Below are 144,179 nucleotides of genomic sequence, written 5' to 3' on the forward strand. Positions count from 1 at the left end.
ATCTCTGCCTTAAAAATATCCACTGACTTGGTCTCCACGGCCCTCTGTGGCAATGAGTTCCACACATTAACTACCCTCTGACTAAAGAAGTTCCTCCTCACCACCTTTCTAAAAAAGTGCCCTTTAATTCTGAGGCTATGGCCTCTGGTCCTAGACTCTCCCACCAGTGGAAACATCCTTACCACATCCACTATCTATGCCTTTCATTATTCTGGAATTTCTCAACAGAAATATTTTGTATTTGTCAACAGTACGTTGACAGGTTCAGAGAAATCTTCATATCAGGATCACATCAAAGCAGCGGTCAGATGAAGAATGTCTCCTCACCTTCCATTCCAACATCATGGCTTTATGTAAAATGTACAACGTCACGACAGTGAACAATGGATTTTTAGATATTCAGAGAATAAGGGGTGTGGGTGATGTAGGACAGTGAAACTGGAGTAAAAATCAACCCAAAATCTTATTAACTTAATAAAGCAGGAGCAAAAAGTTAGATGACCTATTCCGACGACTGTTACTTTTCTTCTATTGTTCTTATTTCTTGTGGTCTGATTTTACATGTGACAAGAATGGATAAAATTAGACAAATGTTCCAGAAATGTTGATATCAATCTTTGTTTATAAGCCTTTCTCTTTTCCCTGTTCATTGTTTTGACCCAGCTGTCTGGTATGAGTAGGCTTATCATGTCTCTTGCATTGCTTGCCTGGAAAAGTTCCTTAAGGATCAGTAAACCTGACATTCTGCCGTTTTGCCTTAGCGTCATGAAGTCTTTGGGGGAACATGCTTACATCAGTTAATGGTGAAATAATCTGACATTTTCAGTATAATTTAGCCTGCTGTATGTTTATAGTAATGTAGAGTGATAGGCGGGTTAGATCTCATTGAGTCAGCAAGCCAGGTGTATTGGATCAGATTCATCCCTGCTTGAAATGTTTTCTGAAGAATGTTTTCTGAAGAATTATAGCACGTATTTAAACGCTTGCCCGCAATAGACTTTAGAGAAACAACATGGCAACAGGTCCTTCGGCCCACTGAGTCTGCGCTGACCAGCGATCACCCCATACACTAACAGTATCCTACACACTAGGGAAAATTTGTAATTTCACTGAAGCCAATTAACCTACAAACCTGTACGTCTTTGTAGTGTGGGATGAAACCGGAACACGCGGAGAAAACCTACATGGGGAGAACGTACGAACTGCATACAGACAGCGTCCGTAGTCAGGTTCGAAACCGGGTTTGTGGTGCTGTAAGGCAGCAACTCGACTGCTGCAACACCGTGCTGCCCACAGCTCTTCCATCATCTCTCCCACTCACTTCTTTCAACCAGCCATTTTCCCTCTACTCCATGAGTCAGGAGGCGGGTCCAGACCTGAAACTTTGTCTGCACGCTTCACCTGCCTGATCTGCTGAGTTCTTCCAGCAGTTTTGTTTTTCATTTAAATGTTCTGATGAAAACGTGGCTTTGTGGAAGGAAGCAGAGGGTGATGGTGGAAGGTTGCTTCTCGTAATGGAGTGGTGTGCCTCAGGGTTCGGTGCTGGGATCATTACTCTTTGTCTTCTACATCAATGATTTGTATGAGGACATACATGGCAAGATTAGCAATTATGCAGATGATACCAAAGTGGATGGTTTTGCAGATAGTGAAGAAGGTTGTGAAAAATTGCAACAGGATCTGGGTCGATTGGCCAGGTGGGATGAGGAATGGTTGATGGAATTTAATACAGGCAAATGCGAGGTGTTGGATTTTGGGAAGTTTAACATGAGCAGGACCTACACAGTGAATGATAGGCCTTTGGAGAGTGTTGTAGAGCAGAGGATTCCTTGAAGTTGAAGCCGCAGGTATTTTGTATTTTGGCACATCTGTTGGGAGGTCATGTTACAGTTGTATTAGATGTTGTGAGGCCGTAGTTAGAGTATTGTGTTCAATTCTGGCCACCATATTATAGGAAAGATGTTATCAAGCTGAAAAGGGTACAGAGAAGATTTACGGGATGATCAGGACTAGAGGGTCTGGGCTATAGGGAGAGATTGAGTAGGCTGGGACTCTATTCCTTGGAGCACAGGAGGACGAGGGGTGATCTTCTAGAGATGTGTAAAATCATAAGAGGAATAGATTGGGAATAGAGGACCAGAGGACATAGGTTTATGGTAAAGGTGAAAAAATGTAATAGGAATCTGAGTGGTAACTTTTTCACACAAAAGGTGTATGGAACAAGCTACCATAAGAGATAGTTGAGGCAGGGACTATCCCAACATTTAAGAAACAGTTAGGCAGGTACATGGATAAGACAGGTTTGGAGGGATATGAGGCAAACGCGGGCAGGTGGGACTTGTGTAGCTGGGAAATGTTGTCCAGTTGGGTCAAAGGGCCTGTTTCCATGCTGTGTAAAGCGGCCTTTTCACGGGGCGACTTGACGCAAGAGTTAACCGGAGTTTAACATCGTGGGAACCTCGTGCGATAACAGTGCGGCATTCGTGGACCACCGTGGACCACCGTAGCGCTAACGGCAGGTCATCGTGTATCTTGGTCACTCGGGAGAAAATTCAAGAAAGTTTGAATTTCTCCAAGATTGACTTGTACACTTGTGGTTGAGTATTGCAACATTATATGAACGTAGTGGCCAGTGCGATATCCGTAATAACTCTTGCGGGTACCGTGGGAACTCCTGCGAACGGTGAACCCGGAAGCTGGACAGAGGGAACAGAAGGTGAGTAAAAATGATCTTATGTGGGATTGAATTTTAAAAATAAATAAAAATAAAGATTTACATCCGCATATGGACATCAACTTATTCATGAGTTATGTTAATGAGATTCAAGAAAATAACTATAATCTTTAAAAGGGACTTTAAAAGGGACTTTACTGAAAAGTTACGCATTTTTATGGTCCGTGAGAAATTTTTCACATGTACTTCTTTGAGAGATACAGGTCGGAGTCCTCGGGTCCAGGGGTCCGGAACGCTACCAATCAATGTTGTACAGAGACCCGTGTAAGGAGTGAACTGTACATGCTGGTTTAAACCGAAGGCAGACACAAAAAGCTGGAGTAACTCAGCGAGTCAAGCAGCATCTCTGGAGAAAAAAAGCTGATGTTTCGGGACGAGACACATCTTCAGACTCAATTCCGATTATGCTGTCTGAAGAAGGGTTCCGGTGTTGGGGGAGTCCAGAACCAGGGTCCCAGTTTTACAGTCTACCGTGGGAACTCTTTAACTCAGTAAAGTAAAGTAGCCTTTATTGTCATATCAGCGCACAGGCAGCAGTTGACTGTTGCTCTATTCAGTTTCCCAGGGGGTCGGGACGGGACTGGAGTTGGGAGAGAAAGGTGGGGGAGTCGAGGGAGAGGAGGGGGAGACAGATGGGGGTGTCTTCATTTACTGACGGCGGGTGTCTGTCACTGAAACAGGCAGGTGAGATTTCACATCCACCTTGTGTGTGCCTCTCTCTCTCTCTCCCTCCCTCTTACACAGGCTGAGAGACTCTGCCTCTGTGAGTGTACGTCTCTTTCTCCCCCTCTCCCACACACAGTAAGACCGAGGTACTGTGCTCAGTCCATCTGTGTCTCCCACATACACAGTAAAATATGTCTCCAAATGAGCCAATTCAACCAAGGGAGGATATATATAGTGTGTGAAAAAAAAAGTTACATCATTTGTGTCACGTGTAGTTCACGATGTTCATTCAAGATTTAACGGGAATGCTCGGGAAACGGACAAGTCACTCGCACAAATAGCAGAAATGCCGAGTACCGTGGGAACTCTTTATCTACTGCCGTTATATCGTGCGAGACTCGTGCTGGACCACGACCTCTTCACTCTGGTGACATCTTGCGTCAACTCGCCCCGTGAAAAGGCCGCTTCACTCTGTGACTCTATGATGCTCTCTATCTTTATATTTATAAAAGTCTTGTCTTGTTTCTGTGTGTGTGTGTGTGTGTGTGTGTGTGTGTGTGTGTGTGTGTGTGTGTGTGTGTGTGTGTGTGTGTGTGTGTGTGTGTGTGTGTGTGTGTGTGTGTGTGTGTGTGTGTGTGTGTGTGTGTGTGTGTGATGTGTGTTCGCCAAAACGGTACACAATAGTGTATCTTTGCAGAACCTTACTCTGCTTTTTCCCGTCGTCGATGTAATAAGCTTCCTTCAGATTTGATGTTATATTTCACAGGTCATTGATATTTAAAGTTTTTAAAAAGCCATCTTTGAGAATAATAACTGCCTTTGAGAGGGAGACTCGTCCAGCAGCTTCCAGTGATGATGTCACAATGGCATCTCACAGTTGTCCAATCACAATGGGATCTCATTTACACAAGCTGCCGTGAAGATTCCAAAACCGAAAATGACATCACAATGTGATCTCTGCTGCAAATACACAAGCTATGAGTGTGTTTTTGTACATTGTTGTAAGGAGAGGGACGTTGTGGGAGAGATTTAAAAGTTTAAAGTGACATTTAAAAGTTGGATTTCTTCAAATCTGCACTGGCAGTTAGGCAGTTATGATGTCATAATGCCCTACCGGCTACAATGTTTCTATCCCAGAACACTGAGTCCTTCACAGCAAATGTCCTTCAGGGAAAGAATCCGCCAGCCAAACCCAGCACAGCAAAGTTTAATGATTACATTTGGATAACAATGGGGAAAAAATCTGCCAGCCTCACCCAGCACAGCAAAGTTTAATGATTAGATTTGGATAACAAAAGATGGCTTTGTCAGTGGCACCACAGTTGAGGGCTATGGGTGAGTGGTGGAATATTGCATTGGGGGAACGGGTTGCATTGGGGGAACGGGTGAGTGGTGGAATCCTATGTCGGGGAATGGGTTGCATTGGGGACCATGCCTCCCGTGTGACAGGGACCAAACGGGTGAATGGTGGAATCTTACATTGGGGAATGGGTTGCGTTGGGGGACAAGGCCTCCCATGGGGGCTATGGGTGAGTGGTGGATTATTGCATTGGGATAACGGGTTACGTTGGTGGAACGGGTGAGTGGTGGAAAAGGATTGCATTGGGGGAATGAGTGAGTGGTGGATTACTACGTTGGGGACGTGGCCCAACGGGTCCCACTTGGTTTAGTTACTTAATAAAATTCAACTGGCAATTTAAGATGGATGGAATGTGTGGGCACAAGGAGGGCCTATATCAGTAGACAAAATATAATTTTGTCACATTCTGTCCATTCAGCGTATTGAGTTACTTCTCCATTCAATCATGTCTGATCTATCTTTCCCTCTCAACCCCATTCCCCTGCCTTCTCCCCATAACCCTTGACACCCGTACTAATCAAGAATCAAGAAAGTGTGGGAAAAAGGCCTTTTGGTCCACTACCACACCGACCATTGATTACCCATTAACAATAGTTCAATGTTATCCCACTTTCTCATCCATTCCTTGCAGGAGGATCAAATTACAGAGGCTACTTAACCCATAAACACGCACATCTTTGAGATGTGGCAGGAAACAAGAGAACCCGGATGAAACCCACGTGCAGGTATGTAGGTTCATTGGCTTCTGTAAATTGTCTCAAGTGTGTGGGATAGTGCTAGTATACGGTGTGATCGCTGGTCAACGCGGGCCGGGTGGGCAGAGGGCCTGTTTCCATGCTATATCTCCAAAGTCAAAAAGAGGGAGAATGTACAAACTCCAACCCTCTAAACGACAACGGGTTTCCCATTTAAATAAATGATGTTCCTTTTTACGTGGGACCATTGCCAACTTTGTTCTTCTTTTCTCTTTCCTCCCTTCCTCTTCCCCTCCTCCTGCAGCAGATGCCCCCCCCCCCCCCCCCCCCCCCCCCACCAGCAGTGACCATTGACCAGATCACACCCTGGTCAGAAGCCACCTGAGACAGCTTTGGGCAGCTGCAGTGATGTCACTGAGGACAATGTTTGTTGCTAGACCCAGGCTTGACTCACCAGACTGATTTACCCAGCTGTTGCAGGCACCCTCCCGGGAAAATCACTGCCAGCAAGATTTTAATGTATTTCGCAGTGAGCTGGAGGGCTTTGATGTCCTGTTAACTGCAAAATCTCGACTGTTGTTTCCTCCCTGGCTCAGGATCTGATTTTTGTAGGACAAATGATTATAGCTACTCATCAAATCAGGACATAATGACGACTAACTCCTGGGCTGAACAAATGTGAGGGGATTCAGCTGCTCACTTATAGAACTAACAAAACAACATCAAATATGTTCAATTTAAAGGGCAACTCTCTGGCTCAGTCCTCTGTCTTGTAAGGTATTTTTGTTCGCGACTAACTGGCAGGGCAATCATTTGCATGCGGAACAGATTCTGTGACAGTTCCAAGAGCTGGAACAACGTTTTTCATGGAACTGCAGATGCTGATATCTTGGGCAAAACACAATGTGCTGGAGTAACTCAGCTGGTCAGCAGCATCTGTGGAGGAATGGATAAGCGATGTATCAGATCAGTACTGAAGAATGTTCCCGAACTGAAACATTGCCTATCCTTTTTCTCCACAGATGTTGCCTAACCCGTTGAGTTATTCCAGCACTTGATGTTTTCCTCACAATGTTTCTACGTGTTTCTTGATGTGCAAGAGCATCTTCATGGTGGTCAGAGACTCATCGAGTCATACGGCATTGAAACAGGCCCTTCAGCCCACTTGTCCATGCTGACGAAGATGCCCCATCTAAGCTAGTTCCCTTTGCCTGCATTTGGCCAATATACCTCTACATTTTTCCTATCTATGTATCTGTCTAAGTGTTAGAATCAATGAAGGGAAGAGGGGACCCGCATGAATGTGAGTATATGTGTTGCTCAAAGATTCCTTACATCTGGCAACGTCTCCAGAAATCCACAGTGGCTTTGGATGTTCGATATCTGGTCTGACAAAACCTTCCCAGAATAACATAACTGGATAATCCTTGTCATCTCCCAATCAATAGTTGATGTTTGGAAATAGTGAATGACAAATCTGGATTAAACAAGGCCAGGCAAGTACGAGGTTGATGATCGCATTAAGTGTCCTTTGGGTTACCTTGTGAGGAGCAATAATGGAATTAAATTAAGAACAGCTATGGTGGCGCAGCGGTAGAGCTGCTGCCTTACAGCGCTTCCAGTGCTGCTGTCACAGGTTCAATCCTGACTATGGGTGCTGTCTGTACGGAGTTTGTACGTTCTCCCCGTGACTGTATGGGTTTTCTCCCAGATCTTCGGTTTCCTCCCATACTCCAAAGACATACAGGTATGTAGGTTAATTGACTTGGTGCATGTGTAAAAATGGTCTCACTCTCCTGCCATTCTCCCCATAACCTCTGACACCTGTGCTAATCAACCATCTATCTATCTCCGCCTACAGATTAGTTAGTTACTTGGCCTCTGTAAAGTAGCTCCAGCGGTAGAATCTGAGGATGGGTTCATTGGAATATGGAGAAATAAAATAGTGTTCATCTACATAGTTGCCTGATGGTCAATGTGAACTCGATGGGTTGGAGGGCTTACTTCCCAACTTTATGCCTCTAATGTTAATGAACTGAGAGCTGTTCATTAATGTTAATGGTTAATTATCAGAATAATGGGATTTAACTTGAAGATCAGATAACTTGAAGGGTCCTGAACCAAAATGTCATGCATCCTTTTTCTCCAGAGATGCTGCCTGACCTGCTGAGTTACTCCAGCACGTTGTGTCTCTGTTCAAGATAAACCAGCATCTGCACTTCCTTCCTACACATAACTGGATACAGGCTTGATGGATTCCCATGGGATGGAAAGACGGAGAAGCGAAAGCCAGTGCTCCTTAGATGAAGGAACAGGACAAAATAGAAAGAGTGTGATGAGTGCCAGGTGAATTCCTCAAGGCCAAGTATCATGTTGAAGGGAAGAGGCAAGGGGGAAATATGAGACAGGAGTAGCATTTAATGTAAAAGCAAACCTAAAAATCTTCCGCATGCATGTGAATAATAAGCAGGATAGAGGCCATGATACATGATGAGTAATTTATCAGTGTTTACTAAGAATAGCATGTGGACAGAATATGATCATCGAATGTATATCTAATTGGTAGAGTGAAGATCGATAGATAGGACATGCTAGAAATGATGGATATGCCTGGAAAGGCATATGCCTTGATGGATCTGGACACTTTGTAACTCAGATTTCTAAAGGATAATAGAAGTACCTACCATCATTTTCCATTGATCTGAGAGAGTTGCCAAAGGAATGGCAAGTGGCAAGAAATGGTGAAGAGCATTCTTAGTAACTTCAGGCTGATCAAGTTAATATTGGTGTGCATGATTCTTGAAACAATGTTTTGGGGGGGGGGGGGGAGGGAAAAAAATTCATAGGCACTTGGTGATGTTTGATTTAAGGAGACCCAGCAGGAGCAAATGAGGCAGATCATGTTCAACTCGCCAAAATGATCTTTCTGGTGGTGCGATACAAAATTAGGAAATGAATGTAATGGGTATTGTCGATAAGATTGCCACCTTTCTCACTCCCAAATAAGGGCCAAATGGTGGCGTGCTGCCGCGGTGTGGGTATTGTGCAGGCCTGGGATGAAGTGAACCATGTTAGCCTTTCCGTGGGAGGTAGCGACGAGGGAGAGACTTGTGAGGAATCTTGCAGGAGGCAAGATGAACATTGAACGGCAACAGATGAGTCGGTTGATAATATCTCAGAGCTGCCAACTGCTGTGATAATTCGCCATGTGTTCGCTCCTGCAGGGGGGCTGGCACTCGGAAGGTTTAAGGGGCATTGGTGTTCAGGGAATTGGTGAGCGCTCCGACCGAACAGGGGCGGTGGTGGGAGTGGAGGTGAGGTGGGCAGTTGAGAGACACCAAAGAGATTTCATAATTAAAATGTGGAAATTAGAAACACTCCCAGAGGCAGAGGACTGAAGAGGAGAGAGAGAGGGAGGGGTGAGTGGGGGGGGGGGGGGGAAACTAACCCAGGAGAATGAAAACCCTCATGCGCCTGGCCGTCCAACCATGAAGACTCTGGTGATGATAGGTTAGGTTTTCGATTTACGATATTTTCGATTTACGATGGGTTTATTGGAACGTAACGCCATCGTAAGTTGAGGAGCACGTGGTAGTAGCAGTCAAATACGGGACAAGGGCAGTCCCATAAGGGACAAACCAATTTAGCCCAATATACGGGATGTCCTGGCTAATACGGGATAGTTGGCAACCCTAATCGTTGATGTGGATTTCAAGAAAGTGTTTTGTAAAATCACAAAGGCTATTTGACAAAATGAAGACTTGTGGAACAGAAGGATCAATACCAGCTTAGATTTTTTTTTAAGGTGCAAGAACAAAGCAGCAAATTGTTATGAATAGAAGATGATGCAGTGTTGGGTCATCACAGGACTGCAATTTGTGTGAAAATGCAAAACATCAAGGGTGACATGGAGGCACAGTGGTAGAGTTGCTGCCTTCCAGTGCCAGAGACCCGGTTTGGATTCTGACTGCGGGTGCTGTCTGTATGAGGTTTGTACCTTCTCCCTGTCACCTCACTGGTTTTCCTTGGGTGCCCTGGTTTCCTCCCACACTCCAAAGACATACAGGTTTGTAGGTTAATTGGCTTTAGTAAAAATTGTAAATTGTCCCGAGTGTGTAGGATAGTGTTAGTGTTAGGGGATTTTACTTCGGAGTCACGTGAGTGACTACGTGAAGAACCCGCTTCCAACGCATGCGTGTCATATCGCTACACGCATTGCACGAGTCAACAGGAGGGGGGAGGACGTCCCCCAGTAACGGGAGAAGATAAAAGGACCAGCAAAAGGCAGGTAAGGACTCTGCATTTTTAGTTTACACAAATGGACAGAGTAAAAAGGAAGCGGTCTGCTAAAAAGCTGCCCGAGAACCGCGTTGTAAACGTGGATGAACGGCAGAGACAGCAGCCGTCGGCTCTAGAGGCTTCGGTAGAGGAATCAGCTGGGCCAGAAATCATTCTGGCACTGACGAAACTTACTTCCCGGCCGGGAGGCAAAGGTCAAACAAAAACGCACCATCTAGAAAAGCCCGACTTGGAGCAGCAGCGGGCGACCAGCCCGTATCAATTTCAGACCAGGGCTGATCGGGTGCGGGAGACGGAACAAACCCGCTATGAGTGGCTGCATACGGAGCAGCCAGGAGAAACAGCTGACCGGGATCAGACGTGGACCGACAGTCAGGACCGGTGTGGCCAGCGGCGGGACGAGGAAAGCCCGCAAACCAGCACCCGTGAGTACCGGGGACGGGAACAGCGGGGATACAGAGAAGAGCAGCACACTGCTGAAAGGCTGCAGGAATGGGATCAGCCAAAAATAGCAAGTGCAGCTCAACATAGAGACCGTCTAAAGGAGCTGCTGGGCCTTTTGTTTGGGCAAGACTTGTCCAAACAGGTCAAGAAACTGGACGAAGAAGCCAAGACACTGGGGCTCATCAAAGCCAGCATGAAGGCTTATTTTGGATCACGGTACCAGCCACATGTAAGAGCGATAAGTGTGGCTCATACCAGTGGCACTGCCAGAAACCAATACAACCCGCAGCAGCCCTTTTTAGGGTATGGCCAGGGACGGCCACCCTGGAAGATGCGGAAGCATCAACCTCCAGTACAACCTCGAACACAATCAATAAAAACAGAACCCCCCTTTTTCAAAAAACCAAGAAAATAATACAACCACCAGTAACCATGGAGGCAGGTGGGTGGGGTTCTTTTGAAAAATAAATAAATAAATAAATAAATAAAATAAAATAAAAGGGACCCACGACGGGGGGGGTGGGAGGTTGCAATACGACAGTTATGAATGGTGTAAAATCACTACAGACTCGTATATTCTAAGCAGTATTCAGGGTTATCTGATAGAATTTACTCATTCCAATAACCCCCCAGTAAAACATACACCAGAAAGGCATTTCGTCCTTACAAAAACCGAACAATCTAAAGCCCACATGGAGCTACAACGATTGTATACAAGAGGTGTGATTGAGCATACTACTCATGAACAATTAAAATTTGTATCAAACATATTTATTAAAAATAAAAAAGATGGGGGTTGCAGGATTATCATTGACCTTTCACCCCTAAACACATTCGTTCAATATGTTCATTTTAAGATGGATACCTTTATCACTGCTAAAGAATTAGTATCAGCTGGTTTCTATATGGCAAGCATTGACTTAAAAGATGCATACTATACAGTGCCCATCAGAGGGGAACACAGACGATAGTTAAGTGTAAATTGATACCAGAAACTAATATGGATTATCTAGGATTCACCATTAACACGGTCAGTATGATAGTAACTTTACCAATAGATAAAGCCGCAGCCCTACAGGAGGATTGCAGCGAGCTTCTTAACACCAACAGACCCTCCATTAGACGGGTAGGCCGGATAATTGGGAAGATTGTGGCTACATTCCCGGCCACACATTTTGGGCCATTACATTATCAAAATTTGTCAACACGGAAGCAGTACCTCGGACACATCAAGAAATGGGGCATATACTGCTTTGACAACAACCTCGACTAAAGGGCCAAGAACATTCCGGCCGTATTGGAATTCTTAACAAACCTCCATTATGATAAACGATTGGGCTACAGTGCCATCAATAGTGCCAGAAGTGCACTCTCCAATTACCTATCACAAGGAACGGAGAGGCACACGGTGGGAACGCATCCCCTGGTAACAAAACTTATGAGGGGCATATTCAATGCAAATCCCCCTAAAACCAGGTACTCCAAAATCTGGGATGTGGGTGTCGTTTTGAACATGCTGAGGAGCTGGTCGCCCATAACAGCATTATCACTGCAGAAACTGACCATGAAGATGGTTATGCTCATGGCGTTAGTTACTGCACAACGAGTCCAGTCATTAAGCAAACTGAGCCTGGACTCCTTGATCATCTCACCAGAGAAACTGGTGTTTGTCATACATGAGTTAATAAAACAAAACAGACCAGGTTCATCGGGTCAAGTGATTGAATTTATGGCATATCCAAATGACGAACGTCTGTGTATAGCAAGACATATCCAATTATACATGGAATATACTAAGAGCATTCGAGGTCAGGAAATGGCTTTGTTAATTTCTTACAAGAAACCGCACAAAAGGGTCACGACCCAAACTATCTCAAGGTGGCTCAAATGTGTCCTAAAGATGGCAGGAATAGACACTAATGTTTTTAAATCTCATTCCACCAGGGCTGCAGCAACATCCGCAGCAAAAATTCTGGAGGTACCCACGGACCAAATCCTCAGAATAGCAGGATGGTCATCCAAAAGGACTTTCCAAAGGTTTTATAATAAACCAGTTTTGGAGCCATCATCATTTTCGGAAAGCATTTTACATTCAATATTATAATTTGCCCGAAGGGTTACAGGGCTATGATTTCAATTAATAAATTTATTTTCTCGTTATATCACACAAGTCTTTGTATAAGTGTGTCTAAAATTGCTAATGATACTCTCTCCCGATACCCAAGGCAGTTGTGAAGCATGGACTCGTTCCACGGCATGAGGTCACAGAGCTTTGAAATCTTCACGTAGTCACTCACGTGACTCCGAAGTAAAATAGTAAGATTAAACGAGAACTTACCAGTTTGAAGTTTGATCTGTATTTTAGGAGGAGGAACGTTGAGGGAATATGTGCCCTCCGCTCCCACCCTCCTATGATCATATCAAAAACTGGTATCTCTTTGATAATCTTACTATGTTAGGTCATTATAGTTTCTGTGACCTCACACCGCTGCTTTGAAGAATGACACGCATGCGTTGGAAGCGGGTTCTTCACGTATTCCCTCAACGTTCCTCCTCATAAAATACAGATCAAACTTTAAACTGGTAAGTTCTCGTTTAATCTTACTATCATTGGTCGGCGCAGATTTGCTGGGCCTATTTCCGTGGCTGTACCTCAAACACAAACTAAACTAAACTATATGAGGTTGATGATGGATTGCAGAAAAATGTCAGCATCTGCTGTTTTCAAACTTGGGGGCATGACTGACATTGAGCATGGTACCAGTTGACAAAGGTGAGACATAAGAAGACTAACAAAAGGAGGTGGGGGAAATGGGAATGAATGATAGGTGGTATTTAAAACAAGAAATATGAATTGATGCATTTTGGCTGAAGGGTCGAGGGGAGATCATATAAAATGATGCAGTTTCTACTGTGTGCAGGAAAACAGGGTTTTATAAAATTGTGCATGAAAAGAAGATCATGCATATTAATGTATGTAGATCTTTGAATGTAGCAGGATATTATGAGAACTTAGTAACCATAAAGGAACTTGCTCTTCATAAATAAGAGTATTAAGCACAAAAATAGTCATATCCATAAGTTCTAGGTGCAGAATTAGGCCATTCAGCCCAATAGGTCTACTCGTTCAATCATGGTTGATCCACCTTTCCCTCTCAACCCCATTCTCCTGCCTTCACCACATAATCCCTGACACCAGCACTGATCAAGGATCTATCAATATCCGCCTCAAAATGATCCATTGACGGCCTCCACTACTATCTGTGGCAATTAATTCCACAAGTTGAACCTTAATAAAGCTCGGGTTAAGCCATGCTTGAATCTTGCATTCATTTCCAATCATGAAAATTTAAGAAGGGCACTGAGATCCTTGAGTGTGTGCAGAAGGAAACAAAAAGAATGGATATGGGGAGCGTAATATGGGATTGCGTTTGATGATGGGTGGAGTGGATGTGATGGAATGAAAATTTCCGTGCTCTAAATTAGCAGAGTAGATTCGGGGATGAGGAACTGTATTTTCCCATTTCCCTTCGTAACCTGAGATGCAAACTGCCCAGATCAATCAACCTATCCACTCTAAGCATATCCATCTTTTCTAGTATGTCCTACCTATTAATCTTCACTCCACAAATCATGTTTATCTTCACCTATCACTTTTCTGTCTGCATGCTTTTCCTAGTAAATACTGACAACCCAAAATTCCACCGACCCTGGTTGTGTGGCAATAAATTCTATCAATCAATTCTATCAATAAAGTAGTCATGCAGTTTCGAGGCACCTGTCCTGATTGTTTACTGGCAAGAAGAAGATTTTTGGGTTTGATTTTGCTTTGAATGCTGTTCTTGTCTGATATTTCCTGCTTGCCTCTTCCCCTTAACATACTTGACTTTGAAGAAGTCACCTGACATTCATCACACTCTTTCTAAGATTTCTAAACTTTGCTTAGAGACGGTGAGACAGTTCCCCATGAGAGATTGAGAGCGGCTTGGTAAAGCTATGCAACATTATGACTGATTTTAAATTTAGTTTATCTTCAGCCCACTGAGTCCACGCCGACCAGCAACCCCCACACACTAACACTATCCTACACACACTAGGGACAATTTACCAATTTCACCAATCCCAATGAGACTGTACGGCCTTGGAGTGTGGGAGGAAACCGGAGCTCCCGGTGAAATCTCACGCAGTTCACAGGGAAAACATACAAATTCTGCACTCGTAGTCTGGATTGAACAGGGTCTCTGGTGCTGTTGGCACTATTGCTGTGCCTCCGTGCTACCCCTGCCATATGCTAGTTAAAGAAGTAGTTCCCACTATTTGATGGTGCAGGACAAGTGGAGGCAGGTTTTGGCCAAGACGTACAAGTGGCTGTGGGGATAGAACATTTTTACCCAATGCGTGATGACGAGCTGGCTTCTGATGAGATTGGCAATAAACGACTCGGGTAGAAGTTTTGACAAGCACTTGAGAGAAGTATAGATGCAGTGGTCAGGGGATAAAGTGAAGAAATAGGATGGACCAGATTACTCCACAGAGCTGATATGACTCGGTGGGCTGAATGGTTTGCTTCTATGTTGCAATGAAGCAATGAATCTGTGAAGATAGGTTAAAAAAATGCTATAGTAACTCAGCGGGTCAGGCAGCAATTATGGAGAAAAAGAATAGGTGACATTTTGGGTTGAAAACCTTCTTCAGACCCTATTACCTATTGATTTTCTACTGAGATGCTGCCTGTCTCACTGAGTTACACCAGCTTTTTGTGTCTTTCTTCGTTATAAACCAGCATCTGCAGTTTCTTCCTACACACTATGAATCTGCAATATCTATGAGATTAGAGAGTAGAAAATAATTCTATTGCCTTTGGCATTTATTAAATTTTTTTAGTTGTTCTTTGTTAAGAAATGATACTTGACAAAACATGAATTGAAGCATTAGCAATGCCCATATTGTTTCTGGAAGATTCAGAAAGAACAGCGTGATTAATTGTTTATTGGTTAGAGATAAAACATTTGTTTCAGCGGAGCTGTGGAGAGTTATAACCCGTTTCTGATAGATTTGCTCGGCATTAATATTAAAGTTGGTTGAGAATTATCCCTGGGTACCTGTCAGGATTTGTTCTGTGCGATAACTACAAATCTCATGGCACCATGCTTCGAGGCTGGTTTACGGAACCAGAAGTTGTGCTGGTCATCTTGGGATTTGTCTGATCCATACGCTCACTTGACGACTCTTTCCATCGAGTTAGTGATACCGAAGAGTTGGCAACTAGATGCTCTGCTGCATCCCTCCTGTGCGAGCATATGTCCTTGTGTGCTTACCTGTCACTCAGTGAGGCAGTCACTAAAGCAGCTTTGCAGCCCGAAAGGAATAGTTGATATAAGAATGCGACATAAAACATCTGGGCGCACAGCCCGTACATGCGCCTCCAGAAGCTGCAGCATATTTGTAATTAATTCCAAGTTAGTTACAGAGAAAAGCATTAGGAACTTGGTGCATGACAGTAGCTGGTGACAGAGCAGGAGTAATGGTCGGGGTGAGGATGAGTGGAGGCACAAGCAACTGCAGATGCTGGAATATGTGAAGGAAAAGTATAGGTGACATTTTGGGTCACGACCATTCTTCAGCCTGAAGCAGGGTCCCGACCCGAAATGTTATCTATCCTTTTCCTCCAGAGATGCTGCCTGACCCGCTGAGTTACTCTGGCACTTTGTATCTATCTTCAGTGAGGAAACAGGCACTCTGGTTCATATGTTCCCTGTGGACCAAATCTTGCAAAACACAAAGCACTGGAGTTACACAGTAGGTCAGGCAGCATCTGTCGAGGGAATGTATAGGCAATGTTCTGCGTAGGAACCCTTCCTCAGACCCAGCAGATGCTGCCTGACCCTCTGAGTTACGCCTGCACCGTGTGTGTGCTTTGGTGATGATGAATTGATTTGTTGAAGATTTGAGGTTGGAGGCTGAGATCAAAACCAGGTAGGTTGGGAGAAAGAAAAGTTCTGCACAACCACAAAACAAAATCAAGTGGAACTGGCTTGAGTGTACATCTTGGTCGACATGGACAATTTGGGCTGATGGGCCTGTTTCCTTATTGAAGAGAGACAAAAAGTGTTGGAGTCCTAAGGAGGACACAAACAATCTCCCTGCTGTACTATTGGCCAGAGGATCTAGGGTGGTGGAGGAACTGATGGAGATTCACATTAGGCAGTAAATGGTGTTGAGTAGACTGATGGGACTGAAGGCTGATAAATCCCCAGGGCCTGATGGTCTGCATCCCACGGTACTTAAGGAAGTGGCCCAAGAAATCGTGGACGCATTGGTGATCTTTTTCCAATGTTCTGTAAATTCAGGATCGATTCCTGTGGATTGGAGGGTAGCTAATGTTATCCCACTCTTTCAGAAGGGCGGCAGAGAGAAAACAAGGAATTATAGACCAGTTAGCCTGACATCGATGGTGGGGAAGATGCTGGAATCAATAATGAAAGATGAAATAGCAGCACATTTGGATAGCAGTAGCAGGATCGATCCGAGTCAGCATGGATTTACAAAGGGGAAATCATGCTTGACTAATTTTCTTGAATTTTTTGAGAATGTTACCAGGATAATGGATGAAGGAGAGCCAGTGGATGTGGTGTATCTGGACTTTCAGAAAGTATTTGATAAGGTCCCACATAGGAGATTAGTAGGCAAAATTAGAGCACATGGTTTTGGGGGTAGGGTGCTGACATGGATAGAAAATTGGATGGCAGACAGGAAACAAAGGGTAGGAATAACCGGGTCCCTTTCAGAATGGCAGGCAGTGACTAGTGGTGTATCGCAAGGCTCGGTGCTGGGACCACAGCTATTTACAATATACATTGATGATTTAGATGAAGGGATTAAAAGAAACATTATCAAATTGCAGATGACACAAAGCTGGGTGGCAGTGTGAACTGTGAGGAGGATGCTATAAAGATGCAGGGTGACTTGGACAGATTGTGTGAGTGGGCAGATGCATGGCAGATGCAGTTTAATGTGGATAAATGTGAGGTTATCCACTTTGGTGGCAAAAACAGGAAGGCAGATTATTATCTAAATGGTGTCAAATTGGAAAAGGGGAAGTACAACAGGATCTAGGAGTCCTGGTTCATCAGTCACTGAAAGTAGGCTTGCTGGTGGCGAAGAAAGCGAATGGCATGTTGGCCTTCATAACACGAGGAGTTGAGTATAGGAGCAAAGTGGTCCTCCTGCAGTTGTACAGGGCTCTAGTGAGACTACACCCAGAGTATTGTGTGCAGTTTTGGTTCCAAACTTGAGGAAGGACATTCTTGCTATTGAGGGAGCGCAGCGTAGGTTCACGAGGTTAATTCCCGGGGATGGTGGGACTGTCATATGTTGATAGATTGGAGCGGCTGGGCTTGTATACTCTGGAATTTAGAAGGATGAGAGAGGATCTTATTGAAACATATAAGATTATTAAGGGTTTGGACACACTAGAGGCAGGAAAAACATTCCCAATGTTGGGGGAGTCCAGAACCAGGGGCCATAGTTTAAGAGTAAGTGGTAAGCCATTTAGAATGGAGATGAGGAAAAACCTTTTCACACAGAGAGTTGTGAGTGTGTGGAATTCTCTGCCTCAGAGGGCAGAGGAGGCTGGTTCTTTGAATGCTTTCAAGAGAGAGATAGATAGAGCTCTTAGGGATAGTGGAGTTAAGGGATATGGAGAGAAGGCAGGAACGGGGTACTGATTGTGGATGATCAGCCATGATCACATTCAATGGCGGTGCTGGCTCGAAGGGCCGAATGGCCTACTCCTGCACCTATTGTCTATTGTCGATTCTCACTCAGAGGGTCAGGCAGCATCTCTGGAGGAACAGGACAGGTGGTGTTTCAGGTCGGGGCCTTTCTATCCTTTTCCTCCATAGATGCTGCCTGACCCGTTGAATTACTCCAGCATTTTGTATCTATCTTTGGTATAAACTAGCATCTGCATTTCTTTGTATCTCCTGTTTCCTTACTGCGTGGCTCTATAAAAATGCTCAGAAATACTCAGTAGACTGGGCAACACGAGTGGAGAAACAGCAGTGACCTTCCTTCAACATTGCCTGATCTGCTGATTACTTCCAGGAACTTCTATTTCAAATTAGTCCAACCAGTAAATTGATCAATTAACAGAGTCACTGATCCAGTGTTGAAGTCTCCAATTGAATTTGAGGAATCCAAGCCTCTATTTCCCTGAGGAATGTTAATTACACAAGAGATGCTGAGAAGATGATGTTAATCTTTGCCAGGAGGTAACACGCCTGATGACCCAGAAGAAGTGCTGCAAAGGCACTTGCCTAAGTCATACAACTCTTCTTCTCTCCTGTCACTTGTCTAGTTTCCCGAGGAATGGAGAAAACACCCAATTTTGGCTAAAGTGGAACAAATATTCCATTGGACACAAATAGATTCCTTAAAGTTTTAATTTTGCTTGAAAGGGGATTAGTGGCCAGTCCAACAATTTAGTTTACGTTAGTTTGGAGATACAGCGCGGAAAGAGGCCCTTCGTGCTGAGTCCGCGCTGACCAGTGATCCCCCGCACATTAACGCTATCCTAAACTATAGACATTTTGTTAAAATGTATATCGAGCCAATTAATCTGCAAACATGTAGGCCTTTGGCGTGTGGGAGGAAATCAAAGTTCTCTGCGGAGGGAGGGGGAAACCTATACAGTCACGGGGAGAACGCACAGACAAGCACCCGTGGCCAGGGTTGAACCTGGGTCTCTAGAGCTGTAAGCACTGTAAGGCAGCAACTCTACAGCTGTGCCACCGTGTCGCCCTATTGTGAACTATTGTGAAGGCCAGTTTAAAAAAATGTCCTGTGATTATCTGCATCATTGGAGACCTTTGAACTATCATTATTCAGATTTTATCATACTTCAACATTATACCTTTGGCCTTAATGTTGTAATCTTTATCCTATAAAGGGCACGGCGTGGACTTTCCATCGTGGGGCGGGGCGATCCCTTGACGGGGATCGCCAGGAGAAGTGTTCTGACCGCCGGCCTGAAATCTATAACATCGTGAAGCCGCGGTCTCCGGTGAGAAAGTGGCCGATTCGGGAACTCCAAGCCGCGGAGTGTGTGTTCTGATCCGTCCCGACGTCGGAGTTTCGAGCATTCCGACGAGAGGGGCTATACATCGGGGCGTCTGTTGCGGCGACTAAGGAGGTTTCATGGCCCCGGCCACGAGTGAACAAAGGAGGAAGATGATTGAACGTTATTGCTTTCCATCACAGTGAAGAATGTTGATTCCACTGTGGTGGATGTTTATGTTAAATTCTATTGTGTATTGTGTTCCTTTTGATTGTATGGCTGCATGGCCACTCAACTTTCACTGTACCTTCATTGTTGCATGTGACAAATAAATGTCAACTTGAACTTGAACTTATCTGTGCATAGGAAACAGCTTGATTGTATTCATGAATCGTTGTTTCTTTAACTGGATAGCAGGCAAATGAGAGCCTTTCAAAGTAATTTGGTACATGTGATGATAACAAACAAAACTAAACAGTTGTAATAAACTTCAAATGCTACTTGAGTTATTTCAACTCAGAATTGTTCATGACCATGATAAACCATAGTATATGCAGAGCCTTTTTCCGGGAGCAGGTGGAATCAAGAGCGAGAGGACTTGTTTAAAATGAAAGGGTAAAGATTTAACAGTGAAAGGGTAAAATATTTTTCACACAGTGTGTGGTGGGTTTATAGAACAAGGGGAGAAAGGATGTAGTTGAGGCAGGTACAATAACAACAGTTAAAAGACATTTGTGCAGACACAACAGTACAAAAGTCGTATAACACATTCGTGAAGCTGCATTTGGGCTGTTGTGCACTGTTGGCTGTTCAATTTTGGTCATCTTGCTATAGGGGGGATATCATTAAACTGGAACGAGTGCAGAGAAGGTTTACAAGGATGTTGCCAGGAGGGCCTGCGCAATAGAGACAAATTGGGCATGTTAGGACCTTATTAATTGGAGTGCAGGAGACTGAGGGGCTTTCCAATAGAGGTGCATAAAAACATGAGGAGAATATATAGGGTGAATGCATGGTCATTTACCCAGCGTAGGGGAATTATGAACTAGAGAACATTGGCTTAAGGTGAAAGGGGAAATATTTAATTGGAAACTGAGGGACAACTTTTTCACAATGAGGGTGGTATGTATGCAGAACGAGCTGCCAGAGGAGGTAATTGAAACAGCACTATTGCAACGGTTAAAGGACACTTGGTCAGGTACATGGATAGGAAAGATTAGAGGAATATGGGCCAAATGGGCACGTGGGACTAGTGTAGATGGGGACCCACAGTCCCGTTTATATCAACGGGTCAATGGTTGAAAGGGTCAAGAGCTTCAAATTCCTGGGCGTGCACATCTCTGAATATCTTTCCTGGTCCGAGAACACTGATGCAATTATCAAGAAAGCACATCAGCGCCTCTACTTCCTGAGAAGATTACGGAGAGTCGGTTTGTCAAGGAGGACTCTCACTAACTTCTACAGGTGCACAGTAGAGAGCATGCTGACCGGTTGCATCGTGGCTTGGTTCGGCAACTTGAGCGCCCTGGAGAGGAAGAGACTACAAAAAGTAGTAAACACTGCCCAGTCCATCATCGGCTCTGACCTTCCTTCCATCGAGGGGGTTTATCGAAGTCGCTGCCTCAAAAAGGCTGGCAGTATCATCAAAGACCCACACCATCCTGGCCACACACTCATCTCCCTGCTACCTTCAGGTAGAAGGTACAGGAGCCTGAAGACTGCAACGACCAGGTTCAGCAATAGCTACTTCCCCACAGCCATCAGGCTATTAAACCTGGCTCGGACAAAACTCTGAACATTAATAACCCATTATCTGTCATTTTGCACTTTATCCGTTTATTTATTCATGTGTTTTGTAGTCAATGCCTATTATGTTCTGTGTGCTGAAGCAAAGCAAGAGTTTCATTGTCCTATACAGGGACACATGACAATAAACTTAAACTTGAACTTGAACTAGATAGAGAATCTTGGTTGGCATGGACAAGTAGGGTGGAAAGGCCTGTTTTGGTGCTCTCTGACTTGATAGGAAAGGTTTTGATGAATGTTGGCCAAAAGCAGGCTAATGCATTTGGCTTAGATGAGCATTTTGGTCGGCATGGACGAGTTGGGCTGAAGGGACCATTTCCATAGTAAATGATTGAGTATATTGGTAATGTGATTTGATCCTTTGGTGTGGAATTATTTAGCTTTGTTGTTGAGGTCCAGGGTAGTTGAGAGTAGACTCACCAGGAGATAAGGTCATTACACAGAACTGAATCGGTCCGGCTATGTTTGAACAGGACAAATGCTGGTACATTTTTAACATTATCAGTGGACTGTAATGTCAAACTATACTGGAACAAATTATGCGTGTCGTGCTGCTCTGCATTTCACAACTTTCACACTCTTTAATCTTGATTCCTTTGTTGATGTTCTCAACCTCTAACTATTCCCGTTGCTTCATCGACCACGTAACCTTATTTCCACCTTGGAGGTGTCGGCAGCTGCAGATGTTGGAAGCTGCAACATAATCCAAGCTGTTGGAGTAACTCAGCAAATCAAGCAGCATCTGTGGAGTCAAGGGTGTTCATAGGTTCTAGGAGCAGATTAGGCAATTCTCCCCATCAAGTCTGTTCTTCAAACTCATGAAGGGTCTCGACCCAAAATGTTATCTACTCCATTTCTCCATAGATGCTGCCTCACCCGCTTAGTTTCTCCAACATTTTTTGTCTAATTTCAGTGTAAGGAATGGTGAACCAGTTAAACTGGCATGAATGAAAATAGCCAAACTTGATAAACAAAGTCCTTTAAAAATAGCAAAAATAATTGCTGGGATCTAAAAGTGGCCTGATGCTGATCTCAAAGGAGAAATACTGCAGAGTGATTAAAGATTTTGTGGGGGTAAAGTGGCAGATGTGTGGAAATTTAAGGATTAGAATACCAATTTGCAGTGTAGTATACTTCACTTACAAACTTGGTCACGACTCAAAGCTTAGCAGAGAAGAAGGGAAGGAATTTGATTAATGATATCGTGACAGGAGTTAATACACCAGGAATGGCTTATAATAGAATAGATTTGGTAACAATGAATAGTAAATTAAAGAACTCAAAGGAGCAGATTCACCATATCTTGCACCTAAGCAATTGTTTAACATAGCATCAACTGTACAAAAATCTTGTAATGGCTCTCCATTTCACAAAGCTTATTAATCTCATTTTAGATGTGGCCAGAGAGATAGATCGCCTCAGAAGGAAGATCAAAATTGCTATACTTTAATGGTTGATAAAGCAAACACACTACAATTTACAATAAACAGGAAGAAGAAAATATGTTTGGTTGGATTATTCAGAACAAGCTGACACAATTGACAGATTATGAAATTTCGCCTAATGCAAGTTTGCGCAAATTTAAAAAAGTTTATTTAAATTCTTTAGGGTGTATAAATGTAATAATCCTTCCAACAATCCAATGTTTGGGATAGTACTGAGAATTCCTCTCGTCACTTTGCTTGGAACTATCTGGGATATCATTTTCATGGTGGAAATAGTTAAAGGGAAGCAAAGAGAATCAGAATATCAAATTACTGTGTGCAGTTTATATATTTGAACCTCTCTGCAAATGGAGCGAACAAGTAGCTCCTCACCAGACCCAGTCATCTATCTCTGCACACTTTATGAGCATGAAGGATCAAGATCTAGAATCTCTGTGAGCGGGTCTTTACCACACACTCCATCAGGCAGGTATGCAATCATTATTTTGCCTTATGGGATGAATGGAATCAATTGAGTAACCATAATTTTAGTTTTAAAAATACGACACAGAAGTAGGCCCTTCGGCCCGCCAAGTCTGTGTCGACCAGTGATTCCCATACACTAGAATTATCCAACACAATCGAGGGACAATTTACAATTTTTAACGAAGCCAATTAACCTACAAACCTATACACCTCTACAAATATTGGAGCGGCACGGTGTGATCGCGTGCGTTTTCTTTGTGTGCTCTGGTTCACCTCCCCCACATCCTGACAACAGGAATCTCAGGGCCTTGCAGAACCAGAGACGCAGGTTTGATCCTGACTACGGGTGCTGCCTGTATGCAGTTTGCATGCTCTCTCTGTGACCGCAAGGGTTTCCCCTGGGTGCTCCACTTTCCTCCCACATCCCAAAGACATGCAGGTTTGTAGGTTAATTGGCTTCTGTAAATTGGCCCTGGTGTGTAGGATAGAACTTGTGCAGAGGTGATCATTGGGCAATGTGGGCTCTGTGAGTCGAGGGGCTGTTTCTACACTGTATCTCTAAATTCTAAACTAAACTAAACTAAAGACATGTAAGTTTGTAGATTAATTGGCCCCTGTAAATTGCCCCATGTGTAGTGAATAGATGCAAATCTGGGATAACATAGAACCAGTGTGAACGGGTGGTCGATGGTCAGCATGGACTCAGGAGGCTGAAGAGCCTGTTTCCATGCAGTGTCCACCTATTTATCAATTCAATTCAATGTGTTCTCTGGCAGGGCATTGTCTTGACTAGAAAACTGGAATGAAACTTTCTGCTCATGTAAAGCTTTTTCTAATGGAAATTATTTGTACCGTTTATTCCTGCCACAGATGCTGCCTGATCTGTTGATTTCCTCTGGTGCTTTATTGTTTGCTCAATGAATGACAGGGCAAGTTCAAGGCTTGTATAACCAACTCCTGCTCCTGTTCACGTACTTGTGAAACCTTAACCCTCACATCATTGTTGGAAAGAAGGTCATTCACTGGCTTTTTTAAGCAATGACTCTGGCACTCCATCGCTGATGTAAGACTCATCAGCCTGCACAGGCTTATCCCCACTGCTTTTTTGAACATGGAGACAACCTGAGCTATCCTTCAATCTTCTACCTCACCCATTGCTAAAATAAATGTGCAAATATCTCTGTCGGAGCCTCCACAATTTCCTCCGATGCTTCCCCTAACATTCTTAGATAGATCCTGTCTGAACCTATGCACCAATATTTCTAATACTTCTTCCTCGTGATACAGGCATACTCTTAAATAACAAAAAACTCCTCCCTTAACTCTACACCCTCCACATCCTTCTCCCTGGTGAAAATCAATGGTGAATTAAGAATAAGGGATAGGCCATTTAGAACGGAGATGAAGAAAAGCTTTTTCACCCAGAGAGTTGTGAATCTGTGAAATGTTCTGCCTCAGAAGGCAGTGGATGCCAATTCTCCAGATGCTTTCCAGAGAGAGTTAGATAGAGCTCTTAAAGAGAGGGGAGGCAAGGGATATGGGGAGGGCAGGAACGGGGTACTGATTGTGGATGGTCAGCCATAATCACAGTGAATGGCGGTGCTGGCTCGAAGGGCCAAATGGCCTGCATCTATTGTCTATTGTCTATTGTCCATTGACTACTGTGATGGGAAATAACTCTGATTAGCACATTCAATGCATAGCTAAAGCACGTCTATCTGTAGAACTTTGAGAAATTTGATGAAAGGCTTTGGGAAGCACCAAGCGGGGATTGTCCCTACTCATGTTTATCGATTTACATTCAAAGTAAGTAAAAACGTAAAGATCCAGAAATATATTGGTTCAAAACGCCACTACGATCAATAGTGACACATGTGTATATTGCAAAAGTGAAATATCTCTAGATCTTCATTGCTTGTGTTATTCTAGTACAGAACTTCAATAGCATGTTTATAGAACACTAGAGCAGATGGATTAAATAGAAAAAAAAACTATAAACCCGAGGTGCAAAGTAATTTGTATTTTTTAGGTGCTCCACAAATTGCCTAAATATTAGAACTCAGCTAATATTGTTTTTATATTAAGTAGCCGGAAATGAAAATAATGAAGGAACTAATATTTTGGTGTAATGCTGGAGATCAACAAAATGCTTGAGAGTATTTCACACACAGTGTTGTCGATATATTTCATAGTGCTGAATTAGAAATCTACATTTTTATTGATTGAAAGATCAATTGAAACAGGTCCTTTAGCCCACCGAGGTCACGACGACCATCAATCACCCCCTACATGCCGTTAGTCCCCTTTAGCATCCATTCCCTACACAACAGGGCAACTTAGAGAGGCCAATGAATCTAAAAACCTGCACGTCATTGGCATGTGGGAGGAAATCGGAGCACCCGGAGGAAATCCATGTGGTCTCAAGGAAAATGTGGAAATTCCGCATAGACAGCGTCTAAGGTTAGGATTAAAGCTGGGTCTCTGGTGCCGTGAGGTTGCAGTTCTACCCGCTGTGCCATTGTGCCTTCTAGTGATTCATTTTCAGGATTTGACTTGGCAAGGCCTCTCCCTCGTGGCCTTTCCTAATGTATTTTGTTGATGGCAGCTACGATGGTCTGATGGAAGAGTGAATGCATGTTTAGAGAGGTGGATGGGGTAAAGATTGAGCAGCCTGCATTGTCTGAGCTGGTCTCAAACTTCTTGAGTGTTATTTGAGTCTGCTAGTGGAAATTGATATATCGTGTCTTTGGCCTATGTCTTTATATGGTCGAAGGGGTTTTCAATATCAGACGATGACTCATAGAGGCAATGAGTCCAATACCATTGGATGTAAGTGAAGATTATAACAAAATCTGTAGTTGCCAAAAATCTGAAATAGAACAACATAGAACATGGAAGAACGCTGCACAGGAACAGCCCTTTGACCCGGAATGTCTGTGTCCAACATGATGCTAATTTAAACTAACCAATGTTAGAGCAAAAGTGCTGGTAACACTGCCTTATAGCGGCAGATTCTAGGTAGCGTTTGGGTTTCATCCTAACTAGCTGTCTGTATGTACTTTGTATGTTCTCCCTGTGACCGCATGGGTTTTCCCCAGATGCTCCATTTATCTTCCGCATACATAAGGTTTGTAGGTTAATTGACTTCTGTAAATTATCCCTCGTTTGTAGGATAGAACTAGTGTACTGGTGATCATTGGTCGGCACAGACATGGTGGGCGGAAGGGCCTGTTTCCGTGCTGTATCTCTAAACATTGAACAGGTCAAGCTGCATCTGTGGAAGAAAAAGTGTTAAATGAGTTAAAAATAAAGGTAAAACATTTTACATTAGACCCTTGTGAGTAAACTAATAATGGGCCATCAACCTGAAACATAAATCTGTCCTTCCTTCAAAAAATGCTCAACTGACCTGAAGATTGCATCCAGCATTTCCCCCCTTTCTTTGGAGAATAACTGTTGCTTGATTGCACGTCTGATTGCTGATTGTTGAGAGTGGACTTGTAGGGAGATAATTAGCCCAGCTGAATTTGTTCCGCTCTGTGGGAAAAGGATATACCTGGGGATATGTGTTGGAAAGAATTGCAGAGGCTGGTTTAAATCGAAGATAGACACAAAATGCTCAGTAACTCAGCAGGACAGCAGCATCTGTGGAGAGAAGGAATGGTTGTGTCAGTCTGAAGGAAGGTCTCAACCCCACACATCACCCATTCCTTCTCTCCAGAGATGCTGCCTGTCCCGCCGAGTTATAACTGGGAGATGTTTAATATTATCTGCAGAGGCCGGTGTAAAGCTAGGCTGGAACAGGTTGGTTATGAACACAGCTAGATCAGTCTTCACCCTTTGAGCAATGATTATGAAAAAAACTGCTGGATTAACTCAATGAGCCTGGCAGCGTATGTGAAGGGAGATGGCCAGACGGCATTTTGTGTCGGGACACCTCCTTTAGATGTTCTGGATGTAGATGGGAAGTAGATGGAAGGCGACTGGATAATCTCACTCTCATTACAGCTAGGATCTTGTTTTGTCTCATAGCCTTTTTCGTATCTTATGTTCTCAACCCTGTTGACTTCACATGAAGTTTAGTTTAGTTTTGTGTCACGTGGTACTATCAAAAGCTTTTTGTTGCATACTAACCAGTCAGTGAAAGACTATACATGATTACAATTGTACAAATGTGCCATCCACAGTACACAGCTGTTGGAGTAGTGATTTGAAAGAGTGGAGCAATTGTAATGAGACATTTCAGCTCCACTTCTGGCACGCAGAAAGTCTGCAAAGAACTTCCGCAAGGCCGACTGGGACAAGTTCTAACAACTTACCAACGCAGCCGCCTCGGGCCTTCCTCCCCCAGACAGTACCAACCTGGACTCTTCCTACCAAGCCTACTGCAAAATGCTTATCAGTGCAGGCAAGAAAACCATCCCCCGTGGCTAACATAGGGATTACATTCCATGTTGGGATTGTAAATACGCTCTTCTAAGCTTACTCCCCCCCCAGTCTAGTTCGGTCAAAACTGAGTCAAGCACTGGAACAACTAAACTTTATTTTTTGATTGAACAGCAAATTCCCCTATACGATACCTAAACTCACCGCGGGTTCGATCCTTGTCTCTGCCTGGCCCATCCCTTCAGCCATGTGCAAGCAGAAACACTCCAAAAGGTCACGCAGTCCTAAGCGTTCATCCAGAAGATCGACTAAGGACCTCGTGGGGGCTGTCTTTTATAGGTCCACGAACCTTGAGGGGCCGAACTACATAGGGGTGGTCTCCCTACAATCCAATCAAACATATTAATTAAATCAATACATTAATGACAGTTCCCCAAACCAATAACAGAGTCTCCCATACATTTTTTCTAGGAGAAGCTTCTGGAAGGAAGCTAACTTAACTTAATAATGCAACATTTACCCTGGAATTCAAAACACCCCTGCCAGGGCTTAACATTTTGTCCAATCGACAAACAGCAGGGTAACTATCTTGCAACATTATTTACACTATTTACAATTCTGCTGCAGCGATCTAATCATATCAATGCATTTTACACTTCTTTGGAGGTCTTCTGCATAAATCTCATTCATATTGACAATTGAAGAGATACTCATACATTTCTTATCTGCAATACTGATATGGGCCCTAGACTTACTGGCACCATTCAGCAACTTGCCTGATATATGCAAAAACACAGACTTGACCAAAATGGCCCAGCAATGCATGAATCCTTTACTAAATTTTGGTTATATTCCTGCTCTGTTTTGGCTAGGATTTACAGGATGATGGGTGTCAACAGCAATACGAAGATCGTACTGTTGCTGGCACCAAAGAGGATTCTGAAACCACTGCCACTTAATTGCTCACACGCTTGGATGAGAAATGACAAGAACGCTGGATTGAGACGGTTGAATCAACCGACTTCCCCCACTCGAACCGTAAAGCATGGCACACAGTCAACCGCCTGACCGGCAGAGCTACATCCAAACCCGGCAAATGTCCAGTGACCGCCAATGCAATTACATCTCAACTAGTCAAGAATGGTCGATTCACAAACTCTGACCGTGATTTCTTGCGCGAAGTGAGCAAAGAGGTGGCCGAGTCATGCAAAACTGACAGAGTGGATATGGACCTAACAATAGCTTTCACCTCCGAGGAAATGGCCACAGCACTCAATATGTTGAAAGCAGGAAAGGCCCCCGGATCTGACAGCATACACCCGTAGTTTCTACTACATTCTGAAGGCGCTGCTACCAACTGGATACGACAGTACCTGTCGTCCTCCATGGAGAAGTGCAAAATACCAAAGATCTGGAGTCGTGCAATCAGTCATCACTCTCCCAAAGCCGAACAAGCCAAAGGATGATCCTAAAAGCTACCGGCCCATCTCGCTCCTTGAGAGGCTGATCCTCGGGCGTATCAACCCCATCATAGACCCTCAACTACCCCACGAGCAGGCTGTTTCTGCCAAGGTAGATCTACTGCGGACCAGGTAACCCTCTTCACCCAGGGTTACCTGCTTTGAGGCAAATGAGAAGGCAGGAGCTGTTCTTATAGATCTGACGGCTGCCTATGACACTGTGTGGAACCGGGGACTAACTGCAAAGCTACTTCGGGTGCTGCCAGACAGGCACATGGTGCGCTACATCATGGAGCTAATATCAAACCGCAGCTTTGTGCTTAAGGCCAGTAATGGACAGCAGAGTAGGCTACGTAGACTGAAGAATGGCATCCCACAGGGATCCGTCTTGGCTCTGCTGCTTTTCAACGAGTACATCCATGACCTCCCAGAGACCATCGCTGGAAAATATGGGTATGCTGACGATCTAGCCATCCTGATGAGACACAAAGAGTGGAAGACAATCAAAAGCTCCTTGTCAAGACATGGGATTTTTGGCAGTATACCTACAATAGTGGTGTCTAAAGCTGAGTGAAGGCAAAACAGTGTCAACAACATTACATCTAAACAACAAGGAAGCTAAGTGAGAGCTAGCTGTCTTCATTAACAACAGGCGCTTGGATTTCCAACAAATACCCACTTACCTCAGCGTAAAGCTGGACGGTTGCTTACATTTCATCATCACCTGGCTGGTCTACGCAACAACGTCATGGCACGTAGCGGCCTCATCCTACGCCTGGCAGGAACAAGTTGGGGAGCAAGTTCATCAACTCTTCGCACCTCTGCCTTAGCTCTTGTGTATGCCCCAGCTGAGTACTGTGCACCCATATGGAGTAGAAGTACACATACTAGCCTAGTAGACACAAGCCTGAACAGCACCTTGCGAACCATCACTGGGTGCCTTCAAACTACTCCAGTCAAGCAGCTCCCTACACTTGCAGGCATTCCACCTGCAGGGATCCGAAGGCAAGCAGCAACTCTGACTCTATCTCATCATGCCATGGACCCAGATTACCTCCTCCATCAGGCTTTCAGCAGAAAGCAGAAAGCAGAAGCCACCTGACTGATGTCTGCATCATTTCAAGCAGAGTGCAGGCCAGCAAATTCAATCTCACAGCATTTCAAGCAGAATGCAGGCCAGCAAATCCAATCTCACAGCATTTCAAGAAGAGTGCGGGCCAGCAAATCAAATCTCACAGCATTTCAAGCAGAGTGCAGGCCAGCAAATCCAATCTCACCGCATTTCAAGCAAAGTGTAGGCCAGCAAATCCAATTTCACAGCATTTTAAGCAGAGTGCAGGCCAACAAATTCAATTTCACAGCATTTCAAGCAGAGTGCAGGCCAGCAAATTCAATTTCACAGCATTTCAAGCAGAGTGCAGGCCAGCAAATACAATTTCATAGCATTTCAAGCAGAGTGCATGCCAGCAAATTCAATTTCACAGCATTTCAAGCAGAGTGCAGGCCAGCAAATTCAATTTTATACCAGTTCAAGCAGAGTGCACACACACACACATACATTCACACAGACGCACATACACACATACACAGACATACTCATACACACTCACACCCACACACTCACACACACACCCTTGACCTCACACATTCACACACACACACAGACTCACTTACACACAGACTCACACACACACACACAGACTCACACACACACTCACACAGACACACTCACACACACATACACTCACACACACACCCTCCAACTCACACACTCACACACAAGCACAGACTCACACACACACACACACTCACTCACACACACACACACTGGCACACACAGCATATATATGACAGTAAACTTTCTTGAATCTACTCACACGGCTGAGCACGGCCTCACCACTGTGGGGCTTCCGCAGTCAGCGGCTCTTCTGCAATCATTGTGACAGCTGCGCTTACCGGAAATGACGCAATCAGCATGACCTCTGCACTCACGGGAAATTATGCACTTAGCGCGACCTGTCCACAAAGCAGAAGTCACGGAATGAGCAGGACCTTTGTACTAAACACAGTCGGACCTAACAAAGCATTTATTCCTTCTAAACACAGTAAGACCTTATAAAGCATTTATTCCTTCCAAACACAGTCAGACCTAACAAAGCATTTATTCCTTCCAAACACAGTCTGACTTAATAAAGCATTTATTCCTTCTAAACACAGTCGGACCTAACAAAGCATTAATTCCTTCCAATCACAGTCGGACCTAACAAAGCATTTATTCCTTCCAAACACATTCAGACCTCATTGCATTGTCAATAAGGGCTAACAAATCATTTAATTATTGCAAGTACATTGCAGACTCACAGTTCGGTTGATTCACAGCTTAGAATGGCAGTTGTGGCCTCTCCCTCGCGATTCTTCAGAGTGACTAACTCATGTCCAGGCATCTGGGGTTTATAGTCCTGCCTCCATCCCCCCCCCCCCCCCCCCCCCCCCCCCCGTTACCTTCATCGTGGTGATTGACAGGCGAGAGGACCAATCAGCTAATCTCAAGATTTTTTAAACACTCATAACTTTTTTATTTTTAATCGATGGGAAAAATCCTCAGGGCTGCCTCAGCAGAGGAGGACTGTGAGTAAGATGGCCAAATATCATAGCGATATACGGTAGCATTGTTTCTAAAATCAATATAGAGCACAAACAGGAAGTGGTTAAGATGATACTTTTAGTTATATAGATATATATACATACACACATACATACAGACATATAATTCAACACCACAACACTAAAACCTCGAAATAACCTCTGAACTACATACTTGATTAATATATATATATATAAACACACATACTAAAGATACACAAAGAAAATAAACAAACAATAATATTGCAAAAGGACAAAAACAATGCCCTTAAGTCTATGTAGTTCAGTATATTTGGAGGTTGTAGTGTTTAATAGCCTGAGGCTCCATCACGCTCCCTGGCCACTTTTGAAACTGAACCACATTAGTGTGCAACCCAATATTGGTGCTCAGCAAGACTGAATTCTAAGCCCCTTACTATACTCCCTATACACTCAAAACTCTGTGGGATGGGGGGCTCGGGGTTCTCGTGGACATTTTTCAACATGTTGAAAAATCTTCACGAGCGTACCGCGTATCCCGAGTACTTGCCGTTACGAGCTGCTAAGAGATGATTGCATGATTTTTTTTTTAATCAATTGCATCAATTGCATGATTTTTTTTTAAACTCGGGAGAGCTCTTGGCTGAACTCGAACAGTGGGACAGGGCTATTAGTCATGCTGCATCGTCATAGAATGCTTTCTCTGAGGCATCTATGGAAATTGGTAAGAGTCATTGGAAACATGCCAAATTTCAATAGTCTTCAAATTGGGCTAAGAATACTTGAGTAAGACAAAAGAAGGATGATATGCTGACAGGAGGAAAGAATCTAGGAAGAATAAAAAGGACAGGAACCCAAAAGCCAAAGAAAAAAGTGGAAAAGTTAATGATTGGTTTGGTTCTTCCAGCCAGGTTCCAAATATGTTATCATGCGGTACTGTTTTTGTTAATCACAGTAAGTACTGACAGGTTTTCGGAAAAAGCAGAAGTCCTGAACATAATGGCTGAACTGTGCCAGTGATTCCCTGGCTGGATTCCATCATGGGCTCCCCATGGCGTCCGTCGATGGGACAAGAGCTTGCCAAGATTTCCCAGCAGTTCCCCGAGAACCTGTTCCCAGATTCTACACCAACGATCCACACACCCATTCATTTGAATGGGGATCAGAGAACTGCAGGTTTCGAAAAATACAGCAAATTACATATAATGATTATCAGTGTCTTGTTTAGTGATGCTAATTATGTAAATATGGCTTTAATGTTCTTTAGCTGCCTGCTTTAAATTATAAATGTTTTTTTTTAAGCTTTTAGCTATTTCTGATAGTCATCGACTCACACAGTGTGGAAAATGGCGGCGCACCTGAATGCAGCGGCTTTGCTCTCCCCCGTGTGGATGTTTTTGTTTTTGTCTGTCTTGTCCGTCTGTCTGTGGACCTGCGACTCAAAATATAACCGGCAGGACCTTCTGAGGATTGGGACGCTGTGTAGCGAACTAGAGTTCGCAAGGAGCTCCCACAACAACGATATACCGGCAGAAATCAGCCGCCCAGCGGAGTCCGAGTGGATCATCTTACCGAAAGGACGGTGCGGGAGGCGGCGCAGACGGAGGCGGCAGAAGCGCGGTTGTCGAGCCGGCATTCAAGCTAGGCTAAAGAAAGATCCCTACAGACCAGCGCTACCCAGCATCTTTCTGACGAACGCCAGATCGTTCAACAATAAGATGGACGAGCTGGAGCTGATCACTGAAGAAAACAAAACTTTACAAACCTGCTCTCTCATGGTGGTAACTGAGACCTGGCTTCACGCTGGGATCCCGGACGAGGCCATCAGTCTGGTAGGTCGCACAGCATACCGGGCCGACAGGAGCAGTGACTCTGGTAAGAGCAGAGGAGGGGGGCTATGTATTTACTCCTATGACAAGTGGTGTACGAATGTAAACGTTGTCGAGAGACATTGTTCACCAGACATGGAGTTTATTACATTGAAATGTCGACCCTTCTACCTGCCGCGGGAGTTCACAGCTGTCGTTATTCTGGCTGTTCACATTCCACCAAGTGCCAACATCAAGCTAGCACTGAACACCCTGCTAGCATTAATCAACAAATTACAGAATGCGCATCCTGATGGGATTTTCATCGTGGCTGGAGATTTTAATCAGGCTAATCTAAAAACTATCCTCCCTAAATTCCACCAGCATGTCACGTGTCCGATGAGAGGTCAAAATACACTGGATCACGTATACAGCAACATTAGGGATGGATACAAAGCCTCCTCTCTCCCTCATCTCGGCCAGTCTGACCATCTATCACTCTTTCTCACCCCGGCATACAGACCTCTCATTATGAGAACCAAGCCCAGTGTGAGAAGTATAAAGACTTGGCCCGAGGGCGCTGCCGCCCAACTTCAGGACTGTTTTGAGCGCACCGAGTGGGACTTGTTTGCAAACCAGGACATACATGAATATACATCCACAGTCGTGTTCTATATACAGAACTGTATTGACAACGTCACTGTCAACAGGGAGGTCAGGTGCTACCCAAACAATAAACCATGGATGACCAGGGATGTCAGGAACCTGCTGAGAGAACGGAACTCAGCCTTTAAATCTGGCAGTGATGAATTGTACAGCACTGCCAGATCTAAACTAAAGAGAGCCATTAAGGAGGCAAAGACAGCCTATGGAAGAAGGATAGAGGGGTATTTCAATGAGAGGGACCCTCGGCGTGTCTGGCAGGGCATTCAGCAACTCACGAACTATAAGGGCAAGGGGGGGCCGATCATCTGCAGCAGTAACAACTCGCTAGCTGAGGAGCTCAACCATTTTTTCGCCCGGTTTGAGCTGAATGAGGCAGAGCCTGCACCTGCAGCCGCACCCAGCACTGACAACCCGCCACTCGCTGTGAGTACGGAGGACGTCAGAAGAACACTCCGCAGGGTCAACCCCAGGAAGGCTGCTGGACCAGATGGCATCCCAGGGAGAGTATTGCGGGACTGTGCAGACCAGTTAGCGGAGGTTTTTAGCAAAATCTTTAACCTCTCTCTGTTAACGTGCACTGTCCCTAAATGTTTTAAGACTGCTACCATCGTGCCTGTACCCAAAACAACATTCATTAAGAGCTTGAATGACTATAGACCTGTTGCTCTCACTTCGACCGTGATGAAATGTTTTGAACGGCTGGTCCTGGCCCACATTAAGTCCTCACTCCCACCCACCCTGGATCAGCATCAATTTGCGTATAGAGCAAATAGGTCAACGGAAGATGCCATCAACACAGCTCTACATTCTGCACTGACACATCTGGAGCGTCCTGGCTCATATGTGAGGATGTTATTTGTAGATTTTAGTTCTGCATTTAATACAATCATCCCCAACAGAATGGTGGACAAACTGTCTGATCTGGGTGTTAATGCAATAACATGCGGATGGATTAAGGACTTTCTAACAGATCGCCCACAGACTGTCAGGATGGGGTCCAATTACTCCCCAGTCCTGACGCTCAGCACAGGAGCGCCACAAGGTACACAATATACACTTATGATTGTATACCAACACACAGTACAAATAGGATCATTAAGTTTGCGGACGACACGACTGTGGTGGGACTGATAAACAACAACGACGAGTCTGCCTACAGGGATGAAGTCCAAAAACTGACTGTCTGGTGTACCAAAAACAACCTGGTACTCAATCCATCGAAGACAAAAGAGCTGGTCGTTGACTTCAGGAGGAAGAGGAGAGAGGAACCTGCTCCTTTATACATCAAAGGAGACATGGTGGAGAGAGTCACTGGCTTTAAGTTCCTGGGAATAAACATCTCCCAGGACCTTAAATGGCAAATGAACACCGTCAGTCTCGTGAAGAAGTCACATCAGCGGCTGTATTTCCTGAGGTCTCTGCGGAGAGCAAACGTCTCGCAGCCGCTGCTGTTGTCCTACCGATGCGCCGTGGAGAGTATCCTCTCCTATGGAATCCTGGTGTGGTTTGCTAGCTGTACTGTGGCTGAGAGGAGGGCGTTGCAGGGAATTATAAAAACTGCGCAGAACATTACAAACGCCCAACTGCCCTCCTTGGATGACATATATAGGGCCCGATGCTTGCGCCGGGCCACAAATATCAAGCAGGACACATCCCACCCTGCCAACCACCTTTTTACTCTGCTACCCTCTGGGAGGCGATTCAGGACTCTGAAGGCTCGTACCGGTAGACTAAAGAATAGTTTCTACCCATGTGCGATAAAAGAGCTAAATTCCAACAGAGAATGCTGGGGAAGCAAAATGTAATTCTAAGAAATGCCGCCAAATTCTTTTAAATTCTTTTAAATTCTTTTAAAATACCTATTTATTTTTTACTAATAAGTGTACATATGTGTCAATGGTTGTCGTGTTTGTATTTTTTTTAACCGGAGGAGATGTAATGGAATTTCGTTGCACAGTATTGTGCAATGACAATAAACGTATTCATTCATTCATTTATTCATTCATTCATTCATTCATTCATTCATTCATTCATTCATTCATTCATTCATTCATTCATTCATTCAAACAGGCCCTTTGGCCCAACCTGCCCAACATGTCCGATCTACACTAGTCCTACTTGCCTGTGTTTGGCCCATATCCCTCTAAACCTGTCCCCTACCTGACCTCCCGGTGGCTCAGCACTTCAACTCCCCCTCCCATTCCCAATCCGACCTCTCTGTCCTGGGTCTCCTCCATTGCCAGAGTGAGCAACAGCGGAAATTGGAGGAACAGCACCTCATATTCCGTCTGGGGTCCTTGCGTCCCCTTGGCATCAACATTGAATTCTCCCAATTTGGCTAGCCCGTGCTGTCCCCTCCCCCCCTCCCCTTCCTTCACCCTCTAGCTGTCTCCTCCCATCCGCCCGCCCTCGGGCTCCTCCTCCTCCTCCCTTTGTCCTTCTTTCTTTCCCCACCCCCTATCAGTCTGAAGAAGGGTTTCGGCCCGAAACGTCGCCTATTTCCTTCGCTCCATAGATGCTGCTGCACCCGCTGAGTTCCTCCAGCAATTTTGTGTACCTTCGATATTCCAGCATCTGCAGTTCCCTTTTGAACACAACGATCCATATACCTGTCTAATTGTTTCTTGAGCATTGCAATAATCCCTGCCTCAACTACCTTCTCGGGCAGCATTCACCCACCACCCTTTGCATGAAAAAGTTACCCGTCAGATTCCAACAAAATCTTTCCCCCTTCACCTTGAACCAATGTTTCTGGTTCTCGATTCTCCCACTCTGGGCACGGGACTCTGTACATCCACCTGATCTATTCCTCTCATGAGTTTATACACCACTATAAGATCACCCCTCATCCTCTTCCGCTCCAGAGAATAGACTCCCAGCCTACTCAACTTCTCCCTATAGCTCAGACCTTTGAGACCTGGCAAAACAGATGGTATCATAGGCTGGGAAGATGGTTATCGAATTACAGCAGAATCAAATGGGTCATGAAATGACACATTAAATTGAATTCAGATGGGTGAGGTTGCAGTTTGGGAAGTCAATCTAGGATAGGACGTGAATGGTAGGACCCTGCGGAGTGTTGTGGAGGGACTATGGCGTATAACTACAGAGTTCTCTGAAAGTGGCATTACATGGAGACATGGTGGTGAAAAAGGGTTTTGGAATGCTGGCCTTCGTCAGTCAGAGAATTGAGTATCGAGATTGGGATGTTACGTTGCAGTTGTACAAGATGTAGGTGAGGCTGCACTTGGAGTATCGTGTTCATTTTTGGTCTCCCGACTATAGGAAAGATACTATTAAGCTGGAAAGAGTGGAGAAAAGATTTACAAGGATTTTGCCAGGAATTGAAGGACCAAATTATAGGGAGAGGTTTTGAAAGCTGATTCCATGGAGTCAAGGAGACTGAGAAATCATCTTAAAGAGGATTGTATAACCACGAGGGTGAATGTTTCCCATGGTTGAGAAGTCATCAAGAATTAAAGGGCAAGGTGAGAAGGAAAAGATTTAATAGCAACCAGAGGGCCAAGTTTTTATTTTCACAGAAGGTGTTTTGTATATAAAGAAGCTGCCAGAGGATGTGGTCGAGGCAGGTACAGTAACAGCACACAACAGACACTTAGATAGATAGAGGTAATGGACAGATTCATAGGGATTATGGGATCAAAGGGGGCTAATGGGACTGGCATCTTGGTCGGCATGGACGAGCTGGGCCGAAGGCTCAGTTTCCTTGTTGTATGACTCCCTGATGCCATTGACATCAGCCTTCCAGATCTAGAATAGGTCCAAAGGCTGAATGGCCTCCTGTTTGTAAGTTGAATTCTGTAATTAGTAATTTGTGCCGATGAGGAATGCTGGACCTCACTCAGGAAGTTCTGAGCCATTGGAACAATTGCATGAATAATATCCTTTCTCAAATGCAAGTCTTTGCTTGTTTAAAGCTAGCAGTCAAGCTTGTAGCTTAATACTAGAGCAGCTGAGGTGCAAGTATACTAGTTGAACACTAAATAGATCAATATAACACTTAAAGAACTGATCTCCCTGGGAATCCCTGGACTACTGGCTAACATATTCTGCCAACACATCTTTAAAGTGGTCACTATGCAATTGAAAATGGCTTAATAACATCAAGGATGCCCAATAGCAATGCCTTGTGGAATTGCATCGTATTTGCAAACAAGACTCTTGGAACAAGGAATGAGAAGCATTTAGTTTTACACTCAGGAGGGAAAGCTTTATCCTGTCGTAAAGTGCCAGCATTTGTCCATGTCAGGTGCAAACACCCAATGTATTCTGTGGCTGAAGAATGAAGAATGCAAGTTCAAAGTGACAAGATTTGATAAGAAGCCACATCACGTTGGTGAGAGAGCAGAGTTTGTGGTGGGAACCAAACAAATTATGTCACCCTTCCCAATATGTATACGCCAAAAAATTAATGTTTTCCAGTGCTGGATTGGAGGGCACATTGGCATTGCTATTGGAGCTGCTGCTTCACAACTCCAGTAATTGCATTAGTTACCATGCTGGTATGCAGAGGCCTGGAAAACTGATGGAAAGATATGATTTTAAATGGCAGCTGGGAATGATAAACTCAAGAAATTAAGTAACCCCATGATATAATCAAATGTTGAGAATGAAACCATTGGATTGTTGCAATGGCCCATATGGTTCACTAACGTTCTTCGGGCTGGGAATCCATCGCACTTATTCTCGCTGCCCCCCCCCCCCCCCCGACTCATCAGTCTGCTTGACGTTGAAATGCCTTCTAAAATGGCTCAGAAAACTATTCACTTCGGAGAGGATCCAGAGGAGAAAGATCCCAGGAATGAGTAAGTTAACCTATGATGAGCATTTGTCGGCACTGGGCCAGTGCTCACTGGAATTTAGAAGAATCAAGGGGAACCTTATTTAAAAATACAGAATAGTGAAAAGCCTGTATAGAGTGGATGTGGGGAGGATTTTTCCACTAGTGGGAGAGTCTACGACTAGAGGTCGCAGCCTCAGAATTAAAGGACGTTCTTTTAGAAAGGAGATGAGGAAAAATATATTCATACAGAGGGTGGTGAAACTGTGGAATTATTTACCACGGAAGGTTGTGGAGGCCAATGCAGTGGATCTATTTAAGGCAGAGATAGATAGATTAGTGATTTGTACGGGTGTCAGAGGTTATGGGGAGAAGGCAGGAGAATGGGGTTAGGAGGGAGAGATAGATCAGCCATGATTGAATGGCGGAGTAGACTTGATGGGCTGAATGGCCTAATTCTACTCCTATCACTTATAACAATGCTGAGAAACTATATTCTGCACTGCTGTTGTTCTCTGCACTCTATCTTTTGTATTTATGTTGGGCTTCATTGTATTCACATATAGTATTATCTAATTTGATTGGATAGCACACAGACAAAAACATATTTTTCACTATAAATTTTCAATATGTGACAATAGTAAGCCTAAATCTCAGTGTTATTCAGCGAAAGGTATGGGCTGGACAGATTTTGGGAGGAACATTGGTCAGATTTGAAGGTCTTGAACATCTCTGTGAATTGGCCTCAGTAAATTGCAAATTGTCCCTTGTGTTAGTGCTAGCATAGTGCTAGCATACAGGGTGATCACTGGTCGGCGTGGATTCAGTGGGCCAAAGTACCTGATCCTTGCCGTATGTCTAAAGTCTGAAGAATAAAGACTGGTTATGGCCAATGTGATCATCTTAGTTGAGTTTAGTTTTAGAGATACAGCGCAGAAACAGGCCCTTCGGCCCACCAAGCCCACACAGACCAGCGATCCTCACACATTAACACTATCCGACAAACACTAGGGACAATTTACACATACACCAAGCCAATTAGCCTACAAACCTGCACGTCTTTAGAGTGTGGGAGAAAACCGAAGATCTCGGAGAAAACCCACGCGATCACGGGAGAATGTACAAACTCCGTACAGACAGCACCCGTAGTCGGGATCGAACCCGGGTCTCCGGCACTGCAAGCGCTGTAAGGCAGCAACTCTACCTCTGCACCACTGTGGCTGCCCTATATCTATTGCACAAGTGACACACTAAAGGGCCTGTCCCACTTGGCGATTTTTTTCGGCAACTGCCGGCATCATTGACTGACGTATCAGGTCACTGAAAAATTTGCGGTGTGATGCGGCGTGATGACGTATGATGCGCGGTGTTTTTTGAAGTGTCGCAACATTTTTTTGTCGCCGCTGGATTTTGAAATGTTCAAAATCTTTTGGCTGGCACTGATATGATGCCGGCAGTTGTCGAAAAAAATCGCCAAGTTGGGCTCGCCCTTAAATCTCTTGATGATTGCAACCGTGGGAACTCCATTCATCACAGGGCAGAGAATAGCTTCCTGCTTCTGTTACTTTTGGTTACCTAATATTATAGCCATAGATTTATTGTATTATATACTATGATATATATTATTTGTGCAGCACAGTGGCACAACTGGTGTAATTTCCTCCTCGCAGCCCCAGATGCCTGGTTTGATCCTCACCCCGTGTGCTGTCTGAGTGTGGAGTTTGCACATTCTACCTGTGATTGCAAGGGTTTTCTAATTTCCTCCCACATCCCAATACATGCAGGGTTGTAGGTTAATTAGCCTCTGTAAATTGCCACTCATGTGTAGGGAGTAGAGGCAAATGTGGGATAACATAGGACTAATGTGTACGGAGTATTGAACGTTTGGCATGGACTCAGTGGGCTGAAGAGCCTGTTTCCACCCTGCATCTTTCAATCGATTCAATTCAATGTGCTCTCTGGCAGGGGGTACAGGCTTGACTAGAAAACAGTGATGAAAATGTCTGCCCCTGAAATCACATGAAGGATGAGAGGCCAATCTTTTAACCGTCATGTTGCCTGGTTTGGCGTCTGGTATTTTTCTGATCTTCTGTCAGACACCTGAGCACACTTCATCACATCAAAAGTTCTATCGATGCAAGTTGGTGTTATTGAAGTTTGAACAAATTACAAGGCTGCTTTCCGGCCCTTAGCTGGATTGCTGTGAGTGAAATTCACAGCTTGCTAATTCTACTGCTGATCTTACAGTAAGAAATATCTGCTCCTGTTTGCAAGAAGGATCCATCAGGCTTAAGGCAAGATTTTCTTGCTATCTGTTACTGAGCCAACGACAACAAGCTGAGTTTCTCTCGTTTGTTTCATTAATATGAGCTGACATTCTGCACCTTGAGATACAACTGTGCCCCTGTGCTTAGAAAGTTCATGAAAAGTGTCTCCGATTCCAATAACAACAAACTTAAAGGAACCAGGAAGATAACAGTGGGGATCAGTAGATCAATTTTCACTGAGTCTCAGATACATGTATCTGTTGTGAGAAAGCTGTTGTGAGAATTAGAATCTAACTGAAAACAGTGGGGTTTTTATGCATGCTCCGTTTTCCTTCCACACTCCACAGATATGCAGGTTTGCAAGATAATTGTATATTGTTAATTGTCCCTTAGGATAGTGGTAGTGTGCGAGGATCACTGGTTGGGGCAGACTCGGTGGGCCGAAGGGCCCGTTTCCATGCTGTATCTCTAAAGCCTAAAGTGTAAAGTATAAAAGTCTAAAGTTGAATACTGATGGTCATATTTTTGACGTGACAACTATAAACCTACTGCTTATGTTGAAAATGATAGTTTAGTAAACTTTAGTGTCAGCTTATGTTGAAAATGATAGTTTAGTGTCAGCTCTTTACCCCGCCCAAGGTTTCCGTGCGGTTCCCGGAGATTGCAGGTGGTTGCCGGAGGTTGCAGGTAGTGGAAGCAGGTAGGGAGACTGACAAAAACCTCCGGGTACCTCCGGGAACCGCACGGAAACCTTGGGTGGGGCACAAAGTCTCCAGAGGTTTCCGTTCAGGTTTCCTAAGTGGGACAGGGGCATTAATCAATGAAACTCCTGTTAGGCCTGGTCTGTGGTTCCCTGTCACCACATTAGCACAATCCACATCCCTATTTATTAATTATTAGCCCTCACTATTGTTTACCTTATAACAATAGCTGAAAACTTCAGTGAACGTTTCTTACAAACTTGTATTTCCCTGTAGTGTTGTGAAACGATGAACATTTCCACACAGTTACTGGGAGGAAGAATGCCACATAAACATGAGGCCAAATTGTGAAGGATACGATATGTGGAGCCTAGGAGTGAAGCGCAAGCACAGATTTGATCCTTTGCATCTGCACTTATGTTTTCAGATGGCATGATAGCACAGCTGGTAGAGCTGTCGCCTCCAGCTCCAGCAATTCCTGATTCAATCCTGACCTCCAGTCTTGTCTGCATGAAGTTTGTACTTTCACTCCGTGACTGCCTGGGCTTTCTCTGGTCATTCCAATTTCCGCCCACATCCGAAACAAAGGTGGAGGAAGGAACTGCAGATGCTGGTTAGCTGAGACATTTGCCAGGTAACCCTTACCCATGCTTCCGGACAAGTTAGGTAGTTGGCCGCTAACTGTCCTATAAAATGACCAAAAATAAACACAAAGTGCTGGAGTAACTCAGCGGTTCAGGCAGCATCTCTGGAGGAAAGGAATGTGACTTTTCGGGTTGAGACCCTTCTTCAGACAGTCAAGGGAGAAGGGAACTAGAACTATGAAAAGGAACAAATGAATGAAAGGTATGAAAAGGAACAAATGAATGAAAGGTATGAAAAGAACAAATCAAAGAAATGAAGTTGCAGGTAAGTGGTAGAATTTGGGGAGAATGGAATATGGGAAGAATAGGTAGCAGGGAAATGTTGTTGGGGAATAGGATTGGGGTGACACAGTGGCACTGCAGTAGAGCTGCTGCCTTACAGTGCCAGTGACCTGGGTTAAATCCTGACTAGGGTACTTTCTGTACCGAGTTTGTACGTTCTCCCTGTGTCCGCGTGGGTTTTTTCCGGGTGTTCCAGTTTCCTCACACACTCCAAAGACATGCAGGTTTGTAGGTTAATTTGCTTCCGTACATTGTGTACATGGTCTCTAGTGTGTAGGATTGCGCCTGTGTACGGGATGATCGCTGGCTGGCACAGTCCCGATGGGTCAAAGGACCTGTTTCCACACTGTGTGAGCTGGCAGAGGTAAAATGGGTCAAAGTAGTCCCCTACAATGTAATTTTGGGGAGTCAGTAACTTAATCTCAACATCTCCACACAGACAGTTCCACTTGGAACTACCTGCAAAGGTCAACAAGGTGCAACTCATTAGTAAATCATCCAATATTGTCAGCGTCATGTTTTGCCTCATTAACCGTTGCGCTGAAATATGTTTGTTTTGATTGTGTGCAAAAAGTTGCATTTAAATAAAATTTATTCCAGTAAATTGCACATGAAACATGGTGCTGAAATGTGCTTGGTGAAAAAAACAAATCACAAAAATATGCCGTAGAAATTTGAAGACACCAAGTGCTTGAACTGATGTAGTTAGAGTCCAGGATCAGAAGATCTGGAGCACAAAACATCTCAATCAACACCAAAATACGCATCTTAAAATCAAATGTGAAACAGGTGATACTGTATCTGATCAACAAAACACACTACAAACAGGCTGCAAACATTCATTAACACCTGCCTTAGGAGAATACGTAACATCTGGTGGAGAGACAAAGTAAGCAATGTGGACCTGTGGAAAAGAACAAGCCAGGAGCCTATTGATTTACAAATCCGAAGGAGAAAATGGAGTTGGATTGGACACACCCTCAGGAAGCCTGCTACAAACATCACCCGGCAGGCCCTGAAATGTAACCCACAAGGAAAAAGGATAACAGGTTGCCCCAGGAACAGCGGGAGAAGAGGTGTCCAGACAGAAGTGTCTGAGAGTGGGCTCAACTCGGGAGATCTCGAAAGAACCACCAACAACGAATGAGGTGGAGGACATTTGTAAATAGCCTATGCTCCCTAGAGGAGCAAAGGGCTTAAGAAGAAGAAGCGGAAGTGCTTGAGCTCGTGTTGGAGTAACCCAGTGGGTCAGGCAGCATATCTAAAGAAAAAGGAGGGGTGACATTTTGGTTTGGAACCCTTCTCCAGAGATTTTTTGAAGTACTCAGGTCTGATGAAAGGTCACTGACTTGAAATATGAACTGTATTCCTTGTCTGACCTGCTGAGTATCTGTTTTTTTTCAATTGCTTTGTAGTGGATTTGGTTGATTGTGCAATTTTCTGGTAATTTCTTTTCTATTGTGGTTAGAACAAAACCTATAGTTTCATTGCTGTAGGGAGGCTTTAGTATTTTGTAATTCATAGGATTACACAGGATATGTGCATGGAAACAGATGATTCAGCCTAGCAATCCCAGGCCATCATTTATACTCATACCCTCCCCTGAAACATATCGATACCACTTACCTCAAATACTTCACATTGTAATGGGTCTCACCACTCGACATGCAAAGAAGTTGCTTCTGAATTCACAATAGGATTTCAGTAAACAATTTTAACAGTGGCTGAATGCATTATGGCAAACTGTTAATCAATAGTTTTGTGACTAAGTGCAGAAGAGTGCCATTTTTCAAAAATATCAGATTTTGACAAATATTAACTCCCACAAGTAACTGCTTAAATTGTATCATATTGTGTTCAAACCCCTAGCCACAAAGAAACAAAATGCTTCAACAGGATCAATCGCAAAGCATTCAATTACAAAACAACCTTGAAATCATGCTCTCTGATAGTTTATCTTGCTTGTGTTATAATCAGTTGAAGATGTCTTTCTAATATTTCCTGTTATGGATATGGCCTACAAAATTTCATTTATTGCTTTAGAAACAGAAGCACAAGAGACAACTTTCTTTGGATTAAGCATCTGTAAGTTGACACTGGGCCATCGTTCGAACTGTTGCAGCTCCTTAAATGCAGGTATTTGCATTACGGTTTTTGTTCGGAGTTACAAAATGTTGATGTGCCCCAGCCCGATGCAGGCGAGAAACCCCTGAAAGAAGGAATAATGATCTATACAGGATCAATACAGGGTGTAGATCAAAGATGGCACCCAACCCAGGCGGCTCCTGGGCTTTGTTCTCACAGAGGTCCAGGAGCGGTTGGAGCGGCTGGTGCAGCGTTGCTCACTCTGCAGTTGATTGGGAGTAACCCCAGGTTTGTATTTCTGCTTTCTGTCCGTACATTTTAGTTAAGGGTTCAGTGAGTTAAGGGTACAGTGCTTTTTAGTAAAGGTACAGTTTAAAGGATTAAGATTTTTACAGTGAGAGTGAGTTGATTGAATTTGGGGTAAACCATGTCAGTTGAGATCGACCCCGTGGATTGCACATCCTGCAACCTGCATCCTGCTCATTGCTCATCCTGCATCATGTGGGAGATCAGGGATATTGTCGGTGTCCCCTGTGACTACGTGTGCAGGAAGTGTGTCCAGCTGCAGCTCCTGGCAGACCACATTGGATGGTTGGAGCTGCGGTTGGATACATACTGGAGCATCCACGATGCTGAGAAAGTCGTGAATAGCACCTACAGTGAGTTGGCCACACCGCAGGTAAAAGGTAAGCGGCCAGAAAGGAAATGGGTGGCCACTAGCCAGCGTAGCAGTAGGCAGGTAGTGCAGGAGTCCCCTGCGGTCATCTCCCTACTAAACAGATATAACATTTTGGATACTTTTGGGGGAGATGGCTCATCAGGGGAAGGCAGCAGCAGCCAAGTTCATGGCATCGTGGGTGGCTCTGCGGCACAGGAGGGGAAGAAAAAGAGTGGAAGGGCAATAGTAATAGGGGATTCAATTGTAAGGGGAATAAATAGGCGTTTCTGTGGCCGCAAACAAGCCTCCAGGATGTTGCCTCCCTGGTGCAAGGGTCAGGGACGTCTCTGAGCGGCTGAGGAACATTCTGGAGGGGGAGGGTGAACAGTCAGTTGCCGTGGTGCACATTGGCACCAACGATATAGGTAAAAAACGGGATCAGGTCCTACAAGGTGAATTTAGGGAGCTAGGAGATAAACTTAAAAGTAGGACCTCAAAGGTAATAATCTCTGGATTACTACCAGTGCCACGGGCTAGTCAGAGTAGAAATAGGAAGATATTTCAGAAGGTTACGTGGCTTAAAAAATGGTGCAAGGGGGAGGGATTCAAATTTCTAGGGCATTGGAACCAGTTCTGGAGGAGCTGGGGCCAGTACAAACAGGACAGTCTGCACCTGGGCTGGAATGGAACCAATGTCCTTGGGGGAGTGTTTGCTAGTGCTGTCGGGGAGGATTTAAACTAATGTGGCACGGGGATGGGAGCATGAGCAGAGAGACAGAGGGGTGTAAAATAAGGGTAGGAACAATAGGTAGCAAGGTGAAAAGTAAAAGTGGCAGGCAGACAAATCCATGGCAAAAATCAAAAAGGGCCACTTTTCAACATAATTGTATAAGGGGTAAGAGTGTTGTAAAAACAAGCCTGAAGGCTTTGTGTCTCAATTCAAGGAGCATTCGTAATAAGGTGGATGAGTTGAATGTGCAGATAGTTATTAATGAATTTGATATAGTTGGGATCACGGAGACATGGCTCCAGGGTGACCAAGGCTGGGAGCTGAACATCCAGGAATATTCAATATTCAGGATTGACAGAAAGAAAAAGGAGGCGGGGTAGCGTTGCTGGTTAGAGAGGAGATTAACGCAATAGAAAGGAAGGACATTAGCTTGGAGGATGTGGAATCGATATGGGTAGAGCTGCGAAACACTAAGGTGAAGAAAACGCTAGTGGGAGTTGTGTACAGGCCGCCTAACAGTAGTAGTAGAGTTGGGGATGGCATCAAACAGGAAATTAGAAATGCGTGCAACAAAGGTAAAACAGTTATAATGGGTGAATTCAATCTACATATAGATTGGGCGAATCAAATTGGCAGGAATGCTGAGGAAGAGGATTCCTTGGAATGTATGCGGGATAGTTTTCTAAACCAACATGTAGAGGAACCAACGAGAGAGCAGGCTATTCTAGACTGGGTATTGAGTAATGAGGAAGGGTTAGTTAGCAGTCTTGTTGTGCGTGGCCCCTTGGGCAAGAGTGACCATAATATGGTTGTTCTTCATTAGGATGGAGAGTGACATTGTTAATTCAGAAACAAGGGTCCTGAACTTAAAGAAAGGTAACTTTGAGGGTATGAGACATGAATTGCCCAAGATAAACTGGCAATTGATTCTTAAAGAGTGGATATGCAATGGAAAGCATTTAAAGAAAGCATGGATGAACTACAACAATTGTTCATCCCAGTTTGGCAAAATAATAAATCAGGGAAGGTAGTGCATCCGTGGATAACAAGGGAAATCAGGGATAGTATCAAAACAAAAGATGAAGCATACAAATTAGCCAGAATAAGCAACCTACCAGAGGACTGGGAGAAAATCCCAGAAGTCCAGCAGAGGAGGACAAAGGGCTTAATTAGGAAAGGGAAAATAGATTATGAAAGAAAATGGCAGGCAATATAAAAACTGACTGCAAAAGCTTTTATAGTTATGTGAAGAGAAAAAGATTAGTTAAAACAAATGTAGGTCCCTTGCAGTCAGAAACAGGTGAATTGATCATGGGGAACAAGGACATGGTAGACCAATTGAATAACTACTTTGGTTCTGTCTTCATTAAGGAAGACATAAATAATCTGCCGGAAATATCAGGGGACCGGGGGTCAAATGAGATGGAGGAATTGAGTGAAATCCAGGTTAGTCGGGAAGTGGTGTTAGGTAAATTGAATGGATTAAAGACTGATAAATCCCCAGGACCAGATAGGTTGCACCCAGAGTGCTTACGGAAGTAGCCCCAGAAATAGTGGATGCATTAGTGATAATTTTCCAAAACTCTGTAGTTTCTGGAGTAGTTCCTGAGGATTGGAGGGTAGCTAATGTAACCCCACTTTTTAAAATGGGAGGGAGAGAGAAAACGGGGAATTACAGACCAGTCAGTCTAACATCGGTAGTGGGGAAAATGCCAGTCAGTTATTAAAGATGGGATAGCAGCACATTTGGAAAGTGGTGAAATCATTGGACAAAGTCAGCATGGATTTATGAAAGGGAAATTATGTCTGATGAATCTTATAGAATTTTTCGAGGATGTAACTAGTAGAGTGGATAAGGGAGAACCAGTGGATGTGTTATATCTGGACTTTCAGAAGGCTTTCGACAAGGTCCCACATAAGAGATTCGTATGCAAACTTAAAGCACACAGTATTGGGGGTTCAGTATTGATGTGGGTAGAGAACTGGCTGGCAGACAGCAAGCAAAGAGTAGGAGTGAACGGGTCCTTTTCAGAATGGCAGGCAGTGAGTAGTGGGGTTCCGCAAGGCTCAGTGCTGGGACCCCAGCTATTTACAATATATATTAATAATTTGGATGAGGGAATTGAATGCAACATCTCCAGGTTTGCGGATGACACGAAGCTAAGGGGCAGTGTTAGCTGTGAGGAGGATGCTAGGAGGCTGCAAGGTGACTTGGATAGGTTGTGTGAGTGGGAAAATGCATGGCAGATGCAATATAATGTGGATAAATGTGATGTTATCCACTTTGGTGGCAAGAACAGGAAAGTAGGCTATTATCTGAATGGTAGCCGATTAGGAAAAGGGGAGATGCAACGAGACCTGGGTGTTATGGTACACCAGTTATTGAAAGTAGGTATGCAAGTGCAGCAGGCAGTGAAGGAAGCAAATGGATTTGAGTATAGGAGCAGGGATGTTCTACTGCAGTTGTACAGGACCTTGGTGAGACCACACCTGGAATATTGCTACAGTTTTGATCTCCTAATCTGAGGAAAGACATTCTTGCCATAGAGGGAGTACAGAGAAGGTTCACCAGACTGATTCCTGGGATGGCAGGACTTTCATATGAAGAAAGACTGGATAGACTCGGCTTGTACTCGCTAGAATTTAGAAGATTGAGGGGGGATCTTATAGAAACTTACAAAATTCTTAAGAGGTTGGACAGGCTAGATGCAGGAAGATTGTTCCCGATGTTGGGGAAGTCCAGAACAAGGGGTCAGAACTATAAAACCCCGGATGCCTGGACGTGAGTCAGTCACTCTGGAAAATTGTGAGGGAGAGTCCACAACTGCGATTCTAAGCTGTGAATCAACTGAACTGAGAGTATGCAATGTACTTGCAATAAATGATTTATTAGCCCTTAATGACAATGCAATGGGTTGTTTGACAATTTAGTGGCCTGCACTATGCTTCAAGTGCTGTGAAATTGAGTTTGATAGCCTGCACTATGCTTCAAATGCTGTGAAATTGGGTTTGGTTGCCTGCACTCTGCCTGAAATGCTGTGAAATGGGGTTTGGTGGCCTGCACTCTGCCTGAAATGCTGTGAAATTGAGTTTGCTCTCGTGCACTCTGCCTGAAATGTGACAAAATTGAGTTTGGTGGCCTGCACTGTGCCTGAAATGACACAAAATTGAGTTTGGTGGCCTGCGCTCTGCCTACAATGCGGTGAAATTTAGTTGGGTGGCCTGCCCACTGCCGGAAATGCAGTGAAATTGAGTTTGGTGGCCTGCGTTCTGCCTGAAATGCGGTGAAATTGAGTTTGGTGGCCTTCACTCTGCCTGAAATGCGGTGAAATTGATTTTGGTGGCCTGCGCTCTGCCTGAAATGCGACTAACTTTAGTTTGGTGGCCTGCACTCGGCCTGAAATGCGACAAAATTTAGTTTGGTGGTCTGCACTCAGCCTTAAATTCGAAGAAATTAAGTTTGGTGTCCTGATATCTGCCTGAAATGCCATGAAATTGAATTTGGTGGCCTGCACTCTGCTAGAAATGGAATTTCAAGGAATAGCCGTTAGTGAACTGCCAGCCCACCAGCCCTGAGTGACTGATTTGCCAGCCCACCAGCCCTGAGTGACTGAGCTGCCAGCCCACCAGCTCTGAGTTGCCAGCCCACCAGCTCTGAGTGACTGAGCTGCCAGCCTGATTGATTGAACTGCCAGCCCACCAGGCCCAAGTGACTGAGCTGCCAGCCCACCAGGCACGAGTGAGTGAGCTACCAGCCCACCAGGCCTGAGTGACTGAGCTGCCAGCCCAATAATCCATTCGGCCCACAATGTCCATACTAGCCCTCTGGAAACCAGTCCCTTTGGCCCACAACACCCATACTAAGGCTCCAGAAAGTCCCCACCGTCCTCCCCCCCCCCCCCCCCCCACTGGCCACCAATATTGGAATTTGCGGACTATTGTCTTGGGGGATCAACCCTCCCGTGTGAACATGGGACCCAATGGATCCCACTTAATCTAGTCCTAAATATAGATGTGCCCCTGACAACAGAGGACATACAGTAGTTAGTTTTATCATGAATTTATCGCTGTTAATATTCCATACAAAATAAATGTCAATCTGCATTGATGTATCCCAATTAGAGTCTTAGAGTCATAGGCATAGTCATACTGCACAGAAACAGACCCTTCGGCCCTTCTTGCCCACACCAACCATGATGCCCCATCTACACTGGTCGCACTAGCTTGCATTTGGCCCATATCCATAGAGAGTCATAGAGTCATCATACAGCACGGAAACTGGCCTTTTGACCCAGCTTGCCCATTCCGAACAAGGTGCCCCAACTACAGTAGTCCAACCGGCCCTATTTTGGCCCATATCCCTCTGAACCTTTCCCTTCAATGTACCTGTCCAAATGTACTTTAAATGTTGTTTTTACTACCTGCCTCAGCTACCTCCTCCGGCAGCTCATTCCATATACCCACCACCCTCTGTTTGAAAAAAATGGACCCTCAGATTATCATAAAATTTTTCCCCTCTCACCGTAAACCTATGAACTTTGATTCTTTATTCCCCTACACTTGGTGAAAGACCCTGTGCATTTAGCCCATCTATTCCCACCATAATCTTGCACAGCTCTATAAGATCACCGCTCATCCTCCAGTGCTCCATGGAATAAAGCCCTTGTCTGCCCAACCTCCCCCTATAGCTCAGGTCCTCAAATCCTGGTAACATCATCGTAAAATTCCAATCTGTCTTTGTGGATGCCTTTTCTGTAATGCAGAATCCATCCCCTTTGCTTGGCAGATGGGAATTTAAATTCTGTTAATTAAATAAGTCTGCAATTTTAAATGGTAATGTCAGCAGCTGTGAGCACTAAAGTATCCAGAAAGTCTTAAAACAAAGGCAAAATGCAGTGTTGCTGGAAATATGAAATTACACCACAAAATGCTGGATTTGCCCAGCAGGTTGTAAAAGCCCAGCTGGCATGGATTAGGGAAGGGAATTTGTCATTGTGATCCAGATTGTCTGCTGTATGACTCCAGCCTCGTCTAAACCACTAACTCCCCACTGAGTTCAAAAGCAATTCATGATGGACTTTAAAAAAAAGCACAGCTTTGCTAGTAGCAATTTGTACAAACTTTAATAGAAGAGGAAAGGGATTATTGGAATGATGGTTAATTTTAGTGTTGCAATCTGTATAGAATGAAACAGGGCAGAAAAATATTATGTCAATTTCTTAGCGAGAGGATGTTGAGGATATTATTTTCCAACATTGATTCCCTAAGAATTCATCTTCTTTTCAGATGCACCACTTTATCGGGATGCGTCACAGCTTGGTTTGGGAACAGCTCCATCCAAGACCGCAAGAAATTGTAGCGAATTGTGGATGCAGCCCAGACCATCACGCACACCATCCTCCCTTCTATTGACTCCATTTATACTTCACGCTGCCTCGACAAGGCCAGCAGCATAATCAAGAACAAGTCACACCTTGGCCACTCCGTCTTCCCCCCTCTCCCATTGGGCAAAAGGTATAGAAGTGTGAAAACACACACCTCCAGATTCAGTGGCAGTTTCTTCCCAGTTGTTATCAGGAAACTGAATCATCCTACCACAACCAAAGAGCAGTGTTGAACTACTATCTATCTCTTTGGTGACACTCGGACTATCCTTGATCGGATGTTGCTGTCTTTACCTTGCAATAAACATTATTCCCTTCTTATGTACAGTTTATACACTGTAAATGGCTCAATTTTAATAATGTATTGTCTTTCTGCTGACTGGTTCACATGTATCAAAATCTTCTCACTGTACATCATTACATGTGACAATAAAAACATTGAAACATAGAAAAATAGGTGCAGGAGTAGGCCATTCGGCCCTTCGAACCAGCATCGCTATTCAATATGATCATGGCAGATCATCTAAAATCAGTACCCCGTTCCTGCTTTTTTCCCCATATCCCTTGACTCCTTTAGCCCTAAGAGCTAAATCTAAGTCTCTCTTGAAAACATCCAATGAATTGGCCCCTACTGCCTTCTGTGGCAGAGAATTCCACAGATTAACAATTTTCTGGATGAAAATTTTTTTTTTCCTCATCTCAGTCCTAAATGGCTTACCCCTTATTCTTAAACTGTGACCCCTGGTTCTGGACTCCCCCAACATCAGGAACTTTTTTCTTACATCTAGCCTGTCAAATCAAATCAATAGGTGTCCTTGAGACTCTTGAAAGGCGCCCATAAATAAAATGTATTATTATTATTATTATTATTATTAAATCAATATTATATGTTTCTATAAGATATTATATGATTATATAAGATTCCCTCTCATCCTACTAAATTCCAATAAACTAAATTAAATTAAACTCGGTATCAACAAAAAGTAAATGCTGGAAATACTCAACAGGGCAGGGTGCAACTGTAAAAAGGGAAACAGAGTTAAAGTTTTATGTCAGAGAACTGGGCAAGAAATCCTTTGCAAAAAGATTTTGTTTCTGGTGCCTTGATGCATGTCTACTGAAGAAGTGGACAATCCAAGCAACTGGATTCAAGATTACAAGATTCCACCAGCTCCATTGTCCTTGTCATAAGGTCATAAGGAATAGGAGTAGAACCAGGCCATTTAGCCCATCAAGTCTACACCACCATTCAATCATGACTGATCTATCTCTCCCTCCGAAACCCCATTCTCCTGCCTTCTCCCCAATGCCTCTGACACCCGTACTAATCAAGAATCTATCTATCCCTGCCTTAAAAATATCCACTGACTTGGCCTCCCCCGCCTTCAGTGGCAAAGAATTCCACAGATTCACCACCAATTGACTAAAGAAATTCTTCCTTTCTGAAAAAAAACGTCCTTTAATTCTGAGGCTATGACCTACAGTCCAAGACTCTCCCACTAGTGGAAACATCCTCTCCACATCCACTCAATCCAAGCCTTTCACTGTTCTGTATGTTGTTAACCAAGTGACAAGGCTGTCAAATCCACTTTGAGTCATTGTTACCTGATAGTGCCAGGCCTCGGGTGTGGTAATATACTCAAGCACAAGAAATTACAATCTCTGTAAAACAAATCTGCAAGCAGAAGCAGACACTACATGTGCCAATGTAAGCAAGACTGCAAGGGAAAACAAGTGCAAAGATCATAGCCAGCTCATGATCTATACCAACCGGTGAATTCACCTCTTGTTCCACCCCACAAAAGAAGTCATCCACCTGTTAATGATCTTCAGCTTTTACTCTTTTAGTCCTTGATGAACAGAGATGCTGTCTTCCAGCACCAGAGATCTGGGTTCAATCCTGACCTCGGGTGCTGTCTGTATGGAGTTTGCACGTCCTCCCTCTGACCGCACGGGTTTTCTCCTGGTGCTCGAGTTTCCTCCCACATCCCAAAGGCGTACAGGTTTACAGGTTGTTTGGTCTCTATAAATTGGTTTAAGTATGTAGGGAGTGGACGCGAAAGAGGGATAATGGGCCTGTCCCACTTAGGCGACTTTTTAGGCGACTGCGGGAGACTATGCAGTCATCACATGGTCGCCACATATTCGTGGGTGTTTGCCGGGCAGTCGCCTTCATGGTCGTGAGGAGTTCCCGCATTCTAGGAGTAGTCGCGGCCTCATTATGGTCGGCGCAGATTTTTCAACATTTTGAAGTTTTGAATTCTCGCCGTGGAGAGTAACGAGAATTCTCCTGCCGCAAGTGGGTCGCCAGGAGGTTGAAGGTTATCGTAGGTTCTCATAGGTTGTAGCGGTGCTGACCGGTGAATTTCATTGGCTCATTGGGAAAAAAAAACGTAAGCAGTAGTTTTCAGAACCAAGGATAACTGACCGGTAATGTTAAATGTCCGCCAAACTTCACAGCCGTACATCTCTGGCTTCTTAAAAGTTGTCTCCACTCCTTCTCCCCCCTTCTCCCCCCTTCTCCCACCCTCTCCCCACCCCTCCTCCCCTTTTTTAAATGACTTACCATACACTGTACTTTAGCCGTCTTAATTGACCTCTTCTGACGAAGGGTCTTGACCTGAAACGTCACCCATTCCTTCTCTCCAGAGATGATGCCTGTCCCGCTGAGTTACTCCAGCTTTTTGTATTGTAATTAACTTATTAGCCAAGTATGTAAACATACAAGGAATTTGATTTGCCAATGTTAATCCTGGCCAAATTGGAGATGCCAGGACTCTAAAATTGAGTAAAGGCTTCTGTGCTGCTAGGCCATTTGGTCAATTTAATTGTGCCTTCTGCAGAAATGGGACAAGCTGCAGAATGGTTCCAGCTTGTCTAGAGCTTAGATAAGAGTTGCAGGGAAAGAATGGGACTTAGGTGTAGATTCTGGCATTTAGGTGTAAAATGCATGAAACGATTGGGTGAATGCAAACCAGACAAACCAGACATTGTAAATATTGTTGCAGCTTTACTTTGCTAGATGTTGATTGGGTTAAGTGTTGAGCGTTGTCTGGGTTTCTTGAATATCCAGGCACATGTTGCATTCATCTCTGTTAATTTGCATCTAGAAACTTTGTCAGATACATTGTATTAGTCACTGTATTATTGGTTAGGAAAATGTCTATCATGTACTGCGTTAATTGATATCTGTTGTTGGACTGTAAAGAGACCACCCCCATGTGGTTCGGCCACTCAAGATTCTGGGACCAATACAAGACTGCTCCCATGAGGTCCTGCGTCGATCTTCTGGGAGAACGCTTAGGACTGCGTGACCTTTTGGAGTGTCTCTGCTTGCAAGAGGCAAGGAGGGCTTGGCCAGGCATATACAAGGATTGAACCTGCGGTGGTTAGGTATAGTAGTGGGAAACTGTTATTTGTTTTTCCAAAATAAACTTTAGATGCGCAAGTGCTTGACTCAGTATTTTATTGGCTGAAACTAGACTTAGTACGAGCTATTTACACCCACAGTCATACAAAAAACCAACAGATACATAACCACATAAAAATTAAACATAGACTTAAACAGCCACCACAATGGCGTTTAAGAATCCCCAGAGAACACAGCTCAGCGGAGACTGACAGCCATCAGTTCAATGTCCCGGCCACACGCACGCTCCTTCACCATGATGTGACCAGAGTTGTACTGACTGCTGTCACTCTCTCTGCAGTCCCTGTCTGCCCAAACAGTCAGTAAGCCATCCACACTCGCACTAGACTCCGGGATGTCCTTATGGAGCCATGTCCCTACAAAACACCGAGATCACTGCACACATGGCACTTCCTCCGAGTCCTCTCCAGTGCAGGCAGCACATCCATCTTGTTTTTACGGCGACCTCACATTCCCCACTGTGATGGAAGGCAAATAACCTTCTCGCTTCCTTTTCTCCCACGGTCGGGGCAATCGAAACTTCCGCAGTCGGGGCAATCGAAACTTCCGCAGTCAGGGCAATCGAAGCTCTCGCATCGGGGCGTTCAAGTCCCTGCAATCGGGGTGATCGCAGCTCCCGCATCGGGGCGATCAAAGTCCCTGCGGTTTGAGCTCCCACAGTCGATCCCTAACAAACCTCAGCTCCACAATGTTAAAGCCCCAGTGCGGACAGAGATACGATGATAAAGTCGCATCTCTGTCGAGGAAAGAAATAAACAAGGTTTCCCCCAACCCCCCACCTCCACATAATACCAAAACATACAAATAAACACAGACGAAAACCGAAAAAGAAGAAAAAGATGAGACAGGCTGTTGGCAAGGCAGCCATGTACGGTGCCATGTACAACTATCTCCTGGTGCCTTTTTGACTATCTTCAGTGTAAACCAGTATCTCCAGTTCCCACTTACAGACAGTAGCCACTATAGTTATCCACTTGCAGGTAATATGACTTGCCCACACGGACCCTGTGTTTTTCTTCTTCTCGCAAGGTCCACGCCTTACCTTCTTGTCAGTAATTTGTAGTTACACATTATGCCAGGAATATAATGAATAGGAATCTGTTAAAGCATATGTGCCTTTGTTATTCCACTTTCACTAACTAACTGTGATGCATTCATGCTTCATACTTAGATGTCAAAATATAGACCCCAGAGGAGATTGTATGGATAATGAGTGGTAAGGTCGGAGAGGGACTTAAAACATAACAACAATTTTAAGACTTAGCTGTGGCCTAACTGGGGGGTGGTGGGTGGATGGTGGGGGGTGGGGGTATTTATCCATAACTTTATTTATTGAATGAATGAATGAATGAATATTTTATGGAATTAATACTTTATTGTCACATGTGACAAGTCACAGTGAAATTCGATGCTTGCATACCAAAGGTAGGCAAATATCCGGGGTTACGTCCATGCCCGGGTGAGATTAGAAAGGGAATACGCCCTGTCTGCGGGCACCCTGAGGGAGTTCCGGGACCGCTGGGCTCCGCAGGGTGTTGAATGTATCCTCAATAAGGATTGTATCATAGTTGTATAGTAGTTTATTATGGATACATGTTTGTATTGTATTATGGTGGTGGGTTCTGGCTTGTTTTATTGTAGTGTAAATATTATTTTTAATAATTGAATAAATTATTTTGGAAAAAAAAAAAAAAAAAAAAAAGGTAGGCAAATAGTCGCCGCATAAAGGGTGCTGACACAGTTACAAAGTATACATAGTTTTCCTTCACGGCGGCCCCTCCCATGCCAGGTCCTCCTTTGATCTTTGTTCTTCCCCCTCTTGCACAGGAAGAGGATTTTATGTACCTTGTTTGGAATATATTAAATTATTAGATGGTAGTATCTAATAATTCTACCCGGAAGAGTCCAGAATACACTAACATAATCTAATCTGGAGGTTTCAAAATTATGGAGAAGAGTTTCAGCAACAGCAGCAGATCTGAAGCAGGGCCAGAAGTGAAGACAGTTTTAATGACGGCATTGATATGTGGCCACAAGTTCATCTACGGGTCAAATATGACACCGGTTGTGAATTGTCTGGTTCAAACAATTGCTGAGGTTCAGAATCAAGGTAATGGCAGTAAAAGTGTTCTATAAAGATTATTTAGAGAATTATTATACCACAGCCTTGAAAGTGTGAATTGCCTTTACTAATGCCTGAATTGAGTTATCTTCTTTGCTCTTTAATTACGTCTTTTTGTTAAAGTACTGGCAAGATTTTCAAAAGTTCAACAATATCCAAACTAAATGATGCAAGTGTGTCAAGTCAAAAAAAGAACGTACATTTAAAAAAAAATGTAAAATATTTTTTTTTTTTTAAATACGCATAGTTGAAAGATTAGAAGTGAAAATGTAAAAACAGTAGGAAAATGTAAAAAGTGATAGATGGTGGTGCAAAATGAATCAAGATGCCAAATGAATTCAAAGATATGTCAATAAAATGTTATGCACAGTTGTTATTTTGTTATTTGTATTGTTGAACAAATGCAACTACAGTTCTGTCGCAAGTTAGTCAAAATCTTTCGTTATTTCTCAAGCAAAGACATGTTGAAAATATTAGACCATAAAATAAAGATGAAGCAGAATGTCACTCTCATTTGGTAAGCTCCAATTCAGCTCTTGCGATTACACTCACAAATTTATCACAGGTAGAAGTCAAGGAAGATTGTAACCTGCAGCATTCACTCATCAGTGAGATGCTCATTAAATCCGCTTGTACATATCCTTTTGTGAACTGACATTCACTTAGTAAATCCTGCAATAAAACATCATTGATTAAAAAGAATTGGTCCTCGTGCTGATAATAAAGACTCATTGATTGAAAGGCGCTGGATGCAATGCTTCTTCTGCCTGTGACAGCAGGTGTTGTACATTAACCTTCCAGCCCCTCGGATTCATGTCATGTGAATTTCCTCCTCCATATCCTGCTCCAATAACCCGTTTGTGACATTTAATAAATTGGACCGACTGTTCACAGATTTGGAATTTAATAACAGAGAGAAGTGTCTCAAGAGAAGTCACTGTGTTTCTTCAATATATGAGACACAACTGCGACCATATCCCACATAGTTTAAAAGGTTCTTTCACAAGTGATAGTCAAGAAGTGTTTGTCGGCAGTATACGGTATTGTACGAACTGCCAGTGGAGTAATGCCCATTTCACACCCAGCCTCTTGAGTTCTCAGCATCTTCGCAAGTAACTTTATTTATGTATAAAAAGCATTTTCAAGTTCATAACATGAGAGATGTCAGCATCTTATTGACTCATATTTTATCCCCGGTGCTGATGTATAAATAACTTTGTGACCCAGATTTTCTTTTCCCTTGCTGGGCATTCTACCTGTGGTTTCTCGATTTTCAAATCCTTTCACTGTGACTTGTCCAGTTAACTTGCCCTAATTATAGTTCAAGTTAACAGCTCTCTCTCTCTCTCTCTCTCTCGTTATGATTCTCGTTAAAATCTACCTATTCTACTATCTCCATTTCATCCACGTTAATAGTTATTTTGTTACTCTTCTGAGAGCCACCTTGAGATATTTTGTTACATGTTATGAATTGAATTGAATTGAATCCTTTATTTGTCATTCAGACCTTTCGGTCTGAACAAAATGTTAAGGTAACGACAACATACACAGCATTCAAAAGTATTCAGACCCCTTCCCTTTTTCCACATTTTGTTGCATTACAGCCTTATTCTAAAATGGATTAAATCCATGTTTTCAATCATCAATCTGCACACAATACCTCATAATAAAAAAAGTGAAAACAGAAATTTTAGCAAAGTAATTAAAAAGAAATAACTGAAATATCACATTTACTTAAGTATTCAGACCCTTTGCTGTGACACTCATAATTGAGCTTCGGCGCATCCTGTTTCCATTGATTATCCTTGAGATGTTTCTACAACGTGATTGGAGTCCACGTGGTAAATTAAATTGATTGGACATGATTTGGAAAGGCACACACCTGTCTATATAAGGTCCCACAGTTGACAGCGTATGTCAGAGCAAAAACCAAGCCATAAAGATGAAGGAATTGTCTGTTAACTTCGAGACAGGATTGTGTCGAGACATAGATCAGGGGAAGGGTATAAAACAATTTCTGCAGCATTGCAGGTCCCCAGGGGGCGCTGTCCTGTGCTTGGCTGCCCAGCCAGCAGCTGTCCGTCTTATCATCTCTTTTTTTAATTTTTAGTTAGTTAAAGTGTTTTTGTTCTGGAGGCCTAGACTTTTTTATGTGGGGGGTGGGGGGGGGGGGGGAAGGGGGAAACTATCTTTCAGGGTCCCTACCTGGTCGGAGAGGCAGCTTTTCTCCGGGCTGCAGTTTCGACCCGTCCTCGCGGCCTACCAGCGGGCCTGGAGCGGTGTTTCCTGTCGGGGACCGCCCAGAACCTCAGCTTCGGTGGCGGCACAGCGCTGGAGCGCTATCGTGGAGCGGAGCGGGCGATGCCTTGCCCGGGTCGCCGCGCTGGAGCACCGGTGAGCTGAAGACCGCTGAGATAAACATCGCGGAGCTGCGGGACTGTGGAGCGGCCAGCTGCGGGCGGCGGCACTGAACTTAAACATCGGGAGCCTGGGATCTCTCGATGAGATCGCCAGTGCTGGAGCTCCAACCGGCGCGGCCTTGTTGGCTTCGGAAGCCGCGGTCTCCGGTGAAGGAAGCGGCCGTTCCAGGGTTCCCATGCCGCCGAGAGGATTCTCCCGACGCCGGAGTACAATCATCCGGCGAGAACGGCCTGGAACATCGGGCCTCCTTAAAGGCAACTGTGGAGGCCTCAATAGGCCCGACTATGGGTGGACATGGAATGGGGACTGGACACTGTGCCTTCCCTCATAATGGGAACCATTGTGGGGGGATGTTTTTATGTTTAAATGTCTTTATTATTGTTATGTCTGTATTCTTTCTTTATGTGCTGCATGGCAAGAAGCATTTCATTACACCTAGGTGTATGTGACCAATAAAATTATTCTATTCTATTCTTCTATTCAAAGAGCACAGTGGCCTCCGTCATTCTTAAATGGAAGAAATTTGGAGCAATCAGGACTCTTGATAAAGCTGACCGCCCGGCCAAACTGAGTAATCGGAGAAGAAAGGCCTTGGTCAGGGACGTGACCAAGAACCCGATGGTCACTCTGACAGAGCTCCAGAGTTCCTCTGTGGAGATGGGAGAAACTTCCAGAAGGACAACTATATCTGCAGCACTCCACCAATCAGGATTTATGGTAGAATGGCCAGACGGAAGCCACTCCTCAGTAAAAGGCCCATGACAGCCCGCTTGGAGTTTGCCAAAAGGCACCTAAACAAGATTCTCTGGTCTGATGAAACCAAGATTGAACTCTTTGGCCTGAATGCCAAGTGTCACGTCTGGAGGAAACCAGGCACCGCTCATCACTTGGCCAATACCATACCTACGGTGAAGCATGGTGGTGGCAGCATCATGCTGTGGGGATGTTTTTCAGTGGCAGGAACTGAGAGATTAGTCAGGATCAAGGGAATGATGAAAGGAGCAATGTACAGAGAGATCCTTGCTGAAAGCCTGCTCCAGAGCATTCAGGACCTCAGACTGGGGCAGAGGTTCACGTTCCAACAGGACAATGACCTTAAGCACACAGCCAAGACAACGCAAGAGTGGCGTTGTGACAAGTCTGTGAATGTCCCTGAGTGGCCCAGCCAGAGCCAGGACTTGAACCTGACTTTGGAGAGCTCGGAAAAATGCTGAAAAGCAGGACCTCCAGGGTTGTTATCTCCGGTTTGCTTCCAGTTCCTCGTGCTGGCGAGAGCAGGAACAGGGAGATACGGGACCTGAACGTGTGGCTGAGGAACTGGTGCACGGGGCAGGGATTTAGATTCTTAGATCACTGGGATCTGTTTTGGGGTAAGGGGGAACTGTACAAAAGGGACGGATTGCATCTTAACAGGTGTGGGACCAGCATTCTGGCAGGCAGGTTTGCCACTGCTACACGGGTGGTTTTAAACTGAATAAGGGGGGTGGGGTGTCGAATGGGCTAGTGGAGGATGGAGTTAAAGGGAAAGGGTTTCTTAAATGTGTGAGCGTAGAAACAGAGGGGTGTAAAATGAGGGTAGAAGCAATAGGTAGCAAGGTGAAAAGTAAAAGTGGCAGGCCGGAAAATCCAGGGCAAAAATCAAAAAGGGCCACTTTTCAACAAAATTGTATAAGGGGTAAGAGTGTTGTAAAAACAAGCCTGAAGGCTTTGTGTCTCAATGCAAGGAGCATTCGTAATAAGGTGGATGAGTTGAATGTGCAGATAGCTATTAATGACTATGATATAGTTGGGATCACGGAGACATGGCTCCAGGGTGACCAAGGCTGGGAGCTGAACATCCAGGGATATTCAATATTCAGGAGGGATAGAGAGAAAGGAAAAGGAGGTGGGGTAGCGTTGCTGATTAGAGAGGAGATTAATGCAATGGAAAGGAAGGACATTAGTTTGCAGGATGTGGAATCAGGTATGGGTAGAGCTGCGAAACACTAAGGGGCAGAAAACGCTGGTGGGTGTTGTGTACAGGCCACCTAACAGTAGTAGTGAAGTTGGAGATGGTATCAAACAGGAAATTAGAAATGCGTGCGACAAAGGCAACACCGTTATAATGGGTGACTTCAATCTACATATAGATTGGGTGAATCAAATTGGCAGGGGTGCTGAGGAAGAGGATTTTTTGGAATGTATGCGGGATAGTTATCTAAATCAACATGTAGAGGAACCAACGAGAGAGCAGGCTATTTTAGACTGGGTATTGAGTAATGAGGAAGGGTTAGTTAGCAGTCTTGTTGTACGTGCCCCCTTGGGCAAGAGTGACCATAATATGGTTGAGTTCTTCATTAGGATGGAGAGTGACATTGTTAATTCAGAAACAATGGTTCTGAACTTAAAGAAAGGTAACTTTGAGGGTATGAGACGTGAATTGGCCAAGATTGACTGGCAATTAATTCTAAAAGGGTTGACGGTAGATATGCAATGGAAGACATTTAAAGACTGCATGGATGAACTACAAAAATTGTTCATCCCAGTTTGGCAAAAGAATAAATCAGGGAAGGTAGTGCATCCGTGGATAACAAGGGAAATCAGGGATAGTATCAAAGCGAAGGATGATGCGTACAAATTAGCCAGAAAAAGCAGCATACCGGAGGACTGGGAGAAATTCAGAGACCAGCAGAGGAGGACAAAGGGCTTAATTAGGAAAGGAAAAATAGATTATGAAAGAAAACTGGCAGGGAACATAAAAACTGACTGCAAAAGTTTTTATAGATATGTGAAAAGAAAGAGATTAGTTAAAACAAATGTAGGTCCCTTGCAGTCAGAAACGGGTGAGTTGATCATGGGGAACAAGGATATGGCGGACCAATTGAATAACTACTTTGGTTCCGTCTTCACTAAGGAAGACATAAATAATCTGCCGGAAATAGCAGGGGACCGCGGGTCAAAGGAGTTGGAGGAATTGAGTGAAATCCAGGTTAGCCGGGAAGTGGTGTTGGGTAAATTAAATGGATTAAAGGCCGATAAATCCCCAGGGCCAGATAGGCTGCATCCCAGAGTACTTAAGGAAGTAGCTCCAGAAATAGTGGATGCATTAGTAATAATCTTTCAAAACTCTTTAGATTCTGGAGTAGTTCCTGAGGATTGGCGGGTAGAAAACGTAACCCCACTTTTTAAGAAGGGAGGGAGAGAGAAAACGGGGAATTACAGACCAGTTAGTCTAACATCGGTAGTGGGGAAACTGCTAGAGTCAGTTATTAAAGATGGGATAGCAGCACATTTGGAAAGTGGTGAAATCATTGGACAAAGTCAGCATGGATTTACAAAAGGTAAATCATGTCTGACGAATCTTATAGAATTTTTCGAGGATGTAACTAGTAGCGTGGATAGGGGAGAACCAGTGGATGTGGTGTATCTGGACTTCCAGAAGGCTTTCGACAAGGTCCCACATAAGAGATTAGTTTACAAACTTAAAGCACACGGCATTGGGGGTTCAGTATTGATGTGGATAGAGAACTGGCTGGCAAACAGGAAGCAAAGAGTAGGAGTAAACGGGTCCTTTTCACAATGGCAGGCAGTGACTAGTGGGGTACCGCAAGGCTCAGTGCTGGGACCCCAGCTATTTACAATATATATTAATGATCTGGATGAGGGAATTGAAGGCAATATCTCCAAGTTTGCGGATGACACGAAGCTGGGGGGCAGTGTTAGCTGTGAGGAGGATGCTAGGAGACTGCAAGGTGACTTGGATAGGCTGGGTGAGTGGGCAAATGTTTGGCAGATGCAGTATAATGTGGATAAATGTGAGGTTATCCATTTTGGTGGCAAAAACAGGAAAGCAGACTATTATCTAAATGGTGGCCGACTAGGAAAAGGGGAGATGCAGCGAGACCTGGGTGTCATGGTACACCAGTCATTGAAAGTGGGCATGCAGGTGCATCAGGCAGTGAAGAAAGCGAATGGTATGTTAGCTTTCATAGCAAAAGGATTTGAGTATAGGAGCAGGGAGGTTCTACTGCAGTTGTACAGGGTCTTGGTGAGACCACACCTGGAGTATTGCGTACAGTTTTGGTCTCCAAATCTGAGGAAGGACATTATTGCCATAGAGGGAGTGCAGAGAAGGTTCACCAGACTGATTCCTGGGATGTCAGGACTGTCTTATGAAGAAAGACTGGATAGACTTGGTTTATACTCTCTAGAATTTAGGAGATTGAGAGGGGATCTTATAGAAACTTACAAAATTCTTAAGGGGTTGGACAGGCTAGATGCAGGAAGATTGCTCCCGATGTTGGGGAAGTCCAGGACAAGGGGTCACAGCTTAAGGATAAGGGGGAAATCCTTTAAAACCGAGATGAGAAGAACTTTTTTCACACAGAGAGTGGTGAATCTCTGGAACTCCCTGCCACAGAGGGTAGTCGAGGCCAGTTCATTGGCTATATTTAAGAGGGAGTTAGATGTGGCCCTTGTGGCTAAGGGGATCAGAGGGTATGGAGAGAAGGCAGGTACGGGATACTGAGTTGGATGATCAGCCATGATCATATTGAATGGCGGTGCAGGCTCGAAGGGCCGAATGGCCTACTCCTGCACCTATTTTCTATGTTTCTATGTTTCTGATCGAATATCTCTGGAGGGACCTGAAAATAGCTGTGCATCGACACTCCCCATCCAGCCTGACAGAGCTTGAGAGGATCTGCAGAGAAGAATGGGAGAAATTACCCAAACACAGGTGTAACAAGCTTGTAGTGTCATACCCAAGAAGACTTGAGGCTGTAATCACTGCTAAAGGAGCGTCAACATAGTACTGAACAAAGATCTTAGTGCAGAGCAAGATGGGTTACTCTCACGCAAACGTGTAGTACGCTCATGGGCAGATTCATGGGTGATTATAGAACCCATTTTAGCAACTAGCCCCCGCCATCTTGTTCCGCCATCTTGCTCCGCCATCTTGTTCCGCCATCTTGCTTCCGGCCAAAGATCGGATCTTTGTTTCCGCAGTGGGGAGAGGGAGTGTGGGGCCCGGGGCAGCGGGGAGAGGGAGCGAGCGGCCCTGGGCAGTGGGGAGAGGGGCATAGGAGGGGGGGAGACATTGTTGTGAGGGGGCAGGCGAGGGAGTGCCGGGGGGGGGGGGGAGTTGAGGGGTGGGATAAGGCCTAGTGTGTGTGAAGTTACGGGGAGGTTTACAATGTTTCTTATTTAATGTCCCTTGTCTAGTCTGAAATAAAGTTCATCCTTGGATCAGAAGAAATATAATTGTGTGTGTTATATGATTATATACATTTATATCACATTCATGTATGTGTGTTTATAAACATTTTATTCTTTAACAAGAATTAACAGAATTATGAACTAACAGAATTATGAATCTAACCCTATATCACACACAGAAACATCCCCCGCAATGTCAATCACCCTGCGAGTCGGGTCGGGTCGGGTCGGTTCCGGTTACTACAAAATCAACTCAAACACTGCTTGTGAACCATTTAAAAAGAAATGATTTAAAAAACATTAAAAAAGACAATTACCAGAGTCAAATTTTATTCTTGACAAGAAGTATGAACTGACAGAATTATGAATCTAACCCTATATCACACACACAAACTGTTGCCCCACAACATTGATTACACTGCGAGTCGGGTCGGGTCAGGTAGGCTCCGGTTACTAAAATGGGCGGTGAAAAATGCCGAGGATCCCCTCCGTAGCGTACTACACCATATAACCATATAACCATATAACAATTACAGCACGGAAACAGGCCATCTCGGCCCTACAAGTCCGTGCCGAACAACTTTTTTCCTTAGTCCCACCTGCCTGCACGCATACCATAACCCTCCATTCCCTTCTCATCCATATGCCTATCCAATTTATTTTTAAATGATACCAACGAACCTGCCGCCACCACTTCCACTGGAAGCTCATTCCACACCGCTACCACTCTCTGAGTAAAGAAGTTCCCCCTCATGTTACCCCTAAACTTCTGTCACTTAATTCTAAAGTCATGTCCTCTTGTTTGAATCTTCCCTATTCTCAAAGGGAAAAGCTTGATCACATCAACTCTGTCTATCCCTCTCATCATTTTAAAGACCCGTCAGCCCATTGTATTTCGCAGGAGTGGCCTATCTTGCTCTGCTCTAAGATCTTTGGTACTGAGTAAAGGGTCTGAATACATATGTAAATGTGATATTTCAATTATTTATTGTTAATTACTTTGCAAACATTTCTAAACTCCTGTTTTCACTTTTTATTATGGGGTATTGTGCATAGATTGATGATTTTTTTTAAATGAATTTAATTTGTTTTAGAATAAGGATGTAACATAACAAAATGTGGAAAAGTGAAGAGGTCTGAATACTTTCTGAATGCACTGTAACTACTAATTGTTGTCTTCAACAAGGTGTTGAAGGGAAAGTGACGATGGTACTAAGTGCCAATATGTTGAACACATAATTATCCAGGTCATATTGTGGGATAATTGGTAAGCCTTAAGATATGGAAGTTAAAATCTCAGTATTACGGTTGAAAAAGTTTCATCAAATATCTTGTTAGGCCAGTTCCCATCAGCAGTTTCTCAATCGGTGACGACAAGTTCATTTGGAGTTGCCACACGCCACCTCAGTCCTTGCACCAAAGAATCATCTTTCATAGTGTGATTGTGCATGAAAATTCAAGGATTTTAGATTTCTCGTGTTGAAGGGTATTAGTTTTATTCACTTTTGTTTAGAGATACAGCGTGGAAACAGACGGGAGGAGATTGGAGCACCTGTAGAGAATCCATGTGGCCACAGGGAGAATGTACAATCTCCTTTCAGACAGCACCTGTAGTCAGGATCGAACCCGGGTCTCTGGCGCTGTAAAGGGCCTGTCCCACTTGGCTGTCATTCGCGCGTTATTTACGTGAACTGCTAGCATGTGGGTAGCATGTGGGTAGCATGTGGGTAGCATGTGGGTAGCGCGTGGTATCGCAACACGGCTGCATGGAGTGGTGTGGAGGAGTGTGGAGTGGCGTGGAGGAGTGTGGACTTCGCCCTGACACCTGTCGCGTAACTGACGGCCAAAGTGGGACAGGCCCAAGACCCTGGCTGGCGCAACGTCTCACCTCCAACAGCAGCAGAAGCAGGCAAACGATCGCCGAACTCGGCCTGGGGCCCACGGCCGTTGCGGATCCGGATCCGCCCCCACTCCTACTCCCAGAGCGCGGACAGGAGAGGGGCTGTACTGCTGGCGGGGAGGATTTGATGAACTTTTCGGAAGGTTTTGTTTGGTGGGGAGGAACAAAAGCAGTCAGACTTTGCAGTTCGGTGCTTTGTTGGACTGCAGAGACTTTCTTTGTTCAAAGGTTCCTCTAATTAGTGAAGATTTGTCCGTGTATCTGGAAAGTCGTAGGAGCGGCAGTGGCTGGCGGAACTTGAACTGGTGGGGGCTGAGTCTGGAGCGGTGTTTGTGTGCTGGGTAAGAACGGCAACAGTGCCTTGGATTTTGTTGAAGCCTGGGAGGCGACGGAGACCTGGGGAAGAAGCCTCTGGAAGCTCCATTTTTGACGACGGGAAGGATTGGCACGGACATTTCCTATCTTATCAGGAGGAGACTGCTTCTGTTGCTTGCCAAGAAAGCCTTCACAAGACTATTTAACTGCTGGAAAAGAGTGGAGGTGCAGCAACAGCAGAAAGACTGCTTGGATTATAAAGTACTGATACTTTGTGTGTTGTGCCACGCCCCAAAGATGGCGGCCCCTCAGAGTTATGCAGCTGTCGCACGGTCGGCAGTCTCCGAGACTGAGGGTCACGAGTTGATGGGGCGCACATATGGTGTAAAAATCTACATGCAGAGCAACCTGCCCTTCAAGGCCTTTCTAGATGCGCTGGGTGAGACTGTTGGCAAGAAAGCCATAGTCTCGGGCGCGGTGGTCAGTGGGAAGGTTGTTGTTCTACTAAAGACTGAACAGGCGGTGGCTCTGGCTCTGGAAAGGGGGGTAACAGCAGGCGGGAATTTCACGGCGGTGGACCCATGGGGGGGGTCCCGTTTAGCCGCTCATTCTGTCCAACGTTCCCACTTTTGTTCTGGATGCGCTCCTGATCCCACATGTAAGGAAGCTGGGGGAGGTGCGGTCAGGGCTCACCAAACTATTGGACAGGTTTGACGATCCTGAGATGCAACATATATATACGTTCAAGCGTCGCGTGTATATACAGTTGGCACAGGGGACGGACACGGAGGGGAGTTTTAAGGTGGAGGTGGATGATTTCTCCTATCGCGTGTTCTGGAATGCGGGCCAAGTGCGTTGTCACGCTTGCAAAAAGGTGGGGCATTTTCACAGGAATTGTCCCAGGACCCGGGCTGCCAGTTCCACCACGATGGCCCGGGAAAGCACTACAGGCCCATCTGGGGCTGCTGGTTTTGCCACGGTGGCCCGTGAAGGCTTTACTCCCCTACCCCCACCCCCTATCCCCCCACCACCACCATGTCCCGTACCTGTGGCAGTGGATGCCAGTGAAGTGCGTGGGGTGGATGGGGAGTTTGGGAGCAACAGCGGGGGACAAAAGTCAAGAAAAAGAAGAAAAATCTCCAGGCGGGTCCCCTGGAAGATGATCACCTCCAAGCGGGACCCCTGGCAGCAGATAAATTCGTGCTCGCCTCTGAGCCCAGCCCAGGGAAGCATAAGGACCCTAGGGTCCAACGAGGGGCTGGAGAGGTTGAGCAGGTAGACGGTAGTGCGGAGGTAGAGGCTTCTGCAATGGAGCTCACCGTACCACCGCACGCCAGTGGTTGGAAGAGGAGGAGGCATGGGTCCTCCGATACAGAGAAGGGCCCTGAAGTTCAGGGGCAACCTGAAGGGGAGCCTTCCCCTCCTGTTGAGGTGGAGTACCCAGGGCACGCTTCCTCTGAGGGGGAGGATGCCTCTGTAGGTCAGGGACCACCTGAGAGTGGCGATATATTACTCTTGGGGGCTGTTCCCCCAGAGAACGCATCTGCTAGCTTAGTGGATGACCAGGGGCAGCCTGAAGGGGAGGATTTGGGTGAGGGGGTGGGTCCCCAACATGAGCTCCCCGTTGAGGCTACAAGCCCAGTTGAGGGGTGTGATGCCCCACTGGTTGAGGGAGTAAGGGAGACTCCAGTACCATCGGCCCCTGAGGGCCACAGTGAGGTGATTCACCTGGTGGAGGGGGACGGGGACTCTCTGGGTGATGGTGCAGGGGCGGGTACCCTGGGTGCGGAGGAGGGCAAGATCGTTTCGGATCGTGTCCTTCGGCAAGGCCCGGAGACTTGGTCCGACTTCACTGTTCCCAATCCGGTTACAGAGGGCGGTGGGAACGTGCAGGAGACTGGCCAATTGTCAGTTAGCTTGCCGCAGTCAGAGGCACTGGTACCTGCCCCTGTCACTGATCCTGGGGGTGGGATGGTGACAGAGGAGGGACTGTGTGATGTGGCTGGAATGCCCACCTCACAGGGAGGGGTGAGTGAGACGGCTGAGTGTAGTAACCTTCCAGACTCGGGCTCGGACATTGAGTGCGAGGAGGAGGGGTACGCGGAGTCCATCGACAGTGAGTTGACGGACTGCTCCACCCGCGGCCCCGTGTCTCAACTTGTCGAAGTCTGGGAACTTCGGAAGTTCATAAAGGACACTAGAGGGAGTAGGAACAAGGTGGATTTGGCTGTCGACCGCTGGTCGGAACTGAGGGCGCCCAGGCAGTCCATTCATGCCATCCTTCAGAAGAAGGGGAATGAGGCAGGACTAATAAGAAATGAGAGGCGCCAGTTCCAAGAGCTTTTTAAGGCCCTAAAGAGAGGGCAGAAGGCTAGGGGTGGCTCAAATCCTTCACCGGGGGCTGGTAAAAGATCTAGTGTACTTTCAAAATGAAGCTCACTATAGTCAGTCTTAATATCAATGGGGGCAGGGGGTCTCTCTGTAGGTTTCACCATCTCTCAGTGCTCAGGGACGGGAGGTATGCGGTGAGCTTCCTGCAGGAAACACACACTGTGGCTAGTGATGAACCCACCTGGCTCCTGGAGTGGGAAGGGGGGGTCTACATGAGTCATCTCAGCTCCAAATCGAGTGGAGTGGCCTTCCTGTTGGCCCCGTCTTTCCAGCCAGAGATCCTTAAAGTGCAGGACATTGTACCAGGACATTTGATGTATCTGGCCGTGCGCTTGGATGGCGTGCCATTACACTTCATTAATGTGTACGCCCCCAAGATCGGCGTAATGCAGACGCGCTTAACAAGGGAAGTGACCACGTTGTTGAATACTATCGACCATGGGGTGTGTGTTTTCCTTGGGGGAGATTTTAATTGTACCCTCGAGGCGAGAGATCGCTCTGGCGTTCAGTGTGACCCGGCTGCAGTAAAGACTTAAAGGGAGATGGTGGACTCTTTTGAGCTGGTAGATGCTTGGCGGAATATCCACCCCGACTCTAACGCCTTCTCGTACAGGTTTGAGGGTGGTGGTTCCCGTATTGACTGTTTATACGTGTCCAAGGCCTATGTCTCTTGTGTTTCGGCGGCCTCCATGCAGCCGGCACCATGCTCGGACCATTGCCTGGTGCGAGTGGATTTTATACCGAAACGCACACAGGCTGGGTCCGCGTACTGGCATTTTAATAGCCAGCTGTTGGAGGATTGCCGATTCCAGGATTCATTCAGGCAGTTCTGGGCGAGGTGGAGAGAGAGGCAGGGGCGTTTCCTTTCCCTAAGGCAGTGGTGGGATGTGGGGAAGGTCTACGTCCATCTGTTTTGCCAGGTCTACGCGAGGGGGTCGACCAAATGGGCGGGACTCCGAGATCGGACGGCTTGAGAGAGAATTGCTCGACTCGGAGTCTCGTCTGGATCAGACTGGTGGGGCTTCGTGTGAGTGGGAGGAGTACCAGGAGAAGAAGGGAGCACTGAGGGACTTGCAGCTTAGGAGGTCCTATGGCGCGTATGTGAGGTCGCGAGTCCAGATGTTGCACGATCTGGAAGGCGCCACCCCATTTTTCTTTTCTCTGGAGAAGGGGCGAGGAGCCCGCAGGCAGCTTGTTGAGCTGCTTGCGGATGATGGCTCCTCTGTCACAGATCCAGAGAGCATTGGTGCCTCGGTTCGGTTTTTCTACAGGACTCTGTTCTCGGCTGGCACATCGAGTGGGGAGGCGCAAGTGGTCCTGTGGGAGGGCTTACCTGCTGTGTACAATGATGTGGCTGAACACCTGGATGATCCCCTAACTCTGGAGGAATTGACTGGTGCCCTGCACCAACTCAGGGGAGGCAAGTCTCCAGGGCTGGATGGGCTGACTGTGGAGTACCTTAGAGCCTTCTGGGATGTCCTGGGGGGCAACTATATGAAGGTCCTGGGGGAGAGCCTGGCGACCGGGGAGATGCCCTTCTCGTGGCGCAGGGCAGTCGTTGTCCTGCTGCCTAAGAAGGGCGATCTCCGCCTTTTGAAGAACTGGCGCCCGGTCTCTCTCCTCAGTGCGGACTATAAAGTTATTGCACGGGCATTGGCGAATCGCCTGGGTCCCGTGCTGTCCCAGGTGATCCACCCTGACCAGTCCTACACAGTCCCGGTCCGGTCCATCCAGGACAATATCCATCTGGTCCCTGACCTGATTTGTGATGCATATGTAATATAAATGCCAGTGCCCCATTAATATAAATGCCTGTGCCTCGTGATTGAGGTCAGGTGACCTTCGAGAAGTTTCCGTGGGTTGTTCAGATTAAATCTTACTTACAAGGTGTCGGACGTGTTGTCTTTGTGCTAGTCACAACAGGGCCTTACGTGGTCTCAAACATTACATGGTGTCAAAGTTTAAAAAAAACTAAAGAAAAGAATGGCAGGACTCAAGCCACCGGGGCCACTCTCCATGCAAGGAAACGTGGCCAAGAATAATAAGGACTGGATAAGGGCATTCCAGCTGTATGAGGCGGCAACAGAAATAACAAATAAACCAGGTAAGATTCGCTGTGCAACATTCCTCCACGTAGCAGGGCCGGCAGCTCAGGAGATTTATGAGACCTTTGAGTTTGCCCAGGAAGAAACTAACAAAATACAACCGCTGAAGAATAAGTTTCAGGCATACTGTGAACCAAAGAAGAAGTTAACTGTCTCAAGATATATCTTTAATACATGTAGTCAGCGGCCAGGAGAGACCTTCTCCAGCTACCTGACTGCAGTGAAGTCTTCAGCCAAAGATTGTGAGTTTGGCATTATCCATGACTCATTGCTGCGAGACAGAATTGTCTGCGGCATCATTTCAATAAAGAAGTCAAATATTTTATATTTCTTCTATTTGACTCCAGAGTCAGAGTCATAGAGCTATGCAGCAAGGAAGCAGAAATCTCTGCCCAACTCATCCATGCCGACCAACTTACTTAACCAAGTGCATCTGGCCTATATCCCTCTAAACCTTTCCTATCCATGTACGTCTCCAAATTATTTTAAAATGTTGTCATTTTACTGCTTCCTCTGGTAGCTTGTTCCCTACATCCATCACCCTCTGGGAGAAAATGTTACCACTCAAGTTCCCTTTTGAATCTTTCCCTTTCTCATCTTAATTCCATATCCTCTAGTTTAATACCCCACTACACTGGTGAAAAACAAAACTGGCTATTCACCTTATCTATGCTCCTCATGATGTTCCTGACCGCTATAAAATAGTAAGATTAAACGAGAACTTACCAGTTTGAAGTTTGATCTGTATTTTATGAGGAGTTACGATGAGGGATTACGTGAAGAACCTGATCAGCACGCATGCGCGGCATACTTCAAAGCAGCGGTGTGGAATCACAGATAGACACAGTTATTGAAGTAAACATAGTAAAGAAAAGGAGACATCAGTTTAACATTTTGACCCATATTAATGAGGGTGGGAGCGGAGGGCACGTAATCCCTCATCGTAACTCCTCATAAAATACAGATCAAACTTCAAACTGGTAAGTTCTCGTTTAATCTTACTATTTTACTTCGGAGTCACGTGAGTGACTACGTGAAGACTTCAAACCTCTGTGATTTCAAACTGTGTAACAGGTATTATTTCACGCACTGCCGAAGTCCTTGAGGGAGGAAGTGTGTTATCGTAATCAACCAATGAATCTGTTTGTAGAAAAACACAATGGTATTTTTTAACAATAACAACAAAGAAATTAAATTGCTCCCCTGGGCTTAAATTAAATATTTGCAGTCTGTAAAATCTTTTCTGCAAATAAAACAGGTTTTGCCAATGGCTTATTATAAAATTTCTGAACGTTCTTTCCCCCGACCATCCTGCTGTAGCCAGGATGTGGTCTATAGGCACGTCCATTCTTTTAGCCGTCGACGTGGATGCTGCCCTGGTGGAATAAAATTTGTACATGTTAGTGTTTATCCCAGCAGCTTTTAGCACCTGCTTGAGCCATTTCGAAATGGTTTGGCTCGTCACCCGACCAAAAGGTTTTTTATGACTGACCCACAAGGCTTTTCATCTCCCTCGAATATTTTGGTTGTGTCTATGTGGGATAGTAGGTGGGTCATGGCACATAACCGTGGTTCTGGCAGGTAAGCCCGGAATTCCACGACTGGATTAAGTGTTCCTGGTCTGCTCTGTTTGATCAGTCCCTGGATAATGACAGAGATCTGGTCTGGAGCTGTGAGCATGCTGTCCAGTCGCAATAGGTGTAGTGACTGGACCGTCTGTGCAGATACAAGTGCCATCAACATGAGTGTTTTGAGCATAGATTGTTCCAGGTTGAGGGATCTGGCTGGTGGCCATCCCCTGAGGTATGTCAGGACCACACTGACATCCCATGTATGGGTGTACCTTGGTCTAGGGGGTTAGAGTTGTAAATACCCTTCATTAGTTTGACCACCAGCGGGTGGGACCCCATGGCCTGTTGTCCTGGAGCTGGTTTTAAATAGACAGGCAGGGCACTTCTAGCTGTGTCGATGGCTCTGTAGCTGAGTCCTTCATCGTGGTGAAGGTTCGCCAGGAATTCCAGTACGTTGGTAACTGTAGCGGTTGAGTAGGTGGTCCCTGTATCCAAGCAGTACTTCTCCCATTTTTTGATGCTGGACAAGTGCTGTTTTTAGTGGATGTTCGGAGGGATGCTGACATGGTGTCGATGGTTTGTTCTGATAATCCCAGCCCCAGAAGTGGTTTGTGCAGAATCTGCAACCCAGGAATTTGATTTGTTCATGGCATGGGTGGCTTGTGCCCGACACTGGGTGTTAATAACTCTGGGTCACTGGGGAATACCATCTGAGTTTCAACAACCATGTCATGGAGTATTGGGAACCAATACTGCGTAGGCCAGTCGGGTACTATCAAAATACCTGAAGCAGAGTCCATTTGTATTGTACGTAGTCCCCAACTGATGAGGCAGAAGGGAGGAAATGCATAGAAGAAGAATTTCCCCAATCCAGCGCGAACGCATCTACCGCTGCTGCCTCAGGGTCTGGTTCCCAAGCGACATACATAGGTACCTGGTGATTTAGCCTTGATGCAAATAAATCGATATCTGGCGTGCCATATTGCTTGATAACTTTTGCAAATTTTTTGGGGTTTAACATCCATTCAATGTTGTCATTAAATTTACGTGACCTGGTGTCTGCCACTGTATTTAGCTTACCTGGCAGGTAAGTTGCTGATAGTCAAATATGTCTTTCGACACACCATTGCCAAATTGTGTTGACCAACTTGTCGCATGATACCGATTTTATGCCGCCTATATGGTTAATGTAGGCCACCACCGTAGTATTGTCTATTTGTAACCGTACATGCAAGTGAAGCATATTTGTGCATATCCTTTTTAACCATAAAAATCACCCAACATCTCTAGATAATTAATGCCCAGTGTAAGTGGTAACGATGACTCTGGGTTAGTCCATCTACTACTTGTGCTGGATATAGAGTTAGTTGCTCCCCAGCCTTGAGCACTGGCATCTGTTTGGATAACTAACGTGGGGTTAGTGATGATAATAGGGCTGAAACTATGCCAAACGTTTTTTCCCACCACTGTAGTTCTGATATTGCTTCAGTGGGTAACTTTATGACACGATCATAATGACCTGTGTGTTGTTTTGGTGCCTGTACCTTTGCTCTTTGTAAGTTTTGACAGTGCAAAGGTCCGAATCATTAAATTGTTGCATGATTGTGCCAATTCAACTGTTTTGTCTCTTGGCAATGTTACAGTCACGTAGACTGAATTAATTGTGAAGCCCAAGTAGTCCATGATTGTGGATGGCTTCAACTTAGATTTATCTGGATGTAAGACAATCCCAGGGTTTCGAATAACTGTTTGGTAGCTGATACAGCTAACATAGTCAATTCCATGGTCTTGCCTATTATTTAAGATATCATCAAGTTATGCCATGACAATATGTTTTTGTCTTCTGAATATTGTTAGAGCTGGTTTTGGTATCTTGGTGAATAATCTATGGCTGATGTGAACCCATTGGGTAACGCTTTAAACTGCCATAGCTGCCCCATCCAGGTAAATTTCAGGTATCTGCGATGATCCCTGTGAATGGTACTAAATAGTAAACATCTTTAAGATCAATGCTTGCCATGAAGTATCCTTTGGCAATTAGTTGTTTGGCAGTAACAACCGTTTCCATTTTGAAATGTATATACTTAACAAACATATTTAGTGAAGTTAAGTCAATGATGATGCGACATACACCATCTTTTTTGGGTTTAGTGAATATATTTGATACGAATTCCAAGGGTTCATGTTTTCCATGATACCCTTTGTAATTAGTCTCACCAGTTCAGCATGTCCCTCTCGTTTCTCTAACGGAGAGGGAAAATACCCTCTGGGGTGAATGTTGAACTGGTGGCAATATTTCTGGTATGAATTGTATTTTATATCCACTAATGCCATTGAGTATATACTGATCACTCGTGATAGACTCCCGTGCTTCTTAAAACAGGTGTAATCTCCCCCCTGTTAGTATTAAGCCCCTATTTTCTATATGCTGGTAGGAACCAGACCCACCTACCTCCATGGTTATGGGTATTGTTCTGTTTCCTGCCGGTCCAATGAGTCTTGCACGTCGTCTGACGTGGCGGTGACGTTGGGGGGTGGCGCATTTCCATGGGGTCCGCTATGGGCCCTGGTCTAAAGAAGACTTCCGGAGATAGAATGCGGACCCTGAGCTTTACACCAGTCCCATATGGTAGACGTCGACTGATGGACGCGATGGGTTGCTGCTGCTTAGGAATTATTGTTTTTGGTTTGCTCGTCCCGGGCCTGCCCTCATGAGACCGAAAGTTTTTTAAAGCCTCTTCCATATCCTTCATATGCTTTGTGAGGTTTTTGCCAAAGAGCAGTGGGTCTGGCTCAGTGGCTGGGGTATGCACAACCCCGCAATGTAGGATTTTATGGCAGGTTTTATGATTTGTTTACGAAGGTTGTGGTCATCTCTGTATTTGTCCACGGAACGAGCAAACGATGTGATGGCTGACGTCAGGAGCCTGAGGATCCGCTGCAGTTATCTAACACCTTATTGACCACCTCTCCTGTAGGGGCCTGTTGGAGAGGTGGTTAATGCTGGCCGCTGGTTTGGCCTTTAACGGCCTCCTGCACGTGGGGTTGCCACGTAGCGGTCCACCACACCTAGCAGCTCTTCCTGTTCCTGCACCCCTTGGATACTCCCGAGATCTTCAGCCATCGTCCCCTCTTCTTGACCAGCCCAGTCCTGGTCACCAAAGCTACCCTCGGGTAAGGAGGAAGCAATGGACAGTGCAGAAGGCACTGTGGAGGGAGTGCCTGAACTCCCCCTGCGAGAGCGCCCCTCACGAAGCGCGTCTCGCTGGAGCTCCTGCTCCAGGAGCCGCTCCATGCGGCTCAAGCGGCTGTCTCTCCCCCGGGCGGGTGGAGAGACGTCCCCGTCCGACAAGTCGGAAGCCTCCGGCTGGACGCCTCTACCGCGGCTTTACTTCCAGCCCGCTGCTCAGGCGCTAGCAGGCTGGGCTCGGACGCGGTGTCGGGGAATAGCGGAGCGCCCGGTAAGCGGTCCTACCGCCTTGTTGCTGCCCCCCCCAGATGGAACGCTCCTCCGTGGAGTCGAGCGGGGAACAGGTCTTTTCAGGCGGCTGTCCTTCCCCCCGTGCGGGTGGAGAGACGTCCCCGTTCGACAAGTCGAAGCCACCGGTCGGACGCCTCTTCCGTGGCTTTACTTCCAGTGCGGTGTCGGGGAATAGCGGAGCGTCGGGTAAGCGGTCCTACCGCCTTCTTGCTGCCCCCCCACCCCCCAGATGGAACGCTCCTCCGTGGAGTCGAGCGGGGGACAGGTTTGTTCTAGAGCCTTTCTTCTCTGCCTGACAGCAGAAGGCTCCCTGTGTTTTTATAAAAAACCCGACCTCAGAGCTTACCTGACGGTCCTTTCTTTCACCCCGTAGCGGGAGCGCCTGACTCCCGATGTGCCGCTGTTGCACTGCTGAACGTAAAGCCGCGCATGCGTGCTGAGCGGGCTCTTCACGTAGTCACTCACGAAGTAAAATCACTCATCAGCCTCCTACCCTCCAATGAAAAAATAAATAAAATCAGTCTATCCAGTCTCTCTTGAGAACTCAAACTTTCCAGATCTGGTCACATCATGGTATATCTTTTTTACACCATTCCCCGTTGAATCACACAACAGGGTGGCCAGAGCTGCTCATAGAACTCCAAATTTAACCGTAACAATTTGAAACGTGACATCCCTTCTCTTGTACTCAATATACTGACTGACGGTTTCCTCCCACACCAAAGTAGGTTAATTGGCCTGGTATAAAATAAGGTTTCATTTGATATTTTCCCTTCTTTTCCTCTACAAATTAACTGACATTGTTTTCATGTGTCAATTCAGAAGTCCAGCAGCTGCCGATCTTCCCTTTCAGATGAGGAAGAACAGAATGGCTTCTTTGTGGTCCTTGGAATGGTCCCATCTTACCAGGGATGAACACAAACCAGACTGAGGTCCAGATATGAACCAAGAGGTAGAGTGAGAACCGAGAGAAACTCTAGAGAAACTCTAGCCACTGTGGGAGCACTTACCACTTGCACACTGGTTAATCCTTCCTCACCACTGCCAAGTGCCAGTAACTGATTATCAGCACAACTCCCTTCATCTGCCAGAATAGCAGTAAGTAAGTAACCATGAAACTCACTCTGCACGGAGCTAATATAATAGAATCGCCAATTCACTGAATGTGGTTTTAAATTTTTTTTATTGCCTTTGTCCACTGTCTACATCTCCACTCTGCAGAAGAGACGTACAGTAAAAAGCAGATGGTAAAGTTGGTTAGTTTATAAAGCAGTCTGAAGAAGGATTCCGGCCTGAATCGTCACCCAACCTTTTTCTCCAGAGATGCTGCCTGTTCTGTTGAGTTACCCCATTGCTTTTTGTGTCTATCTTTGGTGTAAACCATCATCTGCAGTTCCTTTCTAAATAAAGTTGCCCACCTTTTTCCGATTCGGGTGCTGACAGGGTTTTCTCAGCAACTTTTGTCGTTAGTTGGCATTTATAGTTTTCTCAGAATATCTTTCCCCACTTTAAGGGAAGAGGAGGAAATCGCAACTGAAATGTCATCTATTCATGGATTATGGATAGGAAAGGTTTAGAGGGATATGGACCAAACATGGGCAGGTGGAACTAGCGTAGATGGGACATCTTGGTCAGCATCGGCAAGTTGGGCTGAAGAGTTGTTTCCATGTTGTGTGACTCTATGACCCTATCCATGCATCCTGAAGAAGGATCTTGACACGAAATGTTGCCTATCTATGTCCTTGAGCAAAACATTAAGTGTTGAGGAACTCAGCAAGTCAGGCAGCATCTGTGGAGGGAATGGACAGGCGGCATTTCTTCTTCAGTCTGAATCGTCAGTCTGAAGCAGGGCTCCGATCTGAAAATTTACCTTCCCTTCCTTCCACAGATGCAGCTGGACCCGCTGTGTTACTCCACCACTTTGTGTTCTTTTTATGTAAACCAAGATCTGTAGTTCCTTGTGTCTCCATGTCCCTTTATATGGATGCTGTGAAATTGCAAAACCCTCTGGGCGGGGAATGGTTAATAATTAACTGATGGGAAGACTTAATGCTGATTTCCTCCTCTTCCCTTAAATTAGATACTTCTGATGTTAACCATGGCATTGTTTTAATTAATTGCCTATTTTATTAGCATCCTGCAAGAAAAAAACAATTAATCCTATGGCTCATTTTTATTGCAAATCATATATTTGTATAATGGTAGCTGGGGAATCTTTGTAGTGAAATGATTAATTTTCTTATTTAAATTAGATATAGAAGAACATTTATATTTGATTCTAAGTTATTAACTTTCAATTAATTTACTTGGATACATATTTTAAGGGTTACAGATTATCTGTTTTACTATAATAGCATAACTCTTCAGTCAGTGTAATTATACCAGGGACTTTTATCACATAAGAATCATTTTCATTTACAATATGGATTTTGCAGTACAAGGACATTCTTTTTACATTGATCGTCAGTGTATCTGATTTCCATCAAAAACTGGTTTCGAAAAAAATTAGCCAAGCCCTCTTGGAGGAACAGGTAATTTGAGGAAAAGACAGTGACTGAAAACATGGTAGTGTTTATTCATTCAAAATTTCCCAAATTTGACTGCGAAAAATGGTGAGATTGTATCCTTAACCTCCTGTATCGGAGATTGGCAAAATAATTTATTTTGGAATCGATACAATACAATAATACAATACGGTTTTATTCGTCACATTGCACATAAAGTGCAAGTGAAATGAATTTGTCAGCAGCGGTACAATGATAAAGAACACACAATACACAATAAAAATTGAACACAAACATCCACCACAGCATTCATCACTGTGGTGGAAGGCACAAAATTTGGCCAGTCCTCCTCCATTTTCCCCCGTGGTCGGGACCTCAACCCTCCGCAGCCGTCGCTGCGGGCGTCCTGATGTTCAGACAAGGTAAAGTCCAGGTAAATCCAGAGTCGGCTCTGTCCCACCGGAAACCGCGGCTTTAGGATGGTGTAGGCCGCAGGCCGACAGTCGAAGATTTAAAGTCCCCGCCGTGCCACAGCCAGAAGCACTGCAGACTGCAGGGCCGGCAGTCGAATCTCCCCTCCAGGGGTGATGGTAAGTCCATGCCGGGCCCGCGGTAGAAGTAGGCCGCGGGCCGGCAGTGCATCGGGTAAATGTACAGAATATTTTGCCTGGAGTAGGGGGAATCGAGAAGCAGAGGTCTAAGGTGAGGGGGAAAAGATTTAATGGGAATCTGATAGGTCACTTTTTCACACATAGCGTGATGGGTGTATGGAACGAGCTGTATGGAAAGGTAAAAGTTTTTTCTCAAGACTTTATGATACTAAGTCAGAAGGTCGTAAGTGAAAGGAGTAGAATTAGGCCATTCAGCCCATTAAATCTACTCCGCCATTCAATCATGGCTGATCTATCTCTCCCTCCCAACCGCATTCTCCTGCCTTCTCCCCATAAGCTTTGACACCCATACTAATTAAAAATCTATCTATATCTGCCTTAAAAATACCCACTGACGGCCTCCACAGCCTTCTGTGGCAAAGAAATCCACAGATTCACCATTTCTCCTCCTTCTTAAAAGAACATCCTTTAATTCTGAAGGAATTCTGGTGTCCTCGATCTCCTACCTGTACTCCATCGCGCCATTGTTTGATATCCGGCCCAATACAGGAGCATTAGCTGCAAAACCAGCAGGATGCTCCTCAGCTTCTTCCTGCAGGCTATAAGACTGATAAACGGACTTTGCCCCCTGCCAAAGTATCGCGCACCAACCACCAACCTGGACACACTGCAGCAGAGCCACTGTCGTGCCGCTGCCGATCGGAACGCCTGTTGATGTTTAGTAGAGAGTAGAGTGTTTAATTTGTCCATGATGATATATGTATTCTTATTTCTATTTATTTTTTACTGCACACTGAATGGACACTGGTTGAGCAACGTTTTTTTGTTTTCTCTGGGTATGTGAGTACTCAGGAAAATGACAATAAAGATATACTTGATACTTGAACATGATGGTGTAATCTACAAAACTAGCAAATGGAGTTAGAGAAGAGCTTGGGTGCACAGTCGTGAGTGTAAGGGGCTGAGGATGCAGCTTTGTAGGGTGCTGGTGTTAGAATTATCATGGATGACGTTTTGTTGCTCATCCTTACTGGTTGCGGTCTATGAGTTAGGATCATGTTTCAGAGGTGGGCGGGGGGGGGGGGGGTGTTGAGTAGTAGGATAGGCATTTCACCATTAAATTTAGTTTAGAGATTCAGAGTGGAAACAGGCCTTTCAGCCCATTGTAGATAGAGAAATAGAACAAATTAATAAAAGATATGCAAAAAAATAACAAAGATAAAGGCAAAGGGTCAATCATGATGTGGACTGGACGATCGTTTCGCTGAACACCTTCGCTCAGTCCGCCTGGACCTACCTGATCTCCCAGTTGCTGAACACTTTAATAGTAAGATTAAACGAGAACTTACCAGTTTGAAGTTTGATCTGTATTTTATGAGGAGTTACGATGAGGGATTACGTGAAGAACCCGTCCAGCACGCATGCGCGGCATACTTCAAAGCAGCGGTGTGGAATCACAGACAGACACAGTAATTGAAATAAACATAGTAAAGAAAAGGAGAGCTTAGATACCAGTTTGATCTCTATTATTGAGGGTGGCAGCGGAGGGCACGTAATCCCTCATCGTAACTCCTCATAAAATACAGATCAAACTTCAAACTGGTAAGTTCTCGTTTAAATCTTACTATTTTACTTCGGAGTCACGTGAGTGACTACGTGAAGATTTTAAAGCTCTGTGATTTCAAACCGTGTAACAGTTCATACTTCACTCACTGCCGAAGTCACTTGAGGGAGGAAGTGTGTTATCGTAATCAACCAATGAATCTGTTTGTAAAAACAATAATGGTATTTATTAACAATAACAAAAAAACAAATTGCTCCCCCGGCCTTAAATTATATATTTGCAGATTGTAATATTTTCTCTGCAAATAAAGCAGGTTTTGCCAATGGCTTATTATAAAAAGTTCTGAACGTTCTTTCCCCAGACCACCCCGCTGTAGCCAGGATGTGGTCTATTGGTATGTCCATTCTCTTAGCCACCGACGTGGATGCTGCCCTGGTGGAGAGAGATTTGTACATGTTAGTATTTATACCAGCTGCTTTCAGCACCTGCTTGAGCCATCTAGAAATGGTTTGGCTCATCACCCGACCATAAGGTTTCTTGTGGCTGACCCATAAGGCTTTTTCACTCCCTCGATGGATTTTAGTTGTGTCTATATAGTACAGTAGGTGGGTCATGGCACATAACCGTGGTTCTGGTGGGTAGGCCCGGAATTCCATGACTGGATTAGATGTTCCTGGCCTGCTCTGTTTGACCAGCCCCTGGATAGTAAATGAGACGTGGTCTGGAGTTATGATCATGTTGTCCAGTCGTAAAAGGTGAAGTGACTGGACTCTTTGTGCTGACACAAGTGCCATCAGCATGATCGTCTTGAGAGTTAATTGTTCCAGGGTGAGGGACCTGGCTGGTGACCATCCCCTGAGGTATGTCAGGACCACACTGACATCCCAGATATGGGTGTACCTAGGTCTAGGGGGGTTAGAGTTGAATATCCCCCTCATGAGTTTGACCACCAGCGGGTGGGACCCCATGGCCTGTTGTCCTGGTGCCTGTATTAAATAGGCAGACAGAGCACTTCTGGCTGTGTTGATGGCGCTGTAGCTGAGTCCTTCATTGTGGTAAAGGCCTGCCAGGAACTCCAGTACATTGGTGACTGTTGTGGTTGAATAGGTGGTTCCTGTATCCAAACAGTATTTCTCCCACTTCTTGATACTAGATAAGTATTGTTTCCTTGTGGATACATGGTGGGATGCTGTCATGGTGTTGATGGTGTTTTCTGACAATCCCAGGCCCAGCAAAGGCCTTTTCAAAATCTGCAACCCAGGAGTTTGATTTTATCATGGCATGGGTCGCTTATGCCAGATACTGGGTGGGTTAGCAATTCTGGGCTACTGGGAAAAGTCATAGGGGTCTCGACGACCATGTCGAGGAGCACTGGGAACCATGGCTGAGTAGGCCAGTCGGGTACTATCAAAATACCTGAAGAAGAGTCCATTTGTATTTTGCGTAGTACCCGACTGATGAGGCAGAAGGGAGGAAATGCATAAAAGAAGAAATTTCCCCAGTCCAGCGTGAACGCATCTACTGCTGCTGCCTCAGGGTCTGGTTCCCAAGCGACATACATAGGAACCTGGTGATTTAGTCTGGATGCAAATAGATCGATATCTGGTGTACCATATTGCTTGGTCATTTTAGCAAATACTTTGGGATTTAACATCCATTCGGTGTCATTGAATTTGTGTGACCTGGTGTCTGCCACTGTATTTAGCTTACCCGGCAGGTAAGTTGCTGATAGCCAAATATGTCTGTCGACACACCATTGCCAGATTGTGTTGACCAATTTGTCGCATGATATCGATTTTATGCCGCCCATATGGTTAATATAGGTCACCACCGTAGTATTATCTATTTGTAACCGAACATGCAAGTGATGCATTTGTTGAATATGCTTTTAATCCATAAAATGCACCCAACATTTCTAGATAATTTATGCCCAATGTAAGTAGTAACGATGACTCTGGGTTAGTCCATCTACCACGTGTGCTGGATATGGAATTAGTTGCTCCCCGGCCTTGAGCACTGGCATCTGTTTGGATAACTAATGTAGGGTTAACGATGATGATAGGGCTGGAACTATGCCAAATGTTCTCTAGTCACCACTGCAGCTCTGATATTGCTTCAGTGGGTAATTTCATGATCCGGTCAAAATGACTTGCATGTCGTTTTAGTGCCTGCACTTTTGCTCTTTGTAAGTTTTGATAGTGCAAAGGTCCAAATTGTGTAGCTGGAAATGCTGCTACCATTTTCCCAATTACTCTCGCCACTTGTCGAATGGTTGATCGATCGTTGACCATTAAATTGTTACATGTTTGTGCTAATTCAGCTGTTTTTGTCTTTGGCAAAGTTACAGACATGTGGACTGAGTTAATTGTGAAGCCCAGATAGTCCATGGTTGTGGATGGCTTCAACTTAGATTTATCTGGATGTAAGACAAATCCCAAGGTTTCAAACACTTGTTTGGTAGCTGACACAGCTGATATAGCCAGTTCCATGGTTTTGCCTACTATTAAGATATCATCAAGGTATGCCATGACAATATGTTTTTGTCTTCTTAATATTGCCAAGGCTGGTTTTAGTATCTTGGTGAATAATCTTGGGGCTGATGTTAAACCGTCAGGCAACGCTTTAAACTGCCATTGCTGCCCCATCCAGGTAAATTTCAGGTATCTGCGATGATCCTTATGAATGGGAACTGAATAGTAAGTATCTTTAAGGTCAATGCTTGCCATGAAGTATCCTTTGGAAATCAGTTGTTTGGCAGTTACAAACGTTTCCATTTTGAAATGTACATACTTAACAAACGTATTTAGTGAAGTTAAGTCAATGATGATGCGACATCCACCATCTTTTTTAGTTTCAGTGAATATATTAGAGACAAATTCCAAGGGTTCATGTTTGTTTTTTTCAATGATACCCTTTGTGATTAGCCTCACCAGTTCAGCTTGTCCCTCTCGTTTTTCTTTAACTGAGAGGGAAAAGACCCTTTGGGGTGAATGCTGAACTGGTGGCAAGTTTTCTAGAGTAAACTCTATTTTGTATCCACGAATGCTGTTGAGTATATACTTGTCATTCGTGATAGACTTCCATGCTTGCTCAAACAGGTGTAATCTCCCCCCTGTTAGTATAGAGCCCCCACTTTCTATATGCTGGTAGGAACCAGACCCACCTACCTCCATGGTTATGGATGTTTCTTTTGCTTTCTTGGAGAGGTTTTTGCCGAAGTGCAGGATTTCTGGCTCTGTGGTCGGCGTTTTGCACAAACCCGTGAATTTCGGGTTGAGGGCAGGTCTTATAATTTCCTTGCGGAGGTTGTTAATTTCAAACTGGGTATTGCACAGCAGTGCGAGTGTTTCCTGCTGATTCGTGGTCCCATCCACAGAACGAGCATACGAAGTGATGGCTGACGTCAGGAGCCTGAGGATCCGCTGTAGTTTGAGCTCTTGATTGCGGATATTTGGCCCAACGTGCCCCCAGATTTGGCTCAAACGTGCCCCTCTTCTTGACCAGCCCAGCCCTGGTCGCCAAAGCTGCCCTCGGATGAGGGGGAAGCGATGGCCAGTGCGTGAGGCACTGTGGTGGGAGTGCCTGAACTCCCTCTGCGAGACTGCCCCTCTCGAAGCAAGTCTCCACGAGCTGCTCCATGCGGCTCAAGCGGCTGTCTCTGCCCCGAGCGGGCGGTGAGACGTCCCCGTCCGTGAACGCAATGTCGCGCATGCGTGCTGGACGGGTTCTTCACGTAGTCACTCACATGACTCAGAAGTAAAATTCCCCTTCCATTCACAACTGACTTTTCTGTCCTCGGCCTCCCCCATTGTCAGTGTGAGGCTAGATGCAAATTGGAGGAATAGCATCTCTTTTTTCGCTTGGGCAGCTTACAGCCCAGTGGTATGAATCTTGATTTCTCTAACTCCAAGTAACCCTTTCATTCCTCTCTCTCCATCCATCCCTCACCCAAGCCACCCCAGCTTTTCGTTCTCACCAAGCTACAGCTAACAATGACCTGTTTACTTTATCATTGTTACTTTTATCATATCTTTCATTTGTTTGTTCTATATCTCTTTACATCATCGTCGATATCTCTCATTACCCTTTCCCGTGACTTTCAGACTGAAGAAGTGTCTCGACCCGAAACGTCACCCATTCCTTCTCTCCAGAGTGTATACTGCCTGTCCCACTGAGTTACTCCAGCATTTTGTGTCTATCTTCAATAGAAGGGTGGTTTGTGTGATGGTCTGGGCTGCATCCTCAATTTGTTGCAATTTCTTGCAGTCTTGGATGGAGCTGTTCCCAAACCAAGCTGTGATGCTTCCTGATAAAATGCTTTCTAAGATGCATCCATAGAAGTTGGTGATAGTTGTACAGGACATGCCAAACTTCCTAAGCCTTCTAAGGAAGTTGCGGCATTGGTGTGCTTTCGTCAAAATGAGTGATCCAGGAGAAGTTGTTGGGGGTGTTGCCACCTAGGAACTTGAAGTTTTCACCCATCTCTACTTCGGCACCGTCAATGCAAACTGAGGTATGTGTACTGCTTAGCTTCCTGAAGTCAACCACTGAGGACACAGCTTTAAGGTGAGAAAGGGAAGTTTAAAGGACATTTGCGAGGTATGGTTTTTTTTTTACACAGTGGTAGATTCCTGGAACGCACTGCCAGGGAATATGGTGGAAGCAGGTTCAATAGCACCATTTTAGAGGCATTGAAACAGGGACATGAACAGACAGGTGATAGAGTTGTGCAGCCCATGTGCAGGCAGATGGCATTAGATAGTTTCGTATCATGGCCAGCTGAGACAGGATGGGCTGAAGGTTCCTGTGCTGTGCTGTTCTGTTATATATCCAATATTCTAAGTCCTTCCATTCACATATGGCCCAAGATTATAATCATCAAATGGATGCCGTTGCAGTTTCAGTAAATGATGTTTTCACCATCGGGACGAGATAATAGGAAGATTAGTACTGTGTAAATGAAATAGACTCTCATTTGGGTGGAAATTGTTATGCTTTAATACGTGATGCTTCATATTTTTAGATAACAATGAGTCTTTTGGGAAAGATAGCTTTCCAAAGGAGGCAAAGTAAAAGAGTTGACATACTGAATGATGGATTCATAATTAAAGGATGTTCAGTTCCCAGTCTGCATAACATTGGATGTTGAAGCTGTTAATTTTGTACGAGTCAATGCCAGTACACAATGGATTGTAGAATTAGCCACTGATGATTCTGTTCACTTACAAGCTCAAATATAATGGATGATAATTATTGCACAGTACCGGAGAGAGGTGGATGAATAAGCCAATTTCAACAGCATTGTTCCCAAGGTGTGTTGGAAATGTGACGTTTTATTAGCTTCATTACAATAAAACTGGGTGTCTGATCTGATATTTGTCCTTCACGGCAACTCACATCGTCAATACAATGCTGGGATTTGTCGAGGTCATATGGTGTTTGACTTAAGAGACCTTCAGTTACACAACAATTACTTGAAGAATGACCCTGGCACAAAACGTCACCTATCAATTCCCTCCACAGATGCTGCCTGACCCAGTGAGTTATCCAGCACTTTGTGTTTTGTTCAAGATTCCAGCATCTGCGGTTCCTTGTGACTCCATAACAATTACATATCATTTAATTTAGTTGAGTTTAGTTTATTGTCACGTGTACCGAGGTAGAGTGAAAACCTTTTGTTGTTTTTGCTGCATCCAAACCAGTCAACAGAAAGACATACATGATTACAATTGAGCCTTTTACAGTGTATACATACATGATAGGGGAATAACATTTAGTGCAAGGTAAAGCCAGCAAAGTCTGATCAAAGACAGTCTGAGGGTCACCAATCAGGCAGTGCTCTCTGGTTGAGGTAGGATGATTCAGTTTCCTGATAACAGCTGGGAAGAAACTGTCCCTGAATCTATTGGTGTGCATTTTCGTATTTAAATACCTTTTGTCTGATGGGAGAGTGGAGATATTATTTATATCATTTATATCATTTAAAATATCTCACATGTTTCACAAGTTCAAGTTCAAGTTCAAGTGAGTTTATTGTCATGTGTCCCTGTATAGGACAATGAAATTCTTGCTTTGCTTCAGCACACAGGACATAGTAGGCATTTACTACAAAACAGATAAGTGTGCCCATATACCATAATATAAATTTATACACACATGAATAAATAAACTGATGAAGTGCAAATAACAGAAAATGGGTTATTAATAATCAGAGTTTTGTCCGAGCCAGGTTTAATAGCCTGATGGCTGTGGGGAAGTAGCTATTCCTGAACCTGGTTGTTGCAGTCTTCAGGCTCCTGTACCTTCTACCTGAAGGTAGCAGGGAGATGAGTGTGTGGCCTGGATGGTGTGGGTCTTTGATGATACTGCCAGCCTTTTTGAGGCAGCGACTTCGATAAATCCCCTCGATGAAAGGGAGTTCAGAGCCGATGATGGACTGGGCAGTGTTTACTACTTTTTGTGGTCTTTTCCTCTCCAGGGTGCTCAAATTGCCGAACCAAGCCACGATGCAACCGGTCAGCGTGCTCTCTACTGTGCACCTGTAGAAGTTAGAGAGAGTCTTCCTTGGCAAAGCGACTCTCCGTAATCTTCTCAGGAAGTAGAGGCTCTGATGAGCTTTCTTGATAATTGCAATAGTGTTCTCGGACCAGAAAAGATCTTCAGAGATGTGCAAGCCCAGGAATTTGAAGCTCTTGACCCTTTCAACCATCGACCCATTGATATAAATGGGGTTGTGGGTCCCCCTCCTACTCCTTCCAAAGTCCACAATCAGTTCCTTGGTTTTGCTGGTGCTGAGGGCCAGGTTATTGCGCTGGCACCATATGGACAGTTGCTCGATCTCTCTTCTATACTCTGACTCATCCCCATCAGTGATACGCCCCACAATAGTGGTGTCGTCAGCGAACTTGATGATGGAGTTCGCACTGTGACTGGCTACGCAGTCATGAGTATAGAGTGAGTACAGCAAGGGGCTGAGCACGCAGCCTTGAGGTGCTCCCGTGCTGATTGTTATCGAGGCTGACACATTTCCACCAATACGAACAGACTGTGGTCTGTGAATGAGGAAGTCAAGGATCCAATTGCAGAGGGATGCGCAGAGACCCAGTTCTGGGAGTTTGGTAACCAGCTTGGAGGGGATGATAGTATTAAATGCCGAGCTGTAATCGATGAATAACAGCCTGACATATGAATTTTTGTTGTCCAAGTGGTCCAGAGCGGAGTGGAGGGCCAGCGAGATCGCATCCACCGTTGATCTGTTGTGGCGGTAAGCGAACTGCAGTGGGTCCAGGTTTTAGTCGAGGTAGGAGTTGATTTGCTCCATGATCAACCTCTTAAAGCACTTCATCACCACCGGCGTTAGTGCTACTGGTCGATAGTCATTGAGGCACGTCACCTTACTCTTCTTTGGCACTGGTATAATTGATGCCCTTTTAAAGCAGGTGGGGACCTCAGACCTCAGAAGTGAGAGGTTGAAAATGTCCGTAAAAACTCCAGCCAGTTGGTCCGCACAGGTTGTTAGAACACGACCGGGTATACCATCAGGTCCAGGTGCTTTTCAGGGGTTCACCCCTCTGAAGGATTTCCTGACGTCGGCCCCTGTAACTGAGACTAAAATGCCATCACAGCGAATGGGGGATCGGGAAGGCACATCAGTATTCTCCCTATCAAAGCGTGCGTAAAATGCATTGAGCTCGTCAGGGAGTGATGTTTCGCCAACATTCAGGCAAGCAGTGGCATAAGGTGGTACGGTGGTGCAGCAGTAGGGTTGCTGCCGTACAGCACCAGAGACCCGGGTTCGATCCTGACTACGGGTGCTGTCTGTACGAAGTTTGTATGTTCTCCCTGAGACTGCATGGGATTTTATCGAGGTGCTCCACTTTCCTCCCACACTCCAAAGATGTACAGGTTTGTAGGTTAATTGGCTTCGGTAAAGATTGTGAATCGTCCCTGATATGTAGGATAGTGCTAGTGTACGGGGATCGCTGGACGGCAAGGTCTGTGCTGTATCCCTAAACTAAACTAAACTAAACTAAATTAAACCAAACTAAACTAAACTGAACTGAACGGAACTGAACTGAAGGAGTTGATGAGCAAGTATGAGAGAGAATAAATGCAGGGGTGTTAGGAAAAGGTGGTGGAGGCAGAGAGGGTGGTGGAGGCAGGTTCTCTGGAGCTTTCAAGAGAGAGCTAGATAGGGCTCTTAAAAATAGCAGAGTCAGGGGATATGGGGAGAAGGCAGGAACGGGGTACTGATTGGGGATGATCAGCCATGATCACATTGAATGGCGGTGCTGGCTCAAAGGGACAAATGGCCTACTCCTGCACCTATTGTCTATTGTCTATTGTCTATTGTCTATTGAAATTAAAGAGAGTGGGAATGTGAGTAATGGGATGGCTCTCCTGGGAGCTGACATTGAACAGATGGTCCGAATGGCCTTCTTCTGTGTATACCGTTGCCGGAAGGAAGGAAGTTTCTTGCAAGCCCTCGCCAGTAAGGTGTACAGGTCCTGATGTACACAGGCATAATTTGCTACATGAAATGTTTCTTTCATTCTCACAATCGTCAAAAATCAAGGTGAAAATATTTTTTAAATAAATGTGCAATAAAAATGTAAACAGGTTATCAATCAACAAGGCATCAAAATGTCACACTCCGGGGCTGCATTCTGCAGAATTAATTACAGGAATAGCCTACCATATGAAGGCAGTGAATTATGGACATAAAGTGTGACTGCAGAACCATCCTTTCATGAGGAAGAAATTGAATTTACAATAACTGTTATCCCCGTTTTTTTTTTTTTACTTTTGATGGTAAATCTATCCTAAAAAACAGTTGCACTGAAAAGACAATATGGTTTTGAATCAGCAAATTCTGCATAGTTTTACAAATCCCGACACACCCCGACTTATGCAAGAGGCGACTTGAATAAACCCCCACTTACGTACTCAGTCCCTCATGCAATCAAGGGTATTTGTAAATTCCACAACACTGTAAGACCACTCAGGTTTACATCGGCAACAAGCCAGCAATGGTGTGGTGCTTACCCATAAGGCAACGCCATGCAGGAAGTGCCCCAGAGACGAGATGGAACTCAAGCCAGCAGTGGCGGTGGTGCTTACCCAGAAGGCCACGCTCGGCAGAAAGTGCCCTGTACGCAGCTAGGTGCCGCTGAGACAATAAATACTCACAGTGAGTTTGGGTAGGGGGATGGGTAGGGGGATGGTAATCCTGACTGGCGTAAAGTCTGACTTAGGTAAGTGTTCATGGAACATAACCCTTACATAAATCGGGGATTGCCTGTATCTCTTTTCTTTCTTATTGTTTTTCACTGGGAAATACTGGTGCATTCTCACTGGTATTTGGTAGATGTTGGGTGTGTATGTGTGGGAAGGAACTGCAGATGCTGGTTTACACTGAAAGACACAAAATGCTGGAGTAACTCAGCGGGTCAGGCAGCATCTCTGGAGGAATGGGTGACGTTTCAGGTCGAGACCCTTCTTCAGAGTGAAAGTCAGGGGAGAGAGAGACACAGAGATAAGGGAGGGGTAAGTGTCAAAACTAGACATCAAAAGAGATGTGGATCAAGGAAAATATAGAATAGATCATTGTTAGCCAGGAGAAGGTGACATCAAGGCAAACAGAGACAAAATGTAATCAGGGAGACAGGCAGACTAGTCAGAGAACTAGGATGGGGAAGGGCCGGAGAGAGATGGAAAACAAGGGTTACTTGAAGTTAGAGAAGTTAATATTCATACCGCTGGGGTGTAAGCTGCCCAAGCAAAATATGAGGTGCTGTTCCTTCAATTTGTGCTTGGCCTCACTGACAGTGGAGGAGGCCCAGGACAGAAAGATCAGTGTGGGAATGGGAGGGGGAGTTCAAGTGTTTAGCAACCGGGAGATCTGTAGGTTTAGGCAGACTGAGCGGAGGTGTTCAGCGAAACGATCGCCGAGCTTGGTCGCCGATACATAGGAGTCCACACCTGGAATTGTGGATAGAGTAGATGAGTTTGGAGGAGGTGCAAGTGAGGTCCAAGAGTATGTATGTGCTTTCATCTGGCACCAAATGAGCCCATTTGATCCATTGAGACTATGCAAAGTAGAACAATCTCATCAGTCTCATTCCAATGTTCTTTGCTCTTCCCCTTTATAGTATTCTCTCTCAGGGATCAGTACAATTCCCTTTTAAAGACACTGATTAATTCTGTTCCCAAACAGGCAATGAACTCCAGAGTATAATTGCTTTCTCTCTTTTTCCTCTCAACCCCTTGTATCTTTAATCCAATGTTAAATTTTTTCTTGTTCCTTGATCCATTAACTAATAGGAACAGGAATAGGTACGGAGCATACCCGTAGTCGGTGGGGGCGCGGTGAGTCGGCTGCCCTGTCAGCAGCGTGTCCGTTATTTTGACATTTTTGTTTTTTTTGGTTTGTCTAAGTGTTTGTTTGGGTGTTTCTCGTTGTGTCTTAGACAGACAATAGACAATAGGTGCAGGAGTAGGCCATTCGGTCCTTCAAGCCAGAACCTCTATTCAATGTGATCACGGCTGATCATCCCCAATCAGTACCCCATTCCTGCCTACTCCCCATATCCACTGTCTCTGCTATCTTTAAGAGCCTTATCTAGCTCTCTCTTGAAAGCATCTAGAGAACCTGTCTCCACCGCCCTCTGAGGCTGAGAATTCCACAGACACAGTCATGTGTGGGGGTGCTAGGGGGAGGGAAAGGGGGAAACCCTTCTTCAGTCACCCTCGACGGAGAGGCGACTTTTTCCATGTCGCTTCTCTGCCTCCCCTCCCGCGGCCTAACAGCTTGGATTATAGTGGCCTTTCCCGGAATCGGGCCCGGAACATCAGCAGCGGGCGCAGCGTGGACTTTTTCCATCATGGAGCGGGCGAACCCTTGCTGGGGGACGCCAGAGAAGAGTGCTCTGATCGCTGGCTGCGGAATACGACATCCTGAAGCCGCGGCCTGCGGAGCTTCTAACTGTGGGCACGGTGTGGACTTTCCATCGCGGAGCCTGGGTCACTGCCCCTTCGGGTGTATGTGACAAATAAAATTGACTTTGACTTTGGTTAGGATCGAACCCGGATCTCAGGCGCTGTAAGGCAGCAACTCTACTGCTGCATCACCATGTCGCCCTTGGGAAGTCTTTGGGATGTGGGAGAAAACTGGATTGATTGTTTGAATAAAAGATACGGCATGGAAACAGGCCTTCTGGCCTACCAAATCCATGTCGACCAACCATCACCCGTTCACGCTACTGCCATGTTAGCCCACTTTTATGTCCACTTCCTAAGCATTAGAGACAATTTACAGAGGCCAATGAACCTACAAGCCCACATGTGTTTGGGATGTGGGAGAAAACCTGGAATAAATCCCCAAGCAGTCCACAGATAGAATATGCACGGACAGCACCCGAGGTCAGGATCGAACACGGGTCTCTGGTGTGGTGAGGCAGCAGCTCTACCAGCTGTACCATTGTGCCGCCTTTGGGGGAGGATTCCCATATTGTCACTGGAAGACCAAGCAAACTCCACACAGTCATGACCGGAGATCAGGATTAGATCCGGGTTGATGCATCCACCAGGTAGCCCTTACCCATGCTTCTGGACCAGTCAAGCAGTCAACAAATCAACAACTCAACTATTTGCCCCCTAGAAATACATTTGGGATTTCTCTTGCAACAAGGAGATCTGGCACCCACACATAAAGGAGTTATTCCTTATGAGGCCATGAGTGATAAGAACAGAATTAGGCCATTCAGCCCATCAGTCTAATCATGGCTGACCTATCTCTCCCTCCTAATTCAATTCTCCTGCCTTCTTCCCATAACCCCAGACACCCGTACTAATCAAAAATCCATCTATCTCTACCTTAAAACTATCCATTGACGGCCTCCACAGCCTACTGTGGCAAAGAATTCCGCAGATTCACCACCCTCTGATTGAAGAAATTCCTCCTCATCTCCTTCCTAAAGGAACGTCCTTTATTTCTGAGGCTATGACCTCTAGTCCTGGACACTCCCACTAGTGGAAAACATCCTCTGAAGGAACATTCCTGATGTAAACGGTATTTGAACCTTCAGTTGCAGGAAGATTCTAAATGATAGAAATGATCACAGGGAATTCCAGGAGTGTCTGCTTCACATGCCACGATGGACAAATACACACAAATTGGTTATTTGCGGGCATTTTTTGATGTGCTCCCCCCCCCCCCCCCCCCCCCCCCCACCCCCTCCGCCCCATTGTCAGCCTTATTCCGAAAGGAGCTGCTGCCGCTCTACACAATGGATTCAGTGACTCTTGGCACTGCCTGGAATGGCCATAGGACTTGACTAGGCGGAGTCCATGCACTGAACTGGATTTCAAGCCTTTCTCGTGACAGCCATTCTCAAACGTTTCAGCGCTGCCGCCATGTTTCTGATATAGCTCGCATCCGATTGAAGAGGGGTCTCGACCCGAAACATCACCCATTCCTTCCCTCCAGAGATGCTCCTGTCCCAGCTGAGTGTACTCCAGCTCCTGTTAGTTATAATTTTACCTGCAAACTAAAATTTAAATGACAAACTCTTCTTTTTGTAAACCAACTTTAAGCAATGAGTGCTGCCCCAATCACCTCAATCAGTCCTGGTCCGTAACAACATCCCTCCTCATTGACCATTAACACAGGAGCTCCTCAAGGCTGTCTGCTTAACCTTCTGTTCACCCATGACTGTGTGGCTAAGCAGACCTCCAATTACATCTACAAATTTGCCGACAACACCAAAGTAGTAGGCCAAATTATGGCTGGCAATGAATAAAGCCTCTCACTTCTCACCTCAAATCTTAAATAGGTTAGACTCCCTTAACCAGAGAAAAGGGACTGTGACCATCCATTTTATCTACATCCCTTATTATTTTCTATAGTTTAGTTTAGTTTAGTTTAGTTTTGAGATATCGAGCAGAAATAGGCTCTTCAGCCCACCAAGTCCGCAGCGCCCAGCCATCCCCGCATATTAATACTATCCTAAACACACCAGGGACAATTTTACATCCATGCCAAGCCAATTAACCTACAAACCTGTACGTCTTTGGCTTGTGGAAGGAAACCGATGATTTCAGTGAAAACTCACGTTGTCATGGGAAGAATGTACAACACTTACATTATGCGCTGTAAGGCAGCAACTCTACCACTGCACCACCGGGCCACCCTCTGTAAGTTTATCCCTCAGCCTCCTGCACTCTGGGGTTGATTGGGTTGACGTACGTGGAGTATTTGATGGCTCTGAGCCTGTACACACTGGAGTGTGGACATTTCTATTTGTATTGAGATGAGAAAACCTGTGTGAATAATCTCCAATAACTTTCCTTCATCTTCCAATTCAGTTAACCAATAATTATGTCACCAGCTAACAAGAACATTTTTTAAACAAACATATTTTTCAATAAAACACATAATTGTGGAACAGATGTTGTGAGCAAATGTGTTGTTTTGATGTGACTTTAAGTCTTCTGTTCATAATATGCATCTACTGCGACTTTACTGCTACCACTGTAATTTCCCCCAAGCTGTGAAGTGTAGATGTAGCCAATGATAGGGAGATGTGAAATGGACTGGACTACATGCACAACTCTCTGCAATTTATTTCGGTCTTGAGCAGATTTGTTCCCAAACTAAGTTGTGATATAACCTAAGATTAGCACAAAATGCTGACGTAACTCAGCGGGACAGGCAGCATCTCCATATAGAAGAATGGGTGATGTTTTTTAGATTGAGACCCTTCTTCAGACCTTACCCTTAACAACGTCTCCTTTGACCCCTCCAACTTTACAGCATCTGCAGTTCCTTCCTACACACTGTGATACAACCTGACAATATGCTTCCTGCAGCGCATCTATCGAAGTTTGAAAGCATCATTGGAGACATGCTTGATTTCCTCAATCTACTGAGAAAGTAGAGGCGTTGGTGTGCCTTCCTGGCTGTTGCCTCAATGTGGTTTGTCCACGACAGATCATTGGTAATATTTAGCCAAGGAACATGAAACACTCAATCAGTTCCACTTCAGCACCAATGATGCTGATTGGGGTATGTATTCCCAATCTTCCTGAAGTCAATAACTAGCACCTTCCTGACATTGAAGGATAGTGGTTATTGCCCTGACACTCTGCCGTTAAGTTCTGTATCTCCTTCCTGTACTGTGTCTCATTATTGTTAGTGATCCTGCCCACCACAGTGGCATCATCTGCAAACTCGTAGATGGAGTTGGAGCAGAATTGGGTCACATTGTTGTGAGTGTATGTGGAGTGTACTGAAGGACTGTGAACGTGTCCTTGCGAGAATTATGGTGGATGAAGTGACGTCGCCTATCTTCACTTTTTAAAAATTATACAAATACTTTTATTCAGAAAATAAAAATAAACAAACATAGTATTAACATGATCAAAGGCTGCCTATATTGACAGTTTACAAACAAATGGTCAATCAAATTAATATGCCGCCAACTTTATCAACAATACACTCGACCTCCCGCAGTTACCAGCGTTCACGGAAGGCCTCCAAAGTCCCTGTGGACACCATGTGTTCCCTCATCAGGGACACGCGGGCACGTACGTGGGCCCAGAAAAGGGACAGACAGCCAACTCCGGTGCGTCCGTCGACTACCCGCTGCCTGGACCCGCAAATGGCCATCTTGGCCAGGCCCAGCAGCAGACTGATAGGGAGCCCACCCCCTCCCTCCCCCCTCTGTACCGGGTGCCCAAATACCAGGAGCGTGGGGCTAAAATGTTGCCAATACTAGAGGAGCAGCTCCTTCAGATAGTGCTCTGTTAGACAGACAGTCGACGCTCCAGTGGTAGAGAGGGATTCTTATGGCCCTGTCCCACTTAGGCGACTTTTTAGATGAATGCAGGAGACTCTGCGCTCGCCACATGGTCGCCACATGTTTGCTGGTGGTCTCTGGTGAGTCTCCTTCATGGTCGCGATGAGTTCCCGCATTCTGGGACCTAGTCGCGGCCTCAGTATGGTCGCCGCAAAATTTTCAACATGTTGACATTTTTTCTGCGACCAAATAGAGATAATTGATAATCCTGTGGTCATAGGTGCTGTTGTAGTGGGGTCGCCATGTAGTTGTAGGTAGTCGAAGGTAGTTTTAGTTAATCAGCTCAGAACCAAGGAAAACCGATCGGGAAATGTTAAATGTCGCTGAACTTCACAGCTGTGTATCTCTGGCTTATTAAAAGTTGTCTGGCTTCTTAAAAGTTAACTCCACTCCTTCTCCCCCCCCTTTCCCCCCCCCCCCTCTCCCCCCCTCTTTTAAAGGACTTACCGTACACTGTGCTAGCCATCATAATTACAGCGCCAACCTTCCTGTTCATCGCGGTGTGGGACAGGCCCATTACTCCCAGGTCCAGTACTTTAGAGAATAACTATTCTGACACGTATAGTTAATAATTTGGCTATGAAAATCTTAAATCTAAATATTAAATCTTAAATCTAAATATTAAGAAGAATATTTAAAGGGAAAAGCCAGTATCACCTTGGCTTTGCACCATGTTAATTTCAGACAGCGCTCCCCCTGATTGCCCTGGCCCCTGCCTTTGCGATGTGTGTGTGTGTGTGTGTGTGTGTGTGTGTGTGTGTGTGTGTGTGTGTGTGTGTGTGTGTGTGTGTGTGTGTGTGTGTGTGTGTGTGTGTGTGTGTGTGTGTGTGTGTGTGTGTGTGTGTGTGTTCCTCTCTGACAGTCGCCGTTCCAATTCCCAGTTTTTCAGGCGACTGCCGGCAAGTTGACAGTCGCTGGCAGTCCGCTGAAAAATCGCCTAAGTGGGACAGGCCCATTACTCCCAGGTCCAGGACTTTAGAGAATAACTTTTCTGACACGTATTGTTAACAATTTGGCTCAGAAAATCTTACATCTAAATATTAAGAAGAATATTAAAAGGAAAAAGTCAGTCCTTAGAGATGGTTAAAGGAAGTTGGCAGATTTCCATTTGTATTGAATCATAAAATAATTCAAACAAACTTATTAAAAAAAACACACATAATTGTAGAACAGATGTTGGAAACAAATGTGTTGTTTTGATGCGACTTTAAATCTTCTGTTCATAATATGCATCCATTGCGATTTGACTTCTCCCACTGTAATTTTCCCCAAGCTGTGTTGTTGCTAAGGAGAGATGTGGTAAGATAATGGTTTTGTTACTGAATTAACACCCAAAGGCATGCCCTGTTGTTCAAATAACACGAGTTCAAATCCAATCACTTTAGCTGGAAAATTTAGATTTACCTAATATTAAAACTGAATTAAAAAGGATGAAACAGTACAAGGCATTAAGGAATTAACTGGATTGTCACAAAAAACCCATCTGGTTTATACATATCCTTATAGATATACATATCCACATATCCTTGCCCTGCCTAATTCCAGATCCATTAACGCAGTTAGCACATAGTTGCCCATTGACATAAATGAACAAGCTTACAATTATGGTTAGAGCCATAGAGCACAGAAACTGGCCTTTCAGCCCAACTTGCCCATGCCGATCAAGATACCCCATCTACACTAGCCCCACCTGTCCATGTTTGGCCCACATCCCGCTAAACATTTCCTTTCCATGTACATTGTTATATTGCCTGCTGCAACTAATGTCTCTGGCAGCTCGTTCCATAGAACCCATCACCCTTGTTGCTCTTCAGGTTCCTATTAAAACTTTCCCCTCTCAAAAACCGATGTGTTATTGTTCTTGATTGCCCCACTCTGCGTAAAAGATTTGCGTTTATCCTATTTATTCCCCTCATGAATTTATATGTCTATAAGATCACCTAGATCACCTCTCAGCTTCCTGCACTCCAAGAAATAAAGACCTAGCCTCCCCACCTCTCCCTAAACCTCAGGCCCTCAAGTTCTGGCAACATCCTCGTAAAGCTGCTACGCACTCTTTCCAATTTAATGACATCCATCCTATAGCAGGATGACCAAAACTAAACATAATATTCCAGATAGACACAAAATGCTGGTACCTCAGATTCCGTCTGAAGAAGGGTCTCGACCTGAAATGTCGCCCATTCCTTCTCTCCAAAGATGCTGCCTGCCCCGCTGAGTTACTCCAGCATTTTGTGTCTATCTTCGATTTAAACCAGCATCTGCAGTTCTTGCCTACATATAATGTAATGCCTCCAGATGCTGCCTCATCAACATCTTATACAACTGTAACATAAGATCCCAACTTCTATACTCAATACCCAGACTAATGAAGGCCAATGTGCCGAAAGCCTTCTTGACCAGCATATCTACCTATGACTCCACTTTCAGGGACTCCCCAGGACCTCCTGTGAAAGTCCTGCCCTGCTGTGACTTCCCAAAATGCAAGATTTGTTTTCAACTCAAATAAATGAGGTTGGGAAATAAATCAGCAAATAATTTTCTTTTAAATCCACTGGCAACAAGGTTTCTTTATTGACTATCTGACCCATGGTTCAAAATGCAATGTGAGCCAAGTGTTGAATGTAGATCCAGTTTTCTGTTATAACAATGGGCTGATGATGAGGCCAAAACCACGCGATATCACGGTGTCCCTGTCCCTAATGACCCATACCTCGGTGATCTGTAACACTATAACATAATCAATGATTTTCCTGAAACTTGGGTGTCATCACTACTACATTCCATGCGTGCACATTTAGGCTTTGTCTGCGGTTCCCTGTCACCTCATTAACACAATCCACATCCCTATTTACTAGTTTTTGGCCCTCACTATTGTTTACCCGACAACATCCACAGCAATAGTGACTAGATTTCATAGCTCACTGGCTTTTAGCCCTTGTGAGGTCGAGAGTTAAAAGTGTTTCATCAGCATGTGTACTGACAATGGAACAGTGAAATTATTGCAGCAGCACAAAAGACCTGTAAACGCAATATGCACAGATAATATATAATAAACAAAAAAATAAATAAAAATAAAAGATTCCACGTAAATATACTTTGTTTCCTATCTGCACCTTGTCTCTGTCACATATATTTTAACCAATGTTCTTGCTTTTATTGCTATTTACTCATGGATTCAACGACAAGCTGAAAGATTATAAGAGTAATTTTCATACATGATCTCATTCTCACAGTCATAATGGGGAGAGACAATCTAATAGTGTTTAATTTATTTGCATGAAACAAATAAACATTATCTAAGATCATTGCGGGAACAACGAGACGGCTGAACGGTTTTTCCCTTTTAATTTTGGGACACTAGACCTTTAAGAAAGCAGAAAGCACAATAGATTCTCACCATTAACAAGACAGCAACTACATAAAATGGATCAAAAAAAAACTGTTATTATGGGGTCCCATTATTCTTTAATGGATAAAAAAAGGCACGAGAAGTTTGATGACGATAGTTTATGGTGAGCGTTTTAACTGACTTGAAAGCCCAGACCTCTATAAATCAAAGCAGCATCAAATCCAGATACTATTATAGAGCTTTCTGTTTTTTGTGGTCTTTGTAGACAATTTATCCTTGATTCTATTTAGTGCTTCTATCAATTGACTTAAAGCTGCTTTGTTGTGTGTCATCTGGAGCTCGCATTTCATCTCCTGTAATGGAGAGAAAATATACAACTTCCACAAGAAACTCCACTGAATCTGACAGACTATTAAATACATCACTGGTATGAGTTTGCAGTACTGTTTTGTAAGTTTATGTCCTACTTCAATTTTATATTTCTAGGTTTTATGCAAATAGACTTGCGCCTGGATTGTACCCGGCATAACATCACAAAGTACTTAGTCTAGTTTAGTTTAGAGACACAGCACGGGAACAGGCCCTTCAGCCCATCGAGTCCGTGGTGACCAGCAATCCCCGTACACTCGGACCACCCTACACACTAGGGGAAATTATAACATTTTGCCAAAGCCAATTAACCTGCAAATCTGTATGTCTTTGCAGTGTGGGGTTTACATGTCTTTGGAGTGTGGGAGGAAACCGGAGCACCCGGGAAAAGCCACGCAGTCATGGGGAGAACGTACAAACTCCATACAGACAGCACCCTTAGTCAGGATCGAACCTGGGTCCCTGGTGCTGTAAAGGACCTGTCCCACTTTCACAACCTAATTCACGACCTCTGCTGAGTTTGCCCTTGACTCATACTCGCAGTATGGTCGCCACAAGGTTGTAGGTGGTTGTAGGTGGTCGTAGGTAGGTCGTAGGTAGGTCGGGATGCTAGTCGTAGGTACTCGTGACATCAAGTAGGTCGGGGCGTTTTACAAGCCTGATGAAAAATGTCCACGAGTAAAAAAGGTTGTGATTTAGGTCGTGAAAGTGGGACAGACCCTTTAGGCAGCAACTATACTGCTGCGCCACCGTGCTGCCCTTAGCAGCAAATACAGTAGGTACCTTTAAATTTGTACTTACAATTGTTAAAAGAAAAGGAGGTAACATAGCCAATATAGAACAGCGAAGTCCCACAACACCAATATCTCTTTGACTTGAGAGTTAGTTTTATTGTGTCAATTGCAGATTTGTATCCGCCAGGACTCTGATTCTATCAGTCTTCTTTAAAATATTGCCATGGAATTATCCATGAGCAGCTGAAGCAACAAAACAGGAGCTTAGTTTGGCCTCTCATATGAAAGGTGGCATCTCTGAAAGTGTAGTACTATGGAGCTGAGTTTTTGAATCACTTCCCTCTGGAAGGCGACTCCGGACTTCAAAACTCTTTGAATCACTTCCCTCTGGAAGGTGACTCCGGACTGTCAAAGCTGCACGCCCAGACATAAAAACAGCTTTTTTTCCACGAGTAATAGCTCTACTCAATAACCAAAAACCTGTAGCCTCCTTTTGCTCTGGTATTTTATTCAATTCACATGTTTAATCAATAATGTTTTATTATTAATGTTTAATGTTTTATGTGTCACTCCTAAGATAGATAGATAGATATAATTTAATTGCCACACAACCAAGGTCGGTGGTATTTGGGTTGCCAGCAGCGGTACAATAATAAAGAACACAACCACAATAAAATTTTTACACAAACATCCACCACAGCATTCATCACTGTGGTGGAAGGCACAGAGCTTGGCCAGTCCTCCTCCATTTTCCCCCGTGGTCGGGACCACCACCCTCCACAGCCGTTGCTGCGGGCGTCCAGATGGTAAGGGACAAAGTCAAAGTCAAGGTGAGTCCAGGATCGGCTCTTCCCAACCAGAGACCACGGCTTCAGGCTGGTGAAGGCCGCAGGCCGGCGGTCAAAGTTTTAAAGTACCTGCCGTGCCGCAGCCGGAAGCACCGCAGTCTGCAGGGCCGGCGGTCGAAGCTCCCCTCCAGGGGTGATGTTAAGTCCATGCCGCATCGCGGTAGAAGACGGCCGCGGGCCGGCGGTGGAAGCTTCTTCTTCCCCCCCGGGTCCTCCACGAGGGATCCCGGGCTGTAGACGCCGCACCAGCTGGAGTTCTGCAGACTGCGGCTTCAGGCTGCCGGCGTAACGGAGCGCTCCCCTCCAGCGAGGTCTCACCCGCTCCGCGCCGAGAGTCCACGCTGCGCCCGCCGCTGAAGCTCCGGGCGCGTCTCCGGGAAAGTCCGCGCCGATCCTTGCTGTTAGGCCACGGGGAGGCCTAAAAATCGCCTCTCCATGGAAGAGGCGGCCAAAACGGTTTCCCCCTTACCCCCCCACACATAACACACAAAGAAACATTAAAAACAGACTTTTAAACATACTAAAAAAAAAAAAAAAGTTGGGGAAAAAACGGACACGCTGCCGACAGGCTGCTGCCAGTGCAGCGCCCCCTTTCTACATCACTGTCACAGTATGTCATGTTGTCTTATTTACGGGCGGAGCACCAAGGCAAATTCCTTGTATGTGAATACTTGGCCAATAATCTATTCATTCATTCATTCATTCATTCATTCATTCATTCATTCATTCAAAATCAAATTACATGAGGGGTCGAGTATCCATTCGCACACAAAAACCCAAGAAGTCAGTGCAGCAAACCTACAAATTATTCTTTTTTTAAATTAGGTGCTGCTTTCCCCTCTTTGTTTTTTGGGTTTCCTATCTAATTAACATCTACTGGCATTATGAGTTTACACATAAGATTTCAGGATTTCAAATCCAATATATGAAGTGCCACTTCCAATGTGCAACTCAAAGGAACTTGGAACTGAGTGTGAAATGAGAGAAATATAGAAACATAGAAAATAGGTGCAGGAGTAGGCCATTCAGCCCTTTGAGCCAGCACCGCCATTCCATATGATCATGGCTGATCATTCTAAATCAGTACCCCGTTCCAGCTTTCTCCTCCTATCCTTTGATTCCGTTAGCCCTAAGAGCTCTATCTAACTCTATCTGTATCTATCTGAGAAGAGTATGAAGACCAAAGAATGAACATTGATTCAATGGTGCATCCCTGACTGTAATCCTGGGGACAATGTGGCATTGGAAAAAGACCCAAGGAACTGAAGATGCTGGATCTTGAACAAAACCCAGTGAAAGAAGAACTCAGCTGGTCAGGCAAGATCTGTGGAGGGAATGGATAGGCAACGTTTTGGGTCGGGACCTTTCTTCGGAGTGATTGCATTCCCTCTGCAGATGGTGCTTGACTTGGAAGAAAGTGTGTTTTCATGGAAATTCAAATCGGTGAAAGGAAGAAACCACTGCGTGCATGAAGAAAGTATGGTTATAGTCATAGAGTTATTCAACACAGAAACAGGCAAATTAGCCCAATACTTCCATGCCAATAACATGCCTGCATTTGACCCATGTCCCTCGAAACCATTCATCCCCATTCTAATCCAAATGTCTTTTAAGCATTGTTATTGTACTCGCATCTACGACTGCCTCAAATGGCTCATTCCACATACCCACCACCCTTTGTGTGAAACAAATTGCCTCTCCGTTCCCCTTTAAATCTTTCCCCTCTCACCTTAAAACTGTGCCCTCTTGTTTTAGACTCCCTTATCTTGTGAAAAAGAACTGTGACTATTCATCTTATCTGCGCCCCTCGTGAATTGATACACCTCTGTAAGGTCACCCCTCAACTTCCTTCACTCCAGGGAAAGAAGGCCCCCATGTATCTAGTCCTTGTATTATCAATGTGAATTTTTTCTGCACTTTTGCAGCTTGTTTATACGTTGTGTTTAGATGTAGTTGAGCAGGTTGCCACCAAAAATGTGGAGGCCAACCCTGGGTTCAGTATGGAAATATTTCAATGACCCATGTCATGTTTGGCTGCTGTCACCAACCACTTCACCCCTCCACCCCTCAAGCCACTTCTGCTTCCCTCTTTTAAACTCTTGCTTGCTGTCCTTGGTTAGGGCTCCCAGCAAGGCAATAACCCAACCCGTAATCTGTCTCCAAATCCATCACTATAGCAATAAAGCCAGTAGACCGAGGTACAAAGGTCCTGTGAGTGAGTTCCTGAATCAGCACCCGATTCAATGCAATCTAATTTCCCAGGCAATGCCTTGCAGGGGCAGCTCGATGAGTTTTAAATTGTGAAAATTAGATGAAAAGAAATAAAGTCCAATTGACAGAGCAAGCAGAAACCTCGGAAGCTTTGTTCTTCACCGTATTTGACATGATTTTGTTGCTCTAGATTGGCCTGCTGCTATCTAATATACTGAAAGATATCCTATTAACCTCCTCCTTAACTGTTTTGATTACTGCTGATATACTCGGGAATGAGGCTGTCAAAAATACTCTTCACGGATCAACATCAAATAGATTTACATTTGGGTTCAATGAAACAATTGCAGAAAATTTGCTGTATCCATTTCCAGGAGTGCCTTTCGGAATATCATACTGGACTTTAATAGTTCTTACAAAATACTGCGCGAACTGTGTCTAAAAGCTTCTGTTTGAAATACGTTATGTTCTATGTTTCCACAAAATTAAATTATAGACTTAGAAAGGCCTTTATTTCCCATTTGCGGCACAATATCAGTGCTGTAATGGGAGATATCAGGACCTCCTTAGCTTAGAAAGAACAGCCACATCAAAGCATTTTATCAGGATGCATCACAGCTTGGTTTGGGAACAACTCCATCCAGTACCGTAAGAAATTACAGCGAAGTGTGGACACAGCCCACGCCATCGCACAAACCAACCTCCCTTCCATTTATACCTCACGCTGCCTCGGCAAGGCCAGCAGCATAATCAAGGACAAGTCGCGCCCTGGCCACTCCCTCTTCTCCCTTCTCCCATCAAGCAAAAGGTATAGAAGTGTGAAAACGCACATCTCCAGATTCAGGACCAGTTTCTTCCCAGCTGTTATCAGGCAACTATGTCATCCTACCACAACCAGAGAGCAGTGCTGAACTACTATCTACCTCTGATGTCCCTCAGACTATCCCTGTCCGGACTTTGCTGGCTTTTCCTTGCACGTTATTCCCTTATCATGTATCTGTACACTGTAAATGGATCAATTGTAATCATGTATTATCTTTCTGCTGACTGGTTAGCATGCAACAAAAGCTTTTCACTGTACCTCGATACACATGACAATAAACTAAACTAAAACTGATAAACTGATCTGGAAAATTAATTAAAATATTTATAAATATATTCAACAGGAGGTCCCAATGACCCTTTTGTTAACGAGTAAGATAATTCCCCAGCACCAATATACAGATGGCCAACCAAGCATGGTCGGGAAGAACCCAGCACAAAGGATAGTTACGGAGACACAAGGGACTGCAGATGCTGAAATCTGGAGCAAAACACAGAGTGCTGGAGGAACTCAGTTGGTCAGGCACCATGTGAGAAGGGAATGGACAGGCGATGTTTCAAGTTGGGACTCCTCTTCAGACTGATTTAGATTAAATTAAGGTTTATTGATGGGATTGTTTCTATTCTTGGTAGCACCCCTGCCTTCATGCAATCAGTCAAAATCCTTGAAAAAAATCCCTGTGGCCATCAAACTGTACAACTCCTCCCCCTTCTGTCGTGAGGTAGACTGACAACCCCCCCCCCCCCCCCCCCCCCCCCCCCCTCTCCCCCCCACTCAAATCTTTGCACATTCCCAATCCTTTCCACTCATCACTTTAATTTCATGTTCCATGCATTTTGTGTTTTATGAATGTTGGCAGATCAATTTCCCTCCTGGGATCAATAAAGTTCTATCATATCGTATCGTATCGTATCGTTATATTTTAAAATTAAAGTAAAAACAACCAGGATATCGATGCAAGATCTTATCACCATATCATAGGCTAAATCTATTGGATCAATTGTAATCATGTATTGTCTTTCTGCTGACTGGTTAGCACGCAACAAAAAGCTTTTTACTGTACCTTGGTACACGTGACAATAAACTAAACTGAAACTGAAGAAACTCAGTGTAGGTATATTTGCAATTGAACCTATAGTATAAGTGCCCACTTTGATGCTGTGACCACTCGTCAGGAGGGCTGAAACATTGTAATAATCCATCCACAAATAACAAAACAGTCTAGTTTATTTAGTTTATTGTCACGTGTACCGAGGTACAATGAAAAGCTTTTGTTGCATGCTAACCTGTCAGCAGAAAGACAATGCGTGATTGCAATTGAACCATTTGCAGTGTATAGAAACTGCTGGATTTGTTTGGTTCAATGCTTCTTTATTAAGGTAAAGTGAAATTTTTTTGCCACACAGCTCAGTAAGATTATTTCCCAACATAAGTACAGCCCCCGATTAAGTGCAGAATGTATAGGAACAGCACACATATGCAAGAGTCACCAGGTATTGGCAGCATTTACAAAGTCCAAGCTAAAGCCATCCATGAAGGCCCGTTGCAGCCGTCGCCTGCCTTTGGATCGACTGGCGAACCATCGTCCCTCTGCTCGCCCGGCCACTTTCAGCCTTTGTGCCCCTGGGCACCTCCCGCAACCGACTGTGAGGGCGCAGAAGGTAGGTTCTTCTTACCGGCCCTTTGTTCCAGCATCCGCTGTCGTCACCGACTCCCTCCACCCTTCGCTCCGGTTCTCCGGTCCTCAGGGACGAGCAGGAGCTGGGCTCGGTGGCTTCCCTCTCCAGGCGGGTTCCCAGTTCCGGCCAGTGAGCGTACGGGACTTGCTGGAGATTGGATGAAAGCCCACCTGATGCCTTGCTCCATCTCTGAACTCAATATTAAGCTCAAGGGCCTATCTATGACATACTGAGGTGAGGACCTACTTGTACTTCCCATCGAGTCTTTCAGCTCTATGCTAGGGCGGCACAGTGACACAGCAGTAGAGTTGCTGCCTTACAGAACCAGAGACCCTGGTTCGATCCTGACTACGGGTGCTGTCTATACAGTTTGTAATTCTCCCTGTGACTGCGTTGATCTTCCCCAGGTGCACCTGTTTCCTCCCACTCTCTAAAGATGTACAGGTTTGTAGGATAATTGGCCTCGGTAAAGATAATAAATTGTCCCTAGTGTGTAGGATCGTGCTAGTGTGCAGGGATTGCTGGTCCCTTTCTCCAACCCGAAACTTCACCTGTTCTGCTTCTCCAGAGATGCTGCCTGACCCACTGAGTTACTCCAGCATTTTGTGCCTATCTTCAGTATAAACCAGCATCTGCAGTTCGTTCTGCAATCCTGACCAGTTGCACCATGGCCTGGTACACCAATTGGAAAATACAGGAATGCAAGAGAACGCAGAGAGTCGTGGACTCCACCAGGCCCATCATGGGCACAACTCTTCCTTCCAAGAAAAGCATCTACATAAGCATCTACATTTACAAGAATGATCCCAGGATCATAGGTTAACCGATGATGAGCGTTTGACAGTACTGGGCCTGTACTCGCTGGAGTTTAGAAGAATGGGGGACCTCATTGAAACATACAGAGTAGTGAAAGGCTGGGATAGAAAGGATGTGGAGAGGATGTATCCACTAGTGGGAGAGTCTAGGACTAGAGGTCATAGCCTCACAATTAAAGGATGTTCTTTTAGAAAGGAGATGAGGAGAAATTTCTTTAGTCAGAGGGTGGTGAATCTGTGGAATTCTTTGTCACAGAAGGTTGTGGAGGCCAAATCAGTGGATATTTTTAAAGCAGAGATGCATAGACTCTTAATTAGTACAGGTGTCAGAGATTATGGGGAGGAGGCAGGAGAATGGGAGTTAGGAGGGAGAGATAGATCTGCCATGATTTAACACGATAGACATGATGGGCCAAATGGAATAATTCTACTCTTATCACATAATCTTATGACCTTATGAGGCGCTGCTTCAAGACGGTTGCTTTTATCATTCGCGATGTGGGACTAAAGGCTTCTGTACCTCCTGCTCGATGGTAGCCATGAGGAGAGGACATGGCCCAGGAGATGGAGTCATTGATGATAGGTGCTGCCTTCAGGAAGCGGCACCTCATGTAGATGATTTTGATGGAGGGGAAGACTGTGTCCATGGCAGACTAGGTAAAGTCCACCACTCCCTGCAGCCTCTAGCATTCCTGTGCATTGGAATTGCTGTAGCAGGTCATGTGGCAAGCCACCAGGATACTTCCCATGCATAGGAAGGAACTACAGATGCTGAAGATAGACACAACATGCTGGAGTAACTTAGTCGGATGGGCAGCATCTCTGGATAGTGGACCTGTGGAAGTTTGTTAGAGTATTCGATGATACACCACATTGAACAAGAGGTTGCAGTTGCGGCACCACTCAACCAGGCGATCTGTCTCTCTCCTGCACACTGATTATTAAATTCTGGTGACTCCAAAGACATACAGGTTAATTGGCTTGGTATAAATGTAAAATTGTCTCTAGTGTATGTAGGGTGGTGTTAATGTGCGGGGTTGCTGGTCGGCACGGACTTGATGGGCCGAAGGGCCTATTTCTATGCTGTATCTCTAAAATAAACTACATATGATAAAGGGATTAACATTAATAATGTTGAGTGCAGGGTAAAGGATTCACATCCTTTTTTGCTACCTACTGCTCCATCAACTTTTATGTTGTCAGGAAACTTATTCCTCAGACCATAAACAATCTCATATTGGCTAATCTATTACCTCAGCAGCATTTCTGATTGAGTGTGAATGATAGAATTTCTGATGAGAGCTAAACAATGGGCAAGGTAAGGGAGCAGGTCCTGGTGAGTAAAGGGCCTGTCCCACTTACTTGTCCTTGGCACGCAAATTACGCGACCTGGTCGTCGCATTGAGGCGCACGGGCATCGTATGGCCGCGCGGGACCAGTCCAACTGAGAAACGCGGAGGGGTATGTAGTAGTGCGTGACATCGCGTGGGGCTCCGAAATTTTTGTAGCGAACAAAATCTTCGCGCGCCTACGGCATGTCGCGTAACTGACGGCCAAGGTGTTACAGGCCCAAGACCCTGGCGCGACGCAACGTCTCACCTCCAACAGCAGCAGAAGCAGGCAAACGATCGCCGAGCTCAGCCTGGGGCTCACGGCCGTTGCGGTCCGGATCCTCCCCCACTTCTACTCCCAGAGTGGGGGCAAGAAAATTGAAGATAGACACAAAATGCTGGAGTAACTCAGCGGGACCGGCAGCATCTCTGGAGAGAAGCAATGGGTGACGTTTCAGATCAAGACCCTTCTTTCAGACAGAAGAGTCTCGACACGAAACTTCACCAATTACTTCTCTCCAGAGATGCTGCCGGTCCCGCTGAGTTACTCCAGCATTTTGTGTCTATCTTCCAATGACGTCACGCGCTCCAGACAGCTGTGCGGGCGACCTTCGTGGGACCGTCGCGCCTCAACGCGACCATGAGGTCGCGTAATTAGCGTGCGAAGGACTCGTAAGTGGGACAGGGGCTTAAGTTATTGGTCTGAACACTATTATGTTAGGAACCATTAATGCCTTTTCAGTGAAGTCCTACAGTTGTGGGATTAATGGGAGTATGGCCCTGTCAAATCAACTGGCCCTGAATAATTGACTTCTGGTGTCTCACAATAGTGTTTTTTGTATTTAGAATGAATGGGCACTGAATGTTGTATTATCTTACTGAAGTGGAAACTTGAATTACAGTAACTTGATGGTTATGCTGCAAGACTAATAGCCCAGAGGTTTGTGTCAAAATTTGGCGTTGAGTCCCAGCAGGGTAGCTGGGGAAGTTAAATTCCATGCAATTATTTCTCCCAAATGCCATGCCACCAAGTCCAGGTGTCAGAGGTTCTGGGAAGAAGGGAGGAGAATGGGCTTAGGAGGGAGAGATAGATCAGCCAATGTTTGAATGGCGGTTGACTTGACGTACTGAACCGAACGGCCTAATTCTGCTCCTATCACTTATGACCTTATGACCTCATTTTCTAGAATAAGGGTAATGGGGACTGTAAAACTGCAGCTGCTTCATTACAGCCTTTGGGGGAGGTGCCCTGTCCATCTTACCCAATCTGCCTCAATGTGAAGGCAAGTTGGATTTGAAGAACTATCAGAAACCATTGGCTAAACTTCCAGTTATCTCCCTATCAACCTCTTTCATGGCTAATAAATCCTGACCCAACAGCACATGTGCCCCGGGAATGGTTTGAAGGAAAGCAGGACAAACCTCACAACTTATATTCTTCCCTGTTAAAACCTAGCAACAATGAGCAGCGAGAACAAACTCAAAAGTGCAGAATTTCATTCATGGAGCCTGCAAGCCAGTGAAGACCTCATGGTGTGCAATGACCTTGTTAATGAAAGTCTGCCCATTTCACACAACTGACTGATAATGCTCACTGAAATCTTGTTGTTGCCTGACTTCTAAATGGAACACCGCCTGGTATTGCTTTTACTTTCTGACAGTTAAAGTATTATGGACACACAACATGATATTACTTTATGACAGTACTCAAAGGCACTTACAGCTTTATTGTCTTGTATCACACTGACAATGCCTCCAAATGAGCTTTGTGTGCACTGCAAACCTGCAAAAATTCAATTGACAATGTTTTCAACATGAAGGTTCCTCAGAGGGCTGTTATAACTTCCTTAATAATATGTCAAATGAATATTTAACAGACAGTTTATATTTTCAAAAACACATTTATCTGTGCAGTGGAATTTGGAGTGGTTAAGAGGTGGCTAAAGATTCTTAGCCAGCTTGACTATTTAACAATCGACTAGATTTGACTATTGATAACACACAAAGGTTTAATTCTGGTGATGATAGATATTGCAAGTTTTGTCTGACTGATATTATTTTAGATCACATTCACCAGATTAGGACCTTGTTCGCCCAACAGAAAACAACTCCTTTCTGAAAATGGAGGGTATGAACATGGAATATATAACACAGTACAGTACAGCTCTAGAACAGGCCCTTTGGCCCACAATGTCTTTGCAAATAGTTATGCCAAAACCAACTCTTATCTGCCTGCACATACTCCATATCCCTCCATTCCTTTAAATGCCACAGCCGTATCTACCTACACCTGTTAATATTGACCAAATTAAAGACACCATGTCAGAATTGCTTAACCCTTGTCAGTGCAAATTTACAAGCTTTGGATGGTGCCAGTCAGTCTAGGCTTAGATTGATATGTAGGATGGTAAAGGATCCAGGTGTTCTGCTTGTTTCTCCTAAATTGATAAAATGTATAGCAGTTTTACAAAAGGACCTTAAATGCATCACTTAGATTGGATCGTTGCAAGGGCATTGTAAATAGTATAAATAATGTTGTGAGACGGTTACCCTGTTAATTGTTGATTGGTTGAAATGTTAGGCCTTGGAGGAACTGTTTGAATCCCAGGACAAATGTTGCATTATTCATTTGTGTTGGCTTCCTCCTGGAAACTTCATCCAAATACAATGTTTTTAAGATTTTGTTATTGGGTTGGGGAACAGTCAATTATGTACAGTTGTAATTCATATGTTTGATTGGATTGTACAGAGACCACCTCCATGTCGTTTGGCCCCTCAAGGTTCGGGGACCTATAAAAGGCAGCCCCCACGAGGTCCTTTGTCGACTTTCTGGAAGAGCGCTTGGGACTGCGTGACCTTTTGGTGTGTCTCTGCTTGCACGAGGCTAGAAGGCTTGGCCAAGCAGATACAAGGATCGAACCCGTGGTGGTTTAGGTATTGTACAGGGGAATTTGTTGTGTTATCTGAAAATAAAGTTTATTTGTTTAAGTGCTTGAATCAGTATTTTATTGACTGGACTAGACTGGGTAGAAGCTTCGAAAGAACATATTTACACACCAACTCTTCTGATAGCTCGTTCCAGGCACTAATAACCCTATGTGCAAAAGACTTGCCCTGCACATCTCCTTTTAAACTTTGCCCTCTCATCTGAAGGCTATGTCCTCCAGTATTTGATATTTGCATCCTGGGAAAAAGATTCTGACTGTTGACCCTATCTGTGCCTCTCATAATGTTATATACTTCTATCAGGTATTTCCTCAACCTCTTGTTGTCCAGATAAAACCATCCAAGTCCATCCAAGCTCCCCTGTAGCTAATCCAGGTCATCATCCTGGAAAATATTGCGATGCCCTGAGTCTCTTGCCCAGAGTAGGTGAATCGAGGACCAGAGGACAAAGGTTTAAGGTGAATGCGAAAAAATTTAATAGGAATCTGAGGGGTAACTTTTTCACATGAAGGGTGGTGGGTGTATGGAACAAGCTGCCAGAAAAGGTATTTGAGACTGGGACTATCCCAACATTTAAGAAACAGTTAGATAGATACATGCATAGGACAGGTTTGGAGGGATATGGTCCAAACATGGGTAGGTGGGACTAGCGTAGCTGAGACATGTTGGCCGGTGTGGGCAAGTTGGGCTGAAGGGCCAGTTTCCACACTGTATCACTCTATGACACCATGACTCTATGAAGTACAAATATCAATTCCTCAAAATATGCAAGACACATTTAAAAGAGGTGGTTAAACTTTGGCAGAGAAGTGACACTGATTGTCAAATGTCCCATTCAGATGATACAATAATATTTTCTGCAACATATTGGTCACTTTGCAGTGTCAGCCCAATACACTGTTCCTTTAATCGAGCATACAAAATATATGCAAACGCCAGGGTGTAAAGGAAAGAAGCCAAAGTCTTCGGTGTCGAGGCATAATGATTCTTCCACACACTACTGCATCAAGGCAATTACTTAAGTGTTTTATTAACTATAAACTGATGGTTTTAGAAATCATGTAACTTGGTCTCTCTGCAAATTGAAATTATAACGGGTTCCTGAGTATTATTACCGACACTCTGTCTTTATTTCCAACCTGCCTTAAATCTATTTGAATGTCTTCAGAAGCTGTAGGCCCATTAGCACTCGGTAACCATGCCCATATTTTATTTGGTAGCCTTTATAGGCCTTGCAAAGTCACGGCAGCAAATGTATCTTGTCCGCTCATGAATCTGCAGTCACCTGAAGTCCCAGTGCCTTTATGTCAAGCCGGGGCTCTTCTACAGCTGTTTGTGTCTGACAGCCCCATTCATTACTCAGACTCTCGCAATAGTGCTATCCTTTTGTACAACCACAACCTGTTTTCTTCCCAGTACCAAAGTTAGTAACTGATGGGAGCTTCCAGCTAGATCAATACAAGAATTATTCGTGAATTCCCCCTGTGTGATTAACAAGATGTGAGCAAGGTATTTTAGCTGAAGGTTCATTAGCAAATGTTGCAATTAAGTAGAGACACAAAAAACTGCAGATGTTGGACTCTTGCACAAAACACAAAGTGCTGGAGAAACTCAGCGAGTCAGACAGCATTTGTGGAGAGGATTGACAGGCGATGTTTTGACCCTTCTTCAGTGTTCACAGATGCTGCCTGATTTGTTGAGATCCTCCAGCACATTGTGTTTTGTTCAAATTAAAGAGTTGTTTGATTAAATGCTATGAATTTTTTTTTTTTTTTTTTTTTTTTTTTTTTTTTTTTTTTTTTTACAATGCTTCAAACAACTTTATATCAAATTAATTCAATTTGCATTAAGTAAAACACTAATAATACTTATCTACTATTTTTTTTTTTTTAGTAATAATGATAGAAAAAGAATAGAACAGTTATAAATCATTAAGAGAGTGATTAAATAATAATTTGATTATATATAAGAAAGAAAAGAGACGAAAAAAAAAAAAAAAAAAAAAAAATGAAAAACCACAATATGTATTGTTAATAACACTACTACAAGTGATAGTATCAATAAAGACATATATGTTAATTCCAATATAAAAATGAATTATTCTCACCAAATCCCGCAGGGTGCACGCCGAGCTGTGTTGCCAAGAACAGCTACTTCTCTAAATACTGTATATATGGAGACCATATCTGTTCAAAAGAATTATACTTGTCCAATAGGACAAATCTAATTCTTTCCAGATGTAACGTCTCCATCATCTCTGCTGCCCACATTTTGGTTGTGGGGGATAATGTTCCCTTCCAAAATTTCAATATGATTTTTTTCCCAATTATCAAACAGTAATCAAAGAAATTTCTTTGATTTACTGTAAGTGATAGATGTAAATCCGGAATTCCAAATATTATTAGCTTTGGGTTAGGGTCCAATTTAACTTTGATGACTTCAGAAATAACTTTAAAAATTTCTGTCCAGTAATAATTCAATTTAGGACATGTAACGAAACTATGTATTAAATTTGCCTCTGCTTTCTTGCACTTATCACAAATAGCGGAGAGATTCGGAAAAATACTATTTAATTTAGTTTTCGAATAATGTAACCTATATAATACTTTAAATTGTATCAATATATGTCTGGCGTTTAATGAACACCGGTGTATTCGTTGTAGACTTTCTTCCCAGTTTTCTTTTGTTATAGCCAATCCCATTTCATTTTCCCATGCTTGACGATATATTTCCGTTATTGGATTCTCCTTATCCAAAATGATGTTATATATATAGGCTATTAATTTTTCTGTATTTGGATATAAATTAAACAGTTCGTCTAACAGTCCTGCTTCTTTATTTTTATAATCTTGTGTATTGGATTTAATGAATTTCTATACTGAACAATTTGCACCTTGTTCTGCATTGCTGTTACATTAAATTTCCTCACTGTTGTAAACACTTAAGGGTCAGTCCCACTTAGGCGATTTTTTAGGCGACTGCCGGTGACTGTCATAGTCGTAGCAGGTCGCCGAAAAACTGGGACTGGACCCTCCTACGACAATACTACGACAATGTCTACAACAACCTACCACCTAGTCAACATCAAGCTACCGACAACTGGCGACCCATTAGGACGTCCACTTATGACCACACCTACGACAACCTACGACCACACAGACGACAACCTATGACAACCGAAGTTAACCTACGTCCACCCTGTCTTCTGACTTTGCCTCCACTGCCTTCTGTGGCGAAGAATTCGCAGATTCACCCCCCTCTGACTAAAGATATTCCTCCTCATCTCCTTCCTAAAAGAACGTCCTTTAATTCTGAGGCTATGACCCCTAGTCCTAGATTCTCCCTCTAGTGACAACATCCTCACCACATCCACTCTATCCAAGCCTTTCACTATTCTGTATGTTTCATAGAAACATAGAAACATAGAAATTAGGTGCAGGAGTAGGCCATTCGGCCCTTCGAGCCTGCACCGCCATTCAATATGATCATGGCTGATCATCCAACTCAGTATCCCATACCTGCCTTCTCTCCATACCCTCTGATCCCCTTAGCCACAAGGGCCACATCTAACTCCCTCTTAAATATATCCAATGAACTGGCCTCGACTACCCTCTGTGGCAGAGAGTTCCAGAGATTCACCACTCTCTGTGTGAAAAAAGTTCTTCTCATCTCGGTTTTAAAGGATTTCCCCCTTATCCTTAAGCTGTGACCCCCTTGTCCTGGACTTCCCCAACATCGGGAGCAATCTTCCTGCATCTAGCCTGTCCAACCCCTTAAGAATATTGTAAGTTTCTATAAGATCCCCTCTCAATCTCCTAAATTCTAGAGAGTATAAACCAAGTCTATCCAGTCTTTCTTCATAAGACAGTCCTGACATCCCAGGAATCAGTCTGGTGAACCTTCTCTGCACTCCCTCTATGGCAATAATGTCCTTCCTCAGATTTGGAGACCAAAACTGTACGCAATACTCCAGGTATGGTCTCACCAAGACCCTGTACAACTGCAGTAGAACCTCCCTGCTCCTTTACTCAAATCCTTTTGCTATGAAAGCTAACATACCATTCGCTTTCTTCACTGCCTGCTGCACCTGCATGCCTACTTTCAATGACTGGTGTACCATGACACCCAGGTCTCGCTGCATCTCCCCTTTTCCTAGTCGGCCACCATTTAGATAATAGTCTGCTTTCCTGTTTTTGCCACCAAAATGGATAACCTCACATTTATCCACATTATACTGCATCAGCCAAACATTTGCCCACTCACCCAGCCTATCCAAGTCACCTTGCAGTCTCCTAGCATCCTCCTCACAGCTAACCCTGCCCCCCAGCTTAGTGTCATCCGCAAACTTGGAGATATTGCCTTCAATTCCCTCATCCAGATCATTAATATATATTGTAAATAGCTGGGGTCCCAGCACTGAGCCTTGCGGTACCCCACTAGTCACTGCCTGCCATTGAGAAAAGGACCCGTTTACTCCTACTCTTTGCTTCCTGTTTGCCAGCCAGTTCTCTATCCACATCAATACTGAACCCCCAATGCCATGTGTTTTAAGTTTGTATACTAATCTCTTATGTGGGACCTTGTCGAAAGCCTTCTGGAAGTCTTGATACACCACATCCACTGGTTCTCCCCTATCCACGCTACTAGTTACATCCTCGAAGAATCCTATAAGATTCGTCAGACATGATTTACCTTTTGTAAATCCATGCTGACTTTGTCCAATGATTTCACCACTTTCCAAATGTGCTGCTATCCCATCTTTAATAACTGACTCTAGCAGTTTCTCCACTACCGATGTTAGACTAACTGGTCTGTAATTCCCCGTTTTCTCTCTCCCTCCCTTCTTAAAAAGTGGGGTTACATTTGCTACCCGCCAATCCTCAGGAACTACTCCAGAATCTAAAGAGTTTTGAAAGATTATTACTAATGCATCCACTATTTCTGGAGCTACTTCCTTAAGTATGGAGCTACTTCCTTAAGTAGTTTCAATGAGATCCCCCCTCATTCTTCAAAACTCCAGCGAGTACAAGCCCAGTGCCGACAAACGTTCATCATATGTAAACCTACCTATTCCTGGGATCATTCTTGTAAACCTCATCTGGACCCTCTCCAGAACCAGCATATCCTTCCTCAGATATGGTGCCCAGAATTGCTCACAATATGCCAAATGCAGCCTGACCAGCACCTTATAGAGCCTCGGCATTACATCCCTGTTTTTATATACAAGCCCTCTTGAAATAAAAGGCTTTAAGTTTGCCAAGTAGGTGAAGGGATGGGATAGGACAACGGGTATAATTCTGATGGGGCGTGGTTTGCTGAAGGGATAAACTGTAAATGATGTTTTACAGATTCATAGACTTATACAGCATGGAAAGAGCCCTGTATGTCCATGCTGACTTATTCCATCAACGCCTATTCTATTTGCCTGCATTTGACCCAAAACACTTTATAATGATCTTTTCCATGTACCTGTCCAAATGTATTTTAAAATAGTCAACAGCCAAACCTGCTGAATGTTTACAGCATTTTGGTTTTTATTTCAGATCATTAGCACCTGCATATCTTTGTTCTAAATTTCATTTACCCTTGATGAGGTTTCTCAGCTATGCTCTGTTTTTTGTGGTGTGGAGTAGCCCCAGCTAGGAAAAGTCACCTGTGTTTCATCAGCCGTCATCTGAGAGGAAGAGAGAATTTGAACGTTTTATTTTGATTGAAGTTCAATTCTTTTGTCTCACATCTTTTTTCATCTCTGGCCCTTTTCCAGCCATTTGCCTATCAACCCTTCCCCTCCTCGCCAGTGTTCACTTATTACTTGCCACGCTTTGTCCAGCCCCCTTTTTTCTAGATTCCTTTCCCCGCTCTGCAATCACTCTGAAGAAGGGTCCCAACCCTAATCATCACCTATCCATTTTCTCCAGACGAAGCTGCCTAACCCACCGAGTACTCCAGCACTTTGTGTTGTTTTCTTTTTGTAAACTGGCATCTACAGTTCCTTATTCCTACATTCTCTCATTGAAGATGGTCATTACTTGGTATTTTGTGAAACTTGTGTTAACTTCCAGTTATCACCCCAATTCCTGTCAGTTGTTTAGTTTTGCTGCATGCAGGAATGGACAGCTTCATTTGCTGAGGTCTCTCCAATTAAATTAAACAGCGTGTAATAACCAGGAAACAATTTTAACTCTGAACTTATAATGGAAGAAATATCATTGATGCAGCAAGTTAAGACTGTGGGCCGGGAACAGTGCCCTGAGGAACTTCTACAGGTGTAGGTTTGGGATGAATGACCACGGAACAATCTGCCTTTGTGTAATGTCCAACTCCAGCCCTTCACGGCTCATTAACTTCAGTTTTATCAGAGCTCCTTGATGTTACATTCAGTGAGGTACTGTCTTGATATCAAGAGCAGTCAATCTCTCCTCATCTCTGAAACTCGTCTCTATGATCTATGTCTAGATCAAGGCTGTGATGTGTTTTGGAGCTAAGTGTTCCTGGCAAAACTAAAACTTGGCGTCAGGGAGCTGTTAAGTTGCGAGTAAGCACCAATTGCAAGCAACACCGATTACAGTTTCTGTCACTTTGTTTTAGATTGATAGCAGACTGATTGGGTGATAATCAACCAGGTTCGATTTCACTAGGATCATGACAACTAGGGAAAGTCCACTTGACAGCTTGGAAAGACAGCTGAAAGGAGAGAATAGACAGCTTGGAAAGACAGCTGACAGGAGAGAATAGACCCCTCTGGAGCTGTTGTGGGTTTGCACCTCATTGCAGCAGTGGCGTAGTTTGTAAACAGTCTTGCCTCATCCCTAAAAAGCTACGACAAATAAAAGAAAGATACCCCTAGAGTTTGCGAGAGCTGGGGCGGAAGATGATTCACAGGTGGATTACCCGGCTACAGACCACAGAACGGGAAAGACTACGAGTAGGATTAACGCATCAATGAAGGACAGCGGCTCAGTGGTCGAGGGAAAGAAGCTCCAGGTCTGTTCTTGTGGTTGGCAGAAAGTAACAACAGCAAAGGGCCTCAAAATACATCAGGGAAAGAAGAAGTGCTTGTTGGAGGGAGTGTAGGGAAATCGCATTGAGCAGTATTTCTTGAGAAGTCAGTCAAGTCAGTCGAGTGAAGTCCAGCGACAGGTAGAAATCCACAGTTTGCAGGATATCATTACCCCTGTTTCTGATGAGGAGGGAACAATCGCTGTAGAGAGGGGGTGTGGGTGGTGGTGTGGTTAATCTGCCAGTCATGGAGAAGAACGATGGGCTGAAGCCTAGAGTTAAATGGCCTAGGGCAAGTGAAAGGAAGGAATGGGAAACTGTTCATACAGATTTGGTAAAGGTGTTAGAGAGACTGAAAGGGATAGTGGAAAACAACTTCGATAAGATGGGAGAGTTTATTTATCAATATGATGCGGACAGGTTTGGTGTTATTGAGAAAAAGAAGGTGCAGGCTCGACAGGTGGTTACATCTAGACGAGAGAGAGGGAGAAATCAAGAGATTAGTGAAGGAGAAGAGACAGTTGAGAAAGCTGTGGAGAAAGTCAACAGTTGATGAAATAGAGGGAATTAATGTTTTGCAAGAAGAGTTAAGAAATCGGTTACCAATATTAAGGAGGGCAGAACACCTTAGGAGGAAGAAAAAGAAGGGGCGAGTCAGGTCAGCATTTAATTGGGATCCATTTAAATTTGTTAAATGAATGCTTCAAAGGATGAGTTAGAGGAATATTTAAAAATGACATACTCGGATCCAGAAAAGAAAAGGGAAATGGGTTTCCCTCCATCATCAAGTTCGCTGACGACACCACTGTTGTGGGACGTATCACTGATGGGGATGAGTCAGAGTATAGAAGAGAGATCGAGCAACTGTCCATATGGTGCCAGCGCAATAACCTGGCCCTCAACACCAGCAAAACCAAGGAACTGATTGTGGACTTTGGAAGGAGTAGGAGGGGGACCCACAGTCCCGTTTATATATGGTTGAAAGGGTCAAGAGCTTCAAATTCCTGGGTGTGCACATCTCTGAAGATCTTTCCTGGTCCGAGAACACTAATGCAATTATTAAGAAAGCACATCAGCGCCTCTACTTCCTGAGAAGATTACGGATAGTCGGTTTGCCAAGGAGGACTCTCTCTAACTTCTACAGGTGCACAGTAGAGAGCATGCTGACCGGTTGCATCGTGGCTTGGTTCGGCAACTTGAGCGCCCTGGAGAGGAAAAGACTACAAAAAGTAGTAAACACTGCCCTGTCCATCATCGGCTCTGTCCTCCCTTCCATCGAGGGGATCTATCGCAGTCGCTGCCTCAAAAAGGCTGGCAGTATCACCAAAGACCCACACCATCCTGGCCACACACTCATCTCCCTGCTACCTTCAGGTAGAAGGTACAGGAGCCTGAAGACTGCAACGACCAGGTTCAGGAATAGCTACTTCCCCACAGCCATCAAGCTATTAAACTTGGCTCGGACAAAACTCTGAACATTAATAGCCCATTATCAGTTATTTGCACTTGATCAGTTTACATGTGTGTATATATTCATATAATGGTATATGGACACACTGATCTGTTTTGTAGTCAATGCCTACTATGTTCTGTTGTGCTGAAGCAAAGCAAGAATTTCATTTATCAGGGACATTTGACAATAAACTCACTTGAACTTGATATACCACCCTTAGGAGAGATAGAGTATAAGTTAGATGTTTTGCCACCAAAGTGGAAGGAAGTGGCAGCCGTAGTTAGGCGTGCAAAGGCTTCTTCGGCACCAGGGCCGAATGGAGTCCCTTACTGGGTATACAGTAAAAAAGATTCTTGTGGAGGCTCTTGCGTATAGTTTGGGAGAAGCAGGTCATACCACGGGTTTGACGTGGAGCTGGGGAAATTTTCATTCGCAAAGAGAAAAATTCTTCAGAGTTAAGTCAGTTTAGGCCTATATGTCTCCTAAATGTAGAAGGCAAGATTTTCTTGAGCATAGTGGCACAGAGGCTGGCAAGTTATTTGGAAAGGAACAGGTTAATAGATACCACAGTGCAGAAAGCAGGAATCCCAAGTTTCGCAGGTTGTTTAGAACACGTTAATGTCACATGGCACCAGATTCAGACAGCCAAGCTCGAGAGAAGGGCTTTGCATGTAGTGTTTTTGGACCTGGCAAATGTGTTTGGATCTGTGCCACATAGTCTTATTTGGAGTGCTTTTGATTTCTTTAGAGTTCCAGGATCAATAGTAAATTTAGTGAAAGCATATTTCCAAGATGTCCGAATGTGTTTTAGTACAGCAGACTTTACGACAGCATGGCAGAGACTAGAGATGGGCACTATGGAATGGTGTACTATTTCCCCGTTAGTGTTTACAATGGCGAGGGAGTTAGTGATTAGAGCATCATGGTGGGTCGTCGGCGGACGGACTGCACCTCCCTCCAATCAAGGCTTATATGGATGATATGACCTTGGTGACCACAACAGTAGCTTATGGTCACTAGTTAGAGAAGTTTGTTAGAGTAACAGTAGCTTGTTAGAGAAGATTAATGATAATCTTAAATTGGCTAGATTGAAGTTAGAGAAAAGGTTCTGTAGATGACAATGCAAGGGAAAGGAGGCTTAGAAAGGATGTTACTCGACGGAGATGTGACTTTTCTCTTTGTCGCATCTTCGCCCCCCTCACGGCCTAACAGCTGGTTTGGTGCGGCCTTTCTTGGAGACCGGCCCAGAGCTTCAGCAGCAGGCGCGGGGGGGTTTTAACATCGCGGAGTGGGGCGATCCCTTGCGGGGGATAGCCAGACGAAGTGCTCCGTCCGCAGGCTTGTGGACTATAACATCGTGAAGCCGTGGTCTCCAGTAAGAAAGTTGCCGATTCGGGAACTACAAGCCGTGATCACTGTGTGATCCGATCCATCCCAATGTTGGAGTTTCGATCATCCCGACGAGAGGGCTTGTACATCAGGCCGTCTGTACCGGCAACTACGGAGGGTTCATGGCCCCGACCACAGTGAACAAAGGAGGAAGATGATTATTGCCTTGCATTACAGTGAAGAATGGTGATTCCACTGTGGTGGATGTTTATGTTAAATTCTATTGTGTATTGTGTTCGTTTTGATTGTATGGCTGCATGGTCATGGACTCAAATTTCACTGTATCTTAATTGGTGCATGCGACAAATAAATATGAACTTGAACCTTGAGGGCTCAGCATAGGGAAACCAGTGTGGAGTAAGGCAGGTCCAACAGAGAGGAGGAAATTGGTTGTCGAGCTGGTACGTCATCAGTAAGAAGCAGTGAGGTATAAGGGCAGTAGCTCAAGTTAAGCAGGGACAGTGGATGAACTGGGAAAGTGTAGAAAAGAAGAGGTTTAGCTGGAGGGATCTGTGGTGCATGCAAGCGGGTCATGTAAGTTTCCTTATAAGGGCTATTGATGATATACTACCATCACCACAGAACTTCAAACAAGGGGTCACAGTTTACTCCAGATCTGGGGGTCACAGTTTAATCCAGAACCAGGGGTCACAGTTTAAGAATAAGGGGTTGGTCATTTAGGACTGAGATGATGACTGAGATGAGGAAATACGTTTTCATCCAGACAGTTGTGAATCTGTGGAAATCTCTGCCACAGAAGGCAGTGGAGGCCGATTCACTGGATGTTTTCAAGTGAGAGTTAGATTTAGCTCCTAGAGCTAAGGTAATCAAGGGTTATGGGGGAAAAGCCAAACGGGGTACATGGATGATCAGCCATGATCATATTGAATGATGGTGCTGGCTCGAAGGGCCGAATGGCCTACTCTTGCACCCATTCTCTATGTTTCTATAGGGTAGGTGGGGACCCAGTGTGCCCCTTGTGTTCCGAGGTGGCAACGTTGAGGCATATTTTATCAGGATGTAGGACTAGTCTTTCTCATATACTTGACGGCATAACCAGGTATTGAAGTGCAAAGCTGCAGTAATTTGGAGGAGGAGAGGACAGGTGAATTTAGTCGGCAATTAGGACTGAGAGTGTAACGAATCAATTTGTCCGTAGAACCAACTGTTGGCCTTCCTGAGGTGTTGTGGGCCTAACTCAACAAAACACCAATGAAGGGAGGTGCCCACTTGATAACCCCAATGATATTGTACACTTGCAATACAATACAATACAATACAATATTTATTGTCATTTGAGCCTCAGTGAGGCTCAAACGAAATTCCGTTTCCACAGCCATACAAACAAAGACAATTTCCTACAGACATACACACAATTTAATTCACACAAACATCCATCACAGTGAACCCACTGTGATGGAAGGCAAAGTATTTTCTCTCCCCTGTTCTCCATTTCTCTCCCAATGTCCAAGCCCCAGGCGGGCGATGATAAGTCCCACGGCCATTTTAGGCCGTGCCGGGCGATTTACGGCCCCGCTCCCGGTCAAAAAGTCACAGTGTTGGAGCCCCCGGCGGGCGCTGTAATGTCCCACGGCCATGAAGCCGCGCCGGGCGATGTACGGCCCCGCTCCCGGTCGTTCCAACGCGACACGGGCTGGAGAAGTCGCGTTGCGGGAGCTCCGGGAAGCGGTCTCTCCACCCGGACCCGCGAGCTCCCGATGTCCCAGTCCACCGGACCTGCGGCTGCGTTGCTGGAGCCTCCGAGCCCCAGGAATCGAGTCGCAGCAGCGAGTCACCACCGCTCCCCACGCTCCGAGGCCGGCCAGCCCCACGATGGTGAGTAGTCCGCAGCTCCGCAGTCTCCCGAGCCCATGGGTCGTTCAGGTTGGAGGCCGCTCCACGGTGCTAGGCCCCAACGACAACGGAGACCCGACAGGGAAAAGGTCGGGTCTCCCGGACAGGGAAGAGATTTTAAACAGTTTCCCCCTCCCCCCCCCCCCCGCCCCCCACACATACACATTTAAAACCAGTATTAAAAAACACCAACACTACATTTAACTAGACAAAAAATTTAAAAAAAGACAGGCAGGCTGTAGGGGCCGCTGCAACGGGTGAGTCACGCCGCCAATCTACAGGATTCATTTTTTATAAGAGCCAATTAATATGTAGGTAGCCAAAAATGCTAGACAAACTCAGCGGGTGAGGCAGCATCTATGGAGCGAAGGAAATAGGCAACGTTTTGGGTCAAGACCCTTCTTCAATCTGAAGAAGGGTCTCGACCAGAAACGTCACCTATTTCCTTTGCTCCATAGATGCTGCCTCACCCGCTGATTTTTTTCCAGCATTTTTGTCTATCTTCGATTTTCCAGCATCTGCAGTTCCCTCTTAAACAATATGGAGGTAGCTGTTTTTTTGCATATGGAGTCATTTATTGTAAGTTGGTATATTAATTAGTTAGATAATACTTTGGCTTTGGGCTTGGTTTTCTTAATTGAGCGCTTATCCTGGAGTTATTACACAAGGATTTCATGTTTTAATTGTAATGCTGCTAATTAATTTTCAATCTCCCTCTTGCAATAATTAATGATACTCATTGGTCATTTCTAACCTCGTAAAGATATCTTCAGTGTTCTAGATCTGCAATCTTGATCGATGGAATTTAGGGCTCTATACAAAACACCCGGCAGTTGCTTTTACTCTCAAAATTGCACAATTTTCAGTTTGAAGCCCTTCTGAAATGTGTCTTCTCAATATCCTTGGTAAGAATTGCTGCGTTCCCACTTAATAGAATGTTGTTTCATCGATAACTCCATTAGACAGCCTCATATCTTCACCTAGACAATTGTCTCATTCAGATCAACCGTTCATAAAGCTTTCTTGTTCACTTGTTTGAAACAATACATTTTTACTGTCACAGCAAATGCATGGAAGGATAAGGGGTTCGTGCAGATGTTGGATCAGTGCAGATAGGTACTGCAGGCAGCATGGGCATGGTGGACACATGGCCTGCTTGTGTGTCATCTAACTCAATGACTTAATACAGTAGCTGATCTCAGCTATGTCCATTATTCTAAATTGAAAATCATCTACTAATTACATGGTCAAGATCATAGTTTCATTTCCTATACCTGAATTCTTGTATTATTAATTTATTATTAAAGCTTTATTTCAGACACAGGTCCATATAACACATCAAACAGTATAAGGAGATACAAAAATACATTAAAAATTGCGTATTAGCCTATAAGATATACAAGCTATTGCACCAATGCCGTCTTAGCCTGTATGATAACAAGCACCTTGACAATACATTCACAACAGTATAATATTTCAAGTGCAGGAAGGAACTGCAGATGCTAGTTTACACCAAAGATAGACACAAAATGCTGGAGTAACTCAGCGGGACAGGCAGCATCTCTGGATAGAAGGAATGGGTGACGTTTCGGGTCGAGACCCTTCTGCAGACTGAGCCTCGGTCTGAAGAAGGGTCTCAACTCAAAACGTTACCCATTCCTTCCATCCAGCGATGCTGCCTGTCCCGCTGAGTTTCTCTGGTATAATATTTCAAACTTTTTGTTGATTGTGCTTTTCAATGTTGATATTGCTGATTAAGGACCAATAATTGTTCACAAACACAATCCACAATAGGATGGACCCACCTTGATCGATCCACAATAGGATTTGATAGAACCATTTCACTCCTAAGATAATTCCTAGTCCCTGTGCAGCACATCATTTCTCTCACTTTTATCATTCTATTTAATAATTTATCAACAATCTTTTTCTTGACTATCTTTCATTTCATGGTGACTTTCAGTTTAGAGATACAGTGGGGAAACAGGCCCTTCAGCCCACCGGGTCTACGCCGATCAGCGATCACCCGGTACATCAGCACTATCCTACACACTAGGGACAATTTACAATGTACAGAAGCTAATTAACCTACAAATCCACATGCCTTTTTGCTGTTGGAGGAAACCGGAGCAACCGGAGGAAACCCACGTGGTCACAGGGAGAACTGTACAGAACTGTAACTGAACAGAATAGTCTGTACAGACAGCGCCCTTAGTCAGGATCAAACCTGGGTCTCTGGCGCTGGAAGGCAGCAACTCTACCGTTGCGTCACTGAGCCCCCCAGGTCTTTGTCCATACTGTGAAACTCAATGTGCACGTTTCAATGTATACATTGTGTCATAGTGAGATAGCAAAGACTCATTTCCCAGACTCGTCTTAACTTGCTATTTTCTGCTGCTGGTCCCAATTCTCTTTTTTTTTGTCTTTCTTTGTAAGTGAAGTCGTGGAATGAAAAAATGTTGTAAGCTCCGGGGGGGGGGGAAAACTAGCCTAGTCCTGTGGCATGACTTGTTCTGCAATGTTGTCACATTTATTTTCCTTCACAATTACTTCCACCATTTCTTTTGACAAGTTGCAATCCATTGACATTTGCTTTAAGCCCAAGAAAAACTCCTTCCTACCGCATAATTTGCAGACTTGTTTATTTTCAAACTTTGCATCGTTTCTGAAACCTCTATAAAGCTGCTCATGATATTTTAGTTTAGTTTAGTTTAGTTTAAAGATACAGCAGGGAGACAGGTCTTTCGGCTCACTGAGTCCACGCCGACAGGCGATCCCTGCACATTAACACAATCCTGCACACACTAGGGACAATTTACATTTATACCAAGCCGAGTAGCCTAGAACCCTGTACATGTTTGGGGTGAGTATCTTGATTTATGTTTTTTCTTCTAGCTATGCTGCTGTTTTTGATCTATGCACTATCTCTACCCTTGTTACTTTCCCTCAGTGTTTTTGCTTTCCACCCAAATGGATTTGACATTTATTTAACCGTAATACTCTTTCTATCCTGATGAAAAGCAGAGCAAGGTTATTGGGTGAGTGGTAGTAGGTGGGCAAGAGGTGGCCTACTCCCATTCCAATCTCTTATGTTTTTATGTGCTTAATGTATGCCAACAGGGGTTGTATTTTTGGTCACGGAATTTTTACTTTTTTGTAGGGAAAATTCCCATCCATTTCCTCCATCTACGCCTCACGCTGCCTCGGCAAACCTCAAATCCAGGCAGCCTGTGAATGTTTTAAAAATGTTAGACTTGTGCACAAAGGTCCTTTGTCCTGGGGGCAGCGCTGGTATGGAGTTGTAAGGGTCTTCCTGGCCTGTTGATGCGTCGATATCCTCCACCGATCCTTAGGTTGCTTCAGGGCCTCCTGCAGCCCACACCACCAACTCGACCTCTCCCACGCCTCCTCGACATCCGGTCGTCAACGTGCCGTCCTCCATCTCTGACGGCCATCACTCAGCCTCCGTGCACTAGGACGCCTCCTGCAGTCAACCCAAAGAACCTTCGAGACTCTCCATAGAAACGTGAGGTAAGCCCCCAGCCTGCTCAACGGCATCAGTCTTTCCTTTTGTGGTAAAGCAATGAAAAAAGAATACCTTCATGCTTTATGTTCTATGTTCAATCATTCAGGGCAGCACGGTGGCACAGCAGTTGAGTTGCTGCCCTACTGCGCTTAAAGCGCCAGAGACCCGGGTTTGATCCCAACTACGGGTGCAGTCTGTATGGAGTTTGTACGTTCTTCCCGTGACTGCGTGGGTTTTCTCCGAGATCTTTGGTTTCCACTCACACTCCAAAGATGTACAGGTTTGTAGGTTAATTGGCCCGGTATACATATAAATTGTCCCTAGTGTGTGTAGGATAGTGTTAGTATTCGGGAACGCTGGTCGGTGTGGACTCGGTGGGCTGAAGGGCCTGTTTCCACACTGCATCTTTAAACTAAACTAAATTCGAACTTCATTACTTACATCGCCAACAATGACAGTATTTTTTCACTCCTCTTTTGATCATTTCATATTTCACTCTCTTCTACCTACGACGGCTCCAACACCGAACATAGCCTTTGTTGTTCACTTGCCTTTATCATCTTTTACAGCTGGCACAATCTCTCCTGGTCTTTGATTCAAATGCAATGCTTGCATTTATTTCAAGAGGGCTAGAATACAAAACATGGATGTAATGCTGAGGCTCTATAAGGCGCTGGTCAGACTGCATTTGGAATATATTCTGAGCAATTTTGGGCACCATATCTAAAGAAGCATGTGCTGGCTCTGGAGGGGGTCTATAGGAAGTTTATGAGAAGGATCCCAGGAATGAGTGTGTTAATTCTGGTCAAATTGGAGAGGCTAGGACCCTAAAATTGAATAAAGGCTTCAGGGCTGCTAGGCCATTTGGTCAATTAAGTGCTCTCCGTAGAAATGGGACAAGCTGCAGATGGTGCCAGTTTGTCTAGAACCTAGATCTGAGTTGCAGGAAGATAATGGGAACATCTGCAGACCCTGACAAGTAGGTGCAAAATGCATAGAATGGATTGGATGAATGCAAACCAGACATACACTTTGAATATAATTGTAAATAATGTTGCAAAGCTTTACTTTACTGAATGTTGATGGGATGAGGTATTGAGCCTTGTCTGGTTTTCTTGCATATCAAGGCAAAAGTTGCGATGTTCATTTCCTCTGAGAAACACTGTTTGAATACAATGTATTAGCCACTGTATTATTGGGTGAGGGAAATGTTTGTCATGTATAGAGTTAATCGATATCTGTAATTGGATTGTAAAGAGACCACCCCCATGTGGTTCAGCCCCTCGATGTTCGGGGACCTCTGAAAGTCCACTGCCACGAGGTCCTGCGTCGATCTTCTGGGATAACGCTTGGGACTGTGTGACCTTCTGGAGTGTCTCTGTTTGAGCGAGGCCTAGAGGGCTTGGTTAGGCAGATACGAGGATCTAATCCACGGTGGTTAGGTACAGTAGTTGGAACTGTAATTGTGTTTTGTCAAAATAAAGTTTAGATGTGCAAGTGCTTGACAGTGATTTTTGACTGAAACTGGGCTGGGGGGAAGCTTAGAACAAGCAATTTACAAGTGAGTTAACATATAATGAGCACTGGGCCTTTACTCACTTGGAAGAGTGAGGGTGGACTTCATTGAAACTTACCGAATAGTGAAACGCTTTGATAGAGTGGATGTAGAGAGAGAGTCTAGGACTAGAGGTCATAGCCTCAGAATTAAAGGACATTCCCTTAGGAAAGTGATGAGGCATCATTTCTTTAATCAGAGGATGGTGAATCTGTGGAATCCTTTGCCACAGAATGCTGTGGAGGCCGTCAATGGATATTTTTAAGGCAGAGATGGATAGATTCTTGATTAGGGCGGGTGTCAGGGGTTATGGGGAGAAGGCAGGAGTACGGGGTTGGCAGGGAGAGATAGATCAGCCATGATTGAATGCTGAAGTAGACATGATGGGCCGAATGGCCTAATTCTGCTCCTATCACTTATGACGATTCCCAATGGTGTTGGAGGTAATATTCTAGCATAGATAGAGTTTGGGTGAACTGGCAGGACAAAGCAAGCGGTAATTTTTATGCTCGTGATCTGTGATAATGGGGTTTGTCAGTGATCAGTGCTGCGACCACAACTGGTTATTATATATATTGATGGTTTAGAGGCTGGAAATATATGCACTTTCACTAAATATGCAGGTGTTGCAAAGCAGGAAGCTAAGTTATGAAAACAATACAAACACAATGCCTAGATAGATTGATAAAGTTGGAAAATTGAGTATAAGAAGGGACAATTTGACTTTGTTCACTTTTTAAAAAAGGATGATAAAGCATCTTATTTAGACTTTAGAGATACAGCACGGAAACATGTGTTCCGAGCCACTGAGTCCACGCCGACCAGCATTCACCATGTACACTAACCCTATCCTGCATGTTATGGACGATTTGACAACTGTCCAAAGCCAATAAACCTACAAACTATGGAGTGTGGGGGTAGACCGGAGCACCTGGAGAAAACCCACGCGGTTAAAGGGAGAACGAACAAACTCCGTACAGACAGCACACATAGTTAGGGTCAAACCTGTGTCTCTGGCATTGTAAGGCAGCAACTCTACCACTGCACACTGTGCCATTATTATTTAAATGGAGAAACAAATGCAGAGAGCTGGAGAACAAAGGGATTTCAGAGTCCTCCTACATGAAACAAGATCCAAACAAGACTTCACATCTGTAAGATGTGATCAACGCAGCAGCATTAAATCCAAACAGTTTTTTTCAATTTGTCTCCTCAAAAGTAACCAGGGACAGGGAGTAATTAGTTAATAACCAATCTCTGCAATTAAAAAGAAGGATTTAAATATCAAATGCTTGCAGTAATTGCAAATAAAGGACAGAAGAATGTTTTGAGATGGCAATAAGCATCAGGGACTGAAATAAAAGTCTTTATTGCTTTGAAATGCCAAACTTTACTAACTCTCTGTTGTTAGATGACTGAGATGTGATCAAAGTTGCAGGCTCGGTATTTAAAAAGGGAACTTTAATCATTCTCTTGGTCTCTGAACCAAGGAGGTTCAAAGCTGCATTACCACCCACAGGCTGCACGCAACATGAAGATGGAGTGCTCTGCAGGACAGTTCTGTCAAACTAATTGTGAAATTAATTGCTTTTAATATATTTGTCAGAAATTCGAAATTAATGCATAAGGAAAGAATTTGCACTAAATGGAAAAATAATTCCAGTATTATAATAAAGGGAAAAAAACCATTAAAAACAACCCGTAACATTCAACAGACAATGAAAACAATTAAATTGCAGTTGCCATCATAATGTATGAAACAAAGCATGACTTTATTGATGTGAAACCTTTACAACAGAAAGGGAGAATTCTCTTCGCAAGAAAAATAATTCAGTCTTTACTTTAGATTTTAGGCGTCATGTTAGGCTCGGACATTGTGGACCAAAGGACCTGTTTCCTGTGCAGTATTGATCTCAGGAAATGTTCAGCATGTCAGGTCATTGAAGACAAAAGAGTTTTAAGACAATGAACTTCCATGCAATATATAAATAAAATTCTTCCAGTTCATTTAGTCCAGTTTAGACTTTACTTTAGACATTAGACTAGACTAAGTGGGCCCATGTTCACATGGGAGGGCTGATACCCCAACGCAATATTCCACCTCTCCACCAATTCCAATATTGGTGGCCAGTGTGGGGGGGGGGGGGGGGGGCTTTCTGGAGCGCTAGTATGAGTGTTGTTGGCTGAAGGGACTGGTTTCCAGAGGGCTAGTATGGACATTGTTGGCCAAATGAATTTTTGGGCTGGCAGCTCAGTGACTCACGGCTGGTGGGTTGGCAGTTGACTCATGGCTATTCCTTGAAATTCCATTTCAAGCAGGGTGCAAGGCCACCAAGTTCAAGTGCAGTTTCATACCATTTCAAGCAGGGTGCAAATCCACCAAATTCAAGTGCAGTTTCATACCACTTCAAGCAGGGTGCAAGGCCACCAAATTCAAGTGCAGTTTCATACCACTTCAAGCAGGGTGCAAGGCCACCAAATTCAAGTGCAGTTTCACACCACTTCAAGCAGGGTGCAAGGCCACCGAATTCAAGTGCAGTTTCATACAATTTCAAGCAGGGTGCAAGGCCACCAAGTTCAAGTGCAGTTTCATATCACTTCAAGCAGGGTGCAAGGCCACCAAATTCAAGTGCAGTTTCATACCATTTCAAGCAGGGTGCAAGGCCACCAAATTCAAGTGCAGTTTCATACCTTCAAGCAGGGTGCAAAGCCATCAAATTCAAGTGCAGTTTCGTACCATTTCAAGCAGGGTGCAAGGCCACCAAATTCAAGTGCAGTTCCATACCATTTCAAGCAGGGTGCAAGGCCACCAAATTCAAATGCAGTTTCATCCATTTCAACTTTGAGGAGATGCGAAAGGATTTAAAAGGAGTAAATTGGGACAGTTTGTTTTATGGGAAAGATGTGGAAGAGAAATGGAGGACATTTAAAGGTGAAATTTTAAGAGTACAGAATCTTTATGTCCCTGTTCGGTTGAAAGGAAATAGTAAAAATTGGAAAAAGCCATGGTTTACAAGGGAAATTGGACACTTGGTTCGGAAAAAGAGAGAGATCTACAATAATTATAGGCAGCATGGAGTAAATGAGGTGCTTGAGGAGTATAAAGAATGTAAAAAGAATCTTAAGAAATAAATTAGAAAAGCTAAAAGATAATATGAGGTTGCTTTGGCAAGTAAGGTGAAAGTAAATCCAAAGGGTTTCTACAGCTATATTAATAGCAAAAGGATAACGAGGGATAAAATTGGTCCATTAGAGAGTCAGAGTGGACAGCTATCTGCAGAGCCAAAAGAGATGGGGGAGATATTGAACAATTTATCTTCTTTTCTTCGGTATTCACCAAGGAGAAGGATATGGAATTATGTGAGGTAAGGGAAACAAGTAGAGTAGCTATGGAAACTATGAGATTCAAAGAAGAGGAAGTACTGACACTTTTGAGAAATATAAAAGTGGATAAGTCTCCAGGTCCGGACAGGATATTCCCTAGGACATTGAGGGAAGTTAGTGTAGAAATAGCAGGGGCTATGACAGAAATACTTCAAATGTCATTAGAAACGGGAATAGTGCCGGAGGATTGGCGTACTGCGCATGTTGTTCCATTGTTTAAAAAGGGGTCTAAGAGTAAACCTAGCAATTAAAAAGGTTGGTTAAGAAGGTTCAATTGTTGGGTATTAATGGCGGAGTAGCAAGATGGATTCAACAGTGGCTGAATGGGAGATGCCAGAGAGTAATGGTGGATGGTTGTTTGTCAGGTTGGAGGCCAGTGACTAGTGGGGTGCCACAGGGATCTGTGTTGGGTCCACTGTTGTTTGTCATGTACATCAATGATCTGGATGATGGTGTGGTAAATTGGATTAGTAAGTATGCAGATGATACTAAGATAGGTGGGGTTGTGGATAATGAAGTAGATTTTCAAAGTCTACAGAGAGATTTATGCCAGTTGGAAGAGTGGGCTGAAAGATGGCAGATGGAGTTTAATGCTGATAACTGTGAGGTGCTACATCTTGGCAGGACAAATCAAAATAGGACGTACATGGTAAATGGTAGGGAATTGAAGAATGCAGGTGAACAGAGGGATCTGGGAATAACTGTGCACAGTTCCCTGAAAGTAGAATCTCATGTAGATAGGGTGGTAAAGAAAGCTTTTGGTGTGCTGGCCTTTATAAATCAGAGCATTGAGTATAGAAGTTGGGATGTAATGTTAAAATTGTACAAGGCATTGGTGAGGCCAATTCTGGAGTATGGTGTACAATTTTGGTTGCTAATTATAGGAAGGATGTCAACAAAATAGAGAGAGTACAGAGGAGATTTACTAGAATGTTGCCTGGGTTTCAGCAACTAAGTTACAGAGAAAGGTTGAACAAGTTAGGGCTTTATTCTTTGGAGCACAGAAGGTTAAGGGGGGACTTGATAGAGGTCTTTAAAATGATGAGAGGGATAGACAGAGTTGACGTGGATAAGCTTTTCCCACTGAGAGTAGGGAAGATTCAAACAAGGGAACATGACTTGAGAATTAAGGGACAGAAGTTTAGGGGTAACATGAGGGGGAACTTCTTTACTCAGAGAGTGGTGGCTGTGTGGAATGAGCTTCCAGTGAAGGTGGTGGAGGCAGGTTCGTTTTTATCATTTAAAAATAAATTGGATAGTTATATGGACGGGAAAGGAATGGAGGGTTATGGTCTGAGCGCAGGTATATGGGACTAAGGGAGAATACGTGTTCGGCATGGACTAGAAGGGTCGAGATGGCCTGTTTCCGTGCTGTAATTGTTATATGGTTATATGGTTATAAGCAGGGTAAAACCACCATAAAACTAGAATAAAACCATATAAAACACCACAATACCACTTAAAAGCACATAAAAACCACATATAAACCACATAAAACTACACTCACAGTTCAGTAGACATTCAGTGTGTTCAATTGAATCACAGCTCAGACTGAGAGTTGTGACCTCTCCCACCCCATCTTGCAGAGACTGAGAGCGCACGCCCACACTTCCTGGTTTTATAGTCCCTCCCCCTCCCACCGGAAGGGGCGTGGCCGTCATGGCGGTGATTTTCAGGAGAGAGAATCTCAACATTTTTTAAACACAAATAACTCTTTCATTTTTCACCCGGAGAAAACCCACGCAGTCACAGGAAGAACATACAAACTCCGTACAGACAGACTAAATCAAACCCGGATCTCTGACGCTGTAAGGCAACATCTATCATCACTGCGCCACTGTGCTGCCCTGTTGGTAATATTATAATTTTACCTGCAAACTATAATTTAATTTTCTTTAAATCAGAATAAACTTTATTCAGCACAAAAAATATGTGCAAGACATGAGGTGTGCAAAAATTCTTCCAACATTCTCGGAGGCTGTACAGACATTAATTTGGGTCATATTATAGTGTTCCCAAATAGCATGACATCTGGCATCTTCCCTTTCATGTGGTCCCCTGGGGTGATATTCCATTTCTCATTTTATGGGGGCTCGTCCGAAGTTTTGAGGACCCTAGACGTTTTAGGGGGTATTTTTGGTAGGCTTCTGGACTGAGGAAGTCTGTGTGTTGAGAGGGAATTTTTTCTTCCCTGTTTGTGGTAGCATTAGTGCCCAGGTTTTAGCTGGTGGTTTAGGGCTACTTTAGAATGGAATTTAAGGTGAAAGAATTTGTTGAGGCTCCTAGTCAGGAGTTGTTTGATAGATGTACGAAGGAGCATTTGATTTTGCTGGCTGAGAACTATGCCATTACTATTGACAAGCATTCAAAGAAACACTCCATTAAATCGGAGTTGTGGGCTGCGTTGGTGGAGGCTGGGGTTTTGCCTGGTGGTGCAGACAGTCCCCCACCTTCTGTTCAGCCAGTTCAGAACATGGAGGCCATCATTAAACTGAAGGAGATGGAGCTTGAGTCACAGAGAATTGCCTCTTTGTTAAAAGAGAAAGAGCTCATGCATGTTCTTGAAATGAAACGGCTTGAGGAGGAAACCAAAAGGGCTGAATTTAAGCTGCGGGAAAAAGAAATAGATAATTCCCGGGTTTCTTCTAGGGAACGGGAGTTTGATATGAGCAAGAACATCCGCCTGGTTCCCCCATTTCGTGAGGAGGATGTGGACAAGTATTTCACAGTGTTTGAACGGGTGGCTTTGTCCTTGAAGTGGCCTAGGGACATGTGGACCTTGCTATTGCAGTGTGTCTTTGTGGGTAAAGCACGGGAGGTGTACTCGTCTTTATCTGTGGAAAGCAGTCTGGACTATGAGTGTGTGAAGTCTACAATATTAAGGGCTTATGAATTAGTTCCAGAGGCGTACCGGCAGAAGTTCCGGCGCTTTAGGAAGTTTGATAGTCAGACTTATGTGGAGTTTGCTAGGGAGAAGGAGGCACTTTTTGACAGGTGGTGCGCTTCTCAAGGAGTGAAGGATTTTGAGCTACTGCGGGCCTTGATAATTATGGAAGACTTTAAGAACTGTCTCCCTGAGAGGGTTACTACTTACCTTAATGAGCAGAAGGTGAATGAGGTGTCTAAGGCTGCGGTATTGGCAGATGAGTATGTATTGACTCATAAATCTGATTTTGTTGGGCGATCCTATAGTTTTGGTGCACGGCCGGTTGATCGTGGTGGTGTCGCCGGTGGCAGTGTCAAAGCTGTTTCTGTGCCTGCAAATGGCAGCACGTTGATACAGGGGGATGTCCGAGCTGATAAGGTTGACGGGAATGTAAGGACTGATGAAGGTCCTGTGTGCTACTATTGTAGAAGGAGAGGGCACATGTTAAAGTCGTGTCCCGTTCTGAAGCAGAAAAATGCAAAGCCTGTGGCTTTGGTGGGTGCACAGAAGGCACCTGTCGTACCTGAGGTGCCTGAGTCTGATGAGTGTAGGAATTATTCTGCGTTCATCATGAATGGTTTTGTTTCTCTAGAGGATGGGGGTGACAGAGTTCCAGTATCCATCTTGCGTGATACTGGTGCTACTCAGTCCTTTATATTGGATGGTGTACTGCCGTTTTCTGGGGAATCATCGGTTGGGTCAAGTGTCCCAGTGGTAGGATTCGGGATGGATGACATGGTAGTGCCTTTGCATACCGTGCGTCTCGAGTCCGAGTTGGTTTCAGGCCGGGTAACTGTTGGGTTACGGCCGTGTTTTCCCGTTGAGGGAGTTTCTGTGATTTTGGGGAATGACTTGGCAGGAGGTAGAGTTTTAGTCACTCCTGAGGTGACGGCTGTTCCGATGGTGCAGAGTCCTGATAAATTGGCTATGCAGTATCCAAAGGTCTTCGCAGCTTGTGCTGTCACGAGGGCTATGGCTAAGAGCCAGGCGAAGTTTGAGGATGTGGTGGACCTGAGTGAGAGCATTTTTGGGGATCAGGATGATAGATCCTGTGTTGTGAAGGGTGTTTCTCCATCTCAAGATGGGATAGAGTCTGGAAATGTGCCGGTGTCACTGTCACGTGACCGGCTGGTTGAGGAGCAAAAGAGTGATCCAGGTTTATCTGATCTGTGCGACTGCGCAGTGCCTGAGGGGGATATGGATTCCACAGCAAAGGGGTATTTTCTAAGGGATGGCTTACTGATGCGAAAGTGGTCTCCCTTGGATATATCTGGGCATGATGATTGGAGCGTGGTTGATCAGATTGTGATGCCTCGTCGGTATAGGGACGAGATACTCTGTTTGGCTCATGATGGTCCTCTGGGTGGACATTTGGGGGTCAATAAGACGTATGACCGCATCTTACGGAATTTTTTTTGGCCAGGGTTGAAAAAGGACGTGAAACAGCACTGCAGGTGTTGTCACATTTGCCAGGTGGCAGGAAAGCCGAACCAATCGATTGTTCCTGCACCTTTATATCCAATCCCTGTGGTCGGTGAGCCGTTTGAGCGGATTCTAGTTGATTGTGTGGGCCCTCTACCTCGGACAAGGGGGGGGCAACAAGTTTTTATTAACAATTATGTGTGCGACTACCCGCTTTCCGGAGGTGGTCCCTTTGCGTAGAATTACTGCCCCTGCAATTGTTAAGTCTCTCACTAAGTTTTTTTCGTTGTTCGGTTTGCCCAAGGTTGTGCAAAGTGACCAAGGTACCAACTTCATGTCGAAGGTTTTTAGTCAGGTAATGAAGTTGTTAGATATTAAGCATTGTTACTCCAGTGCGTATCATCCTGAGAGCCAGGGAGCTCTCGAGAGGTTTCACCAGACTTTGAAATCTATGTTGAGGACTTACTGCCTGGAGTTTGAAAAAGACTGGGATGAGGGGGTTCATCTAGTTATGTTTGCGGTGCGTGAGGTCGTGCAGGAGTCTTTAGGGTTCAGTCCTGCTGACCTGGTGTTCGCGCATACTGTACGTGGTCCGTTGAGGGTCCTGAAGGAGAAATGGTTGCAGGAGGATACAAAACGAAGTATTTTAGACCACGTCTGTACTTTTCGCTCTAGACTGAGGAGGGCATGCGAACTGGCAATGGGTAATCTTGCCTCTGCTCAGTCTAGGATGAAGGACTGGTTCGACAGGAAGGCTTCTAGTAGGAATTTTTCTCCAGGTGACAAGGTCCTGGTGTTGTTGCCTATTCCTGGTTCCAGTCTGCAGGCTCGGTATAGCGGTCCCTATCAGGTGGTTAAGAAGGTTGGTGAGAGGGATTACGTTATTGGTACCCCTGATCGGAGGCGTAAGACTCAGCTCTGTCATGTTAACATGATGAAACAGTACCATGAGCAGGAGCCTGTGGAGGTTGATGGGTCGGAGCAATGTCCTTCTAAGCCTGTTTTGGCTGCAGTGGTGCTGCCCCCTGACACGGGTGGTGATGTGGAGGAGGCACGGTTGTCTGTGGCAGTGACGCAGGGAAAGCTGTGTAACTCTGAGGCTTTGGAGACGCTTCCCTTGCGGTTGGCTCATTTGACTGGAAGTCAGCGGGGTGACCTGCTTGCTTTGGTGAAGTCAAATGGGTCATTGTTCTCGGATGTGCCTTCTCAGACGTCTGTGCTGCAGCATGACATTGACGTGGCCGGTGCTACGCCAATTAAACAGCATCCGTATCGGGTCAACCCTGACAAGCGTAATCGTCTAAGAAGTCAGGTTGACTATATGCGGCGGCATGGCATTGCTGAACCTAGTTGTAGTCCGTGGAGTTCTCCGTGTCTACTGGCGACGAAGGCTAATGGGGAGGACAGGTTTTGCACGGACTATCGGAAATTAAATGGTGTAACTAGGCCGGATTGCTATCCTCTTCCACGGATGGAGGATTGCGTGGATCGTGTGGGAAGTGCATCTTTTGTGTCTAAGTTGGACTTGTTAAAAGGCTATTGGCAAGTCCCTTTGACTAGGCGGGCGAGGGAGATCTCTGCGTTCGTTACGCCTGATGACTTTCTTCAGTACACGGTAATGGCATTTGGGATGCGCAATGCGCCGGCAACCTTCCAACGGTTGGTGAACATTGTATTGTCTGGTTTGTCCTTCTGTGAGGCATATCTTGATGATTTGGTTGTGTGCTCCAGGTCGTGGATCGAACACATCGGTCATCTGAAGGAGGTATTTCATCGTCTAGCGGAGGCAAACCTAACGATCAATCTGGGGAAGTGTGAGTTTGGCCAGGCCACGGTAACGTATCTGGGTAAAGTAGTGGGCCGGGGTCAGGTTCGCACTCTCAAGGAAAAGGTGGGGCATATCGTCGCATTTCCTGCTCCAACCTCTAGGACTGAACTCCGTAGGTATCTGGCTATGGTTGGGTACTATAGAGGATTCTGTCCAAACTTCTCTGCGGTGGCTGCCCCTTTGACGGATTTGCTGAGTCCGAAGGTAGCTTTTGTGTGGTCCGCAGAGTGTCAACAAGCCTTTGATCAGACCAAAAGTCTTCTGGTGCGCGCACCTGTGCTTGCGGCACCTGATTTTGAGCGTCCATTTAAGCTGGCCGTAGATGCTAGTGATCGTGGGGTTGGTGGAGTCCTTCTACAGGATGATCCAGATGGGGTGGAGCATCCAGTTTCGTACTTCTCTAAGAAGTTTAATCGTCATCAGAAGTGGTACTCCACCATTGAGAAAGAAACCCTTGCGGTTGTAATGTCTCTGACTCATTTCGAGGTTTATGTTGGCTCCTCGAATGTCCCTGTCATCGTACTCACGGATCATAATCCTTTGGTATTCTTACAGAATATGCGGAATAAGAACCGGCGGTTAATGAGCTGGAGTTTGCAGCTGCAAGATTACAACTTGGAGATCAGACATATCCGTGGCAAAGATAATGTATTGGCTGATGCATTGTCGCGCCAGTGATGTCTGCTACGGAATAGTTGCTGAAATTTGGTGGTGTTTTTTTTGTTCATTTTCAGAAACTTATTCAGTATCTTTGGGTGGGGGTGTTAGGCGCTTCCCCCCCCCCCTTGTGAATGCTATGTACTTACCTCTCTGTTTCTATCCCAAGGACAGGCCTCGTGGCTGTGAGTCTGGAATCGAGGGGTTAAAGGCTCCTGTACCCGATTGGCCCAGCTGCGTCAGGTGACGGGTGACTCATCTGGAGTATAAAGACCAGAGCTTCCCAGAATTCCGGCTCTTCGTCGTGGACTCTGACTGAAGCAGTCTGTTGGTGGGGGCCGAGGCAGCCTGACCACATGGCATAGAACTTTGTGTATTTTCACCATTCCTTGTTGATAGATATTGTATTGGGACGGATAAGGGCTGACCTTAGAGTTTACATGTATTTTGGTTTCAGGGTTGTATCTCTTTGGGCAAGTTTTGGAATCTCCGGTTCGACGGCCCATGGTGTGGTTGGCTGGAGCATTGTTAAATTGTTTGTCGGTTTATCCATATCCCTGACTGGGTTGTTTATATCAGGTTTGAGTTTTGTGTTCAAATGAATTATTAAAACTGTTTTTTGAACCTGAACCTGGTTTTTGACTTGTGTTACGTGGCACTGAAGTACTTGCATTCGGGAGTCGTAACAGGGGTGTCCCCACCGGACTCTGCTCCCCAAAGTGCAGCAGCGGAAGGACCCGCGCATCAGAGCGTCCCACAGCACGTACTCCTACAGTGCGGAGTGGGCCAGTCGCAACATTCCCTGATAGATATCTCGCTCTGATAGCAGCGGAGATGTGTCAGCCCAAACTCCTGTGAAAAGTCACGTGTGTCTTGACGTTGGCCAGGTACTGCAAGGCATTGACACTTCACACAGTGCTCTTCACACTGCGCACGTTTAAAGATGCCGTTTTTTCCTCCATAAACCTTTAGAGTTCACTGACAGTTTATAGTCACATGCACCGAGATACAATGAAAAGCTTTTGTTGCATGCAAACCAGTCAGCAGAAAGACCACACATGTTTACAATCGAGCCATTCACAGTGCACAGATACATGATATGGGAATAACGTTAAGTACAAGGTAAAGCCAGTAAAGTCCAATTGAAGGTCGTATGAGGGTCACCAACGAGGTAGATAGTAGTTCAGCACCGCTCTATGATTGCGGTAGGATGTTTCAGTTGCCTGATGGTGTAAATGTAGTCAATGGAAGAGAGGATGATTTGTGTGATGTCTGGGCTGCGTCCACAATTCCAGTCCCCTCGTGTCCAGCGCTTTGGTGAATAGCAGCACTGTTCCGGGGCTCAGATGCTGGATGCCGGCTTCCTCAGCGAGGGTGGTGTCCTCTGGTAAAGCTGGAGATGTTTTTTGGGGGAAAACCCTCCTTCTGTTTCCATTGGGAGCAATGGACCCTCCGTCTCCCAGAGCTGGGGGCTGCTGGCTACTGTACAGCTCCCGGTCCCCCAGAGCTGGGGTACAACAAGTTCAAGTTCAAGTGAGTTTATTGTCATGTGTCCCTGATAGGACAATGAAATTCTTGCTTTGCTTCAGCACACAGAACATAGTAGGCATTTACTACAAAACAGATCAGTGTGTCCATATACCGTAATATAAATATATATCCACATGAATAAATAAACTGATGAAGTGGAAATAACAGATAATGGGTTTATTAATGATCAGAGTTTTGGCCGAGCCAGGTTTAATAGCCTGATGGGTATGGGGAAGTAGCTATTCCTGAACCTGGTTGTTGCAGTCTTCAGGCTCCTGTACCTTCTACCAGAAGGTAGCAGGGAGATGAGTGTGTGGCCAGGATGGTGTGGGTCTTTGATGACACTGCCAGCCTTTTTGAGGCAGCAACTGTTCATTGTCCATCCTTTTCTTTTTTGACCTCAGCGCTCATTCTCTTCCTCTGCCTCCGTTTTCGGCTCCTTGGGTTCGACTCGTTGTCTAATGAGGAGAGGATGCATGTGTCGGTCTGGGGGAGGGAAAGGCTCCCTTTTCCTCTGCCCTTTGCCCTTTGCCCTTTAGCCAGAGTCTTCTGGTGTCTCTTCCTTTTCCCCACTACCTGCCTTGCCCCTTTCCTGATCCCCCTCTTCCATCAACTCTCCCTCCTGGAGAGTGGGCTGGGGGTCCCTGTCCAGCAGTTGGGGGCTCGAGGTGGTCGTGCTGTCATCACTCCTGCCATTCTCACTTTCTGCTGGGGTCTTGGCCACGGTGGGAGGCATGTGTCGACCACTCTAGGGGTGTTTGTAACTGCTCCGCCTATCGCTAGAGCATAGGTGCAGTCTATTTTAGGGCAGGCCCTGGAGAGATGGACTGCTTCCCCACAGTTCTAACTCTCCTTACAGTCCTTCATCTCTTGGCCTTCCAGCTTGCAGACAGGGTCTCACGGTGGTGCAGCAGTAGACTTGCTCCCTTACAGCACCAGAGCATATAGCGCCAGAGATCCGGGTTCGATCCTGACTACGGGAGCTGTCTGTACTGAGTTTATACAATCTTCCCGTGCCTGTGACCCGCGTGGGTTTTCTCTGAGATCTTCAGTTTCCTCCCACATTCCATAACTATAATTTAAATGACCAAAAGGCTTATTTGTGTAAAACAACATTTGAGCAATGATGAGTGCTTTAAGCACTTAACAGTTACACAACACGTATAATAGGGGCAGTATAATACAGAGTGAATCACTCACAATTCTCATGAACATCCAGTGATACAAACATTTGCAACAATTTGTATTCTTTCACCGATAAATCAGTCTTTCATGTTGTTTACTTTCATAATTAAATTGTTTGCCTTGTACTGGTACAATGATGATTGGTCACATTGATCTTAATTAGCCTTGAATTAGGCTTTGCATTGTGTGTGAGATTATGCATATGTTTGATTAGAAAAATAAGGGCGGCATGGTGGCATAATGGCAGCCCCAGAGACCCGGGTGCCATCCTGACTACGGCTGCTTGTCTGCACGGAGTTTGTAGGTTCTCCCCGTAACTAGCGTGGGTTTTCTCCGAGATCTTCAGTTTCCTCTCACACTCCAAAGAAGTACAGGTTTGTAGGTTAATTGGCTTTGTGTAAATGCAAAATTGTCCCTAGTGTGTGTAGGGTTGTGTAAATGTGCGGGGACCGCAGGTCGGCGCGGACTCTGATGGTCGAAGGGCCTATTTCCATGCTGTTCCTCGCAACTAAACCAAACTAAAAATCCCTTTCAATTTGACTACCTTCGAGTCTGGAATAATGTAGTTTGTCATGGAGACCAGGGAAAGCACAGAGTGATGTCCTGCCTGGATTAACATTCCACATATCATATGCATGCAGGACATGTTTCGAAAATGCAAGGTTGAATGCATTCATCTCTCTAACTGAAATGCACACCTGTAGACTTGGGTACAGACAAATGTGAGGTCATCTGTCTTGGAGTGCTTTGTTAAATGGTATTCCTGATCGATATTGTCAGAGCTCACTCAAGAATAAAGATTAACTGAAAACTTATGCCTATCAAATCATGAGCCCTGCATTGAGTAAGTAGGTCCTTGTGAATTGAAAAGATATGAGGTGACACAAAGCTGGAGGGTTGCTATAAAGCTGGCTTCAAAGCAAACAACTTGCATGAAAACAAGTCTTACTCAACTTTCCTTGCGTCTGAATGAGGCCCTTCAAAAAGATTCTTATTTATAACATGCGTGGCACAGTAGTAGAGCTGCTGCCTTACAGCGCCAGAGACCCGGGTTTGTTCCTGACCTCGGGTGCTGCCTGTACAGAGTTTGTACGTTGTTCCTGTGACTGCGTGGGTTTCTCCCGGGTTCTCAGGTTTCCTCCCACATTCCAAAGATGTACAGGTTTGTAGGTTAATTGGCCCCTGTAAATTATCCCTAGTGTACGTAGGATAGAACTCGTGTATGGAGTGATGGCAGGTGGCGTGAACTCAGTGGGTCATAGGGCCTGGTTCTAAGTTGTATCTCTAAAGTAAACCTGAAATCCTGCCAGCCCCCTTCCCCAACTTATTTCCTGATATCTCGCTCTCTCTCACATGCTCATCAACTCCCTTCAAACTCCCCTGCCACCTATACAAGTCAGAAAACTTTAGACTTTAGGGATGCATTACGGAAACGGGCCCTTCGGCTCACCGAGTCCATGCTGACCAGCGATCACCCCATACACTTGCATTATCATACACACTCGGGATAATTTTACCAAAGCCAATTAACCTACAAATCTGTACATCTTTGGAGTGTGGGAGGGAACCAGAGCACCCACAGAAAACCCACGTGGTCACAGGGCGAACGCACAAACGTACAAACTCCAGTCAGGACCCGTAGTCAGGATCTACGGGTCCTGTCTGGAGTTTGTACGTTTGTCCGGGTGTCTGGTGCAGTAAGGCAGCAGCACTACTCTGTGCCACTGTGCTGCCACTTTTGTTTCAGCAGGATATGCCTACCCAATTGAATAAAATAGTGGAGGGGGGGTTTCATGCCGAACAGCAAGGATAGTTTGGGCAGAATAACCTATTTCTGTCCTGTAAATTTAATATAATTTTGTGCTATGAGTTTGCCCACAATCTCTTTGTTAAGAGTTTGAATTAAAAAATGGCAAAAATGCAGAAAAATTGTTTAATCTATCAAATGATATTATTTTATAGAAAAGTTAATTATCCAGCCTTTATGATGATTTAAACCTAATTTATTCTTCAATTAAAGTCGTTTCAGAAATGTTGCTGTGCCTGTCGAAGAAACAGTTCCTCCAAAGGCCTTGAAAAGAATCATTATTTGAATTCCAAGCTATTTCATTTTCCAATTGAGATGATAAAATGAATCTTCCTGCCACCAGCTATAATCTCAGGGGTTACCAGCTGACAAATTCTTTGAATTTGCAAATTTGTCAGAGATTAGCAGAGAGCTGATTAGTAATGTCACATTCAGAACTTGTCCAAAATGCTGGAGTGCCGCGGCATACGAGAAAGGATTTGCTGCTCATTGCTTCACAGTAATTGCTGCCGTGTTCACTAAGGCACATTACCCTCACCAAGCTGTGTAAGATAGACTAAACAAGACACTGGGCTGTTCGGTGTCACAATCAATTATTTCAAAACCTTCCAGAATGCCGACTTGTGCATTAATGCAGGCAAAGGCCCTGACTTCGCTGTATCTCAAACTGCCTGTTGTTAGCAATGTGCTGGAAGACTGATTTATTAATGTCTCAAAGAATAGATCATCGAGGAAATGCTGTTGTGTAGGAAGGAACGGCAGAAGCAGGTTTAAACCGAAGATACACACAAAATGCTGGAGTAACTCAGCGGGACAGGCAGCATCTCTGGAGAGAAGGAATGGGCGACGTTTCGGGTCATTTGTACTGCTTGTACTGTTATACTGTCATAGCAATGCTTAGTTTCTATGTCTAGTGAACAATTGTATATTACAAGAAACACCAGATATACCATAAATCTGTGTTTCTTTTGTACATCAAAGTGGACTTGCACTGATCTAATCCTAAATACCGATTAATAAATATAACCAAATGTTGCTACATTTAATTCTACAGGCAAGATATTTATGATTAAATCTCCTAATGCAGAAGAGATTATGCTGTTCATCTGTCACTACATGAACCCACCTGAAATAAATAGGTTAATATCTCCATTACGGAGAAAAGAGAAAACAACATTTGCAAGTTTGCAAATTTTGCTTCTGAGCTCATTTATCATATGCTTTACCTTTCACGCAAAAAGCTAGACTTTATTTGTTTTGAACACAAAAATTACAAATGTGTAGGTTGGTAGGTGAATTGGCTGCTGTAAATTGCCCCTTGTGACCGAGTGGTAGATTATGGAGACAAAGGAAATGTAGGAGTATAGATTACAAATAGGGAGATTTATTGGAGAAATGGGAATAACAAGAAGTGAATAAAAGATAGACACAGTCTGGCGTTTTATTTTCAGACTGAAGAAGGATCTTCACCCACTCCTTCTCTCCAGAGATGTTGCCTGTCCTGCTGAGTTAAGCCCCTGTCCCTCTTAGGAGACCAAAACAGCAACCTCTGGTGACCTTGCCCGCCACCCAAGGTTTCCATGAGGTCACCAACGGTTTTGGTCACTCTCCCTAATGGTCA

Source organism: Amblyraja radiata, chromosome 2 (assembly GCF_010909765.2).
Source record: "Amblyraja radiata isolate CabotCenter1 chromosome 2, sAmbRad1.1.pri, whole genome shotgun sequence".
NCBI lineage: Eukaryota > Metazoa > Chordata > Chondrichthyes > Rajiformes > Rajidae > Amblyraja > Amblyraja radiata.